The sequence below is a fragment of the Adiantum capillus-veneris genome, chromosome 23, assembly GCF_014529385.1.
Source record: "Adiantum capillus-veneris isolate H3 chromosome 23, ASM1452938v2, whole genome shotgun sequence".
Classification (NCBI taxonomy): domain Eukaryota; kingdom Viridiplantae; phylum Streptophyta; class Polypodiopsida; order Polypodiales; family Pteridaceae; genus Adiantum; species Adiantum capillus-veneris.
The window spans coordinates 28988976-29133154 of NC_140953.1; the positions used below are offsets into that span (position 1 = coordinate 28988976).

General features: G+C 42.0%; 2 protein-coding genes and 1 pseudogene across 2 annotated transcripts; 2 read left to right on the plus strand and 1 right to left on the minus strand.

Moving 5' to 3' along the window:
* The first annotated feature begins 47600 nt into the window (after nt 1-47600).
* On the plus strand, nt 47601-97103 carry LOC147427568 (uncharacterized). The gene is made up of 6 exons (XM_086497284.1): nt 47601-47874; nt 47951-48015; nt 95509-95707; nt 95945-96314; nt 96502-96593; nt 96693-97103. Exons 1-6 carry the CDS (start codon nt 47668-47670, stop codon nt 96750-96752), a joined length of 993 nt encoding a protein of 330 aa, XP_086353410.1. The 5' UTR covers nt 47601-47667; the 3' UTR covers nt 96753-97103.
* LOC147427569 (uncharacterized) lies at nt 60119-60577 on the minus strand (annotated as a pseudogene).
* LOC147427570 (uncharacterized) lies at nt 61983-62560 on the plus strand. Its single transcript, XM_086497755.1, is given in 3 exon segments — nt 61983-62075; nt 62178-62297; nt 62300-62560. Coding segments are annotated over 3 exon segments (474 nt in total).
* Nucleotides 97104-144179: the final 47076 nt, after the last annotated feature.

Below are 144179 nucleotides of genomic sequence, written 5' to 3' on the forward strand. Positions count from 1 at the left end.
AACAAAGTGATGGCCACTGTAACACCTAGTATGTTCGGAAGACATACTTGGTGATGTTCCATCCACAAATGATAATTAGATTCTTACAAAGTGATGGCCACTGTAACACCTTACCATGCTTTTTTTTCCTTGCAAATAGTGAACCATACAAATGCTCTGCCGCAGACACATCAATCCCATCGGGGTTACTTCAATCAATGAATTTTATGGTGCCTGATTCGGGAGCAAAGGGGACACTTTTAATGCTAATGGGAGTGCTAACAATAAAGGGAGTTGATGGCTCTGTAACACTCACCTTATAAACACTTGATGAACACTCCTCCAACATTTAAAGAGAAACTTTGATGGAACAACTTGATCAATCAAAGAACTTCCAAGAATTATAATCTTGATTTGACAAGGAAAAAAAAGTGTACAAGCCATAAGGAAAATAATAAAACAAAGAGAAGTAACTCAAGAGATAGAAAGTATTATAGAGTAACAACTTTTTAACCATAAAAGGGATTAAGTATATATAAGAATATAAAAAAATTAGTCATTAAGATTAATTAAGTTTGAAATAAAAATTTCATCTCTTCTACATCTCTAACCCACTTGCCCCTCTCCCTTTCAGGTATTTTGTTTTATGGGTATCTATGATCAATGTTTTATGTTTTCATTAATGTTGTATGTTGTATATACACTCAAAAAAGCCTTGTAGCACCCACCCCCCAAACATCCCAATGGTGCATGGGTGGAGTCTGAGAGAGAGGAGACTTGGATCTATTTGGACAGGTGGATCGACAAGTTCCATGGTCAAAATTCTTTGAGTGACTATTCATGATTCTTAAACCATCTCGATGATGAATTTTTAGAAAACAAAGTGGATGCATACAATCATAAGTTATTTTGCTTCCATGCAAGGAACAAAGTACTTGTTGTTGTTCAATGTCCTCACTATTGATATGATTTCCAGACCTACTCAAAAGGACCAGGGAAAAAGGAAAGGTTTCAAGCGCCATCATCAAGTAGCCTAAGGATGCCATGTATTCTAGCACAACCAAACAATGTACATGTTCAAAAATAGTAGTAGGGGGGCCCATCTAGTGGAAAGAAGAGAGGTTCGGTGGTCATCAAGAAGTCAAAGGAGTCTTTAGAAGAGGAGCAATTTGAGAGAAGCGAACAACAAAAGTGCGGATCAGGATTCAAGAAGGGTGACTCTGAGCGATGCTCGCAATCATGAAGGTCGAGCCCATCACGAGAGTTAAAGTCCAAGGGTCTGATATGTGCTACCTCTCAAGCGACTAGATAGAGCGAGCACAACCACTCCTCTTACAATCATTGCAGAAGGGCTTCCAATACGCTTGGTTCCTATCCATCCGATAAGCAATATAAATAGAAGGCAATGCATGATGTGGAGAAGAGCGAGTTCTTTGATCAATAAGTTGTGAAGAAATTTAAGCTATAAGAAGAGTTGTCAATGAATTTTCCAATGATGTAGGTGTTGTGTTGTAGGTGGATTTTAGGGACATTCATGAAGTCCGGTGATGGAGTCGTTGATTGTCTTGTTGGTTGCAGTGGCTTGGCGATGGAGTGTGAGAGTCTGCTACGACATTGCATCAGTATTGAGCAAGATGTCGGTGCATTTTGAGTACATATGATAATGCAACATTGGCTTCCAAGTGAGCTTGGGTCGACTCTGCATTTCAACGATGTATCATGGTCCATAAAGACAGAGCCACCCACGTTGCAACCACAACACCCCCATCTATAGTGGCAACTTGGCCACCGTGTGGTCCACCTCACCTACCCTTTCGCCCATTTATGGGGGGTTTATGGGCTCCCCACCACTAATGGTGCCTTTGTAGAATCATCCATCACCACTCCAATCACCATTTCCTCCACTACCCATGGGGCCACCACCAAAACCTACACAAATAGTGCGACCTCCACTTGGGTCATGATGTACACTCTATATGTTGTATTTATAAACTCATTTTATTTGGCATATGAAAATAAACGGTTCAAATTTTTTTGCCGATAGTGTTCCAGTTTCCTATCAATTGTCAATTTCACGAAATCAGTTTAGAGCATGTAAGTGGTGTAACTATGTCATAATAACTAATATCTAATTCTTCTAAATGATTTTCTCATGTTAAACTGATCATTTAATATGGGGAAGTGCCTGGGGAGAAAAAACTAGAATATTGGTTAAGCTGGCAAACCGGCCACAATAGGGATCCAAAGGAGGGAAAATAGGGATCCAAAGGGGGGGCCATGTGCAAAAGAGCAATGTGCAAGAATGGGCTTAAAAGACCCCAAGGTTCAGCCCATTAAGACTTCCAAAATGCTAAGGTTCCAAAATTCAAAGGTTGTATCCAATGGTTAAGCTTAGGAAATTTGGATGCTTTGTATGTGTGTAAAAAAGTCTTCCCAAGTCCTACAAAGGAGGGGGCGAGCCCAAGAAGTAGGGGATGAGAGAGAAATACACACACACACACACACTCACAAGCTTCCTTTACACACAAGGGGAAAGAGGGATACATGTCAGCTCCCTAGCCCAGATGCCCACAAGGTGTACTCATACCCTATTGGATGGCCATGGAGGTGGACCAATGAGAATTAGGCTAGAGTAAATCTAGTTTAATTAATTTAAAAACACTTAATAAAAGAACCAATAGGAATTAAGCTCTCTAAAAGACTATTGGACAGTCTCCCAAGGGGTCCAATGAGCATTCAACAGCCCAATGGCTTGCCCGATTCCTATTGGCCAGGAGGCAAAGGGGTCCAATGAGAGTTTAGTTGCATTTATTAATTACCTAAAGCTCTCACAAAAGAGGAAAGGGGGACATATGTCAGAAGTCAGAAGGCTATCACTTATGCTTCTTAATACTCATTGGCTAAGTCTGGAAAGGGCCATAGGGTTGCAACATGAGAAAATAGCAAGAGGGGTTGACCAAGAGAGAGAGGGGGACTGATTTTCTCAAGGCATTATCCACAGACACTCACACAAACTCATGTGTGAAGCAAGAAGACTCTCTCTCTCCTTCTCAAGCTTTAATGAAAAGCTTATCACCTACTCCAAGCTTGTGAGAAGAGAGGCCTACACCAACAACTCTGCTTTGTGATACAAATCCAACCAAGAGCCAGGATTCAATGCATGCTCATCTCCTCTACCATGCTAATTACTAAGCTAATCTATGTTAATATGAGTGATTATGTGAGGAGATGTACATCTTTCTTGTAAGACTACTCCTTCTTCCTATCAATCTACTCTCATACCCCACTAGCTCTCACCATCTTCGAAGGTGTGCGAGGTCTTGAGTCTGAGACCGTGAGGGAATTGATGTTGTGTTTGATAAGTGTTTTGCTTAGTGCTTGAAGTTTCCATCTTCATTGCACTAGCTAGTCTTGAAGGAACACAAAGAATTGTATTGTAAAATGTCCCTCTTGATGGGAGAAACCATAATACAAAGCCTTTTGGAGGGGGGACCGGCTCCATGCAAATCCAGTCCTCAGCTGTTGTCAATTGCATAATTTCTCTCTCTTTTGAAGTATTGTTCATGCTATCTAACTAGGTGTTATACTTTTTGTTTCTCTCTCCACCCAAGCACTCTTGTTATTCTCATTAGGAATCTATTCTAATGAAATGCTCACTATGTTCATGCTATTTTCCGCTACACACAAGTTACTAGACCATTAAATGTTACAAACTATCACTTCTATAGTGACGTTTACATTTATTTAATTCATAGTGTTTAATTTTGAGACTTGTAAATAGTATCAAGGTGACTTTTTGAAGTGCAACGTGTAAGAAATTGACCTCTTGTTTAATAAAGTGCTGCATGTGATACTATATGCCACACATGAAAGTAATGTTGAGAATGGCCTATACAATAAAGTGATATTTTATTCAAAGTGAAACATATAATGTTATGCCATTCTTTAAAGTTATGACATAGATGGCTTTAAATAATGAAGTGAGTTTGGTTTTCTTGAAAATGCAAATTCAACTACACATTTCATTCACCCAAAATTTCCCTTGCACTTCTTCAAGAGCTACTTCTCTTGAGTTTTTTGTTTCATACTCCTTTCTTTAATATACATATCATGCCAAGAGGAAACCATGGACAACACAACAAGCATGGGCAAGCTGCTAAGCACGGACAAGCTAGTGGATTGGTCGAGTTGTCTTATGCCTCAACCCTATCAACCACCCTCATGCTAAGTATATTCTCGATACTTCGTATATAATGCTAAACTTTTGTGAAGCGCAAAGTGCACACAACAACACACAAGCTTTCCTTGACAACTTTAAAACCACAAAGTTCTTGTTCAACACATTTCATGGGCTAGATTGTGCTCAAAATCCCACCGAGGAGGACATCAAAAATTGTGATGCTCTTGCCCACAATGCAATAATTAGTTGGGAGAGCTTGGCTACTATAGTGCAAATGATTATGCAACCTTCTAGAGATACGTGGAGGCTTGGACACAAGTGTGGAGCACTTACTTTCCCTTGTAGGGACGTGCTAGAGGTAACAATGATGGAGGCAACAATGACAATGACAATGACAACGATAACTAAAATACATATTATGCTAATGTTGTTTAAATAAAGATGCAAACCCTAAAAAATTTTATACATTATTGTATGGGTTGGTTTCACCCAAGTCTGTATATTATGATAATGTTGTTCAAATAAAGATGGAAACCTTAAAGCCATTTTGCATTCATTGTATGGGTTGGTTTTACTTAAGTATCGTAAAAGTTTTCTTTTCAAATTTAACAAGTGAATGATACTTGTTCTAGTGTATAGTGTCTTTTTTGATGTGTTTGTCTATGTGTTGCAAAGTGCATGGTGATCCCTCCCAAGCAAAGGGAATCTTGAAAATATTTGAGGATTCATTCGTTGAGTTTCCAAAAATTGCTCGCCCTGATAAAATCACATCCGTAGTAGTGAAGCGGTTATAATCCGCTTACATCACCCTTTAGGCTAGTAGTGGCCGTTGTTGCTTGTGTCTTACATTGGGCATATGGTGCAGCCATACATTCCAAGGGAGGATGTCTTGGACATGATGCTCATCAAGAATACCACAATTGGCATACATGGAGATCACAACAACACATTCTACAATCAAGAATGCCATCTCATCATGAATTTGCCTTTTGATGTATTTGTATGTGATGCAATACATTCTCTAACGATTCCCATACTTTGTATACCTACGTATACCCTTTTCCCATAAGTCTAGCCTCATAATAATAATCAACACTACTATTAGGCTTACATTTGTATACCTAAGAAATACCCTTTTTCCACAAGTCCAGCCTTATAATAATCAATACTACCATCAGGCTTATGTTTCAACTTGAGAACCCACTTAATATTGATACCAGGTGAAGATCCCAAGCCACAGAATTGTCTCATGAGGAGAAAGAAATCCTGATCAAAACCTTAAAAGAGTATAGAGATAGATTTGTCTAGTCTGTTGAAAGGATATGTCAGCACACAATTCCTTTGAGGGATGATGTAAAACCGTCATGACAAAGGCCATACACCTATAATGAGGCCGTTGAAAATAAGATAAAAGAAGAGATCAAAAAGCTTAAAGATGTAAAGCTCATTTATGAGATAGAACACATAGATTGGGCTTCACCAATTGTGGTAGTGCTTAATAAATTCAACACGCTTAGAATTTGTATAAGTCTCAAGAAGGTGAATGCAACAACTATAAGAGACAACTATTCTCTTCCTATCACAGGAATGTTTTAGAGAGGGTAGGAGGGAAAGGAAGCGTATAAAATTTTAGATGGTTTTTAGTTATAACAAGTTGGCAAAACACCCTAAGCATCAACACAAACCAAATTTTGCTACAAAACATGGCATATTTGTATATAGATCCATGCCTTTTGGATTGACTAGTGCTCCAACTACCTACCACATATCTAAGAATTTTTGTGAAAGTCTACATGGATGACTTGTTTGTTTTTTCTTTTTTGCCAGAGATCATTTGATCATCTACGAAAGGTCTTTGAGAAATGCCGATTATATAGGATTTGTTTAAATCAAAGGAAGTGTATATTTATGGTTTGACAAGATGATATATTTGGACATATTTTTCAAAGAATGGAATTTCATCGAATCTTGAAAAGATGAAAACAATCACAGAATTGGATAGATGCACCGTAGTTCATGAAGTACAAGCACTCATGGAATATTTGTGGGTATTACTATGATTTATTTACATGTAAGCTATAAGAGCTAAGCCTCTTTACGGCTTAATTACTAACTTCAACTGGATTGATAAGTGCAAGAAATAATTTTGAAAATTGAATGATGCAATTAGTACTAGCTCGTATTTTAAAGATGCCAGATCCAAACTTTAGAGAGGTAAATTTTTCCAGTTAATGGCTTCATGCTAACGTATGCTCTTAACATATCCTCTACAACTAGATTAACAATTGCAAGCCGCCCATCCATGTTTGGATGATTCGCAGTATTGATATTGAGTTGTGTTCCCCAACCGTTTACAGACAGTCTTCCAAAAATGACTGGTAAACATGGGTTCACTAGTACTTTTTGCAAAATTGCGGGGTAATCCATTTAATGTATACATATTGTGAACATCCAACTTGGTTGAAGGGTGGACTTGATTGCACTAAAATTACAAAGTTTAGGCAATCTATCTACAAGCACCCATACCAAGCCATCACCTCGTATGGTGGTTGGTAGACCCACAATAAATCCCATAGAAATACTACACTTGTGGCATGAAAAGCTTCAAAAGCTATCTAGTATCAACTTCATGAATTTGCATGCCGTTCCAAATATGCCTTTGCTAAACCCTAGGGACCATAACACCTAATGTGCATGCATTTAGCAAAAATTTCTCCCAACCTGCATTTCATGACTATAATTGTCAATGCTTATGGTGGATGTTATGCTCATAGCACACATGGAAGAGGAGGGAATAAAGTGTGTAAATAGCTCTACGAAAAGAAACTAAATACTTCCCATAGCAATTACTTGAAAGCCTTGCTAAAAAAATTGGACCATAATAGAATGTGAAAATGAATCACATCTAGGTACAGAGAATGAAACATTTGCATTAACAGAACATGGCCTTACTATATGCATAAACAACCATCTCTTTATGTTGTTTAATAGTACTTGTAACCTTAACAATGAACCACATCTAGGTACAAATTGTTATGGATAAGGGAATTTAGGATTTGACCATGTAGATTAAGGTTGTGTAGTAGGCATTGATCTAGCATCATTAGATGGTAGATAAGCTAAGGCTAGGGAAGAATATCACATTTATGTACATTTATTATTCAAGTGCTCATTATGAGCTATGGCCATTTATGCCCGACTGGCCAATGTGTATTCATTTTTGAGCATTGAAGAATCCATAAATAAATATGTGCAAGAGGGAAATTCTCACTCTTACAAATGTGGGGAGATTGCACCGAGTGCTCGTGTCTTTCTCGTCTCCTCTCCTCTTTTCTCTCTCGCTATCGGTGTCTAGGAGGTGCATCTAAACGTGCTCTCTTACTCTGTGTGTGTGTGTGTGTGTGTGTGTGTGTGTGTGTGTGTGCGCGCACGTAAAGCTCCGATTAAGTACAAGCATGATCAACAGGTATGCAGATTTGTATGGTTTATGGTTGCAATGTGTAGTTTTTGGTATTTTGTAGTGCCTTCCCGCTTCTGACTGTAACAGTGGTATCAGAGCACAAACCATCACTCTTGGTAAGATACGGATTGTAGGAAGGGAGAATGTGACAAATTTGGAGCTAAGTACTTTTATTAATCACTCATTTCTATTAATAACGATCTTCATGCATGCATTAAGGAACTATTGCAATATGTATTTTACCTTGAGTGCTTACACATGTGTTGGAAAGAGGTAGGTGTTTGAACAATAGAAATCGCTAAGAGTTGTAATAGATTTGCATATAATTGCCAAGATATGGATATGTCAATAGAAGAAAGGGAAGCACAATATCATATTGTAGGTAAGTATTAGATTAGATATAGTAAGTAGATAGAAAATTTCAATGTTCTATGATATCATCGAATCATGAACACTCAGATTAGGAGCTTGCTTAATATTAACAACACGAGAACAATACACTAAATAATTGTGGAAATTAAATTTGAGGTGTTCAAAGGATTATGAGGGATCAAATTAACACAAAATCCAAAAATGGATATAAGTCAGGGAACAACAACACTAGTTCGTGGAGGTGGTGTTTGTGTCAAGGGACAGTAGTGGCGGGATCATGAAAATTGTCCAACTGGAGGCTAGTGCTAGAAGATATTACCGTTCACAGATTGGGTGGACCTTTGGTAATTAGAGAGAGAAAAAAAATGTTATGAGAAAAGGTGGCCCTGGGCTCCTCTGTGTGTCGGCATGTTGGTGCCCACCCTCCACCTCGGCGAGCATGGAAGCTCACAGAAGGGGAGGTCGGTGGGGGCATCCTCATGCAGTGGAAGCGAGATATGGTGGACCTTTGGTCTCATCAAACAATTAATCGGGCACTCTGTAGATCAAATAAGTAGTGAGTCAAGGAGTTGAACTAATAACGAGAATCAAACAATGATGGCTAGCAATAAATAAAAGCCAAAAGAAAAGTGCTCTACACAAGGGGGATTGAGCAAGTTCATGAACTAACTATGCTCAAGATTGAAGAGTCTGTGTGTGTGTGTGTAGTTGTGTGCACGCCACACAGACATACACACACATAATTGGGCAAGGTAGTCCTTTGAAATCGGGCAAGCAAGTCTAGGAGAAAATTTTGGAGTTGTCAGCCCTTGAGGGTGGCACGTCTTGCAAGCCCCCTGGCTTCATATCCGCCTCTACTGCCTTCTACCCCTACTTCACCTCCACCTTGGCTTTGTCAGAGGATGCATGTCCTGTAGCTCAAGCACAAGCATGGGACGAAAACTGGTGTCTGGCCTACACCACTCTTGGGCGCATGAAAACCGGATATGAACTCCCACCCATGCAAAACTTTGGCCCCAGCTTTTTGATTGCCAACCCTTAGACACGCTACAGTCCTCTCTGCCAAATAGTGGCGCACACCAGTTTCTCGCTATCCATCACTTGCATGCACACCCACGACCACCTCTAGCTTGAACCCCCTTTTTATGTCGTGCACCAAACAAACACACACACACACACACCTCTAGCTTGAACCCCCTTTTTATGCCGTGCACCAAACACACACACACACACACACACACACACACACACACACACACACACACACACACACACACACACACACACACACACACAATGTTATATTAATCGTCTTCAAAAGGTCAAAATGACCTATGAGATCAAAGTGATACAATCTTAGTGGAACTAATATAATGGGCACAAAATAAAATGAAGTAAAATAAAGGCTAAAATGAACATCAGTGTCTGAGGATGGTTGGGAGGAGCCTCCATCAATGTTGTGGTGGCCCTTGTAGAAATGGGCGTCTAGCTCTCCCTAGCTTAATGACTCTGTCGTTCAATATACCTCTAGTATAGGTGGACTTTGAAGTCTGTTGTGAAGCTTGCTCATCTAAATGCCGAGTCTGCTCTCACGCGGTCAAAGATCTCCCCCTGTGAATGTATCCCATGGTCTCATCTCCTCAACAGACTCTCCTTGTGTCTGTGCAACTATAGCAAAAGCAACCTGAGGAATCTCTAATCCTGATATCTCATGACTGTAGTCAGTGGTCCAAAGCCCTCTCTGCATAGACAATGAAAGTGGACTCATATCTCATAGTATAGTGGACAAAGACATATGTGATGTAACTCTATGTTTGGCTCTATATGACACAACTGGCAAATCCTAGCCTCTGTTGTTATTCCACCCCTCCCCTTGTGGTGCTGATTATGGCAATTGTCACGGCGAGACATTTAACCTCATAATGGTTGACTACCCATAGTGACTTTTTTTTCGTCAAACACTTACTCTCTGCCCCATCATCACATGTCTATAGATCCTAACATCACACAACCTCCTTCATCGCCATGCAGAGGTGCATTTGTATCGTTTGGCCTCTTCCTAAGATGCAAGCAACCCGTTGCTACAGATGCTTGCGAGTATACGCCTTGGCCAGTGCTAACAGCACTTGCAACCCGTCTTGAGAATACGGCTCGTATCCAAAGAATAAGCCACTTGATCGAATCTGCTTGCCTTTAAAAGATTAGTTTATGGAATCTCAAATTTTTGAAAGCAGGCAACTTTGACTATAAACGAGCAAATAATGGAGGTGTTATATAAATTTGTAGAATGGCTTGCAAGGCTAAGGTGATCAATGGATATTGGTCTCATGTCAAAGACTTACGAAGCTTAATTGATAACTATTAGGGTAGGCCAAAAAAAAAGAGAGGTCTCAAATTGACGCTGCAATTCGTATTGTAGAATATACCTGATGTAAACTACCACCCACTTTTGGCATTAACACATGTCTTTATAGGCCATACGTCAACTCGATACATAAATATTGGACTCATCATTCCAAGATTCCTTAAAGATCAATTTGTTGGACATAGTTTCTCTTTAAATTTCAATTTCATCATCAAGGACTTTCAAGTGTTAATACATACTTGCTTGCATCTAGCACAAAATTATATTTAGTGCTTTGTCTTTGAGCCCTTTTGCAGATGAAGCTAACTATAATGCTATCATATCAAAGAACCTCCATGTATGAAATTTTTATCTGCATTTCAATAATATAGATCCAGCAAGCTCTCTCTTTATGTATCCTTTGGGTAAGAAACTCTGAGACAATGAATAATAGTTTATAAGTATTTTTTCTACTTAAACATACTCTATCTTTGTCAAATTTATGCGCACCTTTATTATATAATTTTTGAACGATTCCTTCATAAGTTGATGTTATAAAATGTTATTATGGCATTATGTATAATAACTGCTTCCTCTTTCCCTTTTCTTTAGCATTTGTTCTTGTAAATGTCCTCATCACTTTTTGCTTCTAATTTTGTTGCGATATTCATGAGTGCTTTAAAACTTACTCTCACATATATAGCAAACCTCACCAAGCACACCCTCATCTCACACAAACCCTTGGTCACATTACCCAACACACTAGTTGAGACATTGTACATTGTTATGGCAAGGATCTTATGGGTTGAACTGAATTGGAATGGCAAAATTTATACACATGTTAGAGCTCCTAAGCCAGCAAAGGGCAGGCTTCTCCGCTCCACACCTTGTTATGGAAGCTTATGGTTATTGACAAGTGTATTAGAGTGCCTACTCTACTTTGTAATATTGTTATGGAAATTTATGGATGTCGATACATGTGTACTAGAGTGCCTACGCCTGGTGAAACTGGCCCACCACATTTGGTATGGATTGATATGAAAGGATATGATGAGTTGGTATGGCAAGGTGGAAGGGTGACAGATGGTGGTCTATTTGGAACAACATTTTTGACCAATGTTACACTCCACACCTATGCACATTTACTTCATTTTATGCACTCCCATCACACCATACACATGTTACACATTTTTCACTTTTCAATTGATTCCTACTAATCATCATGCATGTTTGGCCATTGAAATTGTTCCTAATACTACGTGCTCAAAATGGTCTAATAAATGGATTAGACGAGCACCTAGGGACTCTGACATGACACATAATTAAGAGAAAGGTGATAGTGTCAATTCCAGAGACTCATATTCTCCACATGTGGAGTATGTCTCATATAATGATGTCAATAAATATGACATCCATCAAGTATGATATGAACTCATGTGTGGAGGTAACTGGAAACACTCAGCAACATAAGTGAGAGGGACCCTCATAACTCTTGCTCTACACCGGCTAAACCGAACTCCATAAGTTCCTAGATCATGCTGCATACCTTGTGACTAACAACATGTGCCAAACAAAACCCTACCATGTAGGCTTAGAATCATTTCAATAGGGAGTGAAGCCTTGATTGTATCATAATGAAAAGCTAAGAGAGAAAGTAACAGTTGCAAAATTGGTACCTGGTACACTGCTTTTTCAAAATCCTTTGCTCCTACATGACCTTGTCATGTGTCTGAAGAGCGAAGTGGATGAAGCGTTCCAATATATGCATCCCAACTTGTAAATCTCAATCAAAGCATACTCAAAAAGGAAACAAAACCAAATTATATGCTTACTATTAGGTGAAAAAGTATCGTATACTTACTATGAGGTCAAGGAAAATTTTCAAACCTCAAAGGTATCTTACCACAATTTCAACCTCAAAAGACCTACTAAACACTAAAAGTAAAGATTAGTAAGGATAAACAAATATTTAATTGGAAACCCTTAGTGTTGCCTTGGAAATCTGAACCCCTTGGTCAGATTCTACAAAGAAACTACTTAAAACTATTACGTGGCTGAGACCAACATAGGCTATCATGCTACCAATACTGATTGTAAGTAGCTTGTTAAGTGAACTTAGATACTACTTCTTAGCAATTGAGAGCTTATTTTCTTGAAAATACAAGTGTGAAGAGACCAATCACTGACCATCAACACTTATGGAGTGATTTGTCATTAGCTGGTCATACCCCTGAAAATACCACTCCTATAGACATAGTCAATGCTATAGACTAAGAAGAAGATCCTCTTAAGTTGGAATCTTATTTACAATTGGATCTTTGAAACAATCATCTCTCTCCATGGAAAGAAGAGAAAATTCCCAAAACCAAAAAGAAGGTAGCCATACTATGTATTTTTGGATTTTGAAATAAGAGATTGTCTACCTTGAGGCTCTCTTAAAGAATCATGTTATCACATGAACTAGTTGCTTGATATTAAGGCCATGCCTGTCTATTACATACAAAAACCATCATCTGTGATGCATGCACCTTGTGCATATAACTCAAGCAAAGATACTAGCCTCAATTGCTGTTGAGTAGAATATCACACCTATGGGTAACTCCTCAAGTGGGATCCATCGTCACCATTAGGTGGATAATGATGTCCTTGAGAGAGTAGGTGGAGTTATAGCGGAAGCATAAATAGTGATTGAATGGAATTAATATCTTACTTGCACGTTATGCATGCAAATCAACAAATAGAATGATAAGCCCTTGGCTACAATGATGGCTTCAATAATTTGAGTCAATATTAACATAACCATGAGAGAGATCATGATATATTTACAAGTTATTGAGGTGCTACAATGATTTATTGGGTTGATGGGTAAGAGATTGTAGAATAGAAAGAGTGGAGGATAGAGTTGCACTTCCTCCAAAGCGGAGGGTTAGGAGGGAGGATGTGAAAGAGGGAGAGTTGGGGGTTTCTCTACTATTGATCAAGAACAACATGAAGTTGAAAATATAGGTGTGTGTCCTTGAGTCTCTCCAAGGGGGGCTATTTATAGTTTTGTAGGAGTGGGATTATGCTATACTTAATTAGGGTAAGTGATTAGCCCCAATTAAGTGTCCTTTGACCACTCATTGAATATTGGACATAAAATGGACTATTTATTCACCAAAAATATCATTTTAGACCGTGAAGGCTCCATAGGGGTGCATAATGTAGGTGGGCCCCACCATGAGGCCCTATGGGTGGCTCCTGCGGGGTATCTCAACTTGTCTGTCTTAGCATTTAGAAAGCATCTTTAGGTTGGTCCCATCACATGCAAGTGACCTTGAACACTCATCGCTCTTCTAGAAGATGAGTAGGGGAAAAATAAGATCTCACCCTCTTGATTTACTTGATTTACAGTTCCCTTTTGCTGCGAATTTGACAGATTTACACTATTTTGACCATAACTTTTTATATGTAGCTCGGAATAACATGCTTCAAAAGGCAAATTTGACCTTCTCAACATGTTTGATATGAATTTGGACTATTCTTCACGCCCATGCACCGAGGAATTCGGTTTGGAAGGTCCATACTAGGCTAGGGAACCTTTTGCTTCCAAGTCTTCTTGTATGGGCCCTTTGCTTGTATGCATCCAAGGGGAATCATGCTTTTTCAAAAGGCTATGATGCTTAAACAAATAGAGGAGGGCCCAATATTATTTGCTTGTGAAAAGAATATACAATTGGAGTCTTTTTGAAAGATGTATATTCTTAAGAGATATTGGGCCACCTATGTAGGGGGCATAGAAGACTTGTAGAGATGGACCATAATCTTTGGTAAAGACAAGTGGAGAGTTGATTTCCATGGTAATTTATCTATATGGGATGGAAGATGGATATATTATTTTTCTACTACTAATTCACAAGAGGTAAGAAAGTTTGGGGGTAGATAGTTGGTTATTGTATGCTTACTTTTATTTACAAAGCAAAAAAGAAAAGGGTGGTAATATAAATATATGACTAAGGTGACATTTTTGGGAAGAGTACAATGTATGTGTCGCCGCAAAGGTTAAACGAAGAGGGGGAATTTACCCTAGATAACTTAATAGCGTAGAAAAATATATACACATATGAGGAGGAGGACGTTGAGTAGGCTGAAAAATGTTGCAAAAAGATGGTTACCATTTTATGCCACTCATATTAGCCCTCCCCCAAGTCTAGAGATATTCATATCTTTAGGAGGACGGTGTTGCTTCTTTTTCTTTTTCTTTTCTCTTTTTTTTGTCATTTTTCCTTTTCCACTTTTTTTTTTTTCAATAGGAGGAGTGTCATGCACTCTTTTACTCCATTAGACCTGCTTTTCATTACCACAATCCCATAAATCGGAGATGGGAGGGTTGCCTTGGGTATGTTTAGATTCCAAGGATGGTTCTTCTTTGCACATCAAAGCTTTAAAAATAGGTGGAGCATTTGCCAAGCTGAAGGGAGCCATGCCAATTTGGAGCTTAGACGATGTAGGCAGATGACTGCCTATCAACGGATTGATACGTTGAAAGTAGGGCTTTAATCTCCATCCATTGACTCTGGTCTTGTGCAGTTTTCCTGATAAATCTGCTAATCTGTAACTACCATTCCCAAAATTTGTTTTTATCACGAAAGGTCCCTCCCATCTTTGCAAAAACTTTTTGTCAAGTCGAGTATCAAGTCGGTTATCATAGCGAAGAACCAACATACCTTCCTTCAATCCTTTCCCCTTGAGCTTCTTGTTGATTTTGTCCCTTTGGCTTGTCGCTTTGGTGATGTAGTGATCAATGGACTCTTCTCTATCTAGCTCAAGTCGTTGGAGATCTAAGATCCTTTCATGTAGAACCTCTTTTGGTTTTTTTGCCACTCTTGCAAGAATGCGCAAGCTTGAGAGCTCTACCTCAATGGGGAGAAGTGCCTCCTGTCCATAAACTAGATGAAAAGGGATGAATTGGGTAGATACCTTGAAAGATGTCCTATACGCCCAAAGAGCAGCCGTCAAATGGCGATCCCAATCATTAGGCCGGTCCACAACCTTCTTAGAAATGATCTTACATATCATTCCATTCACTTTTTCCACCAATCCATTGCATTGAGGATAGTAGGGTGTGGAATGCAGGTGTTTCACTTTTAACCTCCTCAAGAGATCATTTAGAAGGTCATCCCTAAAACCCGGGCCTCGATCTGATAAGATTTCTAGGGGTGTTCCAAACCTACTACAGATATGATCAAAAATAAACTTTGATACCTCTTCAGTTGTGATTCGGGTTGTGCTTGTTGCTTCCGCCCATCGTGTCATGTAGTCAACACCCATGACGATGAAAACCTTCCCTATAGAAGTACGAGGTAGGGGACCTATTGCATCCACACCCCACTTTTCAAAAGGGCCATAAGATATTATTGGGACTCGAGGCTCATATGTTAGTCGTATATCCCCAACAATTTGGCATGGCTTACATGCCTTACACCAATATTGGACATCACGATGTAAGCTCGGCCAAATAAACTCTGCTTGTAAAATCTTCCTACTTGTAATATCTTGAGAAAAGTGACCACCACAGACATCATCATGACATGAAAGAAGAATTTTCTCTATCTCTTGCACACCTAGTACTCTCCTCAAGACCAAATCTTTCCCTTTGTGATATAAATCATCCCCGATCAACTGGTAAGGTGTGGCCTTTTTAACTAGTCTATGTCTTTGCACCTTGTCTAAGTGTTTAGGACACTCACCTGCTTGTAGAAAGAAGATAATGTCTTTTAGCTCCTCTTGACCTTGATATTTGGGTTCATATAGTTTCACACCTCCTATCGCCATTTGAAGCTTTTCATTTGCGAGTAAGTCTGCTTCCTTGTTATGAGTTCTCACAATGTGTTGTACCTGTGTTGCTTTAAAACCCTTCATCAAAGCTCTTACACTACTAAGCCACTCAAACAATGTACGATTCTTCCACCTCCAAGTCCCTTGGATTTGCCTGACCACTAGCAAAGAATCACCTTTTATAATAAGTCTTTGTATACCTAATTCTTTGCATTCTTCTAACCCAAGGGTTAGAGCAGCATACTCAGTCTCATTGTTAGAGTGAACATTGGGTAGAGTGATACCTTTTCTAACCATTACCTCCTTTTGTGGGTTCAAAATGATGATCCCCCCTGCTGCTTTGTCTTGTTGGCGTTGATAAGCTCCGTCAAAGCATAAAGTATGGGCATTATCAATCTCCTTCACTTTGAACTGTTTTGAGCCTTCCTCTCTTTGTAGTCGTGATCCTTCCCTTTCTCTCACTTTGTAGGTGAGAATGTTTGCAAGTCCCGCTCTTGTGCTATCTTCTACAAGGAAAGTGTATTCAAATTCTTGGAGTTCAAGCACCCACTTTGCTATTCTAGATGAGAGGCTCATGTGTTGTACTACATATGGTAGATTGTGCTCTAAGGTGAGAAAAACAAATGGCACAGGGAGAAGATACGATCGAAACTTACTTACTGCAAACAAGATTGCAAAGACCACTTTCTCCATTTCAGTGTATCCCTTCTCGGTCGGAGTCATCACCTTGCTTGCAAAATAGATCGGCCTCATGTATGATGTTTTAGGATCTTTTTGTATCAAAACAAAACCAATTGCTTCGACACCTACACTTGGAGTGACATAGTAGGTCTCCTTTGGATCTGGTGGCATTAGGATTGGGAGAGAGCTAAGAATGCCCTTCACTTCCTCAAAATATTTTGCATGTTCCCTCCCCCATTCAAATGTGGATTGGCTTGCCAACCTATGCAAAGGGGCGATGGCTTCTGCTAGGAGATGGATGAAGCGAGACATGTACCTCACTTTGTGGTTGAAGGTCATTAGCTCATTAGTTGTTGTTGGTGGAGATAATGACATAAGGGCCTCTACTTTAGAGGGATCCACTTGAATTCCTTGTGAAGAAGCCACATGGCCGAGCAAAACCACCTGAGATTCACCGATATGACACTTCTCTGGGTTGCGTAGTCCCCCAAATTGATGGAGCCTCTTAAGCCCCTCTTCAACCTTTTGGCAGTGAAGTGATCTACAACTATAAATACAGAAATCATCCATAAAGACTCTTATAGATTTTCCAAAGAATGGCTGAAATACAAATATTGTGAATCTCATGAAGGTGCTAGGAGCATTGGTGAACCCAAAAGGCATTACTCTGAATGCAAAACATCCCCAAGGTGTGATGAAGGTGGGTTTTGGTTGGTCCTCTTCTGCTATTCTAATTTGAAAATATCATGAATACCCATCACACACAGTGTAGCATTCGTGACCTGCTACTTCATTCAAAATTTCATCTTGGAAAGGGAGAGGGAAGTGGTCCCTCTTTGTCGCAGCGTTGAGGGGTTTGTAATCCACGCAGACCCTCCACTTACCATTCTTCTTGGGAGTGACTACAATAGGTGATACCCATTCGGAGTTGGATACTGGATAGATGAAGCCAGCCTTAAAGAGTCGATTCACTTCTTGTAGGAGAGCCTTTTGTTGCACAAATCCTAGTCGCCTTAACTTTTGAGCCACGGGTTTGGTCCCTGGTTTCAATTCAATTCGATGCTCTATTACATCTACACCTCTTATTTGTGAGTAGTCAGTGATAAACAAATTGGGATACCTCCTTAATATATTGATGTAGGACCTCTTCTCCTCACAAGTAAGATCTTTTGCAAGCATCTTCTCAAATCCTTCTTCAAGGTGGTGGCATCTTTCATCCCCTCGTGTGTGATTGTCTGTTGGCTACTTTCAGCTTCTTCCATCTTTGACTTCTTCTTCTTGTCCCTTTTGGCTAAATTTATTCCTTCACTTCTCATGTCTTCATCCTTATTATGTGCTCTTGTGCGTTTTTCTGCCGGCATAACATCAAAGTTTAGAGTATGCTCATCTATTACCTCTTCTAGCTTGATGATGTTGACTCCTCTTTCTTCCTCCTCATGTGGGACGGGAGGTATATTTGCTGGTGGTGGTCGACGAAGGATTTGTGGGCCTTGAGCTAGTCCTTGCTGCACAGTGAGAGGAGGCGGTCTGGGGGGATATATGTCTCCCGGAAGTCGCCTTGGATGTGGACAATTGTACATGCCATGGCCCATTTCATTGCAATTCCAACATCGCAACTCTTGAGCTTGTCTTCGTTGATTGCGATTCCCTTCTCTTGGTTGTCGTTGTTGATGTAGACCCTATACTAGATTCAGAGTGAGGTTCTCAAGCTGTTGAGTTAGCCTTTGTAAAACCTCTTGTTGAGAGTTATCTCCTATTTGTGAAGATTGTGCAAGAGGGACCCTAATTGGTGCTTCCATGGTTTGTGAAGAGTCCCTCTCACTCACTTCATTCAAACCCCTTGCTCTATGTGCTTGGAAGTGTAGTTTTCTAAACTTGATGATGGCTACCTCAAGTGCTTCTTCGAAGGTGGATGGGAATTTTAGCTCCACTTTAGCCTTTAAAAGTGGATACAAGCCAACCATGAATCTCTCTTTTTTTAGAAAGTTAGGTGCACCACCATGATTTTCTAATGTAGCCTCCCACCTACCCCATAGATTGACAAAGGTTGCTTCATAAGAGGGATAGTCTTCAAGTGATACCTGCTTATGTCCAATAAGACATTTCCATAGTCCTTCAGAAGTATCACCTTGCCCGAACTTGGAGAGGAAGCTTGCTCGCAGTCTCTCCCAATTGGACTTGATTTGGGGTTGCAAGGTCTCATACCATGCTTTAGCTTCTGCTTTTAGAACCAACGGGAAGGCTCGTAGCTTTACTTCCTCTTCATCTCTCCCGGATATGAGGTGTTCCATCTCCAGGTTGTCAAGAAACTCTTGTGCATCTTTCCCACTTCTTGCATAAAACGTGGGAAAAGAACTTGACATTTTGTTTAGACTTTTTGAATTTTTTTTTCAAGAAACTTTTCTCTTACGGGCCGCACAAGATTGTTGACGCTATAAATCTGATTACATTAAAATGAAGATGTACACATCCATTGTTAATTCGTACTTTATCATAGGTAGAATAAATGGATTAATTGAAGCATTGATTTCATTGAGGCGAGTGGATCCAAATATCCTCCTTATGATAGATTGAAACATAAACTTAGTTGCAATGATTATATGAATGGATTGCCGAGCAATAGGCCTAAAAGGTTCATTGTTTTGATCGTGATTCATGTGCTACTCCTCGTTGTTGGTTTGAAGACCTCGTTCCTTCATATGGCCCTTGAGCACCCCTTCACCACTCCTTGTTCCTGCCTTTAAAACAAAATGAAAACGTGAACATCAAAAGAAGTTTCATAATTCATGATTGGAAGTATAATTGGGTTGGGTGATGCCAGTATATCTCTAAGTCTTTCGGCACCAAACATAAAAACAATGCGTTGCTGGAAAAAGACTTTTCTATCTATGTGAACATTTACTCTAATGTGTTGTGCAAAATGAAATGGATAGATGGGGACTACATTGTTCATCACTAAAAATTTGAAGGTAACTTGGAAATATGTTCCTCAGTGGGGGCACCACTTTATGAGGGCGAGTTTTTTGAAATGGGCCCTCTAAACCCAAACCAATGGGCCTACCCTCACAAAATGTTCGTAAAGAGGTACGCACACTACTTGGGGCACCACCTTCTTTTGGGAGTGGAGAAGGAAACCAATCAAAATAACATTTGCCCTCACCCACTCAAGCAACACACTTTGAGAACCCTTACTCTATGTACACTTTGGACACTTGACACCATCAACGATTATGCAACCCAATGCCGTGCATCAAATGTAAATATGCAATTTGTGGAATAACATTCACCTTCTCCCCATAAGAATACCCATGATACATCCAAACTCCTCCTCTCTCAAGCACTCATCAAAAAATCATGCGCACAAGACCTGCCTCTCAAACACACAAGAGAATCACCTACATCGAACTAACACACTTTGCATAGAGAGCTCATCTCCATCTATGCAATGCTGTGACAAATAAAATCACCATGAGAGGTAGCCACATGCATATGTAATGAAGCAAAAGAGAGTTGGAGTGAGAATTTTCTTTAGACTAATTGAATAAGTGTGGAGAAACAAACCAATGGTAAATTGAGAGTAGAACACTTGATTTCTCGCACACCTTTTAAGGGGTAGACAAACGCTGGCTAACCATCATGAATTGCGACACTTGATTGTTTGAAGATGATTTAATTATCATTAACATAACCATGAGAGAGATCATGATGTGTTTACAAGTTATTGAGGTGCTACAATGATTTATTGGGTTGATGGGTAAGAGATTGTAGAATAGAAAGAGTGGAGGATAGAGTTGCACTTCCTCCAAAGAGGAGGGTTAGGAGGGAGGATGTGAAAGAGGGAGAGTTGGGGGTTTCTCTACTATTGATCAAGAACAACATGAAGTTGAAAATATAGGTGTGTGTCCTTGAGTCTCTCCAAGGGGGGCTATTTATAGTTGTGTAGGAGTGGGATTATGCTACACTTAATTAGGGTAAGTGATTAGCCCTAATTAAGTGTCCTTTGACCACTCATTGAATATTGGACATAAAATGGACTATTTATTCACCAAAAATATCATTTTAGACCGTGAAGGCTCCATAGGGGTGCATAATGTAGGTGGGCCCCACCATGAGGCCCTACGGGTGGCTCCTGCGGGGTATCTCAACTTGTCTGTCTTTGCATTTAGAAAGCATCTTTAGGTTGGTCCTATCACATGCAAGTGACCTTGAACACTCATTGCTCTTCTAGAAGATGAGTAGGGGAAAAATAAGATCTCACCCTCTTGATTTACTTGATTTACAGTTCCCTTTTGCTGCGAATTTGACAGATTTACACTATTTTGACCATAACTTTTTATATGTAGCTCGGAATAACATGCTTCAAAAGGCAAATTTGACCTTCTCAACATTTTTGATATGAATTTGGACTATTCTTCACGCCCATGCACCGAGGATTCGGTTTGGAAGGTCCACACTAGGCTAGGGAACCTTTTGCTTCCAAGTCTTCTTGTATGGGCCCTTTGCTTGTATGCATCCAAGGGGAATCATGCTTTTTCAAAAGGCTATGATGCTTAAACAAATAGAGGAGGGCCCAATATTATTTGCTTGTGAAAAGAATATACAATTGGAGTCTTTTTGAAAGATGTATATTCTTAAGAGATATTGGGCCACCTATGTAGGGGGCATAGAAGACTTGTAGAGATGGACCATAATCTTTGGTAAAGACAAGTGGAGAGTTGATTTCCATGGTAATTTATCTATATGGGATGGAAGATGGATATATTATTTTTCTACTACTAATTCACAAGAGGTAAGAAAGTTTGGGGGTAGATAGTTGGTTATTGTATGCTTACTTTTATTTACAAAGCAAAAAAGAAAAGGGTGGTAATATAAATATATGACTAAGGTGACATTTTTGGGAAGAGTACAATGTATGTGTCGCCACAAAGGTGCTAGATGAAGGTGTTAGATGAAGGTGCTAGATGATGCATGTTTCAGAATTATCTAGCTACTAGGTTGCAACAAGCTATGGGCAACCCTCCTTTGCAAGCCAAAGTTACTCAACAACTTCGTGCTTATGGGATTTCCATTCCTCTCCAAGAGAAGAGAGAGCTAAGAAGGCCTCTTGATGAGACCTCCAAAAGAAGACTCTCTCCCATACGAGAGGAAGAATCCAAAGAACGAGAAAGTAATGAATCCCTAAGTTTCTCTGAAGATGTGGCTCCACAAAGATGGCGGTCTAGACGGTCGCCAACTCCTCCAAAGAGGAAACGGTCAACCCACAATCCTTCTCCCCGTCACTCCAAAAGGGAAGAGAGGAAACAAAGGAAGAAAAGGGTAAGAAAGAGGTCACCCTCTTTTCCTTCTTCTTCACCTTCCTCCTCTTTCGACGAAAGCTATGGCTATTCTCCTAGAGAATACAAGAGGGGAGGACATTGCAAATCATACCCTACATGGAGAAGGGCACAAAAGCTCAAGAAGTTCAAAGAGGAAGGAAAGAGTATCTCTTTTCTCCCCTATGATGGCACCTTTGGTGCTACCGACAAAGTTTTGGCCTTCATTTAGAAATTTGATGCGTCCTTTGGAGGTGAGGGCTTCACGGAGTCCTCCAAGCTACGCTATGTAGCTATGCACTTCCAGAAATCGGCTTGCCAATGGTGGGCTAGCTTTCATGGCAACACCAAAGCCCCAAAGACATGGAAAACTCTACGAGTTTCCATCATGAAGCAATTCCTTGCAAGCAATGCAAAGGACAAAGTGCTTACCAAATGGTGGAGTTTGAAGCTTCTCTCTCATGAGTCAATCCATAAATATGTAGACAAGTTTTAGGATTTACATCTCAAGGCTACTATCTTTCAAAAGATAGTCTTCGCCGAGCAAAAACAACAATTCTGTTCGGAATTACCTAAAGAGATGGCTGAGTACGTCAACTGCCAAAGGCTTGGTTCTATCACCGAAGTAATCGACCACACTATGGTTGCTTCGTGCATCAATTTCCAACAAGGGGCTAGAAGGAATGTCAAGCCAATGGAAAGCAAAGACAAAAGTGATGCAAAGGGGAAAACCAATGCCCAAATTCTTCCCACGACAATGCCAACAACAGCAACAATCGGTCCAAGGAGAAGGGAGTTTACAAAGGTAAAAACAAACTCTCTCCTCGAGAGCTTGAAGCTTTTTGCAAGGACCATAAATGTTTTAATTGTGGGGAGTAAAGGACATGGCTATCGTTCTTGCCACAAGACAAATGCCCTCAATGAGACTGCTAGAGCTTCCACTATCGAAGTTCCAAAAGAGGATGCTCATTGCAAAGGATCACCTCTCTCCTATGATTGGGAAAGGCAAGGGAACATGATGCCTTCATGTTGTTTGACCCTAGCTCTACTCACAACTTCATATCAGCAGAGTTGGCCACCAAGTTGGGCATTCAAACTTTCGAGATGGGAGATATTGTAACTGCCAATGCCACTTTCAAGGGACAACAAGCCTCCGTTATTCCCTTGATTGGGAAGCTGAGGCTTCATGTCCAAAGCTATGTTGACAAATAATATTTTTTCATCTCTTCTCTCCAACATGAGGATGCTATACTAGGGGTACTATGATTCAAGCGCATGGCTTCCCTGAAAAGAGAATTTACTTCAACTACAGGGGAAAGCACATGTATATAGATGTTACTGAGTCTAGTCTTACTATACCACTTGTAATTCTTCTTGCTTTTGATAAATCAATGAAGAGCTCAATTTTTGCGTACATGATTTTTGTCAAAGAGTCCCTAAAAGATCCTAATGTTTCATCAAATGTAAATGGTAGGAATCAAGAAGAGCTAGACTTGTCTAATTTTCTAAAAGGATTCCAAGATGTGTTCATCGATGATATCCCTATGGACGTACCTCCAAAATGAGGGGATGATGACCATCGGATTGAGCTCCTACCAGGAAGCTCACCACCTAACAAACCTCCTTATCAAGTTTCCCAAGCTCAACAAGAGGAGATCATGAGGCAAGTACAACAATTGGTAGACAAAGGGATGGTGAGGCCTAGCTCCTCTCTCTTTTGTTCTAAGGTCCTTTTAGTGCAAAAGAAAGATAGTGCATGCCGCATGTGTGTGGACTATCGAGCACTAAACCATATCACTATCAAAAACATATTTCTCGTACCTCGGGTAGAAGATCTGTTTGATAAGCTACAAGGCGCTACCTACTTCAGTAGGATTGACCTTAAAAGTGGCTATCATCAAATAAGGATAGGAATGAAGATATTCTAAAGACTGTGTTTCGTACAACGTTTAGTCTTTATGAATATCTAATCATGCCTTTTGGCTTGACTAATGCACCAGCCACGTTTAATCATTTAGTGGAGAAAATCTTTAGACCCTACCACAATTTCATTGGAGAGTTCTTTGATGATATCATCATCTATTCCAAGTCCTTGGATAAACACAAGCAACATCTCCAAGTGATTTTTCAAGCATTGAGGGAGAACAAGCTCTTTCTCAATCAAAAGAAAAGCTAATTTTGTCTTCAAGAGATTCAATACTAAGGTCATATTATCTCTTAAGATGGTATCCGTATGGATCCATCAAAGTTGGAGATATTAAAAGCATGGCCTAATCTGGGGAATATACATGAGCTAGGAAGCTTTATTGGTATGTGTTCATACTATAGACGCTTCATAGCAAAATTCTTTCAAATAGCAGGACCATTACATGACTTATCAAAGAAGAATGTTAAGTTCTCATGGATTGCTAAGGAGACTTTTTTTTTACAAGCTCAAAGAGAAGTTTACTTCCCAACTAGCCCTTATGCTTCCAGATCTCTCAAAGACATTTGAGATTCAATGGGATGCTTGTGGTGATTGCCTTGGAGCAGTCTTGCTTCAAGAAGGGCATGCCATAGCATATGAGAGCCGAAGGCTCAATACGGGTGAACGGATGTTGGGCATTTATGAGAAAGAGATTTTAGCTGTTCTACATGCCCTAGACACATGGAAGCACTATCTATTAGGGACTCCATTCATTTTGCGAACAAACCGTCAAAGTCTCAAGTACTTCATGACACAAACCAAGCTTTCCGACAAACCAATGAGATGGGAAAATTTTCTTTCGCAATTTTATCTTCATATTGCTCATATTCTTGGTAAACACAATCAAGTGGCAGATGCACTTTCACGATGATCAAAAGTTACTACGGTATCTATAGCAACTCACAATGATCTATCTTCTATGATAGATGAGTATGCTACTGACCCTGACTTTAGAGACATAATGTCAGCCCTTGCTTTGGGAAAGAAAGAGTAACCATTCACCTTGTAGGATGGTTATCTTCTCCAAGGCAATAGGCTATGTGTTATCCACTCCCTTCGTGAGAAAGTCATGCATGAATCCCATGCTCCTCCCTATGTGGGACATAGACGCATTCAACCTACTCTCCGAGGAAAAGAGACGTATTTCTATTGGCCTACCATGAAAGTGGACATACAAGAGTATGTTTCAAAATGTGTAGTATGCCCAAAACTAAATATGATAGAGGGAAGCAACCTAGATTACTCCAGCCATTGCCAATCCCTAATTCACCATGGGAGAGTATATCCATGGATTTTATCTTTGGATTACCCAAGTCTATCCATGGGTATACGGGAATATGGACAATAGTCGATAGGTTTAGCAAGCAAGCACTTTTTATTCTTATCAAAAAACTATTAAGGCACACCAAATGACAACTCTCTTCATATCTGAGATTTTCAAACACCATGGATTGCCAACATCCATCGTGTTAGATAGAGATCCTAGAATGGCCAATAAGGTCTCTTTGAAAATCTAGGTGCAAGATTGAATTTCTCTTCGGCCTATCACCTACAAATGGATGGCCAAAGTGAGATAGCCCATCTTACGTTTCTTGATCTACTAAAGACCTATGTTAAAGAAGTAGATCAACGCTCACAATGGGAAAAGTACTTACCTCTTGTAGAGTATGTGTACAATAATACTCCATACCTTTACGGGAAAAGCACCTTTTGAAATCATTGAGGGAAGACCTAAAAGGCCCTTGCTACTTAAAGTACATGGGAAGATCTTTGATGCCCGATGAGTATAGCCGTGACCTACAAGAATGTTTATAAAAGATTAAGGAGGCTATATTCATCTAACAAAGGCAAAAAGTTGCCGCTGACAAGCACAAAAGGGCCTTAAAGTTCAAAGAAAATGATTGTGTCTTATTTAAGTTTCCCAAGGCTTGATTGAGGCAAACGACGAGCAAAAATCCTACGGGGCATCAAAAGTATTATGCTAAACTAGCAAAAGGATATTATGGTCCTTTTCAAAGTTTAAAGCCAATCAATGAGATGGCTTATCAACTTAAGTTGCCTAACCATTGGCTCATACACAATGCTTTTCATGTAAGCCTACTTAAGCCCTACAAAGGAGAGCCACCAAGTGAACTAATTATTGACGACCCTCCCAAAATCGAAGACCAAGAAGAGGTTCTACAACCCGAAGCTATTCTTCGGCATGAAGAAAAGGTACTACGACTTTGTTAACCCTCACGGCTCACGGACACCCTATCACCTACGATGGACATTGTATTATTTACTTGGTAGAGTCAGGTACCGGGCTTGTCGGTCCAATAGGAAAAGGGTAAGAGTGATCGCCGATGAGAAGCGCACTCTAACTGGAACATTCAAGGGATTAGTTGGCTAAGCATGGGCGTCCAACTGTGAAAGGGGAGAGCTCATATAAAAGTCAACTAAACCTAAAATTCATTCATTCTCTCATTTGTGCAATTGAAGAGTGGTCTTGCTCCATCTCCATCTTCTTCTTCTTCATCTGTGTGTGTGTGTGTGTATGCGTGAGAGAGAGAGGGAGAGAGAGAGAGAGACTGTGTGCGATTGAGCATTGTGGCGGCACGACGGCGGTGAGGCGGTTGAGCACGGCGTAGCGGCGTCTTCCTCTTCTTCGCGGCGAGGAATCCTCCACGACAGGAAGCATAGAGCGGTGAGTGACACACCAACGCCTTCTTTGAGCTTACTAGTTTATGTTTGTTGTGTGCTTGGAGCCATTTGTGGATTGCACACAATGTATCGGCAAGTTCCTTGCATTGACACGTGCGACATACGCGCACATTTTTGGCGCCGTTGCCGAGGAATGCCATACACTAAGCTTGAATGGCACTCTGTGCTTCTTTTGTGGTGCAATTTCTATTGTAGGAAAGGTAAGGAAGGAGGGTGTGTGTGTTGAGAAGAAGGATTTTGTGTTATACTGTGTATTTTTTTTGTTAATGGAGTTTTCAAAGGTACTGTATTTATTCTCTGTGTATTAAAGTTGTTAGTTTTCTTTGTTAATGGAGTTTTCAAAGGTACTGTGTTTATTCTCTGTGTATTAAGGTTGTTAGTTTTCTGTGTAATCTAATGTACAGTAAGTTAGAAGTAGATCTGTGAGAGCTAATAGAGTGTGTTAGTGTGTAACAGTAGGTGTATTAGTTAGAAGGAGGTAGATAGAGTGTGTGTGTGTGCTTTCGCGCAGACTGCGACGACCTTATCCTTAAAATGTAAAAATTAAAATTAAAAAAATTAAAATTAAAAAAATTAAAATTAAAAATTTTTAAAAATTTTAAAGGTAGGACCGGGATCGGGAATATCTCCTAGACCCAAGCCCAAGCTCACGCTTAGGCCTAGGCCTTAGTCGCCTTTTAAAATTACGAATTTTAGCTTCACACGTAGCTAAAAATCGATTTTTTGAGGACCAACGAAACTTCAGATGCCCAAAAATTGTGTTGTAAAGCACACATCGACCCTCTAAGTGATACGCTCGTTTCGATCTATCACACACTTTAATAAAAAAATCGATCATTAAAAAAACATAAAAAAAACGTATAAAACCGAGTGAAAACGAACGCTTAGAAAATGTAAGCACTTAACCTTCGAGGTTATTTGCCGACGCTTGTAGGGTGCCAAAGGCACATGCATCTGCGCTTTGGTAATGTGCTAGAGATGGAGCAACTAGAGAGAATTTCGACTTACGCGAGTTCTCAATATCCACCTACTTTAGGTTCCGGGCCCTCGGCGGGGACCCAAGGTAGTACAAACCAAGACCCGAACATAGCGGCTAGTGACTCTTCCTCTGACTATGACGTCATGGAGGGTTTTCCAATGCCTAATCCCGATAGCTCAAGCCAAGACATGCATGCCATGGGCCCGTGGTCCGGGCCGAGCCTGCTTAGTCGCTTGAAGGAAACCTTTAGTAGAGCCACTCGCTCCGAACATAGAGCTAATTATGTAAATGAGGGGGGTGGGGAAGTAAATTCTCCATTCGTGACCAACGTAGATCCTATGCCCTTAGAGAATGTGCATGTGAATGCTTCATTCACTGCACCTCCTGACTCTTCAGAGTTATTCCCCTCCGAGGTCATATTATCCGATGGTAGAAGCCTTGCCGAAGTGCAAGAGGTTGAGCGATATATCCTTGCAGCGAGGGAAAAGGAAGTCGAGAGCTTGCGTAAGGCGGAGCAACGAAGAGAGTTAAAAGTAAAAGCCCCTATGTCAATATCCTTGCTAAGAGAGCAATCGAGTGCTCTTTGAAGGGGATCGGGGAGCACCACAGACGGAGAGTGAGAGAGAGAGAAGGAGACACACACACAATGTGGGTGGGGAGACTCAATGAGTGAGCAGCCCCCTATACACTTATGCTATGTATAAGGTATAGAGGTCAGTGGGTGCCCAGACTCTGGGCGGTCGGGCAAGGCACAGACGCCTATACCCCAACAACCTCCCACTTGAAGTGCCTTTAAGCAAGGGAACCTAGTCTAAAGACTACAAAAGGTGAGAGAAAACTGCTCTCAACCGATGCCCACTAGCTGGCTGTGATCGTGTGCATCCGGCTGTCCTGCTCTCGTGTAAGTCCATACACCACCAGACGTACCGCACACGTACTGCAAGTATGTACGCAATACCTGCATATCTCCCTCGTGCACTATGCCATCATCAGTCAACAAATGACTGGCAACCCCAACTGCAAATGCTCCCACTGCAGCTGCGATATCTGGTCTCAAGATCAGCATCTCATACATGAGACCACCGAATGTCGATGCAATGCTAGTGGGCCCTGCTAGCTCTACGGAGCATGCATCAACATATATATCCCTGGCAATAGGCATCTCTGACTGACAAGGCGTGTCAGCTACATGCATCTCCTGACTGTCCACAAAAGACGCATCAACCTGTCGTGCAACCTCAGAGCAAACCAGCTGCTCTAGGTGTCTGCTGGAAGACATATCCTCCACAACTATATCCCCATGCTCACTGTCGATCATAGAAAGGAATGACTGCATAATCGCTGACATCTCAGCCTCCTCTGCAATAATCCACTGCAAACATGACCACTGAATCTGCTGTGACTCACTAGAGCTCTCATGCTCTAACTCCGTATGCATAGACTCTTGCACAACGTCCTCCTGTCGTGACTCACTAGAGCAAGACCGCTCTACCTGTCTATCCTGCATAGAAGTATCTCGCACAATTGACTCTCTGCTTTGCTCAGTCACTAGCAAAGCATGCATGTCTGACTCTGTCACCTCTCTGTGTGACTGCTCAAGTCGTGCCCCAACTGTGTGCACAACGAGCTCACTACTCTGCACTCCATGCAAAGCATCCTGCAACCCATGAGCAAAAGAGACTCGCCTGCTCTCTCGCTCTCTACCTGGCTGCATGATCACAGAGACAACACCGTCTCTCACGTGATCCACATGCAATGGGTAACCTGTACCACTCCTGGCACCTCTCGCAATCACTAGCGAACCCAAATGCATCACAAAATCTCGCTCTCGTAGCGAAATCTGACATCCACAATCTCTAAGCTGACCAATCGAGATCAAACTCACTGTCAAATCTGGTACATAGCGCACATGTCATAACAAGTAAGATGCACCACTCGGTAATGACAGTCTCACATCTCCTGCACCTACTATCGCATGCACCGATCCATCGGTCAAACGTACACTTCCAAGCATCCCGCTAGAATAGCTACAAAACCATGCACGATGCGGTGTGACATGAAACATAGCATCTACGTCTAGCAACCACTGCGAAGGGAGTGCACTATCCACATGTATAGCATCTCATGCATAGCTCGAGGTAAAAGTGACATCCCCGTCACTAGTATACTCCGACACTACATGTGCCTCAACTATCAAAGCAACTGAGTCCATGGCATCACTACATACATCTCTGAGACTGCCATGTCTCCTACGATGTCGCATACGACGAAAACAACGCCGTCTAACGTGTCCAGAATGACCACAATACCAACATGTCACCTGTCGGCGTGCTCCTGAATGTACATGACTCACACGAGTCCGTGATGACTCAGATCTATCATAGATATCATGTAATCTGCGCCAAAGTGCTCTCGAAGTAGTCTCATACATAACAAGAGCATATACAGATTCCACAAGGTGCAAAGAGAGCGTAGATAGTGCCATCTCCTCTAGCTCCTGCCACTGATCGTCAGACATGTTTGAAGGTCTACCTACATCACCACTCAATGGTCGATGCAACCCTTGCTGTGTCAATGCATCAAGCATACACTCTCTCCATGCCGCAAAGTCTGACCCATCAAACACGCGCATCTGTGAGAGGTCACAATCTGATCGATCACCTGTCTCTGCCATGAGCACAATGTAGCAAACTAGAAAGCAAAACCACCTCACCAACAACACCTGGAAACTCTCTACCAATATGGCCAGAAACACAATGTAAAACCTGTGAGACACACTCCAAAATAGAGCTCCCGCAATGTCAATACAAGCCTCGCCTGCTCTAGTATCACACTGCAATCAAAGGCACTACTTACAAGACGCATTCATGACGACCATAACCTTGTGCATAATCTTCACCGAATCAGCCCTGAAATTCAGCCCAAAATTACAAAATTCTCAGCCCTCTTGCATGGCCAAAAACAGTCCGTAATTCAGCCCCACACTACCAACCGTAGCGCATAAAGAATCAGCCCAAAACTTATCCAAGAAGTTATGACTTGTTCGGTCTGAAGATCACCTGCACACACGCCGTCATAGAGCATACATCTGTGAGCTAATCACCAAGCCCACACTGTGCGGTATCGATGCATACACACGCACAAATCTCCCACCTGCAGAGAACACCGCACGCAAATGCTGAGTGCAACCCGCAATCTCTACCTAGATCGCAAAAATGATACGCATTAAACTCCTGGGAAAATTTTGCCAGAGTTTCGACGCACAATGGCTATCAACACAAAATAACCATTGTCCTGCAAGCTCAATACAATGAGCAATCAATGCGCATCAAACTACACTCAACATACATGCATAAGCTCTGCAAAACTATGGCAAACAATGCTCGAGATCACAAGACTCTCCCACCCGAGAGCAAACCACTGTCTCAAGCAAAGAAAGATACACAACTCCTCACTCTTGCGAGAGTGGATACAAAAAACACAAAACTGTGTCCAAACTGACAAAACCTATCAAAGTGAGAGTAAACACTCGATCACAAACTATGGCGAGAATCTGGGAAAAATCGGACAGAATTTCCCCTGAAAACTGAGCAAAAACTCAAGTACAATCTCTACCATAAACCATAACACTACTCAATGCCAATGAGTAGAAATGCCAAAATGGCTCCACATTTTCACATACAATGGCAATCCGCACTCAACGTACATCAACGGAGTGACCGCGCATAAGCAAGCGCCAAAAGATTTGCAATCCGGAAACTTATTCAATGCGAAAACAATGCTCTCAAGAGAGCTCACCGGCACTTGAAAGTGCTCGTCAAAATGCATGTATAATGGGCATCAACCATGCGCCATGACCATATGCAAACCATCTGCAAAGACCATGAATCCAAGCACGAAATCACTGCCAAAGTATCCTATGAGAACCAGTGAAAGAAGCTCCACCTGTGCGCTCCAAAAAACTGCGTCTCTCAAGAGACCGCTTCGGTGGTGTGTAAACGCCTCCGTACTTCGTTGCCCAAGTCTACCAAAAAACCCTCAAACCACAAGCTTAACACAAGCTGCAATTGTATCTTCAACTCAGAATTTATGCACTCAACTTCAAGCATCTCCCGTGCTTCCAAAAGTGCATCAAACTCGCACACAATGCGACAACAGAAAATCTGAAATTTCTGTATACAGTCAGTCTGAGCTGAATATCAGCAAAACGGTGAGGAATTTACAAAAAGTTTCTTCTGCAAAGTTGTAGACCACATCGAAACGGATGGGCTCCTAGGACAGAATTCTCAGATCTGCATTCTACAAGGAGAAAAACGAATCTGAAAACAGTGCTGCTGCGCACACAGTTTTAGGGCAGCACCTTCACTTACACACAATCTTCCACACTCCTTTCTGAGCTTCCACAAGAGCATACATCACTCTCAACTGAGCTCACAAGCTCCCATTGCATTCTCACAAAGCTTCCAAGCTTTCTTAATCTCTCTACCGTCGAGAGCGAGCGAGCTATCGCCTCGAAGCTCTCAAAGCCGTCGTGCTCTCCGCGGTCACCATAGCTCTGATACCAATTGAAGGGGATCGGGAAGCACCACAGACGAAGAGTAAGAGAGAGAGAAGGTGACACATACACAATGTGGGTGGGGAGACTCAATGAGTGAGTAGCCCCCTATACACTTATGCTATGTATAAGGTATAGAAGTTAGTGGGCGCCCAGACTCTGGGCGGCCGGGCAAGGCACAGACGCCTATACCCCAACACTCTTGACTTAGCAACCGCTAAGGGCCAACCCCTAGAAAGCAACATTGCATCTAGCTCAAAGGACACCCCTAGCACCTCAATTCTAGATGGAGTGTTCCTAAATGAGAACTGGGAGTACGAACTACAAACGGAAACTCTGACCGGCCTATACACAGGTCATACCTATCACGTGCGTTGGTTAGATGTCCTACAATCCACAATGGGTGCTACTAGTGTGGAGGATCAACAACAAAGAGTTTGTGAGGTCATCCATAGGGTCATTGAGTTAGAGAGACAGAACAAGGGGATCAACATGCCTTCAACGGGTCTCATGAGATTCTTGGATACAGGAAAGGCTAAACAACCGACCTTATCGCAAATGGAGACTCCCTCGGTAAGTTCGATGGATCCTCCATATGTTGTTTCTCCAGGGGTCTCAGTGCAATATGAGCCCACAAGGGATAGCTTTACCTTTCCAAGTCTAGCTCATCTTTCCCTTGATGACACCACGGCTACCATGCCTACCCCAATGATGGGCATGCCGAGAAACACACCATGGACCTCATTTGTTAGTAAAGCACCGCTACATGGTAGCTCAATGCCTGCAACAGTACCTACAAGGGTGTACCAATCGTATAAACCCATGGGTCCTATTACTCATGTAGTCCCAACCCCTCCCATTGTTTCAACTACCTATGCTCCACAACCACAACACCTAAGTTCTTATTTCCATGGGACTATACCGGCTAGCATTAGCATGTCACATCCGACGTCTGCTATGCCTAGGGCCACACATATGAACTTTGGACCACCACATGGCACAACATCGTACCCCGAGTGGAACCCAAGGGCTTCCTATGCGCCAAGCCCAATGCCAATACCTAGTCCACATGTAGTCTCTGGAGCGCCTTCACCCATGGTGCCTGCTCACTTAGGTGACTTGGCAACATTTGCTCAAGCTATTGGTCGATCTATTGCTGAGAATATGCGTAACGCACCTGATAGAGAGCCCAGAAGTAAGGCAGTACAAACAGCCAAGCTCATACAAAAATTTAGTGGATATGGGGATGTGAGAAAGCATATCGAAGTGTTTGAACAAATATGTGATTCTCTAGGAGAACACAATGACCTACATAAGAGCAATGCTTTAAGCCTAACCTTAAGTGGAAAGGCTGTGGATTGGTATAGAACCCTAAGGGTGGAAGAAAAAACGATTTACCCTACTCTTAGGAGACTGTTCTTAAAAGAATACATACGAGAAGGAGTACTTTGGGGTGTAGCCTCTCAGCTCCAGAAAGCCCAACGAGAGGAAGGAGAGTCGGTGAGAGACTTTATTGGTCGCTTGAAGCATTTGAATTCTCGATGTAATCCAAATGAGCGCTTCAACAATAACCAATTGCTTGATAGATTCATTAGGGGATTACGACATGAGGATATCTACAATGGCTTAGTCATTAGAGGTATCACCACTTAGGAAGCAATCACCACCAATGCGATCCAATTGGAGGATAATTTAATGATTCAAGGAGAAAGAGTGTCTGTTGAGTCTAAATCTATTAGCTCACAAGCATTGGGTCATCAGTCAATGACCCTAAAGCCTATTGCTAAGGAGCCAAAGATATCTGAGATGACTTTAGCAGATCTCACCAAGGCTATTCAAGAGAGTCTTAGAGACAATCATGCTCCGCAGAACAATCATATGTATCCAAGAAGGGAGCAACAATGGTGCTCAGTATGCTATGGAGCGCATAATACCACTGAATGCCCTACTTTTAGAGTAAAATTTAATGGGAATTGCAATGCATGTGGAAGGTATGGTCATCAAGCTAAGGATTGCATAGTATTTAAGCACGCGATGGCCAATAGACCAACCTTAGCATGGACAGAAACACCTCGAGTGCCTACATTGATGCCGGCCCCACCTCTTGAACAAACATCACAACACATGGTCCCTAGGGCCCAAAATGTTGTTCAAACAACACCCTTACCACCTCCAGTGCTAGGACCGCAACCACCACATCCGAGAATCACATCAAGTGGGTTGTGAGTCATCTATTTCTTGTTTGGAAGGCTGTGAGGAAGATATAGATCCTAATATTGCCTATGGGATGGATGTGCTTGAAGAAAGTCCACAATATTACATGGAGGACCATTGGGGCCAAGTCAAACCTGTATATCAAGTAGCTGCTCTTGCGGCAAGAGGCCAAAATATCAATTACACCGCTAAGAGACCACCTCTTCAATGCTATGAGTGTGGAGGTCCACATCGTGTAGCCGACTGTCCTATTAGGCTACAAAAGAACGCCACACTAATGCAAACCAATCAAGGGAGCATGTCTACAATGCCGATACTCATGTGTAATCCATGTGGCATAGATCATTTGTGCCCAATGTCCAAATAATCCAAATGCACCGAAGATCACGCCATTAAACTTGATTGAAGTTACCGAGGAGCCATCACAAAGTACACATGTGGTACCAATAAATGTACTCACACGATCAATGCTCCAAAAAAAAAATTATATTCTTGACGAAAGAGACAAGGCATCAATTGCCCAATCTCAGAAAAAGAAGAAAACACGAAGAAAGAGATCGCAAAAAGCAGCGAAGTCAGACCCCAGTTCAAAGACCATAGGGACTGACGCTGAAGAGGATTTTGATTCAGGTGAAACAATGGAGACCAAAACGACCACTAAGATAGAAACCAACAAGGAAGATCTTCATGAGCCCCAATGGCCAGGATCCAAGAAGAAGATAGGAACTTATCCAAACCCTACGGAGGAGATCGAGCGAGTTAAGCAATTAAGGAGTTTGGTAGAAGATACCCAAAGGGATCTAGAACCAGCACCTACGCAGATCCAGATTACAGACACCGTGTTCCCTACGCAACAACAACCTCACCAAGTCCATAGACCCTTAGCCATACCTAGTGTCATCCAAGAAGAAAGTGACTTAAAGTCATGGGAAAGTGGGCGTACTCACTTCTTGATGGAAAGACTGTTTATAGAGGGACTACTTGATTCTATCGAAGAAATGGAGATCCCATCTTCCCCACGTCAAGGGACTGAAGTCCAAAAGGTGTCGTTAAACATTGCCAAATTGATGGATTTCATGTCTTCAGAAGTTAGAACCACCATCATGTCCAAACTATATAAAGATCCTGAGCTAGTCTCATCTCTTCGAGCCTTCCTCAATGGAGAACTAAAGTTTAGGCTACCACAATTTGCACAGATGGATGGAGCTGGGGAGATGCCAATAGAGGAGGAACACTTAGATCCACAACCCAACCTAGATGAGAACCTTGTTATAGAAATACATGTTAACAAGTTGGGACAATACTTTGAGGGTGATGAATCCAATGCGACCATACCAATCACTACTAAGGGATTAACTGTGAAGGGAATCTTTGATTGTGGCGTTGGGGTTAGCATTGTGACTAAAAATTGCTAGGAAACTATGGGAAGACCTCACCTTACGACCACAACCATAGTAGTGAAGATGGCCAATGGGTCTATTGTTAAACCTATTGGGATGCTAGAAGATCTCAAGATCAAGGTCTTTGGACATAAAATAAGAGTTACCTTCATTGTTATGGATTTCTCCAAGCACACTATGGCATCGGAGATGATCTTAGGACGTCCTTTCATGAGGGAAGCAAAAATGGTACATGACTGGTCTAAAAACCATGTCTACTTGCAGTTCCAACATTGTGTCATTCGAGTGGATCATGTTACTGGTCGAGCACATCCTCTGGTTTATAATTGATCATAGATCTGACACAACAGTTCACTCGGCCCCATTGCAGTATTGTTACACGTGTAAAGCGGACACTGATGTTGGGGAAAATTCTCCTTATATGGATGTACTACCTGGGATGACTGAGTCGGACAATGTGGTTTGGGTCCACCTAACAACAACCATAGACACTAGGGGGAATAGGGGGACGACGTGGGTAACACCTGAGGGGGACGAAATGCTTGTACCCTTAAATATGCTACAAGCAATGCATATAGCTTATGACAAGACTCATCCTCATATGACGAAGAAAACATATAAGTGGGTCCCTAAATCTTCTTTAATGACCATAGCTAGTGCTAAAAAACAGAAGCCTTGTAAGAAACGTCCCACTCACTCCAAGAAATGTAAGAAAACGTGGCGGTGGATTCCTAAAAAACTATTGGAAGCCCAAGGCTACTATCAAGGAAATGATCAAATCTGAGTGCCAAAATGTCGATTGTGTTCTTACCTGTCACTTGATCCATGTGAGCCCAATCCTGTAGCTCCAAAACGAATTGACTATCGTGGAAAGAAAAATCACAGAATGCTACACACCCGCTCCAGAGCTCGTTTGGGTATCGAAGAAAGAGCGATTTGTTCCACCTAGCTCAGGAAGGGAGGAGTCCCATGAAGCTTCTAGCTCCTCATGTAATGCATCCATAGAGGTAAAATCTTCTTCACAGCCTCCACCTATAATAGTGGACCTCCTTAAAGCTACAAAGGAATCCACACCTCCCAACGTTCAAGAATCACCTGGGAGAGTACCTTACGACCCTTGCAACTCGATGAGGCACCTAAGGTAATAGAAAACTATTGGCAAAAATCTTCACCTATTACCAGCTGGAACAATTGGTTTCAAAGGGTGATGAGCACATTTCAAACGGTATGATCTACCCAAGGAAGGGGGGAGTGTTTGCTGACAGTCATCATTCAGTCACTCCCCTCTCAACCTTCCTCCCTGACCTCTTAATCTCCAATCTTAGGGAATGTATATATAAAGCCTTATACTCACATAAAACAAAAATAATAAAGAGTAAGAGCAATTAGCAAACGAGTATGCACAATAAAAGTCAAAACATTGACCCAGACCTACACATTCACATCCGGTACACTGAAACAGAAACCTATGTCATAAAACACCTTTGATCCTCATCACTCGAGTAATGGAGGCTAGGTAGGATTAGTACGATAGGAGTGTTTCTGTTTTAGAGTTGAGTGATTAGCAAAGTTCCTTTTTCCCACTGATGTGCCGCCTAGAGGTATTCTTTGTGTTTCCTAGTATGTACAGGAACGTGTTGCTGTGGTTAGGATTTGGACCTTCATGGGATCTTTCTCTCGTTCACACTTCAAATCAAGCACGACCATCAACACAAACAGGTGTTTCTTGTCCATTAGCATTGCCCCTTATCTTTTTTGCATCCATGTTTGTCTGCTTTGATTGTGATTGGTAGCATAATATTCATCGCATTTGCTTAGTATCAAACATTTAATTCAATGTAATTTTTTGTCATAATCACTTGTCTAAGTTTAAAAATCAAGCAGTCCGGCTAAGCTAGTTTGACCAAGCTAGGCGTCAGAGATCTTCTCTTAATACCATGGGGAATGCCTTCCGAATTATCAATGGTTACTTAGGTTCTTAATCCGATTTAGGCAGCATTGTGTGAAATGTACTAGGGCTTTCTAGTGGGCTTAGTCCCTATTGACCTTTAGCTTAAGTATTATAAAGGGATTTTACTAGTGTGATGAGCCTGGGGAGGTGTAACAGTGTTATATGGCCCCCCAAAGTTACAAAATTAAAATGCTGAAAACAAACAAAAAAAAATAAAAAAATTCAAAGTGCCACAATGTAAAATCTTAAGCTAGAAGAGAAATCTCAGCTTGATTTGGGACTTCACTCACATGTATCGCCTATGGTACTAGAGCCCTAGAGGTTCTCAGTGTGGGCGCTTTTCCTTGAAAAGCAAAAAACCCAAGGCATACAAAATAAGCACACACATCAAAATTGAATCAGTGTGAAAAGACTTTGGGGGTCAAAGAAAAAGTAATTAGTCAGGCGATGATTTCATGAGAAATTCCTTTTATCGTAGCTTAACTACAAGGTCTTCTAGGTATAGCCTCTAGTCAGTCCTCGAACATGAAATACTTGGCTCTCGCGATTAAACAACTTAATTGACCAGAGAAAATTAAGAAGCTTCCCATGGTATTAATAGTCAATCTTTAGTGCCTTTTGACCGTTAAATTAGTGACCCCAGACTTGTTTAGTTTTTTACCTTCATAACTGTTTATGCGTTGGATTATATTGCAATTTAATGTTTATAGCTGACAAATGGTTTAAATTTTTGTTACCAATCAATTTGTCTGTCTACAACTGCATATGCTTTTTAATTCTATATAAGAATGCAATTACTGTGCCAATGTTGTTTGATTTTGCAGTGACTACAGAAGGCTAAGGACATTCATCTGACATGCTCTTCCACCTCAACGAAAAGCTTCAACTCAATAGCTTCCGAAGACGGAATCCACATCAGGAAGGGAGGCATGTTAACCCTCACGGCTCACGGACACCCTATCACCTACGACGGACATTGTATTATTTACTTGGTAGAGTCAGGTACCGGGCTTGTTGGTCCAATAGGAAAAGGGTAAGAGTGATCGCCGATGAGAGGCGCACTCTAACTGGAACATTCAAGGGATTAGTTGGCTAAGCATGGGCGCCCAAGTGTGAATGGGACGAGCTCATATAAAAGTCAACTAAACCTAAAATTCATTCATTCTCTCATTTGTGCAATTGAAGAGTGCTCTTGCTCCATCTCCATCTTCTTCTTCTTCATCTCCTTGTGTGTGTGTGCATGCGTGAGTGAGAGAGAGAGAGAGAGAGAGAGAGAGAGAGTGCGATTGAGCATTGCGGTGGCACGACAGCGGTGAGGCGGTTGAGCGCGGCGTAGCGGCGTCTCCCTCTTCTTCGCAGCGAGCGACAGGAAGCATAGAGCGGTGAGTGACACACCAACGCCTTCTTTGAGCTTACTAGTTTATGCTTGTTGTGTGCTTGGAGCCATTTGTGGCTCGCACACAGTGTATCGGCAAGTTCCTTGCATTGACACGTGTGACATACGCGCACAGACATGGTAAGATTATCCGATAGTATCTTATTGAGTTCAAAATTATCCTTTTGAAGATGCTAGATGGATGCAAGGAATACATCTTAAGGATAGTATGAACCTTGCGAATGATTACGATGCTACATTAGAGTAAGCAAATGTACAAATTTCTTTCAATTGACCAATGTTTTTGTCTTAGAAGACTAGTTCTCTTTTGATTGTGCACAAATTTAAGTAGTATGCATGCTTAGAATCATGTTTGTGTTGACGATCTCTCTCAAATACCAAGTAGAATTTGTTACTCTACTTGGGAGAATGAAATGGAATAAAGAGCTGACATGCTTGCGAAGCACCAAATGCATTGGTCGTCCACCTTGGAATGATGTCGTAGGGTCAAAGGGATCCTCTACCCGCTAAGAAACATTGACTGATGACGAAGGCTTTATCTCTTCTACCTCATAGAGGACGACTATGATTTCAAGAGAGAGGTAATGTCATAAAATCTAATATCTAACCAACCCAACTGATTTTCTCATATTAAATTGATCATTTAATGTGGGAGAATAGAAGGGAACAAGGGTTAGAATATAGACATGTGCTAACGAATCTATCTCAACACGGGCCAATGGTAAAGGGGTCCAAATGAGAGCTGATATGTCAAAGAGCAAGGCTAGCTAATGGAGCTTATAAGACCTTAGGGTTAGCTTCATTAAAGATCTCCAAAGATTAGTGTTAAAAGTCCTTTGACCTTAGCTAAGCTAGGGCAAAGCTTGAGGTGGGAACCCGGCCCAAGCTTGAGGTGCTTGTCGTGCTTGCTAGCTAAGGTGCTTGTCGTGCTTGTTGACTAAGGTGCTTGAGGTGCTTGTTGACTAAGGTGCTTGAGGTGCTTGTCGGGCTTGTTGATGAAGGTGCTTGGGGTGCTTAATGACTAAGGTGCCTAAGGTACTCCATGACTAAGGTGCTTAAGGGTAAGGTGTTCCACAAAGTCAACAAAGATCCCTACAAGGTGGGGGTGAGCCATACAAGAAGGGGATAGAGAGAGAACACACACACCCTCACACAAGGCAAGCTTGGTACAAAGAAAGCAAATAGGACACTTGTCAAGCTTCTCTCCATGTAGCCCTCATAATGTGCCTAAATTCTATTGGTTGGCTTCCCAAGGGGTCCAATAATAATTTAGCTAATTTAATTAATTGTCTATGCATTTATCAAGTCCTCTCTCTCAAAGGGAAAAGGGGGACACTTGTCCCAAGCTACCCTTGTTGCTTGATATGCATTCTCCATGTGATTGGCTAGGCTTGCAAGGGTCCAATGAGCTTCCGTGTTGAGCTAGAAGGGGGGGTCGACCAAAACAAGAAGGAGGGTTGCTTGGGGGGGATACTCTCCCACACACACTCACACACACTCTCATTGTGTGAAGTGCAAAGTGCAAGAAGAAGTTGAGAGCCTACACCAACACTCTTGGCTATGGGATGCAAATCCAACCAAGAGCCATGCTTCAATGCTTAAGCTTGCCATCTTCTCCATCTTCATTACTATGCTATTATGTATGCTAGCAAGAAGAGTGATGATAAGTGAGAAACTATTTCTTTCTCCTATGAATGTTTATCTTCTCTTTCGTACCCTCATTTCCCGCTAGCTCTCTCCACCTTTGAAGGTGTTTGAGGCCTTGGGACTGAGGTTGGGGATAGTTAATGCTATTTACAAAGTCTATGTTATGCTCGTGATGCATGAAGCTTTCCATCTTCATTGCATCACCTAGGTCACAAGGAACACAAGGATTGTATTGTACCAAGTCTCTCTTGATGGGAGAATCTATAATACAAATGCCTATCGGAGGGGGGACCAGCTTCACATAAATCCGGTCCTAAATTGTTGTCAAGTTCTCTAAACTCTCTCTCTTGCAAAAGTATTGTTCATGCCAACTTAATTAAGTACTATAATTATGTTGCTACGTCAATTAAGTTTACCCTCTATGTTCTCAAAGTAGTCTCACAAAAATGCTTTCTTTAATTCTCTTAATTTCGCTATTCTCAAAGTTCATAGGCCATTTCTATTACAATCCTTGTGGCAATAGTCCCTTCTATATTGATCGTTGCTATCATGGTAACTTATCTCACGTTATGTCTACCATGATCTCTAGCATCAACTCTTTTGTGCCCTACCATCGTGCTGACCATCAATTATACTTCCACGGTGGACTTCTTCAAACAATCAATGTATTGTGACAAAGCTATAAGAGCAATCGACGATCCCATCATTTGATGATCCTTAAGTGTGGTTGGTACTTCTAAGTGCTGGGTGACAAGAACTGATATGTGAATGTGCAATAGATTTATATAAATCAAATGTCACGTCATATGTGTTAATAAGTAACATTTATGAAACTACTCGCATGCAAGGGGCATAAAAAGAAGATGCATGAGGATGCTTAGAAGCAACCGAGATGTAGCTGGTGGTGGATTGATGCAAGGCAAAAGGTTCAATGCCGTGGTGTTGATGGAAAAGATGGGCGGCGTGTGAATGTAGGAAAGTTGGGGGAGAGAGAGAGAGAGAGAGAGAGAGAGAGAGAGAGAGAGAGAGAGAGAGAACGCTGTATGAGATTAAAAAAAGAAAATGAGGTCTAGGAGGGTTGAAGGGATCGGCGCATGCTAGCATAGTAGGTGGGTTGGTGAATTTTTGGCTGCTCAAAAAGATGGGATGGTGGGTGAGGAGCTACGCAATGGCTAGCGTGTGGTTGGGAGGACTAGTAATCGATGAAGACTCACATTTGGGCCGTCCTTTGGTTCACAATGGCTGTTGTGGTAGGCAAGACAAACGGGTAGGGGAAAAGTGGGGAGTTGGCTACATGGAGCCATTATAGGTGTAATGGACGAAGCTGTCTTGGAACTGTCAGTGTTTCCTACCATTGTTGTTGCTCCCATAGTTGTTGTCGCGCCTGTGTTGTCGTCCGTCCAAGCTGCTACTATATACGTTGCTGTTGACCATCAATCTCATGCTGTACACGCTCTACCAATCGATCTCACACTATACATGCAACTATTGTCGTCAACACCCAAGCTGCCAATGCCCTATTTTTTGTTGTTTTAATGGTGGTTCTTTGGAAGTTTGGTCCCATGACACTTTGTGTAGAGGCCTTTGAACTTACCCTTAGGGTTGACTCCCACTACGTTGAAGCCGAATCATATTAGATTAAGAGGGTCTCTCGAGTTGTCTCCTTTGAGTTAGAACTTGTCTGATACATCTTTGAGGTCTCTTGTGATATTTCCTACAATGTAAAAGCTTCTCGACCTCTGCTTTTACTTCTCTGTTGGAGTGGATCGAACGTAAAGATTACCTAAGCCTCCTTTGATATATATAATCTCTTCTTTCGTGGTCCCTTGGAATTAAAACTTGTCCGATAGATCTTTGAGGTCTCTTGTGATATTTCCTACAATAATGTAAAAGCTTCTTGACCTCTACTTTTACTTCTTTGTTGGAATGGATCAAACGTAAAGATTACCTAAGCCTCCTTTGATATATAGAATCTCTTCTTTCGTGGTCCCTTGGAGTTGCGTCCCATTACAAGAGGGAGAGATGAGGAAGAAAATAAATTTTTTTGTACCTATTCTATCTCTTGTACTATATACATCCTTGATTTGATGAAGTATTCTTCTTGATCATATGCAACCTCACGTTCACCCTACTACTGTATCAACAAGTTATATCGATATTTATCCAAGTGCTAATTTATATAATAGCAATGTTTAGGCTTTGCTCCCTACTATTGTATTGACAAGTTATATTGATATTTATCGAGTGCTAATTTATAAATTAGCAATGTTTAAGCTTTGCTCCCTATAAAAAATATCGTGATTTCTACGATCCTACGCAGATCTCTTTCACTAATTACAAAAATTGATGAAGGATTAGCATCAAGGTTTCCAAAGATTTGCAAGAAACTGGTAACATCAAAGAGGAATAAAATGAAAAAGATTAAATAAAACAGAAAATAATTATGTAAGTGCACTTATCTCTGGTGCATAATCACATAGATCCTCACTTGGATGCCACTTTTTGGATCTCTTTGATTGACCAATATCAAGAACGTAGCCTTGGGCTCTGATACCACTACTATGGACGGATGCTTTGCGTGCTTGCATAATACACAAAATAGTATGCCACATACAATAAAACCAATAGATATTCCTTCTCGATGAACCACACATGCACACAATCAAGAATGGTAAATAATTTGAGAGAGATAGAGAACCTCGTGCAGGTGCACCTCCTAGAGCAAAATGCTATGCATGCACAAAGATGGGAGAGATGAAGGAGGAGAGTACAGGAGAAGAGATACATAGGAACTGGGTCCGCATAAAAGAGTGATCATTTCCCTCTTGCACGCATTAGTTTATAGATTTCTTCAATGCTCAATATGATTACAAATGTTCAAATGTTCACTTGGGCGTAAAGTGATAATTGCTCATAAATAGTTTTCTACCAATAAAATATCGATAATCTCATGATCCTTTGCATAGTCTATAAACCAATTATGATTTTTCCACCTATCAGATGTAATAAATAAATGTTAATCAAATCCCATTACACTTATTATTACAATCTAGATTGACATTAAACATGATGTTTATCTCCATCTATTGTTTGTCTCAATGCTCCATTCTAAAAGTCATAAGGCAAATTATACGCTACAATATCAATTAAAGGCTTGGAATGGGCAGCATTCTCCATAACTGTTAGCATAAACCACCTTTGCGATGAAATAGAAAAAATCATTCAATAATAATAAATGTTGTGCGCTTAGGACAACAACACTACATGCCAATATTGTAAGTAGCTTCTATTAACCAACTTTGCATCTTGTCAACTATGGAACACTCAAATTCTACTTCTCCTTAGAGCAACACAAACAATGTAGATGTGTTCTCCTTCAAAGAGCATAGTTGGCGTCAAATAGTCATTCAAAAAGCAAAAAATTTGAATACATGACTAGTTCCATATATAGTGCTGTATTGAAAATGCAATTATGTGGTGTTATAAAATGCTATGCTTGAATTCCATGATGCTAGTTGTGGAAATAAGATGCCAAGGGTTTTTTCACGTGGGCATTTGGTTAGCAACCAGTTGCAAAGTGGTAAACAATTTCTGCAAAACTCTCTTTGTTCACAAGGGCGTAGTTTGGAAAACCTTTCAAAAGGAGTTTGCAATTGATTGCTTCCTTGCTTCACTCATGGGTGGTGGAGTGAGAGGGAAACCACATTAAAAAAAATGACTTGCCCCAAAATTTCATGTTTTTGGATTAACCAAACTTTCATCTTTTTGGATTAAAAATGTTCTCTCTCTCTCTCTCTCTCTCTCTCTCTCTCTCTCTCTCTCTCTTTTGTGTCTCTTCTCATCTTCCCTCTTGCCATTGAAAACCTCGCCATAACAATCCGACACGTGGATTGGTTCTCGTTGCTCTTCACAACTTGTGTGTCATCTTGTAAACATGCCTTAAGGTGATTTGGGGAGTGGCATTATGTGACGTAGACCTCAATGTGATTTTGATTAGTGGCATGACAACTAGGTTCAAAACGAGAAAGAGAGAGAGAGAGAGAGAGAGAGAGAGAGAGAGAAGAGAGAGAGAGAGAGAGAGAGAGAGAGAGAGAGAGAGAGAGAGAGAGAGAGAGAGAGAGAGCATGCAAGCAAGCAGTGGTTGCTTCCAATGAAAAAGCACAAAGAGCCCCACTAGAGGCCAATCGTCCCTATACTCAATCTTCACCGAGGCAATTGCAACATGACTCTACCTCCCTTCGCGGTCACCACTAGTGAAGAGACGTTTTTTGAGAGGGAAGAGGCCTATTGGCCTACGAGCTCTTCGACATGAGGGACAATGACTTTGACAAGTAGTGAAACCGTTGACCTTGCTCTTGCGATGAGGGTAGTGAGGAGCTTATGCATGTGAGCAAGATGCCGATAGATAGCGCTCGTTCACTCGCAACCACCGGCCTGCCATAGGAGCCATTGCATGTGCACACCATAATAGAGGATGTTCAGCCCCCCATGTAAAAGGGTGTCCGTCCCCTAGTTAATGCTTTATGGTATTGTGAATTTGTTGGCACTGCCGGAGGCAGTTGTTATAGCAACCTTTCGCTATTTTACTACAAAATTGTGGCCCTGATTATCGCGCACGCCTTTGTGGAAGCTACATTTTAGGGAGAGGGATATTGGATGCATCTTGTGTTTCTAGTGTGTTCACTGAAGTGTGTGTGTGTGTGTGTGTGTGTGTGTGTGTGTGTGTGAGAGAGAGAGAGAGAGAGAGAGAGAGAGAGAGAGAGAGAGAGAGAGAGAGAGAGAAGGGCACACACAATAGCATGCTATATTTTCAATCGCATAGGCACTGCAACAAGTAAAATTGACTAGTTGCATCAACTGAGCATGTGTGTAATGAGTGGAAGGCTTGACTACTGTAGATGTGTTTTGGTTGTCTCAGGGTGGGTTCAGACCGGAAGGGTGGAAGAAAACGAGCATCTCATCGCTTCCAGGCGGAATAGAGCATAGCGTAGTTCTTCCACCACCCTGCTATCCACACAAGGCGGTAGCTTCCTGGCGTGCTTTGCTTGCATGGCGATTCCTCATAGGTTGCAGGAGACCCTTGTCAGGGTGCAAGTGCTCACGGGCGAAGTGGGGGGGGGGGGGGGGGGGGGTGGAAGAGAAAAATCATTTCTCTTCCTTGACGTGGCTGCCCCGTCCAATGACTTCCACGCCCTATGTGAACGGGGCATCAAAAAGGCCTCTTGCTGATTGGGTAGTAGGATAATGCTGGGACTTCCGCCGCCCACCTATAATCCTCAATTTGCCACACAAAAATGCCTTTAGCAACTCTTCTTTGTCTTCAAAATCTTCTTTCCAGCATTGACACCTTCATTCTTCATGTATTCATCTCTTGTGTGAGGGCCACACAGATTGAGTGGGCTTAACTTCTAAGATCTCTTCATCTTGAAACCATTTCCTATCCAAATAGCCCCTTGAGGCACGTCTTCCAAACTCCTCATGTAGCTTCTCATTTCCTCCTCATCGATCCTGTAAGCAACCTAGTACTCTTGCTTCGATTTTCTCTCATTGTCGGACTCCATGATGCAGGACACTCTCTTGCTCCTTACTCCACGTTATTGATGGCCACACTCTCATCTTTGTCAACACCCATGATCCATCCTCAAGATAATTGTGTGTGTGTGTGTGTGTGTGTGTGTGTGTGTGTGAGAGAGAGAGAGAGAGAGAGAGAGAGAGAGAGAGAGAGAGAGAGAGAGAGAGAGAGCGCAATTGCTACAATTGTAAGATGAAAGGGCATAGCTTTAGTATTAAAGCATGACTAGGCTTAGTAAAACAATTCAAACAATTCAGTGTCTGATGCCATCACATCTTTGTAAGGTGGATATGCATACATTTGGATCTATTAAATCTATTGCTACTTTTTACAACCCATAATCTCATTGATGAACCTCCATACCAAAAAGCCTCATTGCTTTTCATCTTTGTTTAATCAAAACAACTAGTGTTAGATTTTGTCTTAATTTTCTTGTTGCCGTAGTTAAGACATCTAATGCCATTTCAACATGCTTAGAACGAGCGGTTTGCATGAGATGGTCCATGTCATGCTGGCTAGAAGGGACGAAGACTGACCTCGTGGGGATGCCTCTAAGTTGTCTTGCATTGGCAATGATGGTGGGAAGTTCATGCTAACACTGTTCGTCTTCGCTTTTCACATGGTCATCTTTGTGAGTTTTTTTTTTGGCTTGACAACTTTAGCAAATATAGCCCATGCAACCTTGTATTTCACCGTCTTAGTTGGCCTTCAAGCCATATGAAGTGGTAGCAGATTATAAGAGCTCATAGTGATTGAATGCCACTTTGTATCTCACCGTCTTAGTTGGACTTCCAGCCATACTAGTATAGCCTGTGGCCTTCGACAATGTCTCTCTCTCTCTCTCTCTCTCTCTCTCTCTCTCTCACTCTGTGGCACCAGATGAAAGAGGAGTTGACACGTGTTAGGGGGGGAGGGATTCCTCCCCCTTTTATAATAGTATAGATAGATAGATATAGATATAGATGACGTGGTAGCAGATTATAAGAGCTCATAGTGATTGAATAATATTTCTGACAATGATTTTGCCACAAAATCACCTATAAGTTTTATTGAACTTCACCGCTCATCACTTAGACGCCTTGTTTTGAATTTTGGAGTCTCGAAGTGGGTGTTTTGACGTGAGTGACGGCTGCAAGGAAATGCATGAGGATGATGATGCGCTGAGGGCGGAAGGTCCGGCAGCAGCAATGGAGTTGGAGAAAGCAGGGGCCCAGGAAGGAGTAGAGCAGCCACCTAAAGACGCTACTTTTGTTTTCCCGATTTGGCAAGCCTGCAGGCGCAAGCATTCTCCTGATAGTCCTTTCTTCGCTTCTGGAAACTTGGAGAGAGAGCTTCTAGCTAAGCAGGCATGCGTCTTTGATGATTTCAACCAGTTGGATCATTTTCCACCTCTCACTTGGGACTTTGTTATGCTATTCTTAGGTTATCTTGGAGCTTACTGATGAAGAAAAGCTTCAAATTAGCTGCTTGGAGGACGAGCAACATTGGTAATTTGACTCTGAAATGTCATTTTGTATTGTCTTGGAGCACTTGATAATACATCGTGCCTGCGTTTTCTACGTAAGCTCCTATAATTTTTGCTTCTGGGGTTTATTGGATAAGTACAAGCGTCCTCAATATATTTATCTATATGCTGGGTACATCCCTGAACAATGGGGTTACGTGTTACAACAATAGCACTGTGAGATTCTGAGTAGATAGTGACAGGAAGTGGTGGTGGAATGACAACATGATTCAGTGTCTGCAAAAGTATCACACTCAGACCAATACTCACCTTTAGCAGAAGAGAAGCCATTAGATTGTTGCTTTTGAGATTTCTGATAGATGAGTCCAAAGCCATAATGAGAAATGGATCTCCAAGTGTCAATACAATTAGCTCATTTACAATCGCTACAGCACAGAAAGTTATCACCAACAGCATATGAATTACCAGAGTCAATATTGCCACAAAGATAGCTAAGTACCCGCATAGCAACCTGCTAATGTGAGCGATGAGGCCGACAAGAAAAGACTGGAGATACTGATAGCATACAGAGTATGGGGTGAGTGCTAGCCAAATAGAGAAGAGAACTTACAAGCTTCTACCTTAGGAGTATCATCGACTGTGGATAACTTAGAATCACGATTTACAGGGCGAGATAAAGGAGATCATTATTTTATGCTATTTTTGTGATACTAGTTTTGACAGATTAATTTGTTAGAGTTTCAGATTCTTGTCTGGTGGTGGTTCCAGTATCTCCCCGGAGTAGATTAGGGAGTGAGGGCTATTTTGTGGCTGAGCTTGGCTGTACCTGAGGTAGACATACTTTCTCGGTGGTTCAGTCCATGGTGTTTCCCACCCGGTAGGCTGACATGAGTCTGAATCTCAGTGTTTTGCATTTTCCCCCTGCTAAAAATGTGGGCAATTAGTCGTGGGGTTTCTGGCTTGTAGGTAGGGCACTTTTTGCAGCCTCCCCTTGTTGTATTTGGGCATATGAGTTGTATGTGCAGTTCCAACCACACTCTCTCTCTAGCATTTTCTCTCTCTAGCACTACTGTGTTGTGTTTTCTTCTCTCTAGCGTCTTCTCCACTAGCGTTCTCTCTCTCTCTCTCTCTCTCTCTCTGCCCCAACGATGTCACGTGCATATCTAACCCTATGTGCATGTGGACAAGCTAACTCCTACTTCTAGGGTTTAGGACAACCGAGGAAGTGTTCTGGCACCCTTGTGAGCCTGTACACAGGACGTGCATGTCCATGCACTTTAGATTAGTTGCTTACTCTCTGATTGCACATGAGCACAATCAATGTCTGCTAGGTGAGGCATTGGAGAGTGTTTCCATGCTGTTGCATTAGTACCAAGCCTAGGTAATAACTGCATACGAAGCACCTCTTATTAGTAGTTCATCAACTTTTTAACAAGTGACATTTTAGCTAGCAATTACCAAATCGTAGGATTTTTTATGTGATAGCCTGACCCAGCTTTAATCCCATATATACGTGACCCTCGAGGTCACTTCTCAAGCATAAGTGAGTACCCTCAGTACCAGCACCAAGAATCTGCAGTACCTTAGCATCTCTATCATTTTTGCACCAGATCAACCAACTATTAGAGTGAACAGCGAGAGAGAGAGAGAGAGAGAGAGAGAGAGAGAGAGAGAGAGAGAGAGAGAGAGAGAGACAATGGCGATGGACACACAAGAGACAGCTGGCAAGCCCCAATAACTCCAGATGGCATAAACTACTATGTACAAGATGTGAATGGGATAGTGCATCCTCCCCTCCTATATATAGGAGAATAGGGAGTAGGTAGGGTAGACCAGAAGCCCCAACAACCATGCACAAAAAACCCATAAATGAGGAAAAAATGGAAGAGGACCAGAATAGGTCCGTCCGGGCAAAGTGCTGAGCAAAACCCTAAATGTGCCTGAAGATCCCTGTCCAGCAGGTGTACGGGTGGCCAACCCACAACCAAGTGCAAGTGCACGTGATGTGTGTGAAGCCTGTAGGCAGGGTGCGAAGCATCTGGAGATGAACAATCTAACACTCCCCCCCTCAACAACAGATGCGGAGACGCTGAGGAAGAAGATGCAACACGCCTGGCAAATCTGGAGTGTGAAAAGAAGAGGCGCCAGCCAAACAAAAAACGACGAACTGTCCAACACCAATGTGATGATGATCAAATCTAGGTCAGGCTGATCAAGTTGCACAAGGAAGTTGATGGAGAGGCTAACAACAGAACAAGTCGCTGAAGAGGATATATATGAGGAAAAGATGGAAGACGAGCAGGGAGCTTATCGGTTGAGGTTAGGAGAAGAGAGAGACGGAAGAGAGAGAACCCCCCCTAAAGCAAAGAACTCTGTCACAAAAGGATAGAAGGCCAAGGTGGTAAACCGGAAAACTCCAAGCCAAAAAGTGACCTCAATCATAAGAGGGAAGAAGGAGGTGGATGAAACTAGAGGGTGAAGCCATCAGCCTGTGAAGGGCTAGAGATGGCAGTGGCAGACGTCTGTCGAGAAGCCGTCCCATCCTCATGATCTGAATCCTTCTTGTGGTCCTGTTAGGTGCAGCGGAATGAATGTTGTATTTTCTCAAGATTAGTGATCTTTATTGCTCAAGGTTCCTTTTAGCTCTTAGGGAAAGAGAGAGCTTTCCGTCTTCTAGAGTGCTGTGGTCACGAACAAGGTGAGTGGATTGTGTGCAAGTGAATGAGACTGAGAGAAGGAGAGAGAAGAGATACGACACCCAAGAGGTTGTAAAACCCTCCTCCGAAGGCCCCACTCTCGTCGGCGAGAGTGGTCTACTTGATTGCACAAATGCGTACAATGCAATGCAATGGATTGATGCAATGGGACTATGCTGATGACGACAACGGTGGTGACGGCGACGACTTGGCTGAAATCTGAGATTTTCTAGATGCTGAATTTCTTGGACTGTTTCAAGGCTGAAAATGGACTGTTTTGGCTGCGTTTTGTCGGGCTAAACTTGGGGGATCATCTGCAACTGAATGGGGGGGTTCTGCTATCGATTCATAGGCTGAAAACTGCTTTTCTCCAAAGGCTAAAATCAGCGTTTTTGTTCTTGCTGAAAAACGCTGGGAAATGTGAGATCATGCTGGCGTTTTTGCATGAGAAAACGCTGGCTGAAGTGGGTGGGGGATCGCTAGGCAATGGCTGATCTGGCGATGGCCGAGGAAAGCAAAAAAGCTAATGTTGCTGGGTTCTGTCGCGGGAAAACCACCGAGGTTGGCTGATCTATTGCTGGAACTGTCGCTAGAAGAGGGGGGAAACTTCAGGGCGAGGATGCTCTATGAAAAACGCCAAGGTGAGGGAAGGTATGGCGATGGGGGGTCATGAGGGGGGGGGTACTGCTGAGAAGTTGCCTGTTGAGCGGGAAGCTCCTGCTGCCTCTTCTGCCAAATAGTGCTAGCTCTAGTTTGCTTATATACAAACTTAGCAAAATTGCCCTACCTACTTTTGTTGGAAAGTCACTTAAAAATAATAAGTGAAAATACCAATAAATAGGAAAATAGGCTAAATGCACTGGAAAATTCCCCTAACAGATGCTAATGGATTCTGATGGGAATTCCGATGATCATGCTGTGTGCAACCAGAGGATATGCATCTATGCTAAGTGACTAGGCATGCACGGTCTACGAATAGACTCACAAAAGTGCCAGATCACTGCTAATCTAACTGACTTGACTGACGGGAACCCTGCTGTGGTGTAGCTTGTCCACGGACACTTAGGGTTGGGATGTGTCACGTGACAGGTCCCCCCGTCTTTTATAACATTTGGCTGCAAAATGATCTTTCTTTCCACAATAGGTACAAGTAATGTCAGGGCGAGAAGGTGTACAGCCAGGTCCAGACTGTCCGAGAGCACTACCACCCCTACTGGATGTTCAAACCAATGCAGTAGAACCCGTAGAGGCATCTGAGGTGGCTCTGTCCTGAATGCGCACAGCTATCTGCTGCATAGCGGGTAAGAGCTCCTCCCAAGTGATAAGAGTAGGGCGCGTGGCGGTAGTGAGTGACTATAATAAGGAATCATAAGTGCCCGGAGGCTTGAACAACAACCGAGTTGCCATGCTCTCGAAAGAGATTTGGTGTCCACAAGCTGCTAGCTCATCACGGAGCAAAAGCATGGCGGAAATGCAGTCTTGGATAGTCGAAAATGACGAGACCTGTAAGTGTCACAAACTGCTAACGTGTCAAAGCCCTGAAGAATGGAGCCAACTTGCAGATCTTGACTTAGGGGCCTAAACCCTAAGAAGAACAAGTAGCAGAAGAAGAAGTCCTACCAACTTATGGGAACCCCGTCCGATGGGGCCCCAAGTGACATAAAGAAAATATAAATAAAGCGGGACCACACACACACAAGAAAGGAATTGCGTAGCTGCTGATGACGTGGCAACTTTACGAAAAACCCGGATTTTACGCTAGATTGCTGACGTGGCAAATTGTACAGATTTCCACGTTTTGCGCTGATTGTTGATGTGGCAGTTGTACGGATTTCCGTGATTTATGCTGGTAGCTTTTTGGCATTCCTTTTTGACCAGAAGCTTTTGAATTTGAAGGCTTTTCATGTAAACTGCTTATCATAGGCCAAGGGCCTTTAAATATGTGCTAAGGGCTCATTGTTTGGCATGCTTCCTGGAGAAGGTGCAGAGTCTTGAGTTCCGGTTGTACTGTGTTGATGCAATATAAAGAAATACCGAAAGGGGCGCCAAGGTTTGAGGCCAATACTCTTTGGGGTGGAATTCCGCCACTCTGTGCCGCATATCGTCTCTCTCTCTTTCAGCTCAGTTGTTATTGAAGTGCTAAAAGTCTGTTCAGTCTGTTCTTTTCTATTGGCACGTGGTGCCCGTCTTGTGACAGTGGAATCAGAGCTTCAAGCGTGTGCTTTTCTGAAAGCATACCGGTCCTACCAAAGAGCAGACAGAGCAAGATTGCTCTTCCAAAGTTCATTGGAAATTTTAGCCTTGTGCTCCGAGCCCAAACTTATTAGCCACTCCCACCCTTACTTCATCGCGCATCGGGCGCGCTCCAGTCTTCACCGCTCATGTCTTACAGGGCATAAGCCATAAAGATCACTTCCAAGAGAAGGATCCGTGATTGTTTCGAGCTGCTGTTTTTCTCACAAGCAGTGCCATGCAGATGTTGATCTCTATAGCTACCAAGCCGCACACTTCCAAGGACTTGGCAAGCTTTCAAGAAAAATTTTGCCCGAAGTTATATGGTTTCTGACATCTTCCTTTGGAATGCAACTTCTGGCAAAGTGGGGTATCCTGAAATGCTTGCCATGGAAAACCTTAGCAGATTATATCTTGAAATTTCTCGACATCTCTCGGTAGATGTCTCTTCTCGAGTTGATAACCTTGGAGATTCGGTGCGATTGCTATCTTGGGACTACCATCGTCGCCAAAGAAACACTGTTTGTCCAAGAGCTGATGGACCATGCTGTGCTCGGCTACGACCTTGTGGAATGAACCTAACCCTAACTTTTGGTGCAGGTTCCAGATGGAAAGTCAGTTGACTTTTCAAGCTCGGTTAATGTCGAGATTGCTTTTTAAGTTTGAATTTTGTTTGAGAACCTATTTGGTGATCTTGCTTGAAATGGATGGTATCTGTTTTGGTACTGATTTGAAATGTTTGACTCTGGTTTTAATACTGGTTTCATTGATCGGTGATTTTACTCCCGGGTGGAGAAGTGAGAAATACTGTTTTGGTATTGCTTGAACTTCGGAACAACGCAGGCCGATGCTCGGGGAGCGTTTGGTTGTATGCTTGTAAAATAATTGTTGTTGTGACTCCCGGCCTGGACGTGGATGGTTATGCGGGAGGAGTATTAAGAAGTCTGAGTAGTGGTTACTCTCAGCACCTCCAAACGATGCAGGCTGTGGTCTGGGGGGCGTTTGGTTGTAAAAGGCCTCTATATCTCCCGGCCCAGACCTTTTAAGGTTATGCGGGAGGAATGATGAGGGAGTCGTTGAATATCTCCCGGCTCAGATCTTGTCAGGTTATGCGGGAGGAGTGTTCATCGACGACTTTATGTTGCCATGTCTTGTAACATGCATATGTGAGCATTTGTGTTGCATTATGATATGCCAACCACTCAATAATCCTAATTGGATGAGATTAATTGGGTATGTAATTTTAGTGCATCAAGACACCCGTGGAAGATCAGTGCGGTCTGGGTGTGATGGCTAATTTTACTACACCGGAATATCAAGAGCTCAGATTTGGACGAAAGGAGAAGCCAACTCCTTGATCAAAAGAGTCGAGAGGAGAAGCCAACTCCTTGATCAAAAGAGCCGAAAGGAGAAGCTAACTCCTTAACAAAAAGAGCAAATGATTGTCCCTCAGAATGTCCCTTGGAATGACCGTCGGAATTTTTTGAGCTAATTTGAGTTGTTTTGCAGATATGCTGTAATCGCGGACGATTACTTTTTTTCAAGAAGGGGGGATGTCACAAACTGCTGACGTGTCAAAGCCCTGAAGAATGGAGCCAACTTGTAGATCCTGGCCAAGGGGCCTAAACCCTCAGAAGAACAAGTAGCAGAAGAAGAAGTCCTACCAACTTATGGGGACCCCGTCCGACGGGGCCCCAAGTGACATAAAGGAAATATAAATAAAGCGGGACCACACACACAAGGAAGGAATTGCGTAGTTGCTACAACTGTACGAAAACCCGGATTTCACGTTGGATTGCTGACGTGGCAAACTGTACAGATTTTCGTGTTTTGCGTTGATTGCTAAGGTGGCAGCTGTACGGATTTCCGTGATTTACGTTGACAACTTTTTGGCATTGCTTTTTGACCAAAAGCTTTTGAATTTGAAGGCTTTTCATGTAAAGTGCTTTTCATAGACCAAGGCCTTTAAATATGTGCTAAGGGCTCATTGTTTGGCATGCTTCCTGGAGAAGGTGCAGAGTCTTGAGTTCCGGCTTGTACTATGTTGATGCAATATAAAGAAATACCGAAAGGGGCGCCAAGGTTTGGGGCCAATACTCTCTGGTGTGGAATTTCGCCACTCCGTGCCGCATGCCGTCTCTCTTTTAGTTCAGTTGTTATTGAAGTGCTAAAAGTCTGTTCAGTCTATTCTTTTCTATTGGCACGTGGTGCCGGTCTTGTGACAGTGGTATCAGAGCATCAGGCGTGTGCTTTTCTGAAAGTATACCGGTCCTAACAAAGAGCAGACAGAGCAAGATCGCACTTCCAAAGTTCATTGGAAATTTTAGCCTCGTGCTCCGACCCCGGACTTATTAGCCACTCCCACCCTTATTTCATCGCGCTTCGGGCGCGCTCCCGTCTTCACAGCTCATGTCTTACAGGGCATAAGCCATAAAGATCACTTGCAAGAGAAGGATCCAAGATTTGTTTCAAGTTGCTTTTTTTCTCAGAGGCCGTGCCATGCAAATGTTTATCTCTATAGCTACCAAGCCGCACACTTCCAAGGACTTGGCAAGCTTTCAAGAAAATTTTTGCCCGAAGTTATATGGTTTCTGACATCTTCCTTCGGAGTGCAACTTCTGGGAGAGGGGTATCTTGAAATGCTTGCCATGGAAGCCCTAGCAAATTATATCTTAAAATTTCTCGACATCTCTTGGTAGACGTTTCTTCTCGAGTTGATAACCTTGGAGGTTCGATGTCACCAGGAGGTGTATTTTTCCTGTTGCCTTCCGTAAATAAGTATTAGATATTTTTATTTATTTTTACTTGTTTTTTCCGGAACCCTTGAAAAGGTGCAAGTGGACATTGCATGGCCAGTGTGAAACGGCTGCGGCCGAATAGGTTTCTCACATCGGGAGTCTGGGTCGGCCAGTCTGGGACTGGTTGGGCCAGTTAGCACTGAACTCTGATGAGTATGGAAGCTCGTATGCGCCAAACTTGAATTTGGGCCACTCGTCAAGTCACTGACAACTTTATAAGTTGAAAGGGGCTAGTAAATTAACCCACATTGTAGATGTTGGTCAAATGGTAGTCTTCAATGATGGTCAGGAGACCGATAGGGACGCCATGGAAGCATCTCCTAAAATTTAGGGAACTGCTATTTTTGACCGGAAAATGTGTTCGCGTCATTAGCTCCAGAATGTCGTGGGGAACATTTCTTAACTCTACGGCTTAGTCAACTGACGTGTAGATTGAGATCTTTTTAGCCGAGTCCGCCAAAGTCGGAAACTGGGCGACGTGTCGCGCTGTGAGCAAATCTGCCACTCTGGGAGAAGGGGGCGAGCTGTTTATGAGCATTTCGGGCGCCATTTTCAGCTTTCAGGTGGATTGTAGCAGGTATAGAAGCTATGGAATGCTTTCCTTGCCCTCTATGCACAATACGTACAGTATGTTATGTCCCACTAGTGGGCTTCTCATTTGACCTATGTACAGCTGTGGGGAATATGCTTTCATGCCGAGGCAAGAGCCTCTTTGCACAGGAACCGGTGTAGCTAGCTGCTGCACCAAAGCAGGTCCACAAGAGGGTGATAACCTCTCGATTGCGCAGTAAATTCAGCACTGTTTGCTTGCTGTTTTTTATTCTGTTTTGAGATTGTTTTGTGCCCGGGATGCTTCCAGAATCAAGGGGCACCAAGCCCAAGGTGCAGGGAACAGTGTAGAGACCGTCGTGTGCCCAAATCAGGTCAAAAACAGGACTGAACCAGAAATTACAGCGACCTGAAATTTACTGTTTTGTCCGACTGAGGAATAACACCAGTGGGATAGAGTCCTGAGCTTGGAAACTGATTCGGATTAATTTCGGTACTGTTATGTTGCCGAAATTTTGCCGAATCTGGAGCGTACTAGCTAGATGCAGGTGTTATCTTCCAGGGACTCTCTTTTTGTAATTCCCTCTCTCTAAATTAAAGAAATACCGAAAGGGGCGCCAGTCTTTGGGGCCTATAGGGTGTCGGTCTCGTGTGCGCAGTGACATTCTAGTCGTTGGACGCAACTGTGTTCTCTTCCCTTCTCAGTGCTCTGTGTAAAGTTAACTGGTAATTGAAATAGTACCGCCCTATACGTTGTATAGGCCGTTTATATTCGATACGATTGCTATCTTGGGACTACCATCGTCGCCAAAGAAGCAGTCTGTCCAAGAGCTGATGGACTATGTTGTGCTTGGCTACGACCTTATGGAATGAACCTAACCCTAATTTTTGGTGCAGGTTCGAGCATGGAAAGTCAGTCGACTTTTCGAGCCCGGCTAATGTCGAGATTGCCTTTTAAGTTTGAATTTTGTTTGTTTGAACTTTTTTGGTGATCTTGCTTGAAATGGATGGTATCTGTTTTGGTACCGATTTGAAACGTTTAGACTTTGGTTTTAATACTGGTTTTATTGATTGATGATTTTACTCCTAGGTGGAGAAGTGAGAAATACATTTTTGGTATTCTTTGAATTTCGGAACGACACAAGCCGATGCCTGGGGAGCGGAGCGTTCCGTTCTAAGCTAGAAAACCTCCGAACGATGCAGGCCGATGCCTGGGGAGCGTTTGGTTGTATGCTTGTAAATTAATTGTTGTTGTGACTCCCGGCCCGGACCTGGATGGTTATGCGGGAGGTTTATTAAGAAGTCTGAGCAGTGGTTATTCTTAGCACTTCCAAACGATGCAGGCTGCAATCTGGGGGACGTTTGGTTGTAAAAGGCCTCTATATCACCCGGCCCAGACCTTTTAGGTTATGCGGGAGGAATGATGAGGGAGTCGTTGAATATCTCTCGGCCCGGACCTTGTTAGGTTATGCGGGAGGAGTGTTCATCTGCGACTTTATGTTTCTATGTCTTGTAACATGCATATGTGAGCATTTGTGTTGCATTGTGATGTGCCAACCACTGAATGTTCCTAATGGGATAAGATTACTTGGGTATGTAATTTTAGTGGATCAAGACACCCGTGGAAGATCAATGCGGTCTGGGTGTGATGACTAATTTTACTACGCCGGAATATCAAGAGCTCCGATATGGACGAAAGGAGAAGCCAACTCCTTGATCAAAAGAGCCGAGAGGAGAAGCCAACTCCTTGATCAAAAGAGCCGAAAGGAGAAGCTAACTCCTTAACAAAAAGAGCAAAGTGATTGTCCCTCATAAATTTTTGAGTTAACTTGAGTTGTTTTGCAAATATGCTGTAATTGCGAATGATTACTTTTTTTCAAGAAGGGGGGATGTCACAAACTGCTGACGTGTCAAAGCCCTGAAGAATGGAGCCAACTTGCAGATCATGGTTGAGGGGCCTAAACCCTAAACAAGTAGCAGAAGAAGAAGTCCTACCAACTTATAGGGACCCCGTCCGATGGGGCCCCAAGTGATATAAAGGAAACATAAATAAAGCGGGACCACACACACACAAGGAAGGAATTGCGTAGTTGCTGGATGATGTGGCAACTGTACAAAAAACCTGGATTTCACGCTAGATTGCTGACGTGGCAAACTGTACGGATTTCTGTGTTTTGCGATGACTGCTGACGTGGCAGTTGTACGGATTTCCGTGATTTACGCTGGCAGGTTTTTGGCATTGCTTTTTGACCATAAGCTTTTGAATTTGAAGGCTTTTCATGTAACTTGCTTTTCATAGGCCAAGGGCCTCTCAATATGTGCTAAGGGCTCATTGTTTGGCTTGCTTCCTGGAGAAGGTGCAGAGTCTTGAGTTCCGGCTTGTACTGTGTTGATGCAATATCAAGAACTACCGAAAGGGGCGCCAAGGTTTGGGGCCAATACTCTCTGGTGTGGAATTCCGCCACTTCGTGCCGCGTGTCGTCTCTCTTTCAGTTCAGTTGTTATTGAAGTGCTAAAAGTCTGTTCAGTCTGTTCTTTTCTATTGGCACGTGGTGCCGGTCTTGTGACAATGGTATCAGAGCATTGGGCGTGTGCTTTTCTGAAAGCATATCGGTCCTACCAAAGAGCAGACAGAGCAAGATCGCACTTCGAAAGTTCATTGGAAATTTTAGCCTCGTGCTCCGACCCCGAACTTATTAGCCACTTCCACCCTTACTTCATCGCGCATCGGGCGTGCTCACGTCTTCACCGCTCATGTCTTACAAGGCATAAGCCATAAAGATCACTTGCAAGAGAAGGATCCAAGATTTTGCCTTCGGTTTCTGGGCGCATAGTCCTGGTCGTTCTTCTTGTGCACTTTTCTGGTGTATGAGGAGAGCGGCCGGGCGTGCCCTATCCGCCGACTCTGAAAACAAACAAAAAAGTAGTTTGTAATGTCCTTGTATCTTGTCGTAGGGCAAGTTAAGCTCTTCGATTTGTGCATCTTCTCATACATTCGTAATCAACAAATTGTCGGGGATATTGTTTTACTCTAATCTCACACAAAGTTCGATGTTCAAAATTAAAGATCAAATTGCAAATTCTTTTGAAAACTACTTTTTGCAAATGAACTTGCAAGGAAGACTAAAAGTATGGCATTGTGAATTGCATATGATTTTCCCACTCATGCTTGGTTACAGTAATACAAAAACACAAAAAAAGGTCTTAAGTTTTGTACAAGGGAATTACAAGATTGAGCATAATTTTTTTTCTTGTCTTTTTTTGCCATACTCACAATTGTGAGTGGATGTGTTGTATTAAACAAGAGAGAGGGAGCATCAACATATCTTCACACAGAGAGAGAGAGAGAGAGAGAGAGAGAGAGAGAGAGAGAGAGAGAGAGAGAGAGAGAGAGAGGTTGATCTTTGACTAACACCTCGTCATTCAAGTTACAGAACACAAACTTTTTCATTCTTGTTACCATACTACAATAAGCCAATCACCCAATAGCAAATCAACCAATAGCATAGGCAGAATGGAAAGCACTGCTTACAAATTCAGTAGGCTTGCCTATTCATAAACGCACTGTCAAGCAGTTAAAGAACTCAACCACTTCTCATGAGATGCAAATAAATAACAAAATTAAACTTTACGTGTCCAAATTAGAGCTTTAAAAAAGTAAAATCACATCCAACATCGTGCAGCACCAAAAACACAATATTGTAATGTAGGCAGGGATAAATAAGAAAACACCACCACATGCGGGCCACTACTCATCTCTACGTATCGCCAAGGAGGTAATGGAGTCGACGACACGGTTCAAAGAGCTGCATATTGCATTTGCACTGTCACAAGTGACTGTATTTCTTGCCTACTCGATTTCCATCAGTCTCTTCCCTCTAGCCTCTTCACGTGCATGCTTTCGGTCCTTTGAACTTTGCAATACCATGCCAAATTCTTTGTGGAGTCTACGAGCTCTTTGATGTTGCTTCCGTTCACTCGCAAGCACCGCTTTCGCTTGATCCCTCCTGAGCCTCCTTCTATTGACGCATCACTTGGTCCACCACCATCGTTTGCGGCCGGAGGTGTTGCTTGTTGCTCGTCAGTGCTGTCGCCGTCGGCGGGCATGGTGCTGTTGTCGTCTTCGCCGCCTGTAGGTGAAGAAGTTAAGAAATGAGCAATGCAACATACAATTGAAGCGAATAAAAAATGCAAGGAACAAAGAAACAATTTCTTTTGACACGTGCATACCTAGGGGTGGTGTGTCGTCATCCATAGAGTCCACCAGCAATCCCCCGATGTCGGCATTGTGGTCCCCGCCAAAAAGCATCTGCATTTTGTTTATAGTGTTCGAATGGAAAGTCTCCTCTAGGCAATTCTTTTGAGCGCCGCTCGGTTTGATTCATCTGCCAGTAATTGGACTACCCTGAGGGAATTTTCATCTCGTTGTCGTTGAGCCTATGAAGAGTGAGTTTACTTTCTCTCACTTCGTTTTGCATTGGGCCTTGTTACGGATGACGCCTCGTGCTTGACAGATCTTAGCAATCACTTGCCAACGGTCGTGACGAGTGCATTCATAAACCCCATCTTCACTCTGGCGTACGTGTACTTCTTTCTTTGCCTCGACCAAAGTGATGATTTCGTGCAGTCGTCAATTAATCCATGCACGTGTTTGAGGAGGTGGGGTCAACGATGGGGCCGGTGCTCCCTCAACTGAGGTGTTGCTATCACTAGGGATAGCGGTAGGAACCATCCTACTGCCTTGGCGTAAGCAGTGATTGAAGGCTTGTCTGATCGGTGTTGGTAGAACATTTGCGGGACGTACAGACAATGGCAACAACATTGTGGAAGGAAATGCACACGGTACTGAAAGGAAAGATGACCTTATCGGAAGCGATCGCACCCGAGGCATGAAAACGGTAGGGTAAGGTTGGCTTCTAGTGTTTGCGAAGGCCGATCAGGGAAGTGTTGATGTAGCTCCCTAGCATATACGCCGCCTGGTCCTCCTATTGGCGATCCTCCTTGCCGTGGCTGCAAGTTCATCACGGCAAGGAGGATCTCCAGTAGGAAGACCGGGCGGCGTATATGCTAGGGAGCTACATCAACACTTCCCTGATCGGCCTTCGCAAACACTAGAAGCCAACCTTACCCTACCGTTTTCATGCCTCGGGTGCGATCGCTTCCGGTAAGGTCATCTTTCCTTTCAGTACCGTGTGCATTTCCTTCCACAATGTTGTTGCCATTGTCTGCACGTCCCGCAAATGTTCTACCAACACCGATCAGACAAGCCTTCAATCACTGCTTACGCCAAGGCAGTAGGATGGTTCCTACCGCTATCCCTAGTGATAGCAACACCTCAGTTGAGGGAGCACCGGCCCCATCGTTGACCCCACCTCCTCAAACAAGTGCACGAATTAATTGGCGACTGCATGAAATCATGACGTTGGTCGAGGCAAAGAAAGAAGTACGTGTACACAAGAGTGAAGATGGGGTTTATGAATGCACTCGTCACGACCGTTGGCAAGTGATAGCTGAGATTTGCTAAGCACGAGGCGTCATCGCAACAAGGCAGAATGCAAAACGAAGTGGGAGAACGTAAATTCACTCTTTATAAGCTCAACGACAACGACAAGAAGATTCCCTTAGGGTGGTCCAATTACTGGCAGATGAATCAAACTGAGCGGTGCTCAAAAGAATTGCCTATATGAGACTTTCCATTCGAACTCTATAACAAAATGCAGATACTTTTTGACGTGGACCGCAATGCCGACATTGGGGGATTGCTGGTGGACTCTATGGATGACGACACGCCGTTCCTAGGTATGCACGTGCCAAAAGAAATTGTTTCTTTGTTCCTTGCATTTTTTATTCGCTTCAATTGTATGTGCATTGCTATCTTAACTCTCATTTCTTAACTTCTTCACCTGCAGGCGACGAAGACGACAACAGCATCATGTCCGCCCACGGCGACAACACCGACGAGTAGCAAGCAGCACCTCCGGCCGCAAATGATGGTGGTGGACCAAGTGCTACGTCAGTAGAAGGAAGCTCAAGAGGGATCAAGCGAAAGCGGCGTTCGTGGGTGGACGGAAGCAACATCAAAGAGCTCGTGGACTCGACGAAGAATTTGGCGATGGTATTGCAAAGTTTAGAGGACCGAAAGGATGCACGTCAAGAGGCTAGAGGGAAAAGACTGATAGAAATCGAGCAGGCAAGAAATACAGCTACTTGTGATAGTGCAAATGCAATATGCAGCTCTTTGAACCGTGTCGCCGACTCTATCGCATCGGCGATACGTAGAGAGGAGGAGTAGTGGTGGCCTGCATGTGGTGGTGTTTTCTTATTTATCCCTCCCTACATTACAATATTGTGTTTTTGATATTGCATGTGATTTTTACTTTCTCAAAGCTCTAATTTGGACACGCAAAGTTTAATTTTGTTATTTATTTGCATCTCGTGGTTGAGTTCTTTAACTGCTTGACAATGCGTTTATGATTAGGCAAGCTTACTGAATTTGTAAGCAGTGCTTTTCCATTCTTAACTATGCTATTGGTTGATTTGCTATTGGGTGATTGGCTTATTGTAGTATGGTAACAAGAATAGAAAAGTTTGTGTTTTGTAACTTGAATCATGAGGTGTTAGTCAAAGATCAATCTCTCTCTCTCTCTCTCTCTCTCTCTCTCTCTCTCTCTCTCAAGATATGTTGATGCTTCCTCTCTTTTGTTTAATACAACCCATCCACTCTCAATTGCGAGTATGGAAAAAAAAGAAAAGAAAAAAAATTATGCTCAATCTTGTAATTCCTTTGTACAAAACTTAAGACCTTTTTTTTGTGTTTTTGTATTACCGTAACCTAACATGAGTGGGAAGGTCATATGCAATTCTTATTTATGCATACCAACATGATCTACCTCCCTGCAATCCCAGTTGTCGTGAAGACTCTAGTGCTAATCAAGCATATCTGTCTCTAGGGAGAGCCCAGGTGCTATGCATAAATGAAACTGATCGAGTGAGTGCCTCCACTACCAATGGAGGAGCAGCAAGCTCCACCCTAACAATGTCATGTGGTACTGAGGCCTTGGCCAAATCATAGACACCAAGGGCCTCTCCATACATCTCCATCCATCAATATTGCCATCTCTGCTATGATGATCAATTGAGGGGCCCCATATCTCCACTCCGTATAGCATGGCCGAAGTGACCAAAGTGTCAATATAACCGGCCCGTACAACGTAGAGGGCGGTACTATTTCAATTACCTGTTAACTTTACACAGAGCACTGAGAAGGGAAGAGAACACAGTTGCGTCCAGCGACTAGAATGTCACTGCGCACACGAGACCGACACCCTGTAGGCCCCAAAGACTGGCGCCCCTTTCGGTATTTCTTTATTCAAATTAAGGTAGACGATCCGACCTCTTAGCACAAGCTTTCACAAAGCTGTCCAAACCTGGCGAGGGCTGAAAACGCAGGTTTTCGACCGGATTTCGATAGCATAACGGCGCAAAAACCCTTGTAGGTCAAAAACACCTGTCTAGGACGGATTCCCTCGATATCTGGAAGCTTTCTGGTGAGCTGTCACAAAAATTCAACGGGCTGTAATTCTCTGTTTTTCACTGCCGGGAGCCCAAAAGCCTGTACACGCATCCCAAGGCTCTCACGAGGCTCCCCTGATGTTCCCTTGCAGTTTAGGTGCGAAACCCTAAACCTGCAGAAAAACACAGCAGGCTGTAATTCCCTGTTTCGGATCGTTTTTAGCGGAGCAAACACGCCTACGCGTGTCCCAAGGGCTCCCGCACGCAATGGGACAGTTCCCCTGTGAATTGGACGAGTTTTCACGCGAGAAAACTGTCCAAACTCGCAATCTTTCATGATGGAACTGTGCGTACCTGTGGGGGATTAGCAATTAGCTAATCCGGTTCCTGTTCAGAAGGCTCTTGCCTTGGCAAACGCGCATAAACCCCCAGAACTGTACATAGGTCAAATGAGAAGCCCACTAGTGGGGCATAACATACTGTACGTAGGGGAGAAAGAGAGCAGTATGTAGCGTGCGGGGCATCACTCCCGTCACCATACTGTGCATAGAGGGCAAGGTAAGCATTCCATAGCTTCTGTACGTGCCACAATCCACCTGAGGCTGAAAATGGCGCCCCCTTTGTTGATATGCAGCTCGTTTTTGCCTCCCAGAGTGGCAGAATCGCTCACAGGCTGACACGTCGCCCAGTTTCCGAGTTTGGGCTTTCCCTGCTAAAAATATCTCAACTGGTGCGTCAGTTGACTTGGCAGCAGAGCAATAAAATGTTCCCCTTGTCATTCCAGAGCTAATGACGCGAACACATTTTCCGGTCAAAAATAGCAGTTCCCTAAATTTTAGGAGATGCTTCCATGGCGTCTCTATCGGTCTCCTGACCATCATTGAAGACTACCATTTGACCACCATCTACAATGTGGGTTAATTTACTGGCCCCTTTCAACTTATAAAGTTGCAGTGACTTGACGAGTGGCCCAAATTCCAGTTTGGCGCACGCGAGCTTCCATACTCATCAGAATTCAGTGCTAACTGGCCCGGGCAGTCCCTATCTGACTGACCTAGATCCCCGATGTGAGAAACCCATTTGGCTGCAGCCGTTTCACACTGGCCATGCAATGTCCACTTGCACCTTTTCAAGGGTTCCGGGACAAACAAGTAAAAATAAAATAAATATATCTAATACTTATTTACGGAAGGCAACAGGAAAAATACACCTCCTGGTGACACACCCCACCCTTGAAATACTGCAAGCGACCTCGCTTGCATGCCAATAATACATGATGATATCTCCTGATATCACATATATTCTATGATGGGAATCCAAGATATACATGCTTCCGGAAATGTAGCGTTGGACGATTAAACAATCCCACCAACCTGGCTACGACACATATATCAAGCATAGAAGTCTTCTAGTGTACTCTTGAGCACAAACTTCTCTAGCTAAATTCTGTATGGAAAGAGTAGATACAATTGCTTAACTACTCTCTTGAGCATCATGAACCATGCTCTTGCCTTGCTCCAAAAAGGCTGCATCAAGTCACTGTGGGTTCCATTTGAAAGGCTTCAAGATACAGTTGCAATAGCTGAGGTGAATCAAGCAATTCAGACTCTTCCATCCATTTGGCATCTAATGATGGATAGTTCTTGAACGTCACCAAATAGCGTCTTGCAACCTTTCCTCTAACCTTTCTTTCTTTATGTGCCAATATCTGTTCAGGAACAAGGATTTCATCCAATTGTTCCACTTCGGGTTGTTCCGCATCAAGCATATTCTCTGGCACATCACCAACAAAGGGCCTTAGAAGGCTGACATGAAAAGCATTATGTATTTTCCAGCCTTCTGGTAGCTTTAACCTGTAAGCTACATCGCTGATCTTTTCTGAAATCTGAAAAGGACCATAATATCGCATACTGAGCTTAGGAAACAAGCGTTCCTTGCCTTTCCTTTTCCTTAACCTGGCCTTTTCAAAGCGCAAAAGTACCCAATCACCAAGTGAAAATACACGACGGTGACGATCAGCAGCTTTCTTTTGCTTAGCCTGAGTCTTCTCAAGAGCAATCTTTATCTTCCTGTATGTTTCATCCATATCTTGCACATACTTGTCTGCCTCAAATATCTTGTCCTTAGTTTGCAAAATGGGTGGGACTTTCTTTCCTCCTTCCACTATCTCAAATGGTGCCTTACCTGTTGATGTATGCACAGTGTTATTGTAAGCATATTCAACCAATGGGAGATGGTGTTGCCAAGTTGCCTTGTGCTCTGAGACATAACATTTGAGTAGGTCCAAGACAGTAGAATTTGCCTCTTCTGACTGTCCATCAGTTTGCGGATGAAACGAAGAAGAGAACTTGAGTGTAGTGCCCATGTTCTCAAACAATGCCTTCTAGAAAAGACTCGTCATACGTGGATCCCTGTCACTGACAATTGACTGAGGCATCCCATGATATTTAAAGATATTGCTCATGAATATCTTGACCATGTGTTCTGGCTTTATCTTCTTCCTAACATGAATGAAATGGGCCTGCTTACTGAACCTACAAATGATAGTCCAAATCCCATCATTTCCTGTTTGCGTCCTTGGAAGATCAAAGATAAAGTCCATTGCTATACTTTCCCATGGCCTATCAGGGATGGGCAATGGCTGCAACAATCCCGGTTGCTTTTGTCTGTCAAATTTGACTTTTTGGCATACTAAGCATGATCTTACAAATGTGTCAACATCTTGACGCAAAGCTGGCCAATAGAAGAATGCCTCAACCCCTTTCACTGTCGCATCAATTCCACAATGCCCAGCATAAGGTGGAGCATGACTTTCCATCAAAATCTTTGGCCGTAACTGTTTAGTAACTCATAACTTTCCATGTATCATGAGAAAGTCATTCTTAAGCATCTAGTGCTCATGATGTTGCCCATCAACAAGCTGGTCATAGATCCTTGCAAAATCTGAATCTTCAGCATATTGTGTCTTCATTTCGTCTAGTTCACAATGGTACGGAATTGACACTGCTGAAATTTGGGGCTTTCGTGACAACGCATCAGCCACCACGTTCTTTTTCCCTTGCACATGCACAATCTGAAAATGGAACATTGACAAGATGTTTGCCCATCGCATGTGCTTCTCAGACAACTTCGTCTGTGTAAGAAAATATCGCATGGTTTGATGATCCGTTTGGACAACAAAATCAGCCCCTAGCAAATAGTGTTTCCAACTAGTGAGAGCATGAATTACTGCCAACAATTCTTTCTCATAGACTTGCAAGTTCCTTTCAGTCTTCAAAAGAATTCTGCTCTCATATGCGACTACTCGGCCATTCTGCATTAAAACTGCACCAAGACTATGGCCACACGCATCACATTGAACCACAAAAGGTTTAGAAAGATTTGGCAAAATAATTACCGGATCTGAATTCAGCTTCTCTTTCAAGTGTTTGAACGCTAAAATTTCCTTGGCTGCCCACTTGAAAGTAACTCCTTTTCCTTGCAGTGCATGGAGTGAAGAAGCAATCTCAGCAAAATTTCGGATGAACCTCCTGTAATTGGAACATAAGCCTAGAAAGCTTCGAATGTCATGTACGGACTTCAAGTCTGGCCATGACCTAATTGCTTCCACTTTAGCGGGATCCATGCGTACCCCATCCTTTGAAACAATGTGCCCAAGGAAGTGAATCTCTTGCAAAAAGAATTCACTCTTCTTCGCATTAATGAGTAGCCTGTTCGTACGTAACTCGTTGAAAACTGCAGTCAAGTGATCCCTATGCTCCTCTTCGGACTTCGAATAGACAATCATGTCATCAAAGAAGGTACCCACGAAGTTTCTATGTGGTCTAAAAATTCTGTCCATCATTCTATTAAACGTGGCAGGAGCATTTGTGAGACCAAATGGCATAACAAGAAACTCATAGAGACCAAATGTTGTCCTGAACGCAGTCTTATGGACATCTTCTGGTCTAATGCGTATCTGATGATACCCGCTCTTTAGGTCTATTCTTGTAAACAATGACGCTCCCTCAAGCCGATCAAGAATGCCATCTATCCTCGGTATGGGGAACCTGTTCTTGATAGTATTCTTATTCAAGGTGCGATAGTCAATGCACATGCGCCATGAACCATCCTTCTTCTGCACTAAGAGTACAGGCGAACAAAAAGGGGATGAACTGGGCTGAATCAGCCCCTTCTCTAAAAGCTCGTTGACCTGACCCATAATCTCTTTCTGCTGGGCTGCACTAACCCTGTATGGTGGGCTATTCGGTGGACTAGAACCTGGCACAAGATCTATAGTATGATCCTCAGGTCTCTCAGGAGGTAACTCCCCTGGCAAAGAGTCCGAAAAACAATCACTGAAACCACTCAAAAAAGTTGACCTGTCTTTATCTAAGGTAGACAAATTAGATACAACTTGAGGTACTTCTTTTGCAAAGATCAAGTACGCAGAAAGATGATTCTTTATTACAGATGAAATAGCAGAAGCAGAAACAACTGGAACAGACTCGCCTTTAAGCTTTACATCAAGGACATGAGTCTTTCCTCTATGTACAAGGGTAATCTTTTTGTTGTAAGTATCCACCATAGCATGCAACCTGTAACACCATGGGATACCTAATAACACATCATAGCCCTCAAGCGGCATAATATGAAATTCTTCCGCATCCACATAGCTCTGAATGTGCAGACCAAGCTTTCCCAGAATGGGAGTAACAGGCTCTGAATGTCCTGGGCATGCCAAACCTGCTTCGCCTGTCATACCCATCTCGTCTGCACGAATGCCCAACTTTGATGCCAATTCTGGTGATATGGAATTTGCACGGGCTCCTGGATCAAAGAAAACCAGCACTGTCTGGTCTCTAACTTTGCCCCAAGCTCTGCACAGCTCCGTGGCATTTGTGTTTGGCTGGTGTCCAACCAAATCTGGAACAAGTCCTGCACTCGGCTTTGGCTTCTTCCCTTTATGGTCTGACTTGTCATCCTTAATGTGACTTCTTCTGTGGGCACTCATTTGCAAAGTGTCCTTCCTGTTCACAAATGTAGCATTTCTTGGCCTCCCTAAGAGCTTTCCGTTCTTCAAAAGTTTTGCCAGAAAAATGCCTCTTTTGTCCTTGTCCTCGTTCCGAAGAAGATTTAGACTGCTTCTTGAACGTATCAGCTTCTTGAGTGGAGGGCTTCTTTGCAGGAGACTCAGAAGGCTTTGCTGCAACATTGCCCTTGGCTGAAAACTGTTTGCCCTGGGCCCCTTTCTTGTGGCTATTAAATCCATCGGAATCTCCCTTCGACAGATTGCTGGCCACTCTTGCATTCTCTATCAACTGAAACATATTCATGACAGTAGTCTTTGTGCAGTAGTCCCTGATTTTCTTGGGCAATCCGCAACAGTACTTCTCAATCTGTTCTGACAATGGCACAAACCTGTAAGAGGTGACTGGCAACAGTGCGGCCCAAAACTGTTTATTGTACTCTTCCAAATTCGCACACTGTTTAGCATTCAACTCGTGCCATTCTGTCATCACATCCACTTCAAAAGTGTTTGTCAACCATGCAGGCGCAAAAAGCTGTTTGAATTGGACCCACGTTGTTGGGGCTTGACCCTTGTTCAACAATGCGGTCCACCATTGGAGCGCATTCCCTTTCAAGAAAGTGGCAGCCTTGCGTATCTTTGAAGATTCCGTGAAGTTGCCTCCAACATAAGCTGCATCGAACTGCTGTATGAAGGTCAAAGCCTTTAATTGGTCCTTAGTTCCTCTGAAAGTTTCAAACTTCACTCCCTGCCCACCTTCCTTGTAATCCTTAGGGTGACTCAAAGGAGCCACATTATCATAAACAGGTGCCTTTAGCAGTGGTGCTCCATGAGTGTTCATTCCAGCACTCGCATCAACTGTTTTCCCTGTCATATCTTCATTTTGTACGCATGGCTGCGAAAAACCAGCCATACCAAATTGTGTTCCAGGCACTCGAAACTGGCCATAGGTACCCTGAAAACCTGGTTGGACACCCATGTTCACGTACAGAGGGTTACCCATGCCTGTTTGCATTGTCCCGAACACATTCCCTGGCATATAACCTGTGGAAGGTCCAGCCATAGCTTGAAACACTGAACCACCTCCAAAATAACCAGGATAAGTATTAGGTAATGGAAGGGTCTGACGCATAGCCTGTTCATTACTCCCTTGACCATTCACAAACGGTTCCTGTCCAGCTAAAGCAAGTTGCTTTGGATCATTGGACACCGCTAGTTGCTCAACCACATGGGCTTTCCCTCGAGCATCATGAGTCCTCTGCGCATTAGAAATCTCCTTTTCCTGCAACGGCTCAGTCATGCCCTGTGTAGGAGGCTGAAAACCCTGTGTCGGAGCCTGTAAGAATTCCTGCATCCTTGGGTTGTTAGCCAACTGCTGAAACATGTCCATGCAACAACGCAGTTGAGTTCTAAACAACCTGTCCTCTTCTTGAAGAGTTGAAGGAATTTTCTCTGTGCCATGTGAGGAAGATCCCTCTTCAGGTACTTGGTCTCTCTTCTCTGCCATATCGACAAGCTCTGTGTTGCTTTCACCCACAACAATCCACGCTGCACTTTTTGAAGAAAAAGTGACTATCCCGTCGATGGAACCATATAACCGGCCCGTACAACGTAGAGGGCGGTACTATTTCAATTACCTGTTAACTTTACACAGAGCACTGAGAAGGGAAGAGAACACAGTTGCGTCCAGCGACTAGAATGTCACTGCGCACACGAGACCGACACCCTGTAGGCCCCAAAGACTGGCGCCCCTTTCGGTATTTCTTTATTCAAATTAAGGTAGACGATCCGACCACTTAGCACAAGCTTTCACAAAGCTGTCCAAACCTGGCGAGGGCTGAAAACGCAGGTTTTCGACCGGATTTCGACAGCATAACGGCGCAAAAACTCCTGTAGGTCAAAAACACCCGTCTAGGACGGATTCCCTCGATATCTGGAAGCTTTCTGGTGAGCTGTCACAGAAATTCAGCGGGCTGTAATTCTCAGTTTTTCACTGCCGGGAGCCTAAAAGCCTGTACACGCATCCCAAGGCTCTCACGAGGCTCCCCCGATGTTCCCTTGCAGTTTAGGTGCGAAACCCTAAACCTGCAGAAAAACACAGCAGGCTGTAATTCCCTGTTTCGGATCGTTTTTAGCGGAGCGAACACGCCTACGCGTGTCCCAAGGGCTCCCGCACGCAATGGGACAGTTCCCCTGTGAATTGGACGAGTTTTCACGCGAGAAAACTGTCCAAACTCGCAATCTTTCATGATGGAACTGTGCGTACCTGTGGGGGATTAGCAATTAGCTAATCCGGTTCCTGTTCAGAAGGCTCTTGCCTTGGCAAACGCGCATAAACCCCCAGAACTGTACATAGGTCAAATGAGAAGCCCACTAGTGGGGCATAACATACTGTACGTAGGGGAGAAAGAGAGCAGTATGTAGCGTGCGGGGCATCACTCCCGTCACCATACTGTGCATAGAGGGCAAGGTAAGCATTCCATAGCTTCTGTACGTGCTACAATCCACCTGAGGCTGAAAATGGCGCCCCCTTTGTTGATATGCAGCTCGTTTTTGCCTCCCAGAGTGGCAGAATCGCTCACAGGCTGACACGTCGCCCAGTTTCCGAGTTTGGGCTTTCCCTGCTAAAAATATCTCAACTGGTGCGTCAGTTGACTTGGCAGCAGAGCAATAAAATGTTCCCCTTGTCATTCCAGAGCTAATGACGCGAACACATTTTCCGGTCAAAAATAGCAGTTCCCTAAATTTTAGGAGATGCTTCCATGGCGTCTCTATCGGTCTCCTGACCATCATTGAAGATTACCATTTGACCACCATCTACAATGTGGGTTAATTTACTGGCCCCTTTCAACTTATAAAGTTGCAGTGACTTGACGAGTGGCCCAAATTCCAGTTTGGCGCATGCGAGCTTCCATACTCATCAGAATTCAGTGCTAACTGGCCCGGGCAGTCCCTGTCTGACCGACCTAGATCCCCGATGTGAGAAACCCATTTGGCTGCAGCCGTTTCACACTGGCCATGCAATGTCCACTTGCACCTTTTCAAGGGTTCCGGGACAAACAAGTAAAAATAAAATAAATATATCTAATACTTATTTACGGAAGGCAACAGGAAAAATACACCTCCTGGTGACAGTCAAAGAGCCAAAGCTTTGTTTGAGGTTCCTTGAACTGAACCTGTAAACATATCCTCTCAAGTCTCCCCAATGCTGCATAGGCTCAATGTCGTATCTACTGCACGCCTCAGGGAAAGTACTGGACCACTGGAAACCGCCCCAAGATAAGTATTGGCATCTGCATACTCCACAGTCTCTCGACCATATGTAAGGGTGGGAGTGGACCTCCTTACCCGTATTGTTAAACACCATTACCTTGGTCTTACTAAGGTTCACAGACAATCCACTGTCCTGTGCAGATACATGCAATGCATCCAAATGACGTTGCATCCCCTTTGGAGAATCTGAGATCAACACAATATCATCAGCATATAATAGCAATGGGGTCCACTTCCTTGCCAGTTGGGCACCTCTATCACCCTCCGTCTGTACATAATATGAAAACTCATCTACATATATCCCAAAGAGAGCCGGAGATAGGGGACAACCCTGCTTCACCCCAATTGTGGAGTGAACCATGTCGGACATGCCCTGAGTAGTACGTACCTGCCCTACCACTGTCCTCTACAAAGGTGAAATCCCCCAAATCAGCTCTATGGGCACCCCCATGTCTTGCGATCTACGTATGAGTCTGGCTTGTGGCACTGTATCAAGGGCTTTGCGGAAATCCACAAAGCTACAATAAATCCTCCTGCCGTGGTGTCTACCCTCCTCAATAATAGCTTTGATGTTCAAAATCTGATCAAGAGTGGAGAAACCTCTCCTGAACCCTCCCTGTCCTGTTGCCTGTATGCCCTCTCTCTCTGCCATCTACTCAATGCATGCTCAAGAATTGATGCATATAGCCTAGCCAGAGTGTGACCAACCATGATGGTGCGGTAATTCTCGGGAAGCATAGGATCTCCGGACTTGAAGATAGGCACAATCGTGGACATACTCCAGGTTTCAAGAAAACCCTCATACATGGCTCTATCAAACATCATAGCGAGAGGCTCTGCAAGCATATCTCTGGCATGAATGAAGTACTTTGCTACTAGAACATCATGATCCTGTGCTCTTCCTCTCTTCATCATGTCAATGGCTTTCCTTACCCTCTCAGCAATAAAGAAAGCACATGTCTATGGGCATGGCTCTGGAGGGTCAGGCAAAGGTGGTTGCCCCGATGCTGTATAGAGAGATGTAGTATATTCCCCCCATGTCTCCGTGGAAGTGATGACTTGCGGTGGAGAACGCTCATGGAAAAGCCTCCATGCCTCACTAGAGTCCTAACTCATAAATAGCTGATACAGATCACGCTCTTACTGAGATAGGTGAGCCCTCTTCTTTCGCCGCACTAGGTGGCGAAAGATAATCAATTACTGCCTATGTCCCATGAGCACCTCTCTTTGTAATTTGATCCTCGTCTCTCTACACTCCTGAGAGAGAGAGAGAGAGAGAGAGAGAGAGAGAGAGAGAGAGAGAGAGAGAGAGAGAGGCCCTGCTGCCTCTATGCGGTTGTTTCATGAGACACGTATGCTGAATGCAGATTTTGTGGCAGAACATTATGACATTGGTCGGGGGGTAACAGACAGACTGCTTGAGATTGACTCCGCCATTCCTTCACACTGGGACGCAGTCATGCGAGACACGGTTCAGATGCCTCCACATTGTGGCTGGGAAGGCCTCTTTGCTCAGAGCACTCTCTTATTAGTTCGTTTTGACACCATGCTGTTCACAGTTGAGACTGACTACTCTCCGGGGATGCATGCTTGATTGACATATGCTACCACCTCTCCGCACCTTCTCTACAGCGGCGCACAATGGGAAGCCATACGAGTAGTTGGCTCTCGCGGGAAGCGTCGTTGTGTTGACCCCTGTTTCGCTTCCGCTGATGCTGCACTTTGGAGGCTTTGGGTGTGGGAGGGTCGTGCCCTATCTCAGCTTTATTGGGACCCAGGAGAGTGGCATTGGCCTCACCCTAACCCCACCGGTGCACATGTATCATTCTTTGAGTACACTGTCAGAATTGGAAGATTCACATTGATGAGACAGCACACAGAGCAGCCCACTCGTATGCGTTTCTGGTTACATTCAGGTCTCTCCCATGCCTATCTACAGCAGTTTTGGTCAGCCATCTGGGATTTACATGTGGCTCGTCGTATTTCTTTTTTCATGTGGATGATTGCACATACAGGACTTCCAGTTGGGACTTGGCTAGCTTCTATGGGTCATGATCCGTTATGTACTCGCTGTCCTTTGCGACTCCCTGAGTCACCTGCACACTGTCTTTGGTCATGCTCGTTTTCTCATGTAGTGTGGCTAGCAGTTTGCTCTTTACTTAGCAGAGCTGGTGTTCAACATGGATTTCTCACTTGGGGATTTGTCTCCTGGTTGATGCCGATGCCCGGACCGCATCTTTTCTACGAGGGCTCAGACACAGATCCAGCTCTTATGCTTACCTCGACGGGTTATCGGCGAGGGACTTTGGCTATGTTACCACAGATTGCTTGGCAGGGGGATCCTCAGACGCGTGATGAAATCTTCTCAGTTATCACTAGCATTGCACTATGGAATGTTTGGAGAGCTCGTTGTCTTCACATTCTAAGTGCGGCTCCACAGCTCCTTCCGGATACCCTCACTGCCATTTGGCTGGACATCATTCACACCCTCATTTGGCAGTGGGATTCTTCCTCAAGTACATCTAGAGCAGCCGAGGCTCGTCGATTTGACTTCCTTCGGCGTTGGGCTCAATCTCCACTCTTCTTCACACTTATAGGTGGACAGATTATATGGCATTATGCACCTCCTCAGTGGTTTCTCCTCCACTCATCATATAGAACACCATGAGATTGTTCTAGTAGAGTTGTCACTATAGTGGCTATCACCCTTACATTCAGCTTGTACACGCCACGTGATAGGCCTTTTTTGGCATCCGCTGGGGATTATATTGTACTCAGTAATATACAGCCCTGATTTTTCCCCAAAAAAAAGAAAGAGAGAGAGAGAGAGAGAGAGAGAGAGAGAGAGAGAGAGAGAGAGAGAGAGAGAGAGAGAGAGAGAGAGAGAGAGATTGTAGGCGCTTGAAGGAGCGGTTATGATGAGCTGATGTTGGGCTTGCACGATCATCACACGCTGAAGCTCCCTCCCCCAGTCCCCCCGCCCCTTCTCTCTCTCTCTCTCTCTCTCTCTCTCTCTCTCTCTCTCTCTCTCTCTCTCTCTCAACAACGGTAGGTATGCAGGGCTGTCGGGAAGGACATAAGCGAATTGCACGCATACTGCCGTCGATGTTGGCTGGAGGGCCTCGCAATCACGGCTCAGGTTGGTGGAATTTATTTTGACTGGCACTGCCTGGAGTGCATGGTTGCATGGGGCGCCATTTACTAGATGGAGGGCCCTCCTGTAAATGCCAGCCGCTTTCTAGGACTGCCTCTTAGATTGCAGCTATGGAGGAGCACTCTAAAGCTAATGGGTTGTGCAATCAGAGGGTATGCAGCTACTCTAAGTGCCTCGACATGCACGTCCAACATATAGGCTCACAAAGGTTTCCATAACACTTGCTAGGCTATCCTAAACCCTAGAAATAGGAGTTACAGCTTGTCCACATGCACATAGGGTTAGATGTTCACGTGACATCCCCCTCTTTTCAAGGTGAGGTACTGGTACCGAGCTGCATGGATTCCATATAGTCTGCCAATAACTCTTAGGAGTTTGCGAAGAACTCTTCGTCGGCCCATGCTTGCTTCTTTGGGCCATGCCGAAAGCGGTGCAAAATGATCTGCTTCCGCTTCATGTCTTCAACTTCGTCTACGATCTTGGGCTCATCTTCTTCAAGAATCGGGTTTCCGTGAAACTTGTAATGTGCAGCGGAATGAATGTTGAACTTTGCTCAAGATGAGTGCTCCGAACTGTGCTCAAGGGTTCCTTTTACTTACGAAAGGGAGAGCCTTCCGTTCCTTTAGTGAGAGAGTGCAATGGACACAAACAAAGTGAATGGACACAGTGAATGGAAGTGCATGAGACTGAGAGATAGAGAGAGAAGAGAATACGACACCAGAGATGTTGTCAAACCCTCCTCCGAAGGCCCCACTCTCTATGGCGAGAGCGGTCTACTATTGATTGCACAAATCTCTACAATGCTTGGACTTGCCGACGATGTCGACGACGAGACGGGCTGAGATCTGAAAACTCTAAGGGTTGAAATCTGAAAATCTTCTGCTAATTTCTGACTCTTATGTCGGTGACGATGATGCAACGACGACGCGCTGAAAACGCAGATGCTGAAATCTGCGTTTTCCGGGCTGAATCTGTAAACCTTGCGGAATCTGACCGTGCGGCGAGGATTTGCTGCGGGAAGGTGAGATCTGCGAGGTTCGGGGGTTCTTTTGTGAGTGCTAAAGGCTGAAAACTGAAAACGCTAGTCCTATGGCTGATTTTGTCGCGATGATTTGCAAAAACGCTGAGGAGTCAGGCTGATGCAAAAACGCTAGGGCTGATTTGTCTTGATCTGCAAAAACGCTGCTGATCTGCTGGTGCAAACTGCTAATGCTAGGGCTGATCTGTCTTCTGCTGTCGCGAGCTTGCTGATCTGGGTGCAAAACGCTAGACCTTCTTGCAGATGCAAAAACGCTAGGCTTGCTGGGGTCCTACTGAGAAGGTGCTTGTTGAACTCAGTTCCTGTTGCCTCTTTTGCCAGAAAGTGCTAGCTTTGGTTTGCTTATATATAAACTTACTAAATTTGCCCTACCTACTTTCCAACAAAAGTCACCTAAAAATAATAAGTGAAAAATGTCAAAAATAGGGAAAATAGGTCTATGCATTGTAACAATGCTACTAATGGAATCTGACTAGAATAATTTGATGGGAATGCTTATGATCATGCTGTGTGCAACCAGAGGATATGCATCTAATCTAAGTGTCTGGACATGCACGGTCTGTGAACAGACTCAGAAAAGTGTCAGATCACTTCCTATTCTAGATTGACTTGACTGAACTGAACCCTGGTCATGGTGTAGGTTGTCCACGGACACATAGGGTTGGATGTGTCACGTGACATCCCCTCCTTTTCAAAGTGAGGTACTGGTACCGAACTGTATGGCGTCGAGGGAGATCGCCAATAGCATCCGGAATCTTGGAAGGGACTCTTCGCCGGCCCACTTTGATGTGTGGGTCGTGCGGTACTTGAACTTCAGAAAGGTTTGCAACGCTTGCTTCTTTGGGCCGTGCCGAAAGCGACACAAAGTCTTCTGTGGCTCCTTCGATGCTTCAACTTCGTCTAGAGTCACGCTTCTTCCGTCTTCAAAAATCTCCACGGCTGAAAATTGCTGAAACCACTTCCAACACAAAAACATGAACATACCTATTCCTTGTAAAGTGATTGGAAAAATCTTGTCTTCCTCAAAGACTGTGCATGCAATATAGATGAACCAATAGACGGAGTGCCAAACTGTTCACCACACACACACACAAACAATGAGATCGAATAATGTCTTTTTGGTCTAAATCAATCAACTTTGGCAATTCACAACGGAAATGCCCATGCTTGGTGCTCATACTTTCGTGTGCTCTTTCTACAACTGTGGCGTGCCAAGGAAGAGACATGGAATGTGACTTCCTTTAATGCATACTTTTTAGCTTTTCATGAATAATCCGCATACATCCTTGCTCATTCATGAGTGAAACATGCGAGCATGTATAATATGTCATGCCTAGAAAAAGGGATCACACAAAGATGTTGACTAAAATACAGGAAACGACCACGAATGAAACATTCGAACAATGCGTGCTGACTAATCATGCGAACACATAGTACTTCCTGTGAAGGTTCTTTGGACCTAGGCTCAAGAGCCAAGATCGGTTCTTCCTGAGGGGGTTCTTTGGACCTAGGCTCAAGAGCCAAGACCAGTTCTTCGTGATTGATCGAATCTGCAAGGAGGTTAGCTTCACTAGAGAAAGCATCAACTAACCCATCATCCTTGTGAATAATCACATCATCTTCATGCAAATCATCATGCTCGTGAGAAATCACATTGTGATCATCATGCTTGTCATTGTCTTGCAAATCATCATGCTTATCATCATGCAAATCCTGTGTGTCATGCTTGGGAGAAGCAGAGACTAAGAGAGTCTCCTTTTCCTGATTCTGTGCAAACTGGGCCTGCACAATAGAAAAAAGTCGCCACAACTCTTTCATGTGTTGGTCGCCCTTCTCTTGTCTTGCTTTGTTCTCGCGATTAAATTCTGCTTGTCTTACTTTGGCTTCCAAGCGTGCTTGCTCACGCTCACACGCTGTGGTTGCCATTCTGTCTTGGTATGGACGATCAATTTCTGCCATTCTTTCTGCTGTTCTTGCTTCGCGTTCTAACTCCCTGTCCCTCATCATCTTGTCGAAAGCCTCCATAGGAGTTAGTGCAATCCTTGGCGTAGATGGGGAAGGGTCGGAAAAACCTCCTGGTGGGGAAAATTCTTCTTCGCCTCTCTCATGCTCATCACCTCTAAGCGAAGTATCCATTCCGCTTCGGGTGATGACCATCCACTGAAGTTGTGCATTCTTGTCGGTTTTTGTGGTCTTGGGTTCTTAAGTTCACGAGAAACTTAGGTTCTTGTGGGTCTTGAGGTTCTTGAGGTTCTTCTTTTGATTGCAATACGTGTTAGAGAAGGATCTTCTCTTCACCCGAGTTCTGCTCTTTTCCGCGGGTGCACCCCTTGGCGGCCTTGCGCTGTAAGATGCAGCGGAATGAATGTTTGAACTTTACTCAAGATGAGTGCTCCGAACCGTGCTCAAGGTTCCTTTTCGTTCTTATGGAAGGTAGAGCCTTCCGTTCTTAATGAGAGAGTGCAATGATCACAAACAAAGTGAATGGACATAGTGAATGGAAGTGTATGAGACTGAGAGATAGAGAGAGAAGAGAATACAACACCAGAGACATTGTAAAACCCTCCTCCGAAGGCCCCACTCTCTATGGCGAGAGCGGTCTACTTATGATTGCACAAATCTCTACAATGCTTGGACTTGCCGACGATGTCGACGACGACGAGACGGGCTGAAAACTGAAATCGCTAAGGGCTGAAATCTGCAATCTTCTATCTGCTGAATTCTGACTCTATGTCGGTGACGATGTCGATGGCGACGATGACGCGCTGAAAACGCAGATGCTGAAATCTGCGTTTTTTGGGCTGAAACTGTAAACCTTGCGGAAACTGACCGTGCGGCGAGGAACTGCTGCGCGAAGGTGAGATCTGCAAGGTTCGGGACTTGATCTGCGGGTGCTAACTGTTGAAAACTGGAAACGCTGATGTTCCTTGATGTTCCGTCGCGGTAAGTCTGCAAAACGCCGGGGCTGATCTGCAAACCAAAAACTCTAGGGCTGAAATTCTGCTGTTGTCGCCGGTTGCTCTGCAAAATGCAAAACGCTAGGCTGATATGTTGTTCTATTGCAAAAACACTGAGGCTCTTGCTGTCTTGCAGTAGCTGAGGCTGATCTGCTGAGCAAAAACGCCAGGTTGGTCTTGATGGAAAAAACGCTAGGTCTTGCAATCTGCAAAACGCTAGGCCTTCTGATGGGTTCTCCTGAATAGTTGCCTGTTGAGCAAGGTGCTCTTGCTGTCTCTTCTGCCAATTAGTGCTAATCTAGGTTTGCTTATATCAAACTTACTCAATTTGCCCTATCTACTTTCCAACAAAAGTCACTTAAAAATAATAAGTGAAAAATGTCAAAAATAGGTAAATTAGGCTAAATGCACTGGAAAATTCCCTGAAGGATTCTGATGGGAATGCTTATGATCATGTTGTGTGCAACCAGAGGATATGCATCTACACTAAGTGTTTGGACATGCACGGTCTGCGAACAGACTCACAAAAGTGCCAGAACACTTCTAATCTAGAGTGACTAGATTGACCGAACCCTTGTCGTGGTGTAGCTTGTCCACGGACACATAGGGTTGGATGTGTCACGTGACATCCCCTCCTTTTCAAAGTGAGGCACTGATACCGAACTGTATGGCGTCAAGGGAGATCGCCAATAGTATCCGGAATTCTGGAAGGGACTCTTTGCCGGCCCACTCTGATGTGTGGGTCGTGCGGTACTTGAACTTCATAAAAGTCTGCAAAGCTTGCTTCTTTGGGCCGCGCCGAAAGCGACAGTCTTTTGTGGCTCCTTCGATGCTTCAACTCGTCGAGAGTCATGCTTCTTTGAAAGTGAGTGGAAAAAATCTTGTCGTCCTAATAGACTGTGTATGCAATGTAGATGAACAAAGAGACGGAGGGCCAAACCGTTCACCACACACACACAAACAATGAGATCGAATTTTTCTCTTATGATCTAGAGCAATCAACTGTGGCAATTCACAATGAAAATGCCCATGCTTGGTGCTCATACTTTCATGTGCTCTGTCTACAACTATGTCGTGCTAAGAAAGAGATGGAATGTGAATTCCTTGAATGCATACTTTTCAGCTTTTCATGAAAAATCCGCATACATCTGTGCTCATTCATGAGTGAAATGTGCTCAACGTACAATATGTCATGCCTAGTAAAAGGGATCACAAAAAGACACTGGCTAAAATACAGGAAGCGATCACGAATGAAACACTCGAACAATGCGTGTGTACTAATCATGCAAACACATAATACTTCCTGTGAGGGTTCTTTGGACCTAGGCTCGAGAGCCAAGATCGGTTCTTCTTAATTGATCGAATCTGCAACGAGGTTAGCTTCGCTAGAAAAAGCATTCACTAACTTATCCTTCTTGTGAACAATCACATCTTCTTCTTGCAAATCATCATGCTTGTGAGAAATCACATCTTGATCATGCAAATCATCATGCTTGTGAGAAATCACATCTTGATCATGCAAATCATCACGCTCATCATTAACATCTAAATCATCATGCTTATCATCAGTCAAAACATCGTGCTCATCATCATCATCCAAAATATCATGCTCATCATTATCATTCAAGTCATCATGCTTATCATCATGCAAATCCTGTGTATCATGCTTTGGAGAAGAAGAGACTGAGAGAGTCTCCTTTTCCCGAATCTCTTGCATTTGTGCCTGCACTTGAGAAAAGAGTCGCAAGAACTCTTTCATTTGTTTGTCGCTCTTTCTTTTGACGGCGGCTGCCATTCTTTCTTGGTGTTTGCGCTCAATTTCTGCTTTTCTTTCTGCTCTTCTTTCTGCGTGTCTGCGTTCCATTTCTGCCATTCTTTCTGCATTTCTTGCTTCGCGTTCTAACTTCCTTTCCATAAACATATGCTCCAACTCCTCCATAGGAGTTAGTGCAATCCTTGATGTAGATGGGGAAGGGGGAGGGTCGGAAAAACCTCCTGGTGGAGAAAATTCTTCTTCGCCTCTCTCATGCTCATCACCTCTAAGCGAAGTATCCATTCCGCTTTGAGTGATGACCATCTACTGAAGTCGTGGGTTCTTGTGGGTTCTTGAGCTCTTAAGTTCAAGAGGAACTTGGGTTCTTTCGGGTCTTGGGTTCTTAAGTTCACGAGGAACTTGGGTTCTTGAGGGTCTTGAGGGTCTTGAGGTTCTTGAGGTTTTCTTTTGCTTGCAATCTGTGTTTGAGAAGGATCTTCTCTTCACCCGAGTTCTGCTCTTTTCCGTGGGCGCACCCCTTGGCGGCCTTGCGCTCACACCAAGGTTGCTTTTTCCCACCTCACGTCGATTGGCCGGCCGTTAAGTGCACGGTCTGCTCTCAATGAGTGAAAAGAGGCACAAGGGGAGGCTGGACAAGCCCTTCTTTCCTGGGATTCCTCACTCTTCAAAAAACACGATTAGAATCGACACGCCCAAGTGAACTTGGGTTCGTGCGACCGCAACAAGCAAAAAAAATTCTTGTGATTCTTGTGGTTCTTTCCTTGAGTGATACAGAACATTGCCAAAGCCTTGATACCAATGTTAGGTGCAGCGGAATGAATGTTTGAACTTTGCTCAAGATGAGTGCTCCGAACTGTGCTCAAGGTTCCTTTTCGTTCTTATGGAAGGTAAAGCCTTCCGTTCTTAATGAGAGAGTGCAATGATCACAAACAAAGTGAATGGACACAGTGAATGGAAGTGTATGAGATTGAGAGATAGAGAGAGAAGAGAATACAACACCAGAGACGTTGTAAAACCCTCCTCCGAAGGTGTGAGGATTCTAGGTACTAATTCTTAATTAAGTACTTAAACTCATGATTAAGACTTAAGAAACTTGAACTGAACTCAGAAACAAGACTCAGAATACTCTGTGTTTGATTGATTGAATGTGTGATACAAGGGCTCCTTATATAGGAGACGAAGAGACATGAATGAAAAGTCACGTCTCTTGGTGAAGAGACACGACTTTAGATGTAAAGACACATCCTTTCGGCGAAGAGCTGCAACCATTGGGCGAAGAGTCGCACCCGTAGAGCGAAGGGGTGTGATCAGTTGTCGAAGGAGTGTGGCTTTTGGTGAAGAGACACGTCCTTTGGGCGAAGGGATGTGACCATCCAAGCGCAGGGGTCCTCGTTGGCATGGCACTTCACGTATCTGCAACTAGGAGTAGATGTATTGCTGTTAACATAGTCACAATCGTGACATTCCCTCCCATTTAAAATGAGAGCCCGTGTCAAAGAAACGACTTCTGATGTTGATAGAACTCTGGAAAAGCATTGAATCTTCGAAAATCTTCAATCTTTGAGTTATCTGAAACCTTTGTTTTTAACCTTTGCCTCTTGCGAAACCTTTTTGCTTTGACTGCTAAATCCCATGTCATTGTATTGTTCAAAGACTTTTTAGAGGAATCTGGCATAATCAGGTTGACTGCAACAAGAGGTTGATCTTCAAAATCCTTCGTGTGATGTAAGATTTCTGGTTCAAAATTTTTCAGTAACTGCAAAATATTTGGGGAAGAGGAAATCTTCTCAAGGTACTCTTCAGATGGGGTGACTTCAACTTTAGTAATCACTGGAGAGGACTTTGGCTTGAAACTGTAATCATCTTCCAATAATGAATCCCAAAATTCTTCAGAATCATCTTCAGAAACTGTCACTTCATGACTTGTAATTGGCATATCATCATCTAGTAAAGAATCAAAGAAAGCATAGTCGTCTTCAGACTCGGAATCTGCTACTTTATCTTTATCTTTGTCTTCATCAATTGATTCAGGAGAAGTTAATGAATTCAAAAATTCATCAATAATAATATTTGCATCTGTATCAGAAATCATATTCTCTTCATAATCCACTGTATCATGCCGTTTGACTAGTACACGTGAGGCTTGAATCACTCTTTCCGCATGAGAAAGCCCGTGTAAAGTCAATTCACATCCATCTTTGAACAAATTGATAGCATGTCCTCGAAAGCTAATTGCTGGATCATATTGGAATAACCAATGCTGACCAAGAATCATGTCGTAATAAGATAAAGACATGACTTGAAAATCCAATTGATCTTCATAAGTTTGAATCTCAAACTGCAACTGTCGAACTATCTGATCACAAGTCAAAATTGATCCATCTGCTAATTCCACATCATATAAGTGAGATGTCTTCTCAGTTGGTAAGCCAAGCTGTTGAACTATCTGAGTGCTGACGAAATTATTCAAGCATCCGCTGTCCACCAAAATATTCATGGAGCGACCATTGAGTAGTCCAACAAGGCTCAAAACTTGCTTTGAGAGAGGCTCCAAAATTGAAGAATTGCATTGAGCATGCTTCATAAGAATACTCGTATTCTCTGAGACACGAATCGTATTGACCACAGATTTTCCTTTATCCTTAGCAGAATCTGGTTGTTCAAAATTCGATGATGTTTCCGCGTTGGAATTTCTTTTCAAATTAGACGATGGACATTGATACCATCTATGGTCACCATTGCAAATTGTACATAATCCTTCCTTCTTTGAAGTCGAAGATCCATTTAACGAAGAGCCTTGTTGAGTATTGGAAGGTCGATCTTGAGAAATATCACGTTCTTTACCACGATCAAGTGGAGGAACATGTGAAGAAGATCTGCTTTCAGATTGTCGATCTTGAGAATAGAACCTTGAAGTTGAATAAGGTTGCGTTGTTTGCTGTCTGAACTGAGACTGATGCTGCTGACTTTGGCTATAGTTGTCTCTGCGATCGCGTTGTGAAAAGCGAGCGCTATTTGAAGATCTGTTACCAGGGAGAAAATTCCGTGTAGAGCGCCGATTATCGCCAAGACGCTCCACATAGGCAATTGCAGCATCCAAAGTGGTAGGGTTGTATTTGTGCACATCGTCCTTCAGGTTGGGTTCGAGTCCATCAATAAAGCTGTGAAGTTTATCAGAGGGACTAAGAGTCTCTATCTCCAGAGTTAGCCTTTGGAACTCTGTGATGTACGCGGCCAAGGAACCTGTCTGGCTCAGGCGGCGAAGAGAGAACCGGGCATGAAAATCCGCATTGGCAGGTTCGAACGCCTTGCGAATAGCACGCCGGAATTTATCCCAAGAAGGTGTGTGTTTACCATCAGCAACCCGTCGTTGCCACCAAAGAAATGCTGTGTCCTTGAGCAGAGAACTAGCAAGTGCAACTTTTTTACTCTCGACCAAGTCTGTGTTTGATAAGTAACCCTCCATTTTGAACAGCCAATGGTCCAACACGCGCTTGTCGCGGCGACCAGTGTATGGTTCCGGCAGTTTAACATCAAGCTTCTTCTTCTGTGTAGCATTAAAAATTTTGTAAAGTAATTGAAGTTCGCGATTGTCTACCTCTTCAGTTGGATCTGGTTCGTTTGGTTAGTCCACTGAAGCTTCAGAAGAATGTGTTGAAGATGCTGCATTAGTAGTGCGAGAAACAACAATTCGACTTCGAGAAGTGTTTTCCGTGTGCATCTCATCCAAGCGAGTGTGAAGTGATGCGAGGCTTATGAAAAGTGTGGCCATCTGCTCTTTAATGAGAGTAAGGGCATCGTCAGATTGACCACCTCCATCCTGGGAATTTGGCATGGTTACGTCTCAAAAGGAACTCGAACAGGTGTAAGTTCTGGGTCGGGAACAGATTTTGGGACGGGTGCTCCGTGAGCGGAAAATCTCCCTGGAATAAGTTCGCGCTCTAGAGTCGGGAGATCGGGAATAATTATCACTTCCGGCTCTGAGTAGAGAAATTCATCCGTAAAATTTTGTCGAGGAATTTTGTCTGACAAAGTTATACAACTGCTCTCATCAGCGAAAGGTACTGCGCGTAGAGTGTGCACAAGGCTAGCGCCGGTGGGTTTTCTGTTTGTTTTTTTAAGTTAGTTTATTTGGGGTTTTTTTTTTTTTTGATCAAGTGAGTGAGTTCACATGGGCTTTTAAAAAAATTGGGGCAGTCCAGCCAAGTGTGACCGGCCATTAAAACAAAACCCTTTGGCTGATTTTAATAAAGTCTTGCGTTGTGAGTAGTAGCGTAAAAACTCCATCGTAGAATTGTTTTGACGAAGGGGCAGCCCAGTGAGCAGCGTTTCAGAATTTCAGCAAAGTGTTACTTTCAGCCAGCGTTAAGTGAAACGGCAGCCTAGCGCAAATTCAGCCCAGCGTTTCAGATTTTGCAGTCCAGCGTGGGATTTATTTCTTGCAGCAGATCACGTAACAACAGCCAGCCATGGGAATTGCTAGCGCCATGGGTTTTGTGAGGATGGTACCATGAAGGGGCGCGATTTGGGGGAAGGGGTGCTGCCTCAGTGAAGAGGTGCCTTCCTTGGTGCCCTCTCGCGAAGAGGTGTTATCCTTTCACATGAAGAGGGGCTAACACACGGGTGCGAAGGAGTGCAATCCGATGAAGGGGTACGCAGGGTTCTCTGGGTACGCCACGTACACACATCTGTGTTCTGTCTTTATTTATGTAATTGGAACAGAAATAAAGTTAAGTTACCTCATACGCGTAGTAGAAGTACACCATCTTTCCTTTGCGGCCATACAACACACGAGGTGAGTGTCGCGAGTAGGGTCGGCAACGGCGAGGCTAGGTAGACGCCAAGTCCAAAGGCCCGGGAAATTTTTTTGCTCTGATACCACTGTGAGGATTCTAGGTACTAATTCTTAATTAAGTACTTAAACTCATGATTAAGACTTAAGAAACTTGAACTGAACTCAGAAACAAGACTCAGAATACTCTGTGTTTGATTGATTGAATGTGTGATACAAGGGCTCCTTATATAGGAGACGAAGAGACATAAATAAAAAGACACGTCTCTTGGTGAAGAGACACGACTTTAGATGTAAAGACACATCCTTTCGGCGAAGAGCTGCAACCATTGGGCGAAGACTCGCACCCGTAGAGCGAAGGGGTGTGACCAGTCGTCGAAGGAGTGTGGCTTTTGGCGAAGAGACACGTCCTTTGGGCGAAGGGGTGTGACCATCCAAGCGCAGGGGTCTTCCTTGGCATGGCACTTCACGTATCTGCAACTAGGAGTAGATGTATTGCTGTTAACATAGTCACAATCGTGACAGAAGGCCCCACTCTCTATGGCGAGAGCGGTCTACTTATGATTGCACAAATCTCTACAATGCTTGGACTTGCCGACCATGTCGACGACGATGAGGACAACGATGAACAGGCTGAAAACTGAAATCGCTAAGGGTTGAGATCTGCAAATCTTCTATCTGCTGAATTCCGACTCTATGTTGGTGACGATGTCGATGGCGACGATGCGACGATGACACGCTGAAAACGCAGATGCTGAAATCTGCGTTTTCCGGGCTGAAACTGTAAACCTTGCGGAAATGACCGTGCGGCGAGGAACTGCTACAGGAAGGTGAGATCTGCGAGGTTCGGGACTTGATCTGCGGGTACTAATTGCTGAAAACTGGAAACGCTGATGTTCCTTGATGTTCCGTCGCGGTAAATCTGCAAAACGCCGGGGCTGATCTGCAAACCAAAAACGCTAGGGCTGAAATTCTGCTGTTGTCGCCGGTTGCTCTGCAAAATGCAAAACGCTAGGCTGATCTGCTGTTCTATTCATAGAAACAGGGGACGGGGGGACGCTGCCCATTTATGCAGGGACGGGACGGTGGACGTCGGGACGGAGACGGGGACCCGTTTTTGGGACGTGGGGACGTCCCTCACAGGGGACGGGCAAGGGGACGGGTCCTGAGACGCGGGTCCCTGGTGACATTGCCAGATGGGACGCGGGCAGGGGACGGGCTGCAGCCAACGGGGGGCGGGATATTCAAAATTCAAACACTGTTTAAGCGCCCACTTTTTGGGGGGTTTTTCAAATTTCAAAAGCACCCTTTTGGGGGACTTTCAAATTTCAAAATTCAAAGTGTTTTTTAAAGCGCGTCCCCTGTCGTGTCCCCCGTCCCCTGTTTTGCCACGTCCCCGTCCCCGGGACCCGCCACGTCTCCGAGACCCGTCCCCGTCCCCATGTGACTATGGTTCTATTGCAAAAACGTTGAGGCTCTTGCTGTCTTGCAGTAGCCGAGGCTGATCTGCTGAGCAAAAACGCCAGGTTGGTCTTGATGGAAAAAACGCTAGGTCTTGCAATCTGCAAAACGCTAGGCCTTCTGATGGGTTCTGCTGAGAAGTTGCCTGTTGAGCAAGGTGCTCCTGCTGCCTCTTCTGCCAATTAGTGCTAGTCTAGGTTTGCTTATATACAAACTTACTCAATTTGCCCTACCTACTTTCCAACAAAAGTCACTTAACAATAATAAGTGAAAAATGTCAAAAATAGGTAAAATAGGCTGAATGCACTGGAAAATTCCCTGAAGGATTCTGATGGATTCTGATGGGAATGCTTATGATCATGCTCTGTTCAACCAGAGGATATGCATCTACACTAAATGTTTGGACATGCACGGTCTGCGAATAGACTCACAAAAGTGCCAGAACACTTCTAATCTAGACTGACTGGATTGACTGAACCCTTGTCGTACTGTAGCTTGTCCACGGACACATAGGGTTGGATGTGTCATGTGACATGCGCTCACACCAAGGTTGCTTTTTCCCACCTCACGTCGATTGGTCGGCCGCTAAGTGCACGGTCTGCTCTCAATGAGTGAAAAGAGGCACAAGGGGAGGCTGGACAAGCCCTTCTTTCCTGGGATTCCTGTCACTCTTCAAAAACACGATTAGGAATCGACACGCCCAAGTGAACTTGGGTCCGTGCGACCTCAACAAGCAAAAAAAATTCTTGTGATTCTTGTGGTTGTTTCCTTGAGTGATACAGAACACTGCCAAAGCTCTGATACCAATGTAAGGTGCAACGGAATGAATGTTGAACTTTGCTGAAGATGAGTGCTCCGAATTGTGCTCAAGGGTTCCTTTTACTTACGGAAGGCAGAGCCTTCTGTTCCTTTAGTGAGAGTGCAATGGACACAAACAAAGTGAATGGACACAGTGAATGGAAGTACATGAGACTGAGAGAGAAGAGAATACGACACAAGAGATGTTGTCAAACCCTCCTTCGAAGGCCCCATTCTCTATGGCGAGAGCGGTCTACTATTGATTGCACAAATCTCTATAATGCTTGGACTTGCCGACGATGTCGACGACGATGAGGACGACGACAAGATAGGCTGAGATCTAGAAACTCTAAGGGTTGAAATCTACAAATCTTCTATCTGCTGATTTTTGACTCTATGTCGGTGACGACGGCGATGACGACGATGCAACGACGACGCGCTGAAAACGCAGATGCTGAAATCTGCGTTTTCCGGGCTGAATCTGTAAACCTTGCGGAATCTGACCGTGCGGCAAGGATCTGCTGCGGGAAGGTGAGATCTACGAGGTTCGGGGGTTCTTTTGCGAGTGCTTAAGGCTGAAAACTGAAAACGCTGGTCCTATGGCTGATTTTGTCGCGATGATTAGCAAAAACGCCGAGGAGTCAGACTGATGCAAAAATGCTAGGGCTGATTTGTCTTGATATGCAAAAACGTTGCTCATCTGCTAATGCAAACTGCTAACGCTAGGGCTGATCTATCTTTTGCTGTCGCTAGGCTGCCTGCAGATGCAAAAACGCAGGCTGATCTGGGTGCAAAACGCTAGACCTTCTTGCAGATGCAAAAACGCTAGGCTTGCTGGGTCCTGCTGAGAAGGTGCCTATTGAACTGAGTTCCTGCTGCGTCTTCTGCCAGAAAGTGCTAGTTTTGGTTTGCTTATATACAAACTTAGTAAATTTGCCCTACCTACTTTTCAACAAAAGTCACTTAAAAATAACAAGTGAAAATGTCAAAAGAAGGGAAAATAGGCCTATGCATTGTAAAAATGCTACTGATGGATCTGACTAGAATCTGATGGGAATGCTTATGATCATGCTGTGTGCAACCAGAGGATATGCATCTAATCTAAGTGTCTGGACATGCACGATCTGCGAACAGACTCACAAAAGTGCCATATCACTTCCTATTCTAGACTGACTTGACTGAACTGAACCCTTGTCATGCTGTAGGTTGTCCACGTACACATGGGGTTGGATGTGTCACGTGACAAAACCACTTCAAACACAATATCATAGACACATTGGTTACTTGTCGAGTGACTGGAAAAAGACTATGCTTCCTAAATGATTGCGGGTGGAATGCAGATGAAAAATGTGATGGAGTGCCAAATCTTTCACCAAGTACATACAAAAATTGCGATCTAAACTTGACTTTTTGACGTAAAAATATCAATTGTGGCAAAGCACAAAGGGAATACTAATGATTGATGGACAAACATGCGAGTGCTTTTGCGGTGATTGTGTTCTGCCAAGGAATGAATATGCAAAACTCATTGACATGATGTACAATCGTGAAATGGTGTGGATTTCTTGAATGCAAACTTTTTATCTTTTCTAGACTGATCTTCATGCATCTGTGCTCATCCGTGATTGAATCATGTGCATCATGCAATATGGCTTTCATATGAAAAGGTAACACATAATGACGGTGACGAAAATACAAGAGACTGTTACAAATGAGAGACTCGAACAATACATATTGACTAATTATGCAAACAAAAGATACTTCTCGAATGATTACTGTGGACCTCGACTCGAGAGCCAAGATCGGTCCTGCATGACTGATCGTATTTGCAATTGGGTTAGCTTTACTAGGAACACAATTAATCAAACCACCAAATTGCTCACGAGACTGGAACCATCTAGCTCGAGGGTCACTCCAAGGTGTACTCGGTACAGACTGAAGAAACTTGAAGGCTTGATGATCCTTACGAACAATCAAATCTCTATCATGCACAAAATGCGTGTCTTGCTTAGAAGAAGGAACGACTGAGAGAGGCTCCTTTTCATGCAATGACTGACTCGTTTCTGGACTCCGGGATTGTGTATTGAGAGAAACTATGAGAGTGCGTGTGTTTATCCTCTTTCAAAACATGAGAGTGAGGGATTAATGACACAGACGGAATGTTCTTGTCATAGCAAAGAACCACAGGAGTGCTCCTTCGACTGTGAGAGAGAATGTGTTTTCTTTCCAACTAACTTGTGGATCATAATCTTTAAACCACTCGATGCCAAAAATCATATCACATCCTTTGAGAGGAGAAACCACAAACTTACAATGAAAACCGACATTTTAAATCAAAATGGTCACATTAGGACATTCATGCGTGAAGGAAAAGTGCATGCAAGGAGCAAATCCAGAGATCACAATGGGATCTATTAAAAAAACTTCTAAACGTGCGCTCTTCATGAGAGTCACTAATCACATCATGCATACTACTAAAATCAAACAAGAACATGGAGAGTGACCGTCAAGCTAGATGGTTCCAGTCTTGTGAGCAATTTGGTGGTTTGCTTGATTAAAAGCTAACCCCATTGCAGATACAATCAGTTACGAAGGACCGATCTTGGCTCTCGAGTCAAGGTCCACAGTACTCATTCAAGAAGTATCTTTTGTTCGCATGAAAAGTCAGTATGCATTTTTTGAGTCTCTCATTCGTGGCGGTCTCTTGTTTTTTCGTCACCATCTTTTTGTGTTACCTTTTCATAGGAAAGCCATATTGCACGATGCACATGATTCACTCACGGATGAGCACAACTATAGGAACTGCACTCTAGGAAAGGTAGAAAGTTTGCATTCATACACGATGGTTCACCATGGTAAGTCATGTCAATTACATTCTGCATCTTCATTTCTTGGCAAGACACAGTCATCGTAAAAGCATTAGCTCGATTGTCCATCAAGCATTGGTATTCCCTTAGTGGTTTGCCAAAGTCGATAGTTTTTAGGTAGAAAAGTCAAGTTTAGATCACTGTTTTGGCATGTATTTGTTGAAAGGTTTGGCATTTTGTCACATTTTTCATCTGCATTTTACCCACAGTCATGTAGGAAGCATAGTCTTTTTCCAGTCATCAGAAAAGTAACAGATGTGTCTATGAAATTGTGGTTGCAGTTGTTTCAAGGAGCTCCCTCGGCGGAGATTCTTGAAGATGAACCCGAGATCGTAGACAAAGTTAAAGACATAGAGCCGAAGCAGATTATCCTACATCGCTTTCTGCACAGTCCAAAGAAGCAAGCAGTGCAGTCCTTTGTGAAGTTCAAATATCAAATATCACGGCACCCACACAGCCAAGTGGGTGGACGAAGATTTCTTCACAGATTATCCTGAGTTGTTGTCAGACTACAAGGCATGCACCTTGAAAAGGGGAATGTCACGTGTACATCTAACCCTATGTGCATGTGGACAAGCTGTAACTCCTACTTCTAGGGTTTAGGTCAACCTAGGAAGTGTTCTGGCACCCTTGTGAGCCTGTACGCAGGACGTGCATGTCCATGCACTTTAGATGTTTGGGATCCCATCTAGTGTCAGTCTTCTCTCTCTCTCTCTCTCTCTCTCTCTCTCTCTCTCTCTCTCACACACACACACACACACACACACACACACATAGCACTTTCACTCACAGTTTCAATGTCTCTTGTTTTAGTCTATTGCACAACTCTCATGAAGTAAAGGGGGGCTCTCTCTCCCCCATTAGCGAAAGGGATCTTGAGTACACACTGAGCACTCATCCCGAGAATACACCATAAATCACTTCCGCTGCACATAACACCTCCATACTGGAGTCTAGATCTTATATGGACAGTGCATTCTTCGTGAAGACCACCTCAATGCCCAACTTGCACATTTCCTACAGTGACATGAGACGGAAACCCAACTTTGGAGCTTATAGTACCTTGGAGGTGTGCATACCCTCTCTGCCGCCTGGAATGAACTCCATGGTGCCCCTAATTGTGAGTAGGAACGCATTTTGGACAATTGATCCTTCGAATGTGTCGTGTACCATGAAGCACGACTATGTAGGATCCAACTCCAAGAATCTCGAACCGTCTCAACCTTCGATGTCCATAGAGAAGTCTGTGAAAGTATCATCTCCAAATGAACAAAGGGTGAGACCTTTACAACAGTCGAGAGGTAGAAGCCTCCCCAACTCACTTTGGTCACATCCGCCAAGAATGGCGTTGTTCTGCACAATTGTTGCAATGCCACTTAGCTTTCAAAGCTTCTTTTTCAACATCTCTTCTTGTTGTTGTTGCTTTCCCATATCTGATAATATTTTGGGCATCGACATATGTAATCCACCTCTACCTTTGGCTCCAAGTCACATGGCCGGCATATCCGTTGCTTTGGAGATACCGGAGTGTATTTATTTTGTCTCTACTGCAGCTGATGGAAGGAGGGGCAAAGCTGTTCTATGACACATGGAAGCATGTGTGAGAGGTGTGAATCCATGTACCTCGACGGTAATACAAATCTATCCTTCGTAATGTGAGGAAAATGCTCTTTTTAGAAAGCCATTTTCTTCCCCAACTCTCGAGGAGTAGTCACCCATGTCCTCTTTGTATCAATCAGTGTTAGATCTTGTCTGATAATCTTGTTGATTTCTGGATGTTTGAATGTGAGCGACGGTGCATCAGAGAAGCTTCTTCCAGGGCAGAGCACTCGAGAGAGTCCGCAAACAATGAGCCTCCCTAGCATGGCCCTTCTCTATGAGGCAGGATCAATGAGACTACCCCGCGTGGCAGATAGAGTGATAACCGACCAGGCAACTTTGGCACGTGTGGGACTGTCCATCCTTAAAAGATCCAACAAGAGGTAATTTACCACATTGTCACCAAAAGCACCTGGCTGGCCATATTTCACAGCTCAAGGGACGTTGCCTTAGTCTTGAGTGCATTGCCTACTTAATTATTTTTGTCATTAGATGTGTCATCAATATGTGCTAATCACCAATTGTAGTCTCATCAAATGAGTGATAATTAGTCATGATGTTTTACACCGATTGTGGTTGAGGCACTAGATCAGTATCTTTCATACATAGCTTTTGGGAGCTTCCAGGTCCTCACTATGCTCGATTGGCCCTCGCGTTGTCTCGACAGCTAGCCATGAGGGGAGACTCTAGATGTTGACGTGCATAGATGTCGGCCTAGTTTCAATTACATGGCTTTACCACGGGAAAATTGCTGCCCTTTGAATATTCCTGAGGATTCAGACTCGAGTCACCCTAGCAGGCGGCCGGTGGCACCCAAAGACTCATTGGATCTTTATAGAGATGTGCAAAGTCGCGGGAGGACAGATTCCCCATGAATTTGCTCAGAGCATAGGAGATGTTGCACTCATGCATGAGTGAGAGCCAGCCTGCTTGTATGGAGGAGCGCCTACAATAGCCTCTGATATGGAATTCCTTGCTGCACAGAGAGCATGGACATATGTTGGATGCTAGACTAGATGTAGCTTCTGGTCCAGGGTGGCGTGTCCCACTCAGAGCTTTGGGGAGTGAATAAAGTTCTGTAGCATGCCTGAGGAGGTGCACAGATAGGTTGAGACTCATACGGGGGGATTGGCTACGCACCTGGATATACAGACAGTGCTGATGGTAGACTGACAAGTATATTTTGAGTTGCAGGCCCCAGTGTGGATGGGAGGTTTTATGCAGCTAGAGATTCTGATCAGAGCTTGTCTGGATGAGGTGCAGTGCTGTGCAGGAGGAGCGTCTGCTTTCTTGGATTCAATGCAAGGCGGCTATGGTCTTGGAGTGCACCTTTCAAAGGATTAGAGTGCTTGCCGCATCAGGATGACCATGGCTTCTTGACCCAAATCCAGAAGAAATGGTTAGAGGGGGCAGGCAGTCATGGGCCTTCGGAGCTTGGCCTCTAGCTCTGTTCCAATGGGACTCAGGTGAATGGTTGAGGTGAGATTCCTTTGCCTCTCCCAACCACTTTGGAATTTCCTTTTTCCAGTTTGTGGCTTGGCTTGGCAGACATATTTTAATGGCTAGGTGTCTGGCCAGCTAGCAGCACAGCACCAGCATTAGCAGACTTTTGGACTTGGCTTTGTGCTAGTCACCAGGCTCGTAGGATTAGTGCCTTTTAGTGGCTGGTCGCACACTGAGGGATTGCAATGGAGGTCTGGCTTGCATATGGACACCCGTTCGTTTGCCTTGGTTGCGGGCATCCTTTGGGGACCTAGAGGCACTGCCCACAACCCCAACAGTTTTGGTTCAGGATTTGGAGTGATGGCCCCCCTTTGCAAGGGATGACTTTCAGCTGGGGAGCTATGGCACTGTCAGTCAGCTCAGGGCGAGGACTTGATATGAGACAGAGCAAGACAGCTTAGGGATCTGGCTTCATGCGAGACGACCTCAGGAGTGCCCAGTACCTGATTTGTCAATAGCAGCTTGGCAACAGGAGAGAGACCTCAGATAGGATCTGATCTAGCCTTGTTTCCATTTCACGCACATGGACATTTGGAGACAAGGTGGAAAGTCCACCTGGAAGGTAGCACCTCTGGAAGGCCACACTAAGCTACAGTAGCACAGGCAAATCAAACCATATGACTGCAGATGACTCCTGTTATTGCTAAGAGGATTGCTGGGCTTGACTTTGTGAAGTTTCAAGGTCTGCTTGTCAATCAGATCACCAATGATTGCATGAAATGACTTGTCCAAGTTTCTTTGACATGACATTAGCAGACACGGAGGAAGGTAATCTGGTGGCTCTTTGTAAAGGGGCAAGAAAATAGGGACTAGAGCCTTCTGATAAGAAAGATGCAAGCATGTGGCATCTCTATTTATTGATGTAAATGAGATTCTTAAGTGTTGACATTTATGGGAAGGTGTCTAATAAGAATGATTTTCCCTGTCAATTTAAATTTTACATGTTACCATGCAATTACTTTACTAATTGATTCTTAGTACCCTCTAGATGAAGTGATTGAAAATGGCTCGATTAATACACCATCTTAGAGCTTAGTCCCCCGATGACTTAGAGATTCAGAAGAATCAGTGTTAAGTGAGTAGTCCTGCTCCAGTATAATTCAAAAAGATTTGATTGGAAACTTCCTAAAAATGTGAGCAAAACGCTACATATGTGAGCTAGTGAAAGGGGGAAATTTTTTATTCAATAGCATGCTGAAAGTGCTCATAATGTCAGGAAAATTAAGTGTATCAGCAACTTTACTACAATTCAGGATCTTGTCTCCTACAATGTACTAAGTCAAATTGATTGATGTGTGACTACACGTAAGTGATAGTTAATTAAAACCACTAATTTTCTTAGTATGCTGAAAAAACAAAACACAGATACACGTATGTACATTTATAAATTTGTGCATGTTGAGAAGTGTGTGGGAGTGTGTTGATATTTATCACTGAGCAGCATTTATTCTTCTTGTCCTTCTGTTGTTACATGTTTTTTGTATGCATGATTTTGGCTTGCAGGAAGGTGAAATGTCCAGTTGTGGGATGTAAAGCTACATTGAACGGACTGAGAGAATTAGAGACACATTTCTTTTCCAGGCATACTGCTGTATGCTCTGTCTGCTCTCGTGTCTTTCCAACAAGCCGACTTTTGGACTTGCATATCTCAGAAACTCACGACTCTTTTTTTCGAGCGAAGGCTGCTCGCGGCCATCCCATGGTACTTTCTTCCTTTTTGGAAGTTTTCCCATAGAAAAGCTTTTGTTGTGAATGAAGATTTTGGAGAAGTGCAATACAGTATATGTGGTGCATGTTAATGTCCTCCCCTCCCCCCGCCCTGGCCGCCTTTATAGGTCTTTATCGAGCTTGTCAATGTTTCCAGATATATGTGTCGTGAATGCTACATGGAAAGCTCACATCTGATGGCATGCTTCATTCCCTCTGTTCTTTTATGCAGTTTCGATGCCTGGTGGAGGGGTGCGAAGCTAAGTTTTTGAATGATGCATCAAGACATCAACACTTAGTGGACAAGCACAAGTTTCCAAAGTCATATGAATTTCACAAAAAGAGGCATTTGTCGCAGAAACAGCGTCAGCGCTTACATCCGCATCAAGGCGGAATGAAGAAGTCAGAGGTTGTGCATGCAACTCAACAAAACGAACAAACTTCTGAAAACAAGGAAGAGGCCTCAGGAGAGTGTGCAATGGAAGTTGAGGCATTAACATCTGCAGTATCAAAGCTTAGCACTCATGGTCATGTTCCATCCAATGTTAGTTTTGGGCGTCGACACAACAGGGGCTTTGCTTTTGTGGGTTCAAAAGGAAGAGGTAGAAGTGGCAAGCAAACACATGAATTAGGTTCCTAGTTTGTAATATTGTGGAGTACTGTGGTCGTATCTTTATGGCAACTTTGTGGGTGGAAGACCTATCAATGCATGAAGATGATCGTGGAGCATTTTTGTACAGTATTCTCGAAGTTGGTTGTTCTGATCATGAAAATGATGTCTGTTTGCAGTGAATCAAAAGACAAACATTCTCCCCATCATCAAGATCCTTATCACCAGCCTTCGAGTGCTTGGGGGACATAATTGTTCTGATGCTCATATGGTAAATTTCATACTCGTATAATATTTGGCATATGATCAAGCATACTTACCATACTTAATCTTCAAAGCGAACCAAAACACTTACCTATGTTTATGACAGCTAGAGCAGGCAAAAATTTTAAGCAGTGGCTATCAAGTTTTTGAGCTGCAAACACTATAAAATTGTCACATGTACCGTGTTATTTTGGGGTCCGGCACTCTATGGCATGTATGGAATTCTTGGAGATCAAGAGAGGAGAAACCCATTCATTCATAATGAGATGGTTTGGAAAGTAGTATACAGTGATTTAGAAACTAATTTTGCCTCAAAATGAGGCACCATTTCTATTTTTGAGAGCCAACAAATAAAAGAGAATTCTGGTAGCAAAGTATATCGACAAAAGACGCAAATAGCCTTGTGTGCACATTACTCATGGTAAGGGGAGGCACCGACATCCATGCTGAGATTAAGAATTAGTTGGGAATAGTACTAAGCCACTCACCGATGAATGACACTTGCTGCATTTTGACCTTTGTAGTATGCTAACTCGGATCTGCTCTAGTGATCTTAAAAGTGTTTTTTTTACTAGGTTGTGATTTAGTCTACCTAAGGTTGAGCACATCTGATCTCTCGCTGTTGCCAGAGCGTTTGCTCTGTTAGGGTCCACCTAAGGTTATGTTCATCTTGTATGATTTGATTATGGTATGCACTATCCATCATGAATGATGAGTTTTTTGCTGACTTTGAAAAGGATATTATGAAGCCGTGTTGAAGTTTTTTGGCATGTTAGGGAAGATTGTAAGCTAAAAATTTGGTTATAGGAGTTGCTAACCTGGATACTCTTCAAGCTTTATTGTTGTCTAAATCCTTGTCTCTATTTTTGACTAAGGAAACCACTACTCTGCTACTCTGTTTGGATGTGTGTGCTTTGAATTGTTGCTGATACTAAATCCCTTTGGAAAAATTGGCTTAACTTGTGTGCTGTAAAGGTTGGGTGCTCATTCCGAAACACGAATACTAAACTAAAATTTTAATTAGTGCTTCACTCATAAGGATAAATTCACATTAGCTTAGTGCTGGGATTATTTTGACGGATTGTTAAAGTTATAAATTTTTGGTTTGGTATCCTTGACTTGGGTAATTTACACATGATTAGGGCTTTACCGAGTTTACTAAAATTTTGGCTAGATTTGGATTACTTAGTTAGCTGAGTGCTTTTATTGGTTGATACACTTTAGATTGTACTCTACTAGACTTCGGGTTGTTATGGCTTGGTTTTTGGCTCGGAGATTGCGAAATGGAGATTTTGGTTATTTCTTTCAGTTATTGCTTCGAGATGGTTTTAGTTGCAAAAAGTGGCTTCTCAAATCACTTTGAAAATATCATTATGGTTGACTTATGAATGGTTAGTCAAAATTTTGGATTAAGTAAAGGGCTACTTTAAGATAAGGCTTGCAAAGATCTTGTGGATACTAATTTGAGAAAGTAGTTTTAGCTTAGGAACTCCAACTTGAAACAAGGAGGAATTACTTGAAATTTGTTCATACTTTTTAAACAATAAATAATTTAATATTTAATTAAACAAACTATATCAAGATAATTCTTGAGAAAACAATTGATTTATGATACATTATAACATTAAATACAAGAATTTTCAATTGCATCATAAGGGATGATGGCCTTCCGATGCATTACATTTACATACTCTAAACTTTATACAAATAATTTTTTTTAGATAAGTTTAAATTAATTTTTTTAAAGTAAGACAAGGATAACAACTAATAGGTCTTTTGACACATGTAATACGTATTCAAGGTTAACAAATCTGTTGTTTTGTTTATATGAATGTACGTTAGAATGTTATCTTTACTCTAAATGGTTTAGCTTAGCTGCTATCCAACTCTGAAGATCATGGTTGATTTCAACCTCGATGACATCTACAACTCTAGTACTTATGTATAGGATTATTGGAATCATACCTCATTATTACCACATTGTAAAAAAACTATATGTACAAACCATAGTCCAGTTGTTTAAAGCTAGCTATCATTTGAATTATATGTTCTTTTGTGTATAAGTATTATTAGTACAGCAACACACACACACACACAAACAAAAAAGAAGCCACTGCTACCCTATTTTCTATTTGTTGCTTGTACGATGGTCTTCTTTTTTGAGAGCTTTATCTTATGAGGATCAAACCAATAGGTATAAAAACTTGATGTGATGCTTGCTTATTTTTTGAAAGTAGTTATTAGGTAGAGCGTATAGATAACAATTATGAGAAGGCCCAATCATAAGGAGGAGTGCCACTTGGCCCAATTGTATGAAAATAACACTTATGCTTGAACATTGAAACAAGTCTAATAAATTGAAATTGGCATGGCATGTTTCAGCCTTTTATCCATAGCTCTCCTCTCTCTCTCTCTCTCTCTAACGCTCACGTTGAGGGTACAATCTTCGTGACTAATGCTGCATAGCATGGATACATGTCGTTGTGTGTGCTCATGTGTGTGTGTATTGGGAAGGTCTTACCATATAAAATGGAAGTGTCTAGTACATTGTGATTTTGTGCCTAGGTATTGCATACATATCAACGCGCTTACTCTTTGTGAAAACTTGACCGTGTGATGCGGCCCTTTGGAGAAAAAAGGATTTAGCGCTCGATAGCGGTAGTCGTCTTAAAGCCTGCGAGCACTAAGACACTCCCCCTTTAGGGTTAAGTAATTCGATGCCATCTTGGATATAAAAATCTTTCAACTGCGTGAGAACGGCCTTATATGCACGACTTAGGACTTATGTCTTAGTGTGTGATGATCGTGAAGCCATTTGGTGATGCATTTGGTAGCGTGGGCGAGCAGCCAATCGATGGAGTGGGAAATGAGGCTCGTGGATGCCAATGTAGCCAAATCCTTGCCTGCATCGAGCGCAGGCTGGTTGCAGATTTGTTGTGGTGGACACAGAGGTTTGTTGACGCAGGCTGAGACAAAGTGCTTTGATGGCGAGTGTTTCAGCAGCAAGCAGGGAGGTGATTTATCTCCGGTGGCCGGACGGGGTTGCAAGCTCGATCGTTGGCAAACGATCACGAGCACGGGTTTAAGGGCTGCACCAAGTCTCTCTTTCAAATTGAGAGACATCCAGGAGCCGACAGGCTTGGAACTCGGTGCAGCAGATTGGGGCAAGGCATTGAGGTGTGATATTATGGGCAAGGTGCAGCACGCAACCATGGGGCTTTTGGCCGATGAGCTAGGAGGGTCCCACAGAGGACCTGCAGCAGATAGGGAGCATTGAAGCGCTGCAACAAAGTGGTCTCACAGCAAACATTTAGGGTTTAGAGCGCATGTTCCTTGCGCTGGAGGCGCTATGCAGCGCAATGGCGAATGTAGAAGCCCGTGCGCGAAAACTGGTAGGGTCAGCCATGACTTTTTTTTCTCATCCGGGAATTTTTACAGCCAGCTCACTCAGGTTATGCAGTCCCATGCTCGTTCTTCAAAGCGCATAGTGAGCATGCTCCTCACCCGCACGCACGACTTCAGTAGCGTTTTACCATTTGGGGCTTTTAAACTGTTAATGCGCTGTAAAAATTGGGTTTTGAGCAAAAGTTTGCAGGGGCTCAAGCGGTTATGTCTAGCCGCTGCTTGCGCTACAATTTGTTCCATGGGACCCCTTTCGCTATCTGTTGCAGAGCTCCCCCCCCCCCCCCCCCCCCCCCCCCCCCGAAAACCACTAGGTGGGACGAGGCTCTTGGTGAGACGCAGCTCAAAGGCACCGGACTAGTAACTACACACGATGAATGTGGGGTAGGGCATGACCGCGCATGTGCAAGTTGAGAGAAAGGTAGTGACTCGTGAGATCCTCAGGGCACCAAAGTGCCTTTAATAAAGGAGAGTCAAACCCTCCAAGTATAAAGAGGTGGTTCCCACACCCTCAAGGACACACACACACAAGTGTACACACTAGAGTGGGCGCCCACCACTCAAGGTGCACACACACAAGTGTACACACCTAATAGTAGAAATAGATTAATGGCTCTCCAAAATCAGTGATTAAGCAAACAAATGAAGGTTGAAAACGATGAGATTTTGACACCCTGGTAGGAGGTCCAGATGATATGCCTTTTTGGCAATTGAGATCTCTATTAAAAACCATCGAGAAGCACTCCCCACACACACACTTTGCACAAAGCAATAGGTGTTTCAATGAGAGCTATAATGCAATGAAGCAAGCTAGAATGAACACGATAGAAGTAAAAAAAGATTGCATACACAAACACAATTATTAAATGTTACTAATCACTAATTGATTGATAAAGAAGGGTAGTGGCTCATTGGTATTGCTAAGAATGTGTCCAAGCTTAGTTTGGGATTAGTGATTAGGGAGAGGGAAAGAGAAATGAATTGGACTTATGTGTGAATTGTCATCTTTGATACCACTTGGAAGAATTGGGGTGCTTAACCATAAGTAACGTTAATGAGCTAGGTTATGGTGGATGAAGCCTTAAGCTCACCATGATGCTAGGGTTAAGGTTAGAGCAAAGGAAATTAGGGTTAGAGTTAAGCCAAAGTCAAGATTATAAAGCAAGAGAATATAGACACAATGATTAAAACTCAAAGTGCAAAGATTGATTAGAAAACAGTCTCTCAAATAGGCTTAGTGCTTCTACGATTATTGGCTCAAGAGGTTGCATCCTCTTGCTATTGGACCATATCATTCATCTTTTCTTAGGTGACTAGAGGGCTTTCCCACAAGTTTCCACAAGTTGGGCTTACCCTAACATGCGTGCGTGCGTGCGTGCACACACACACACACACACACACACACACACACACACACACACACACACACCTCTCATAATATGGTCTCCTCACGATGGGCTTTGAAAATCAAATTTTTTAACGGTAATGCTTTCTCATCTATAAAAGGAACTTTTGTCTATATTTTATGAGTGAAGTCAATATGTGGACATGATTATGAAAAAATGAAAAATAAGCAAAATCTTTTGCAGATTCTCTATTTCTCTCTTTCTATTTAGGGTGGTCAGTTGTCGCCTTCTCTCTCTCTCTCTCTCTCTCTCTCTCTCTCTCTCTCTCTTCTCACGAGGCTAATGTTAATAAGCGACATCTATGGAAAATTGAGAGAATTCACAAGAGGAATGTTAGCGAGGGACTGAAGAACTAAGGTGAGGCAAAAGGGGGGAGGGGAGGGATTTCATGCACAAATCGCTAGTAGGGAGGGAGGGAATATGAGAGAATATTTTGATTTTTTGATTTTATTTTGAGATAGAATGAAATTGGGGTCCTGTTTTTAGAAATTAAACAAGGGAAGGAGTGAAGGAACCTTTTAATAAGGTTGTGATATATCAAAATTGTTGTTATATTTGTGGAATTGTGAAATGATCTAACCAATAGTAATAATTGTTTCGGAAGTAAAATATTCCAAAGTATTTCTTGTGATCTAAATATGATCAAATATTGAATGATGTATCGTTGTTGGTTTTGTGATGATTTTTGTCAAATTTTTAGTGCTCATAAAGTTGGTGAGATATTCCTGTAACGAGTGTTTTTTGAATCGGTGTTTATGTTAAAGTCTCATGTGACAACGGTTTGCATATTATTGTCAGAACCATTAAAGATTATATTTGATTTTTGTTCTATTGATGATAAGAACGATGAAAGATTTCAATAGAAAGAAATCACATTCATTGTGTGATAATCAAGAAGAATCAAATTAATAGCCATAGTTTCAATACCATGTGTTGTTATTTTTATTGCGTTGTTCAAGTGAATATTTTTCTTGTATAGCATCATGATTCCAGATGTACCTTTTGATGAAATGCCAGAAAGCCCTTGAAGCAAGTATACACTGTTTTCAAAATATGTCTCTTAAATACACAAAATATCTGATGACATAAGATTGACTAATGTGCATTAAGTGATACTGTATTGAATAATTTAATAATAATGTTGTGGTTGCTTAAGTCACACAAGTTATTGTTTATTGTTATCCACTTTGCTTTAAGGTGTTGTATTTTTGTTGATACTATTGTCCGTTTTAACTTGTTCGTACTTTATGTTTTGAAGGAGGTGTATATTTTTTAGATTTTTTATTCTTAAAAGTGCAAAATAGATCAATCCATTACTTTTGATGTTCGAGAGATTGAAAGCTAATTAATGAAGTTTCAATCCTTGTGATCTATGAATCATACGAAAAGGAAATTATATTTTAAATATTATATTAAGTATATTTTTACCAATTTGAAACTCTCTTGTACTTTTATGGAGGGGGTGTCTAATCTTTTGAAATAGAAGTTGTAAATACGTTCTTGTACTCATATCTTCTACATTTTCTATTTCTTTATTGTAGAATTGTATATAGAGGATGATATCTTTAGAATAATTCTTATAAATTCCATCTGCTCTATTAATGAGGCCATCTATTATGTTTAAATTTTTTGCACATACTTCTATTACAAGCTTTGGTTTTAAGCTTAATGTTTTGTGTAAGCCACTTTGGGTATTTTGAAACTTTTATGATTTTGTTATAATTTTGCTACTTCTTGTTGATGGCTTCGAAAGTACTAGTTTGCCATTCATGGTTTTGAATATACATTTATTATATTTTTAATCCTTATTTTTATAAAATAAATAACAAACTTGCATTTCATCTGGTAAAGAACAATAGTAATTTTCATTCAAGAACACAATATATTCATTTGTAGGCTTGTTCTCTTGAATTCTATTTGAAATATCGATATATATTTTGTTATTTTTGTGCATTGTTTGTTGTAATTTGAAACATTTTATATTGAATGCCAAAATTAAAGATTTATAGTTTTCAATAGAGTTGTTTTTTGAGAAAAGATCCATTTATCTCAAACAAGACTTACTTGACAAAAATCACCACAAACTATAATATCTAATCGGCCAAATGGTTTATCATATACATATTATATGGCACATAATCTTGCATCAACTTGTTCAAAGACACTTTGATTGATAAGAGATATTTCATGGTGATTGAAGAGTGTATATAAATTTTTTGTCTGTGTAGGCCATCAATAAGATTCTTATATTTTTTATCCTTATTGAAAACAAAAACTTATAAAAACACAGGAAAGCATGGAGCAATAATAGAAATAAGAATGTCTATTCTATTCCAACACCTTTGGTCAAGAGTAAGTAGTAAGTGCAAGATTCATGTAGAGCATGATATCATCAAATAAGAATTTTTACTCGTCGTTTAGTAACTGTAAACAACATTGCTACTGAGATTAGCATGTTATTCATTTTTTCTATGGACGATGTACAATATGTAACTGTATTATATGCATTTATTATACATTGAGTATTTGTATTTGCGCTTCACAGGCTTGTTATTTCATGTTGAAGTTGTTTGTGTAAATATCACATAGCTTTCTTTGACTCATTACTATTTGTAATGTGATCTTTAATCTAATAGCATCAATGTATTGTTCAAGTGAAAGAGCAAGGGTTATTAGCCATTCCATGAAATTATCTAGCATGTCAACTAAGTCTGTTGATTCGAGAGGAAGTTAGATTTTTCTAAAACTTTGCTTGTTTTCTTCAAAACGGCGCTCATTATGTTGCATTGGTTGGAGCACTAAAGTGCATGGCATTTAATATCGATGAAATCCAAAGCAACTTGAAGCAAATTTTTCGATGTGCGTGACTTCGGAGTTCTTGCAAACTGATGCATTTGTCGATGAGCTTTATGATATTTTTGTTGTTTGCATTGTTAGTTTGCGGAAAGTTTTCAATCTAGATAAAACCATGATCATGTTGGCTACCACTACTTTGAAATTTTGTGACAATGAGATAATCAATTACTTTACCTTTCAATACAATATTGTCTTTATGTAGAAAATTTTTGTGAGCTTGAGTTGGTGAAGATAGTAAGTAAAGCATGTGATTGGATCGAAAAAACGAGTGAACCGTTGAAGGTATGTACTTTTTGCTTTGTCACATTTTGTTTTCATGTTAAAAAAGTTGAATGAGGCTTTTGACTAATTTTCTATTGTTTTTCGACTGTAGAAAGTGTAGCAAAGAATGTAGGGTGACCCAATTGTCTGATCATAGCAAATAAAATCTTCTTTAATTTTTTTTTGTAATTTGGAGATGCATACAAATACTCATAATCTCTATAACCTATTCTTGAGTTTATTTTTTTCAATTGAAAGACCCAGGGGAACTGCCTTGAGGATTCTCCACCCTACCACCCTAGTATATAATCCCTTAGCCGTCCATATTTAGAATCCCCTGTCCACATCTAACTAGCAGTCGGCCCTTGGTCTGGGTTCGTGACTCCCGTAGGTTTTCCCTTGACCTTACATTACTCCCCCCTTGGAGAAGTGTTTTCTTCCTCCAAGAGAAAAGCAAAAAACTTTTTCTTAAGAACACTAATATCTTCCCAAGTGGAACATGCTTTAGTGGAATGCGTCCACGATATTGACATCCTATGCATGCATATCATAATAATAGTGTGATAAGCCCTTGGCTTCCATGACTGTCTCAATAGTTTGAGCCAATGGTATACGTGCCTTGCACGACATCACAGTTGGTTATTGCCAACCATAACTATGAACTTATATCCTATTATTGCCTATTCATTAAACTTGTGTGCCATTATCTTTGATCTCAAGTTAAAGAACAATACTGTGACACAAAATAGAAGCCTTGCTTTGCTCTATGTGGGACAAAGCACTTTGCTTTGCAAAATATAGAAATATTTTTAGTATAAAATATTAAAGACAAAAAAATAAGTAGAACTTGAAATTGGCTAACCTTGACACCCCTGTGAGAGTAGTTGCCTTCGTTTCAATCTGGCTCGTAGCCATGTATGCTAAGAAATTTAGAGTTAGTGGATGTACCTTGTATGCCCTCGTGGCTTGGTTCATCCGACCTCCAATAAAAAGTAAGTAAACGTGTTGCCAAGTTTCCCCAAGTTCATATACTACTAGCATATTCCAAACTTTGGAGGCTTCTAGGCAATATGTCCTAAAGTGAAGCCTTGCTTTGCATAAGTTCATCTAGGAAATGAGAAGAATGGAACCTGAGTGCTCTTAGCTAACAGGTGCTCTGTGTGACACGCAAATGTCAAAGCAAAAGAGAATCGGCATTGTATATCTTTCATAGAGGAACGGCCTTGCCGAATCATGCAACTTATTGAGAATCACGAGATCGCTCTTGAAGCTTAGTTATCAAATGACATCAAATTGCCAAACTTCGCTTGAACGAAGCAACATTTTCTTGTGAAGTTTGCATCATAGAAAATTTTGCAAATTAAAATAAGTTGAAAAATGAATGATTGTCAACACTAGAATCAACTCATAGCTGTGGATGTCAATGTGCTTTCAATATGCTTGGTGTACTTATTTTGCCTGCACTCTGGCAAGCTGTAAATGCTTTGGAGTGACAAAGCAGCCAATGCATATACATATATATGGAGCTGTGCCCCTGGAACCCTTGCTTCTCCCCTCCTTTTGATAGTACAAAGATGACATATCAAAAGAGATATTGATTAGAAAAATCTATTAACTCAATGCAAGCCATGATTGCCTTAATGTTTTGCAAAGTGGAAAATAACAATGCATGATGGTATGTAGAAATCCACTCTTGCAAACTTCAAGCATACTGTAGATGCATAATTCATATGCATGTGCAATTTTAAAAATAACTATCATTTCTACTTGCAAATCCATGCAAATAAATGGAAACTGATGTTACCATATACATGTGGTACTGATGTGTGTGAACACACTTAGGACCCTCGGGACATTTTTCCCTCGCTAGGAGGTTTTTTCCCCCATGCATTATATATACACCCATCACTCTAGGGCTATCTTATCTTTCCATTACACACTAAGTAGTACTCTCTCTCTTGTGTGCCTTGAGCTTCCTTCATCTTCTCCTAGCTATGTGTGTTTTCCTGTAACTCTAATTCCAACAATTCGTATTAGAGTAGGTTGCATCCTCCCGGGCTTAGTCGCCAACATCTCCAACACACGCCTGCTCACTTGCTCTGATTTCTGTGAGCTTTGGCGAGCGTTTGTAGGTCAACAAATATTATGGCCTCATTTTGACCTCCGTTTCTACTATCGATAATAGTACTGTGTAGGCTATTTTGTCATTTTGTGCAAATTTTTTCAGTGCCATTTTTGGCATAGCAGGTCCCTTACAGTCTTCTTCAATTTGTGCTATATAGCACGTGTTGTTCTCGCTGACTTTCTCCTCTTTTCGGACAGTTTTCACATCAGGTGCATCATTTACCATGGTTGACAACAACACATGTGTTCAAGATGTTTGCTGCAGAGGACAGATTGGATGGGGACAATTACCCTATGTGGACTTATATGAAGCAACATATTCTTATATGAAAGGGTGTACGTCCTGGTTGTGAGGATACATGCAATGTTGAGGACGTTGCAGGTCTTGCTGCAATGATTGCTATTGTTAGGGCTGTTTTGCTTACGGATGAGCAAGATCGTTGGGATGTAAAAGATACGCATGCTCATGCATTGATTGCGTTGTCTGTGAAGCGCACTATTACTCCCCACATTTATTCAACAAAATCTGCAAAACAGGCTTGGGGTGGATGGTCTTTATGCAAGTCGCAATGGGGCGAAAATTGCATGGCTGTGTAAAGAGCTGGAGTTGAAGATTATGCATGAGGAAGATGACATGGACACTTTCCTTGCTGGTGTCAAGGATATCAATGAGAAACTTATTTTGCAGGTGAAGTCATTTCTAACAGTTCCTTATGCAGATTGTTCTTGATGCTTTGCCAAATTCTTACCAGACTTTTGCTAGTACCTGGAGACCTATGACCTAAGGAAATCCTGAAATTGTCAAATTTGATGCATTATGCACATTGCTGTTGTAAGAATCACTTTCCAGAAAAAATAGGATTAGAAAGCGTGTAGTTGAACATGCCTTTATTGCTGCTCAAAGAAAAGGTGGTAACAACAATGTAGCCACTTCTCATGGTTCTTCTGTTCGAGTGGTAAATCATCTATTTCTAATGATTCTGCTGGCAACCATTCATCTGGGAATTCTGGTGATAAGGGTAAAAAGAAGATGCATTGGCATTATTATAAAGCTAATGATCACTTGATCAAGCAGAGTCCTAAGTTGAAGGCCAAAGAGGCTAAGAAGAAAGAGGCTAGTTCCACTGCAAATGCTGGTTCCACCACAAATGCAACTATTTTTGAGTCTTTTGTTGAAGGAGACTGTGATGCTGATGTTGATGCAGAATGGGATTTTAGTGCAGAGTGCACTTATGATCCTAATATCCATGATGCATGTTTGTCAGTTGCTAGAGATGCTCAAGTGTGGTACTTTGATAGTGGTGCTGCAAAGCACATTACCTCTCATCGTGACTTGTTTACCTCTCTCTCAGATGTCCCTCATGGGAATTCAGTCACTTGTGCCAACAATGCCTCTTATCCGGTTGAGGGAGTTGGAAAGATTGTGCTTACTAGTGCAAATGAAAGTTCTTTCACACTTGTTGATGCATTGTCTGTATCTGCACTTGCTAGACTTGGTCTTGTAGTCAAATTTGTGGATGACACATGTATAGTACATGATCTCAATTTTGGTGATGAAATTGTTGCATCTGGCATTTTATGCTTTGGGCTGTATAAGCTCACTTTATATAACAAGTGTGGACAGAATTTTGCAAATGCAGTTGTGGATTCTAAGGCTATTTCAGATATAAAAACTTTGGCATGCACGGTTTGGGCATCTGAATTTTATCAGTTTGCTGCGTTTTTAGAAATCTAATATGGTTGCTTCTTTGCCGTCTCTTGAAGCACCTATCAAATGTTTGTGAAGGCTGTATTTTGGGTAAGATGTAGCATTTGGTTTCCAAAAGATGGTTCAATTAGAGCCACATGCAGGTTGTAGCTTGTATATAGTGATGTTTGTGGGCCCATGCAAACTTCGTCCTTGGGCAAATACCTTTACTTTGTGACTTTCATTGATGATTACTCCAGGCATGCATGCGTATATCCGCTTAAAGAAAAGTCCAAACTATTTATGTGCTTCAAACAATTTTTGGCTGACTGAAAATGTCTCAAAATGTACTATGGACACCCTTCGTTCTGATCGAGGGGGGAGTATATGTCTCATGATTTTAGTACATTCCTGGCTAGTCGTGGGATAAAACACCAATTTACATTGCTTATACGCCTCAAAAAAATGGTGTCGCTGAGAGAAAAAATAGGTCACTTACAAAAATGGCACAATGTATGGTCAAGTCAAGCTTTGCTGCATTTGTTTTGGCTTGAGGCCATCATGTGTGCCACTTATGTCCTAAAAAAGCTTTGCAATCTATGACTCCATATGAAGCATGGCATGATAGAAAGCCTTCTATTGAACACATGCATATTTTTGGATGTTTAGCATATGCTTTGGTGCCACAAACGCAACGCAGGAAATTGGATGATAAGGTTGTCAAATGTATTTTTGTTGGTTATAGTCTGAAGTGGGTTTACAAGTTGAAATGCAAGTTGGATGGTGAGACTGATTGCTATAAGGCTTGACTTGTTGCAAAAGATTATGCATAATAGAAAGGCATAGATTATGAAGAGACTTTTTCTCCCACTTGTCGTATGACTACTGTGCATTTTCTATGTGCACTGGTAGCTCATTTTGGTTGGGATGTACATTAGTCAGACATTGTTACTGCTTTCTTCTTGGATGGTGACATAGTTGAGGAAGTTTATGTAATGTAGCCTTGCAGTTTTGTCAAGAAAGGACAAGAGGATAAAGTGTGCAAATGTAAGAAAGCTTTTTATGGATTGAAGCAATCTCATCGTGCTTGGTATGAGAAGGCTAACACTCATTTGGTCAAACGAGGCTTTCGTAACAGTCCAACAGAAAGCACATTGTATGTAAAGTGTGAGGGTGATGCACTTCTCCTCATGGTCCTCTATGTAGATGATGTGCTGATCACTGGACCAAATGAAAGACATATTGCTGAATTTAAGACCGAACTTTCAAGATGGAATATTTAGGATTTTTGCATCATTACTTGTGTATAGAGTTTAAGCAGTGTGATGGTGGTATTGCCTTGTGTTAGAAAAGTTACATAGAGATAGTGCTATGTAAGTCTGGACTTGAGGATTGCAAACCTATTGCCACTCCCATGGAAATAGGTTTGAAATTGAGTATTCATGATGCTGGTGATCCTACCAATGTCACTCTTTACCAAAATGCTATTGGCTGCCTCGTTTATGTATGCAAGACGAGGCTGGTTATTCAATTTGCAGTCTCATAGGTCAACAGATTCATGCATAGCACATGGTCTAAAAATTGGCACACTGTCAAGAGGATTTTTTGCTACTTGAGTGGTACTTTACATCTTGGCTTGTTTTATCCCAAGGGGGGAACATTGCCACAAGATTATCATGCTTTTCAGACTCAGATTGGGCTGGTTGTTTTGACACACGAGTATCCATAAGTGGTTTTTGTTTCATGCTTGGCAGCTCATGCATATCATGGTTGAGCAAGAAGCAACCTACTATGGCCACTTCTAGTTATGAGGCTGAGTACTTGGACAAGACACTGCCAACACTATTCAAATCGCATTGGCAGTTGCGAGGAACCCAATTTTCATGCTTTCACAAAGCACATTGAGATGAATTACCACTATGTCAGGGAGAGGCTGTTAGCAGGAGAGATCAGCTTGGATTATGTGCCAACACAGAACAACCTTGCAGATCTTTTCACAAAGGCATTATCTCGTGAGAAGTTTGAAGCTTTTTGCAAAGCTTTGGGCTTACTCCCCTTTGTGGACTGATCATGTCCTCAGGGCATGGCACTTCCCTATACTCTATGTGCCAACTCTCGTTGACCATGTCACTTTAGGGGGGATTTGTTACCATATACATGTGGTAGTGATGTGTGTGAACACACTTAGGACCGTTGGGGAATTTTTCCCCTCGCTAGGAGGCTTCCCCCCCCCGTGCATTGTATATACGCCCATCACTCTAGGGATATCTTATCTTTCTAGTGCACACTAAGTAATCCTCTCTCTGTTATGTGCCTTGAGCTTCCTTCATCTTCTCGACACCGTGTGTGTTTTCCTAAACGCTAATTCCAACAATTGTTAAATCTAGTCACAGCCTTGATGTAACAACAAACAAACTAGGCTTGAGAAGCTTGTGCATACCCCTTGGGTGGTAATCATTGCAGAACCAATTTGAAATTGAAATTGAAACTAAAAAATGAGTACGTGGAAGCTTGTCAGATGCATCAATACCTTGTATGTAGGAGAAAATAACTTTGAGAGCCTTCACCCTCCTTGAGAATGCACCCGTAAAATTTGAGCTCAAGCGTCCTTATGTCCTGGCCCATAATGATTTCTAAATCAAACCAGAACACAATACCCATTGCAACCCTGACTCGAAGAGCTTGTTCGCATTAATTGACCTTGTTTTTTTGAGTGGCCTTTGATGATTTTGAGTCATGCCAAGACGGCCTTGCCACCAAGACTCCTTGCTAGAATGGTCCTTTGCCATGATCGTCCTTGCTGAAACTCTTTACTTAGGTTCTTGACTTGGATATTGCTTGAGGCCTGACCAACAAGGACCAAGCCCCATGATGGCTATGCCATACCTAAGTTGCATTGTACGTTATACATTGTACGTATAATACGTTTTAAATGGATATATTATATGAACCTATCTTTATTAGGACGTATTATACAGTGCCATATCAGCAAAACCACCGTATCGTATAATTTCTTAGAATTTCAATCGAAATAGTATTTTGGTCGAAATAAAGCTCTTTATATACCATGAAAATGGACTGCTTGGCTCATTCTATTGATCTCTCTTTCCTTATCTCAACTATAGGTAAGCTTTACAACATCAAGAAAAATATAAAAAAGTCAGTTTAAATTTAGTCATATATGTTTTTTGTAAAAAAATAGAGCTTTGGATTTTTTTAAATAAGGCTTTGGAGTTTTGAGTTATCTGCTCTGTGTGAAATATATCTTACAATGGGAGGTAAATTAAGTAAGATAGTTAATGATTACTTGCCTTGTGTAGAGGAAACTCACACTTAGAAGTGATTTAAGATAGTTAAAGTTAGTAGTTATTTGCTTTGTGTTGAACTATGTTCACACTTAGAAGTAACTTTAGTTAGATAGTTAAAGTTAAGAGTTACTTGTTGTGTGTTGAACTATGTTCACGCCTGGAAGTAACTTAAGTTAGATTTATCTAATGATTGTCTGTCATGTGTAGAGTAGTACTCACACTTCAGACAATTTAGGTAGATTAAATAATAATCTCTCTCTTTGTGTAGAGGTATTCTCACACCTAGAAGAGATTTAGAGAAGTAGTGAATTTTGATTTCTTGGCATGTGTAGAGTTACACTCACACTTGGAGTTAATTCAGATAGGTTTTTAAAAGATATCTTGCTTTGTGTAGAGTTTACTCACACTTGGAAGTTACTGAGATAGACTAATTGATTTATTTATCATGATTTAGGTGTAAAGTGAAAGCTCACACTTGGAAAAAAATTATTTTTGGTATTTATAATATAAAGAGGTTGAAAACGTTGACGAATAAAGTAATATAAATGGTATTAGAGTTCGAGTTTAGATGTGTATTTAGTAGTTAGTTCTGTTTGAGTTTGCAGATCTTACAAAGATGGTGAAAGGATACGAGTGAAACATCTGTCGCGACGACCCGCAAACATTGGCGCGGAAATGCTCACAGGATAAAACTACATCAAAGTTGAGGTGTAAGACCTGCGGCCATAATTTTAGTGGAAATGCTCACAGGATAAAAGAACATGTGTTCAAATTCCTGAAAACATTTTAGCTTACAAATACCCCCCAAGAGAAATTTCCTGAGTGGGCGCTCAGGGCAAAGAGAGCACACCTTGAGGGAAAAAAAAAGGGAGGTCCCAAAATGATGGCTCCATCTATGGCTAGGGACATCGAGATGACACTTGAGAATGATCAAAACCCTCACTCAACCCCTGCTTCAGGTCAAGGAGGGTGTCATTCATCCTTTGCTAGGGATTGTAGCTCTAATCCTACCGGAAGCTCTGCTAACATAAGCTGAAGTGAAGCATGGAATGGAGGAGAACTTGCACCAAGTGATCCTACTTTGCAACAGGCATTTGGAAAACAATGGCTGCTTGAACTCCATCTTAAGTGGACGCAAACATTTGTTGCATGTGGAATTCCTTTTAATGTCATTCGAGATCCTATCTTCAAAGATGCTTTTGTGAGCACAACGAAGAAGGGTTTTGTGGTTCCTGATTATAATAAAATGCATATAGAATATTTAGGTAAAGTGAAAACTACATCAGAGAATATTTTAAAGTGCACAACTCTTGATTACATGCCAACTTATGGATGCACAATTGCTCTAGATGGCTGGACAAATTGTCAGAAGAAACCATTGATCAATGTGATGTTGATTTGTCCAAGTGTTTCCATCTTTCTTGAAGCAATCGATACATCACTGAAAGAGAAAACTAGTGGATACGTTGCTGGCGTATATGAGCGTTCGATTAGAAGAGCATGGGGACCTAAAATGGTGACTGCCATTGTCACAGATAATGCATCTAACTACAAAGAAGCTGGAAAATCAATTGAAGCAAAGTATCCAGAGATTACATGGGTTGAATGTGCTGCTCACACTTTGAATTTTCTCTTAAAGGACTTTGGGAAAGTTCCTTCTATTAAGCAAACTCTTCTAGATGCAAACCACTTTGGTGAAGTTTATAAAAGAGCATTCATTTTCTTACGCTTTGTTTAGAGCAAAGTCCCCAACCAAAAATTTACAGATTTTTTGTGTGACCCGTTTTGCGATAGTATATTTCTCTCTACACTGCAGCAGGTAAAAGCATCCCTTGTTGAAATAGTGGCAAATAGAAGATGGGACATTTGGATTGATAAATATCCCAAGTATGAAACTGTTGCTGCTTCCAAATTCTATCAGCTTGTAAGCTCTCATGTTTTTTGGAGAAATGTAGACAAAATTATTATTGTCACAAAACGCTTCACTCATCTGATACGATTAGTGGACAAAGAAGCCTCTATCCATGGATGGGTTTACTGGTACATGCATGAAGCCACTCTCAAGTTAAAAGACTCAACGTCTTATGCAGGAAAAGAGAAATCTTTGATGATGTCATTTGTCAAAAGATGATGGGAGCAGCTGCATACTCCTTTACATGGAGCAAGTTTTGTCTTGGATCCCAAGTTCCAGATGCACGAGCAATGTTCAAACAATGAAGTGATCAATGATTTCAAGAAAGTGTGTGCTCAACTATTAGGCAATGTGGATGGACAGGTGGCATACACACAGAAGACAACATATACTAGCAGAGAAGGAATGTTTGGGGATCCTTGGAATATAGATGATATCAAGACGATGAGCGCACCAATTTGGTGGAAAGAGTACGGTGGAGAAAAAGTGGAACTTCAACATGTGGCTATGAGAGTATTGTCTGTTGCCGCCTCAAGTGGTAGCTGTAAAAGAAATTGGTCTTCGTTTGCTTTCGTGCATACTGAAAATGAAAGTGATGAAGTCCTAAACGAGCTGCGGACTTGGTGTATGTCTTTTGTAACATGCGACTTATGCATAAGCCAACAAAGTTAGCCACACGTTCCACAGAAGAAAGCTTTGGGAACTTTCAAACACACCAATAAATTGCAAATGAGCTCAACTCTGATGATGAAATGGAATGGAACCCGAAAGATATTGATCCGGAATGTTCAGATGTCGAAGAAATTGATGACATGGTGCCTATGATTTAGGGGACGGATGAGCTATAAAGTTTGTACTATATTCTCAATTAATTTTGCAATGTGAAAGTTATGTGGAGTTTAGCTTAACAATCCATACCTTGTCACAGAAATTGATGACATGGTGCCTGTGATTGAGTGGACGGATGAGCTATAAAGTTTGTACTATATTCTCAATTAATTTTTGCAATGCGAAATTTATGTGGAGTTTACCTTAACAATCCATACCTTGTCTCTCTCTCTCTCTCTCTCTCTCTCTCTCATTGTCTCTCTTTCTCTCCATCTGCTCTCTATCATTGTCAAAAAGAGGTAAGAAGAGAGAACATAACTTACATAGTTGCAACAACATCTGTCACGTCCATTTGTTTCAACAAATAGAGATTTACATACCAAAAAGAGGGTTTAGTTACAAATCTTGAGATTTAAGATACAAAAATCTTAGTATTGTTTGAGAGATTTAATTTAAATCATGGGCTTGTTCACCAAAGAGATTAGATACACGAATTTTTGAATTGCCAACTGAATCACTTGGACCCGCATTGCCTATCTCTTCTTCGTTAACATGCCCATACCTTGTCTCGTACCATGTCAACTTTCTTTCTAGCTCTGCTATACGAGCGTGTAGCATGGCTAGGGTCATGGCTGGGTCTCTCCTTGACTTGCCAAATCCACGCCTTGGGTTGCAAGCTGCTTAATGACTGCAGTTTATTTGGGCAAATATGTGTAACCTCTCTTGAGAGGAGGATCTTCTTGACTGGCTTCCCGTGTATGTCTTCTTGGTTGGGCGTCCTTTGTGCCAACGCCTCCTATAGTGAGACGATCATTCCAATCTACTTTGAGTCGCAATACATAATAACAATAGCATTATTGCACAAAGTAAATTTCCGCTTAATTATTATTTGGTGGTGATGTGTAGACTTGGATAAATCTTGAAAGGATATTTATTGCGAGGATAATGCGTTGCAAATCTGAAACCTTCAAGGGAGTAGAAGCCTAGCATTTCCACTGACTTGAAATAATGTTTTGCGCACAAAGTGATTCGGCTATAGCTGCCTGCATTGCCTGTAATTCAGTGGCTCCCATTGAAGTTTTGATTCGTCTTCTTGGGACGTAGCCAAAGCGCTGAGATCTCCTTGAGCCACCCAAATCTCTTCCTCTTTGTAAATTTGTTGAGCCAATGCATGATTAAGCAAAGGATCATTAGGCTGCGGTGCATTTTGGTTGGGAGCAATATCTTCCATACCTGAAATGCAAAATAATAAACTTTAATGAGACATGTCTTAGCACTTAGAAAAGAGAGATGATTTAGAGGATTTCAACGATTCAACTTGAAATACTTTGAAACCTTAACTTGAAGAACTTCCATTGTGTCTTCACCAAAATTCGTTAATCGAATAGCATTTATTCGCAACGGTGATCCACTTTGTTGTTGTTGTCGTAGAAGCCTTCTTTTTGCATTCTTTTGCTTTTGCTTGTGCTTCTTCTCGTACCCTCTGTTTCTCCTTCATCCATTGTTTTTCTTGATGGATTTGTTGAAGCATATCCTGTGTTAGTGGTAAATGATACTTTTTTAACCAACACCCACTAATCCAATTTGGCATTTCTTCTCCTGCCAATGTAGCAAGTTTGACAGCTCCACTTTGTGATAAGTCACTAATCACAAAGGGTCCCATCCCTCGATTTTTAAGTTTTTTGGCATGTTGCTTCAAAGTATAAACAAGTACATAATCACCTGTTTTGAACTCTTTCGTACGCACATGCTTGTCAAATAACTCTTTTTGTCTTCTTTTTTTAGCATAGATCGAAGCTACAACTCTCAGTCAAAGTTCATCTAGCTTTTCAAGATCATCTATTCTTGAAGAGAGCTCATGGACTGTCCATTCTAAGCGTTTCCCTACTCGTAGAGTTGGAACTAAAAACTCTATGGGTAATATAGCATTTAGTCCAGATACCATGTTGTATGGTGTGGTTTCGATTGATGTTTTGTAAGCTACCCTGTATGTCCATAGTGTTGAGTGTAATTGTTGACCCGAGTCTGTCCTTGATTATGATACAATTTTAGTCAAAACAGTGCATAGTGTTTTATTTGTGGCCTCAGCTTGTCCATTTGCCTGTGGATGATATGGAGCATATTTTCTATGTATGACCATGAATTCCTCTAACATGTATTCAATGACTTCATTGAGAAAATGTGTTCCTCGATCACTGACAACTTCTATTGGTAATCCGTATCGTACAAAGACATTCTCATACAAAAATTATCAGTGGTTCTTGCGTCTACTTTTTGTGTTGCTTTGGCTTCAGCCCATTTTGTGAGATAGTCCGTAGCTACAATGATATATTGGGTATGGGTGTGATATGCAGGGGGTGAAATAGGCCCCACAAAATCAATTTCCCATTTTGCAAATGTCCGTGCTCCCATCATTGGCTGTAGTGGCATCTCATCTCTCTTTATCGGCACCTTAGTGCGCTGACATGCGTCACAACGCTTTACAAACTCCTCAGCATCCATGTGCAATGTAGGCCACCATATTCCTATGGGGTTAAGACAATTTTTGCTGTCTTATCGCTTGAAAAATGGCCTCCACTTATTCCTCCATGTGCGTGTTCTAGAATCAGCAGGTATTCACTTTCATTTGCACAGATTCTAAGTTGATTGTCCTTTCCTCTCTTGTAGAGTTGATTTCCATTTCCAATTAAATTAAAGTCTCGAGCCTCCAACTCTGTAGCCCTTTTTCACGCTTTTGTTATGTTTTCAGGAAATGTCCTTGTTAAGAAATCAATGATATATTGACTCCATGCAGGTGCAATGGTTACCTGAAACAATGTCGCGTGATCCACCGGTCGTTTGGCACTACATATAGTACAATTGTTAACATAAGCATGTGTGCCATTATACATAGTTGGCCGATAAACTCCTAAGTGTTTCAATCTTTGGTGTGTTTTCATTGTTGAACAATGAAATGCACAATCTTGGATGTGTGCTTCTTCCAGATAACACTCGAATTCCTCTGGATTTATACATAATCGTAGAATTTGGTCCGAGCCTAGATGGTACACTCGTCCTGCAATCAACTGAAATTTTTTTGTTTGTCGAAATGTTTGTTGTTTGGATCTGTCTTCCTTGTTATCAAATCTACCTCCAAAGGAAAGAATACTAACAATTTCCTGAGACCATTTGGGTATCATTTCAATATTGAAAAGATAAGCATTAGGTATGTCATTATCTACTCCTTCAGGAGCTTCCCCGTTTTGTAGCCTTGAAAGATGATCGTCCCGTAGATGAGTTTTACCTTTTTTTACTATCACTGTGAAGTCAAACTCTAGCAATATAATAAACCACCATACAATTCTCCCAGTATTGCACGGTTTATTTACTAGTTACAAAAGAGCTTGATGATCTGTGAAGAACACAAATTTGTTTGCAAGCAAGTAATGCCGAAATTTATTTACAGCATAAATCATTCCTAATCTCTCTCTTTCAGTGGTGGTGTAGTTCTTTTCTGCACTATTTAGCTGTCGGCTCGCATAACAAACTAGGAAATCCATTGTTCCTTCAGTAGTGTCCCATGAAGGATTGTACTTGTTTGACATTAGTAAGCTTGGGCAAGTCTGCTATGACTCGAATTTTTTCTAGGTTAGTGGTTATGCCATTTCTTGAGACAATATGTCCTAAGATGCGGCCTTGCCTTGCCATAAAAATACACTTTTTCGGGTTGAGACAGATTCGATATGTTCTGCACTTCTCAAATACCTTTTGTAAATGGTCAATATGTTCTTCTCGTATAAGAGAGTGGACACAGAGATCATCCATATATATTTCAAGAATATTCTCAAGTATTCTTTGAACGCATGAGTCATTAACTTTTGGAAGGTAGCTGGGGCATTGGTTAGGCCAAAATGCATAACTCTATACGCATATATTCCCCACTCTGTGGCAAATGTTGTTTTGTGTTGATCTCTATTGCAATTGCCAATTGGTTATACCCCGAAAACCCATCTAAAAAGTAATAGGCCCATTTTCCTGCCACCCTCTCAAGCACATGTTCAGTGATCGGCAAGGGATAATTATCCCTTATTGTGCCTGCATTCATTTTTTTGAGGTTCACACACACACACTCAGCTTTCCGTTCTTTTTGGGGACAACCACAATGGGTGACAACCAATCTGTATGCTCGATTTCATAGATGAATTCAACATCCATCAGCTTGTCAATCTCTTCTTTGATTCGTTTAGCGAATGTGTCTTTATATGTGTAAGGACGCTGTTTGCTAGGTTTGGCATCTGATTTCAAAGGAATTGTATGTTGGCATATCGATGGATCAACTCCTTTGAGGTCTTTGTAGGACCATGCAAACACATATTTATACTTCTTAAGAAGTTGTGTTAGCCTTTCTTCTTCTTCAAGCTCTAAATCAGTTGCTATATAGACAGGCTGAGGCTTTTCGCCTGGCGCAGCGAGGTCTATCCGTTTTGCATTATTCGGCCTATCGTAAGATTCCTGGTTTATTCTTTCGCTTATTGGTGGTGTCATTATGATTTTTCTGTCTTGGATGGTGAATTTTTGATAGTGGGATGGTACATTCATGTTTCCTTTTTCTGAATCCTCCTTACGGTCACTTTCTCCCTCAGTAGTCCATACCTCTCGTAACGACCGTTTTAGTTCTTGGTATTTCTTTTTACGCTCCATTTTGGTCCACTCTGGATCTTTTGTCTTTTCCTATTTTGATTGTTGAGATTTTCTTGATTTTGTTTCTGTTTTAGTCTTCCGTGCTTGTTTTATTTCCTCATGTGTCCTTTCCCTTCGAACTCTTGAGAATCTTCCTGATATTTGGTCTTTTACACAATCCTCTGCTTTGACAAGCATTAGATAGTGAGTTTTATCTTTTATCCTGGGCATCAGGTTCTCTCTAATTTTGTTTTCTGCTCTTTTTTTCCTATAGCGTTCTTGACGTCTAGGGTATTGATTTGCAAAATCATAAAATCTGATATCTGCAGTTGTTTCTCTACTCTCGCTCGAGCTGTCTGAACACTTGTTATCTGCATCGTGACTTAGTTCCGGATGCTCAGAGGAGTCATAAAACTCTTCTTGCTCTGGTGAGTCTACATACTCATCTCCTGATGGTATAAGGTTTACCATGTAATAGGGTAGCACATCATAGCCATCCTTATCGCAAAATTTTATCGTTGGGCTATCTGTAATGGTACAGACATCCAATGTTGCTAGTATGTGTTTCCATTCCAGAGGTTCTAAGGCATCTTCGGAAAAAGGTTCAGGAATGTAATCCTTGTCCTCAATAGCTCTTTCTAAGATGCATTTCTCTCTTTTTAAGCTCCCACAATGTGAAGCTCCGCACATCCATAGGTCTTTTTTCTGCCCTAACCATGCTGGGAGTTCGGACCTTGCCAATGTAGCTGAATCAAACTCTTCCACTGGTGTCTGGTTCACATCCTTGTAACTATGGTCTTTTAGGTATATTTTGGTTGTAGTCTCCCCATGTCTGAGGTATATGTGGTCGTAACCCCAATCCTGGACCATCTTTAATTGTCTCATGAATGGTCTTCCCAAGATGATCTCGTAATTGTTCTTTTTGTCGAAATCAACTATTGCAAATGTATGCTCATACTCGATTCCACAAGAGGTGACAATTACTTTTTCTAAAAGTCCTAGAGGCTTTTCCATGAACCCATATGTCAGTTGCAATTTCATTCTGGTAGCTCTCAAAGCCGGTTTTTCCCATTTTTTCCAGATTTCTTTGGTAGCGATAGCGACTCCCGCTCCATTGTCAAGAATAGCTTTGGATACTACTCCTTGAAATTCTAATGGTAGTGTGGTATTTCCATCTTCTCCCTCGTAATATTCTCCAACCTTGTTTAAAGGTACTGGCCTAGTGTTTAGTTGAGACTTGTCCAATTCTCTGATCCCTTCTTGAAGCTTCGAGGTAGGGTCTTTTACTCCAAATTTTTCTAAGCATTTGCCTACGGTGGTCCACATGTTTGGTAGTAACCTCAGGATTTCGGCTAATGTGATTGTGCATGCCATAGTGGTGGACAATAACTCAATCAACCCTTGTGAATCCATCACTCTGTTGGAAGAAAGTCTTTGAGATGGGATTGCTCTCACCTCAGACTTAGCTTCATACTCCCCTAGGTAGGAGGGTAGAGTTTTTAGCGAGTTTGGTTGGCTGTGCCCCGAACTAATTGAACCCTGGTTCCCCCCTTGTGAATGCATATCAAAGTTCATTTGTTATCTTTCCTCGAACTCTTCAATGGGAGGTAAGATCTCATTTTTCTCCTTTCTAGTGCTATTTATTTGGTGGTTCACCTTGTTAGCTTCATTTGCTTCCCAGATTTGCTTCCACAGGTCATCTAGACTGTTACAATCCTTACCCATTTCTACCAATGTTTTAGGCTGGAAACCATCAATTGTCTCATCTGTTGTATTTGGCACTATGATAGGATCTCTTCTAGACTCAGAGGCAGTCATGAGTCTCTCCTTCGTGTCTACTTGTTTCTCTAGAGTTGGTTTGATAGGGGTTGGAGCTGGTACCTCGTGCCAACTTGCAAGTTTACCAAGCATATTTTCTATCAAGGATTGGGCTATTTCAATCATCTTTTGACACATTTCCAACCTGTGTTTTTCTATTTCTGCATATGGGTAAGTCATCCATCTTTGCTCTTGGTTTTGGTTGTTTTTGAGTCTGTCTTTGTATGCTTTTAAGAGTGCGTCCAGCTGCTCATTTACTTTTTCTACCAGCACTGATCCTCTCGATCCTGCACTTTTGGGTTCTACTATTTCCTTGGCTCCTTTGGTTGTAGCAGCGTGTGAACTTAGACTAGTTAGATCCTCTAACTGCTCCAATCTATCCTTTGTGTGTTTTAACTCCTCGGATAGAACCATTTGCTCTCGTTCTCTCGTGGCTTTCATACGCGTATTTCTGGCTTTCCAAGTGCTTCTTTGATTTTTCATTTCTACACTTGGGACATCGGTCTTTGGCTCTTCTTATGGGTTCGTTTGTCATTCGTTGAGCTTGTGCTCGTGTCACTACCTGAATATGTATTACTGTCTCGTTTTCTGATCCTCCATTGGAAGGCACTGCTTCCAGCATGTTCAAAGTAGTTTTTGCTCCTTTGCTCGGGTTCTTAGGGCAATCAGGAATCAATTGAGTAATTCCACACTCGGTGCAATATGCGTTGACTCTAATGATTTTATCGTGAGGACAATCCCTTAGCCAATGATCTCCGCCACACTTGTAGCAAGGTCCCTTAGGCTGTTGAGGTGCTCCTTGAGCTCCTCTCTATTGGTATGCATGTCTCTACCCGCCCATGCCTCCGTTGGCTATGAACAAGAGTGTTTGTTCATCCAAGCTGTATCTTCCTTCTCCTACTACATGTGCAGCTATTGGTAGTCCTGTACTTCCAATCATGCTCCAAGGTTCTGGCGTTGGGGGTGCTTCTGGTGGATAATAGACAGGATTTGCTGCATATCCATTGGAATCTTCATAATATGCATGCATAGGTACCAAAGCCTTCTCTTTTGGTTCGTTTATCGTTGGTGTGTATCTTATGCCGACCGGTCGTAATCCTGGTAGGGGTGGTTGTTGCCCCAATACTGGTTGTGGTCTTTCACCACCTACAAGTCTTGGTAGGTTGCTTGCTTGATACCTAGGCATCGGTGGAAGTTGAGGAGATGCTACTTGAGCTTGGGGAGCATAAGGTCGCTCTCTCACATATCCCTTGTGATAATAACATTCCTCCGTCACATGGTTTGTCCATTTTTGTTCAATAGCACACCACTTTGGCTGCTTAGCCTGAGGCTTGGCATACATATTAAATTTTTTTAGCACTTCTTTCACAAGATGCTCCTGGCTTACAACTACTTCTCCTTTCGGTGCTGTCTTAGCGGACTTGCTTCCACTTTGTTGTGAGGATGAATCGTCATCAAGATCCTTGAATTGACCCTCCTTGTAGACCGCACAATTGTCTACAAGGTAAAGAGCCTCCTAGTTAACTCATTTAACGTCGTGCTCCTCTTCATATGTAAGTCCTTCTGGATATGTGCGTTCCTTAGTCCTTGAATAAATATAAGCATAAGTCTGGACTGAGTTGGTAGTTCTTCCATAGGACAGAACTTCACATATCCTTTTACTCGTAGGGCTGCCTTTCGCACATATTCTCCTTCTTTTGTTTGAATTTATGGATTTGTGAGACTGTATTATGAGCTATCCCCCTTTGTGAGAATTCCTCAATAAACTCGTCAAAAACCTCCTCCATAGACTTGAAATCTCTACGCTCCACAGAGTCAAACCAAGTAGCAGCATCCTCTTCTAGGGTAAGTCCAAACCCTGCAAATTGAGTAGGGAAGTCCAAAACTTCTTCAACTCTAATTACACTCACAAAGGCTGCTACATGATCCCTAGGATCTCTGTTTCCCGTGTATTTCTTGTTTACCCATTTTTGCACCTGAGAAGGTCTAATTCTACGATGGTCTACAAATCTCATCATTGGTTCTCCTCGTCCTACTTGATATACCTCCTCTGGCCTTCGATAGTGGGAGGGTTCCTCTCTCAGAGGTGCCCCTAAGCCATAATTTCTGATGGTTCTTGCAAGAGGTGGTTTATCTCTTCTAACTCGTTCTATGGGTTGTCTTCCGGGCTCTGTCGACTCTTGAGTTTTTGGATTACTCTCGCCTTGATACTATGAATAGAGTGGTTGTTTTTGTAAATCTCTTAGCCCTCATACGGCTAGATAACCATCTCTATTTCGGTCTTGTTCTAAAGTCGCACTTTGTTGAAGCCATGCCTGCAATGACGGTTGGGTTGCTTGTTGGTTCTGGTAGTTGAACGTCTGTTGTCAGTTAGAATGTGATGGTGCATCGTACTCTTCTGAAAATGGATTTGTTGACTTGCTAGGGGTATAGGTGGACCTTGGTACTTCTTCGGGGGCATATGTTGATGTTTCTAGAACTGTTGCCTTTTCTACCTCCTCTGGGAGAATTCGTTTGTATTCTCGCACGTACCTGTCAACAAAAATGATATCCTTCCCCATAGAAATTTCATAAGAGAATAAGTAAAGAACCTTGTTTTTGCTTAATTCATTTGGGTAGGGTTAATTGCATTGAAAATAAGAGACTACTCCCTCGCTCTCATGCTTGTAAATTCCCACATTCTCATTATAGGTAGAGACCTTGGTTGTTTTTTTATCATACATAAAAAGAGCTCCAGGTCGATCAATTTTTGGAGGCGTCTCTTGAGCCTCTGAGACCATTTTTCTTTTTGCACATTATCTCCATATCTGTTGTAATCCTCAGGGTTACTAACTATCAGATAGTGGTTCCCCTTTTCATCTCGGAATCTATCTCCATCATCATAGGATCGAATTATCTCTAGTCTCTGAGAAGGTCTTTACTCTATACAAATACACTTGCGTCCCTGATAGTCAGAATAAACTAGGGCTCCCCTAGAGTTTGTTCCTTCTAAGAAGATTATAGTGAACTTGGCATCGTTCAAAGGGTTTTGGGAGGTACTTCCTCATAGCATTGGTACTTCACCAGAGAAATCTCTTGGCTATTGACTACCCATCATGAAGAAGGACTTATTTGATGAAGTGTTAGTATCACTACCCTCCTCAATGATTGGGGCTAATGGATCTATCCTTGCTTGGGTTACACTTTCTTCAGTGGATACTAAGCTAACCTGATCACCTGCCACTTTTTGGTCTCTAGGAATGTGTCTTCCTGATCTTAAATTCATCAACTTAGCAATGCAATTTATCACAAATCCAACCACTCACCTGGCAAAGGATCAGTTTCCACACAACTTCTTGCCTTGCCGTTGAATATACCTGTACACAAGCGTTTAATTTTGGCAATCGAATCAAAGCATTTAACCACTAGAGGTGGTCTTAGTAATGATTGGTATAACTGGAGGGTTAACCTCAACCACTACTGTACTCTATACACATCGGATGTTCTTGATTAGGTATGCTAATCTAGAACTGTACTTTACCGGAGTGTTTGTCAGTCTAGAGGTAAAGTCTTAATTCCATCTTTGCTCCGTCAAAAGGTCAAACAAGGTCCAATTTCACTTCTGAAAGAAGTTCTGGAACTCTTAAGTCAATTGGAACATCACTCTATGTCCACAGTCAGATTTTGACTTCAATATCATGCCTTCGACATACTACACGTAGCATATCTAACTGCTCAAAATTGCTCCAAATTCAAACCAGGGACTCCTCTTAAGGTGCTGATCACTCTGGTATGCTCACAATTGGATTTGGAGGGCTAAATCATTGTGAACACATCCTACGTGGAGGATGTATAAGTGCTCTGTTTGACTCCAAACTTGAGCCACAACTTCCCCTTGATGTCAGCAACCCAATGCTATGCGTAGATTTTAGTTTGGATTTCAAAAGACCCCAAATTTAGCTATTCTAGCCTTTTTCAGTCAAAAATGCAAAAGTCTACTTAAAACCCAATTTTCTCACCCAATTGAGATGAAACCTTTCTCATGCACTCAATGAATCATGTAAATCATGCTCATGAAGACATCCTATGGTTTTGGTCTTAATATAATGCATTGGCACAATTTGGGTAGGATGTCTGGCAATTTCTTTCTTTTGGCCTTATCCTGTCAAGATATGGTCAAGTTCCCCCTTCCAAGTGAACATAGGGTAATTGCTACCTTCTAAACACACTGGTCAACTCAGATTTTCAAAATTCTCACCAGAACACCCTGTAGACATCCTACGCGTAGGATGTCTACTGCTCCTTTTCTCAGACTAAAGTGCTACTTTGCCTTCCCTATGCTCTCAGCAAGTGCCAATATGCCTTACAAGTGCAAAAATATGCAAATTTCTCTCAATTTAAACCTTTTCTGAAATATTACGTTTTGTGAGTCCGTCTTTTAGCTTTTGGGCAATCCAATAAGGGAAAAACACTCAAGTCTATATGTTACTAGGGTGAAACCCACCCTTTGAACACACAGGTGACCTCAGTTTCCCCAAAGTCCCTGCCAAAAAACCCCTGGAGACATGCTACGCGTAGGATGTCTACTGTCTTAATTTTTTTTTTTTTTGACAGAAGTACTCCCTATGCTCTGTATACATCTCCACAATACTCCCATAAAAATTTGAACTTCAAAAAAGCTTCCAAACACAAGTTTCCATTCTTTCCTACTTAGCATTTTCTACTTTCTGATGAGCCTATCAGCAAATAAGACATTCATAAGATGCTCTAGATCAGCAATCATGATATCCTACTTACCCTACTCCTACTCATCATGTGAGATGGTGATTTTTAGTGCTTCGATTGCTTCCTTGCCTCGCACGGACTCTCCAACTCACCTAACACCGCATCTACCACCCTAACTCCTACTCTCTACACCACAACTTAACTAATACCTAAAACTACCTATGTCAGAAGATCTAGGCTAGGCACACACTCCCTAGACTCCTCCTAAGACCTAGAGAGTCCACCACCCTCTGATCCTATCTAAATGTAAAATAAGACTCTAGCAAGCCGGAGAATCCCTATCCTCAAGGACTAGTCTCGGTCACCTACCTAGGGTTTTCGTCCCCAGCGGCGCCAATGTTGGCGGATACGCCGCGACGGATGTCAGCACAACAAGAACTCACCTAACAAGATTTTTCAGCGAAGGACGAAGCTCGATCCGCAGGCGCGTGGAAGCAAGCATAGGGTGTCAACCTACACTCCATCGACTATTGACTACTTCCTATAGAGGTCTCTACCCAATGTCTAAGTTACAGCCTTCAAGAGTACACAAGAGGAGATTTTCTACAACGCTTTCAAGAGCCAAATACCCATCAAACGTTTTCAAAATGCTACGGAACTTGAGGGAAATCCTATTAACACCCATAGGTCGCTCTCCCTAAGGTCCGTGATCCAAAATCCCAACCCTAAACACCCGGTGCAGAATTGCATAGGATGTCTAGTTAAAATTTACAGGTCGATGTTTTTTGAAACTAACATGCCTAATGCGTAGCTTATCTCGATTCGGACACGTGGATATGCTGCAATAAGAAAACAGACACCAGAAACTCACCGAAACCCTAGATAAGGCTCGTGGGTCTATCTCGCAGAAATAGGCCGTACGCGCGCAGTGATGAGCTTGGCGCGTAGCTCTCTTTGGCGGCAAGGAGCTGCACTTCTCGGTTCTTCAAACGGATCACCAGGGCGCGCATAGCGAAGCTCTGAACTCTCACTCTCTCTCTTACACAAAGTACGCTCAACTCACACAGACAAACTTATGAAAATGACAAAAGGTTTTTTGCATTAAGGTCAAAAGTGGTATAAATACCTTAAAATTTGAAACCCTAATGTTCCAATTTAACCATTTACTAAGTTTAAATGTCCAAAATGGGATACAATTTGGAAACTTCTGCAAGCCCCACTATTTACAAAGGTGAAATGACGGTTTCTTCTCAATTAAGGAATGATCACAAAAGAAATTATTATCCCACCGGGCAATCATCCTCCGTTGAGTGTGTCCAGCTGCTAACACTCACACACACACACACACACACACACACACACACACACACACACACATGTCTTGCGAGGAGGAAGCTTTTGTATGTGGGTTGCACGTATTTGTGCAGCAATATGTTGACAAGAAAAGGTGTGAACTCAAACCAGAGATGCATTGCCATTATGGGATTTTAGTTGGTGAGAACATGCATTTTCCATGCATAGTTTCACGGAAGTCAAGGTTGTGGAAGCTTTATTTACACGAGCTGATCATATAAGGTTGGTGCTTAAGCCCCTTCACCAACCCCTTCCAACTTGCGTTTGGAAACGCTTTCCACAAGGGCCAGTGAAGGCAAAATTTTGCAACGAGAGTCTAAGGGGGCATAATTTATTAAACCATACCCATTTGCCTTGCGTTTCAAAATTCAAACTAGAAGGTCTTGGTGAGAGATAACGTCATTGATATTCTACAGCACTCGAGAATCGAATGTGAATGTTGTGAATGCCTTGCTTTTGCGAGAGGCAAATGTTTTGCGGACAGATGATGAAGGAAACAAGGGGCACGATGAAGCAATTATACAAGCCACCGATTGATCAAATGCTCATGTATGCACCAATTCAACTTGCAAGCATACATGATCACAACAAAAATAATCATAGCCCTACAGTGTTTATGACAAGCCCACCTTTTTTGGTGCATTTTGAAATTCAAGGCTTTTAAAGGCCCTCATAGATTTACACGCATTCTTGTGTTGCCTTCTGGATGTCTTTTCGATATGGAGGAAAGCCGTTCCCACAATAAGTATAGACCGATTTTGGTGGATAGGGAAACTCCTCGTTTGGAGCATTTGCAGGTTGTAGTTGTCCATTTTATCTCGATTTGCAGCTAAGTGTGGCTATTCAAAGGCTAATTATTGGAGTAGAGCCAAAGATACATAGAGTATATATATATATTCTGCATAACAGGAACAATCCAAGAGACCTTAAGCTCTAGTTTGATTTACATTCAAGCGGCACCCTACTTCACCCACCAAAAAAAAAAACTCTTTGAGGTGTTGGTTGTTGTAACACTAATTGCAATTTATAGACCACATGAGTGTGGAATTTGAAAGAATTATATCTATATTGGATGCTGTCTTATTAACTAAGGACCAAGAACATACAAATCAATATTCATACCATGTGTTACAAATAGTCACCTTTGGTATAGAAAATGTTTATTAGCTTCAAAAGGAAAATTTTATGAATAACATGGGCTTCTTGAATTTCTCTCTATTGTCTCAAGAAAAGCATGGATGAGGGTGATCGTCACATCAAAACCCATGCGTGGATTTTTTTTTTTTGAAAACACAAATCATGCAACTATTTTATTATATGTAATTCTTACTCTTCACCTTTAATATGCTCAAAAACTTTGAAGATAGATAAAATCTATCTATCCATCAAGAGACATTAAAGTCTATCTGTCCTTGAGCCTACCATTTAGGCATTACAATCATTATGTGTGTAAGCAACAATTGATCTCATAATTGGATTTTCTATAGAAATCAGGTATGTGAGCACTGAGTACAAGAGGTTAAGAGAATGATGCCATTTTATAAAAGAAACTCTTTACGAGCCTATTCAAAAGCAAGCTTATAAGCATAGTTTAAAGTGCCACGTGTACCATCTAAATTTTCTTTGTCATGTTTTTGCAAAGCCACTTTGAATGAAAAGTATAAAAATCTTGTCTAGGCTCAAAAAATGGGGTTCACCTCCAGTGTACAAAGTGTACAAGGAAGAAATAGCATTAGAGTTACCCCAATATTCTTTTTTTTTTTTTTTTTTGGGGCAAAACTCACAATTTGTGAGATAGCATTATAGTTACCACAATAATCTATATGTTGTTGACTCTCTTGCCATCTAGACTCTTTTTTTGTCATGGAATTCCTTGTTCTTTTCTATATACTTTTCTTTGCCATGGGTCTTGACTAGCTTTGCTCTAACAATTGAGAAGGCATTATTGGAAGTTTTAGTAGATTTCCACCATTAGTTATATCATGGCTTCTCGATTGCACTCCATCACCAAGGTTATCTAGACTTCACTCATTTTGGCCTACTGCATCCATTTACTACTTACAATCATTAGAAAAAACTGAGATTATACTTAAACTCTTGCCCTTGCTCTCTTTTAGGTGCTCGCTCTTTGCTCGTTAAATGATAGTACCCGTTGCTAAAGGTGACATGGAACTTGACCAGATGGATGTCAAGATGGTGTTCTTGCATGGTGATCTTCAAGAAGAAGTTTATATGTAGCATCCAGAAGGTTTTGTTGAGAAGGGCAATGAAGACTTGGCGTGTCAATTAGAAAAGACTCTTTATGGTCTAAAACAGTCATCAAGAGAGTGGTATCGTAAATTCTACTCGTTCATGCTCTCTCAAGGCTAGAAACATAGCGATATGGACCATTGTCTCCACACTAAGTGAGCTAAAGATGGTACTTTGTTGATTTTGGTCCTTTACGTGGATGATATGTTAATTGCCGGGAAATGTAGGGATGAGATTTCAGCCTTGAAGTCAGAGTTACATGCAAACTTTGAAATGAAAGACATGGGTGAAGAAAGCCATATCCTTGGCATGCGCATTAAGCGAGACAGATGCAAGAAATTGGTCTATTTGTCTCAATTTGAGTATATTGCTAAAGTGCTCAAGCATTTCAATATGGAGAAGGGGAAGGCATTGAGTACTCCATTGCCTACATATGTGAAACTCTCTAAAAATGATTGCCCTAAATCTAAAGAGGAAAAGGCTGAAATGGCACAATTGCCTTATTCATCTGCAGTTGGAAGTTTGATGTATGCTATGATTGCTCCACGTATTGATATTGCTTTTGCAGTGGGAGTTGTTAGTAGATACATGTCAAATCTAGGCAAGAAACATTGGGAGACAGTGAAAGGGGTTATGCGATATTTGAATGGTACAAAAGACATGTGCATTTGCTTTGGAAGAAAGGAAGCACGTGTAATGAATTACATGGATGCAGATTATGTAGGAGTCTTTGACAAGAGAAGGTCCACTTCAGGCTATGTTTTTGAATACACTAGAGGTGCAGTTTCATGGAGATCTCGTTTGCAATATTGTGTTACCTTGTCTACTACAGAGGCTGAATATGTTGTAGCTTCAGAAGCTATATGGCTTGGTTCGCTAGTGGGAGACTTGAGAATCAATGTTGAGATACCTGCGTTACATTGTGATAGCCAAAGTGCTATACAATTGGCAAAGAATCTAGTGTTTCATGCAAAGACAAAGCATGTGGATGTGAAGTATCACTTCATTTGTGAGGTTCTTGAGGACAAGCAATTGCAGCTTGATAAGATTCACACCACTGACAAAGGGCTTACCTTCAGAGAGGTTTGCACATTGTGGCACACTCATGGGCATTGGGTAGATGATCATAGTCATTGTCTACGTATATTGTATGTATATATACATTGTCACCCCAACTTAAAGGCACATTGTCCTTTAAGTGGGAGGTTGTTGGGGTGGTAAAGCCCAATGTGATGCACCTAAGTGTTGGGCGGTCGGAGACTAACCGGAACTAACACTGACCATCCATTCTACATAAAAGAATAAGGACTCATAACCCTAATACTATTGTATTTGGAGTCCACCCAAACCTGTGTCTCCTCTCTTCTTCTCTCTTCTCCATTGTTGCACACACACACACGCTCTTGCATGCGCACTTCACCTTTTGCTATAACGAACAAGAGCATGGGGAAATATCATGCCACAATGCTGAACAGTTGTAGCAGTTGCCTCCTCTAGTACAATTTGTAATGTCAGCTTGCTTCCTACCAGGTCCTTGTAGATCTTTACCGCATAGACATGATTTTTGAAGAGAGGATGGGCCACTGAAACTTGTTTCACATTTGCAAAACGTCCCTCAGCTAATTGAGGTGCTTGCAAGTGAAAGATAGAATGCTCCCCAAGTAAGTGTAGGACAGGAGGACATGTAGCATCATCCAGGTGTATAGCTAAGGACTCAACAGAAGCTGAAGGAGGAGGTACATTCTCTTTTGTCCTAGGACGTTTTGAAGAGCCTTCAAACTTATCCTTGTTCTTCAATTCTGAATGTAGCTGTGCCACAAGTTGCATTTTCTCTTTGATTCCAGGTTTGGTTTTGATTTCAAGATGAACCATACTCTCAAATCTTCTTGTGACCTAGCCTAATAATTGCTTTACTGTGTTATGCATCACTCCATTAGTGCTTAGAGCTGGGTCAAATGAAACAGGAAATGCACAGCACAACTTAAGCCAACACTGCTCCACAAGTTCAATCACAAAATCATCAAACTTCGCCTGCAGTGGATCAAATGCCCGTCACAAATGATCGTCTGAAGCTCCATATAGAGACAAAACTAGAGCATCACAAATGATTTTGCGATGCTGATGCGTTAACTTTGTCTCTACCATGACTGAAGCCTAAAAATACATGAAGCAAATATAAGTAAGGTAGATCTAGAATAGATATAAATTTGACATATATGATTGTAAATAGTTCTAAACAAAAACATTTCATGGACAATAATAACAACCAGTAACGAAAGATCTAAATAGTTATCAGGGACAAAGGATTAATACTATCTAATCTATCTCTACAATGCGACATGGTGGTCAGCAACAACTAGAGACGAGAAATTTATTAAATCCAATTAACCTATAGTGCGATGTGTTGGTCAAAGCATTTAGGATTGAAGGATGTAAAATATATATTCCCTCCTTGCAGTGCGACACAATGGTCAGCAACAACCAGAGACGAAGAATCCATTAATTCCAATCTCGCTGGAGTGCGACGCGATGGTCAGCAACACCAAGAATGATGGATTCAAAAACCCTAAACCCCTCCCTGCAGTGCAACACGGTGTTCAAGAACAATCAGAGAAGGAATCTATTAGATCCAATCTTCTTGCGGTGCGACACGATGGTCAGTAACATGCAAGAACAAAGAATTTGACAACCCTAAACCCCTCCCTGCAGTGCGACATGGTGGTCAACAACAAACAGAGATGAAGAATCTATTAAATCCAATCTTCTTGCGGTGCAACACGATGGTCAACAACAGTCAAGAACAAAGGATTAGGCAACCCTAAACTCCTCTCTGTAGTGCAACACGATGGTCAGCAAAAACAGACAAAGACAAAGAATCTATTTTTTTAAATCCAATCTTCCAGAAGTGCGACGCAATGGTCAACAAACAACTAGGAAGAAAATATGTAAGATAGCTAACTCGTCCCTGTAGTGCGACTCGATGGTCAGCAACAACTAGGGATGGAAATTCTAATTGTACAACCTAAGCTACTCCCTACAGTGCGACGCGACAATCAATAGGAGTCAAGGACGAAGCATCTAAAGTCTAACCCCCTTGCAGTGTGTCACGAGGATCAACACAGTCAAGACCGGGTGTCTAAACTTGTAGAGTAACACTGAGGTGTGAGCAAAGCTCCACAACAACAACGTTAGCAAATAAAATTCACAAAAAAAAAACCCCTACTTGGCTCAGCTCGACTCTGCCCTGTCACTGCTCTCTCTCTCTCTAACGATTCTCTCTCTAGCGCAACAATTCGAACAAACTATCGTGGTGCTTTTTTTTAAAAGGCAAACAATATTTTGATCGAAATAAGGTTTATTCAGAAATACGCGTATAGTACGGGTATACAACGTATATAATCAAAATATACGTACAATTTTTGATATACGGGTGTATAAATACAACTTAGTGCCATACATGCTTAGATCCAAGGTCACCAAGGACCATGCCTTGCATGCATGGAGCAGATGGCCGTGCCGAAAACTCCTTATTGTGAACCTTGTGATTTTCCTTGCAACAAGCAGGTGGTAAAGCCCCTTTGAACAAAGGAGGGCAATGCATCCAAGATTGATTCCAACTACACACCATGCCTTGCATGTGTCCATGTGCAAAAAAACCTTCATAATGCTGGAGTGGTCCATGGAGATTCAATCATGCTTCAACCTTGCTTCAACTTAGCCTTTGCTCTTGTGGTGGGCACCACCACAAGAGGTCTTCAATGTTTGTGGGAGGGTGCTCTTGGGATGGCCTCAGGGACTACCGCATTGGGCGCCCAAATTTGACTCAATATGAGAAGAAAAAACCTATTCATGGTGCTACAGAGGCCGTCGAAAAGTGTGGGAGAGAGAAGAAGAATGCATCACACTGCTGCCCTTCCCTGAGCTCTGATACCATTGAAAGACCCATGGGAATAGCCTTGATGATTCTTCACCCTATCACCCTATTATAAAATCCCCTGGCCGTCTATATTTAGAATCCCCTATCCACATCTAGCAGCTAGACCTTGGCCTGAGTCCGTGACCCCCTTGGGTTTTCCCTTGGCCTTACATTGATGTTGATATCTTTGACTATATCTCTAATGTAAAGCAAATGATTTTTTAGTTTTTATTTCTTCAAATGAACCTAAATGGTATTGGAATTAGGGTTACAAGGAATTACACACATCTTGGAGAAGATGAAGAAGCTCAAAGTAGACAATAGAGTGTATTGCTTAGTGCACAATACAAAGATAAGTTAGGCCTAGAATAATGGGTGAATATACAATGCACAAGGGAAAAAACCTCCTAGTGAGGGAAAAGATGACCCGGCGGTCCTGTGTGCTCACACACACTTAGGACCACCTATATGTGGTAGTGATATGTTCACACATATCACTACCACATATATGGTAATAAATCTCCACTGGGAGTGATGCAATGAGATGAGAGCTAGCAGATAGTGTATAGGAAAGTGCCATGTCCTAAGGAATGACCAATCCACAAAGGGAAGCAAACCCAAAGCTTTGAACTCCTCACGAGGTAACGCCTTTGTGAACAAATCTACAAGGTTGTCCTGTGTCGACACATAAGCCAAACTGATCTCTCTTTCTGAGAGTCTCTCTCTAATATGGTGATAATGCACCTCAATGTTCTTTGTGCGAGCATGAAAAAGTGGATTGCTTGCAACTGCCAATGTGCTTTGACTATCAGTGTAACACCCAAATCAGCCATAAGGTGTCTAAGTGACACACACTCAATCATAACTATAACGACTACAATATACTCAGCTTCACAATTGAAAGTGTCCATATTAGGTTGCTTCATGATCAACCATGATATGCATGAACTTTTGGGAATGAAACAAAACCACTAGTGGACACTTGTGTATCATAACAACCAACCCAATCTAAGTCTGAAAAAGCATGCAAATCTGGCAGCAATGATCCCCCCTTGGGATAAAACAACCCAATATGTAAAATGCCACTCAAGTAGGAAAAGAGACTCTTAACAACTTGCCAATGATTAGAGCCTCAGTTAGGCATGAATCGACTGACTTATGAGACTATAAATTGAATATCTAGCATCATATTTTATACATAAATAAGGCATCCAATGATATCAGTTTTTTGGCTATTCAACATTGCCATAGTGAGCTACCTCACCCTACCAAAATCACCCAAACACTATGGATATCCCTACCATTTCACTGTACATAGGCGTGCGTGAGTTTGGAAATTTTTCCCATATCTCCTTAAAATCCTCAGCTAGCTAGTAATTTGGGCTAGTTGAGTCAAAAAAATAAAAAAAATAAAAAATATTATGGCCCATTTGTGTGTAAATATGGCCTAAATATAGGGATTTTTATAATTATTTTGGTAGTTTATTTAAATATTTATACGTAGGTGTGTGTTTTATTAAACCTGTGTATGCCTTCTTTCATCATATTACACCATAAGTATATTGTTTGACAATGTGTACATACTTTAACCTCATATTTTTCTTTTATACAAATCACCCCCACATTTTCACCCTCACCCTCGTGAAAACAAAAAATTGATTTCTACTCCCTTAGTCACGTTTATTATATTATTTTTATTTACTTGCATACCTTTCACTCTTTCACCCAAAATAATACAAAGAGGGACCATATCATATGATTCCAATATCTTTCCATATCCATAATTTCTCCATATTTTTTAATTATTTTTACTCATTATTCTAACACCATGTGCTCATTGAGCTAAAATCCATGAATAGTCCACACACTAGTCCCACCATGTATATATTGCTTTATTCACCAAGAATCCTCCTCCATGAATGTGTAAAGGGAAACTTGGATGCTTTGTATTATGATATGACAAAGGAGGGGCTTACTCTTGGATGCATTGTACTAATTCAACAAAGGAGGGGGCCACTAAAAGACTTTTGCAGGCATAAAAAATAGGCTTTTTGGTGAGATTTTTGGCATCCATCTCCACTCCGAATTTGGAGCGATGATCAAAAGAGAAAATGTGGATCAAGAGCTGAGTAATCACCTCACAAATTTTGATGATTTTTGGAGCAACCACCAATGAGCTATGATTTTTTGAGTGGCCCCCTGCCCACTTTTCTCTCAAGTAGCCCATAGTCTTCTCTCACCTCTTTCCACACTTCTACACACACACACACACACACACACACACACACACACACACACACACACACATTCCTCTCAATCCCTCACTCAGACCTGCACCTTTCATGGTTTCTCTCACCTTCTTCACCTTAACCTCCCCTCTTACTTCCATAGCTCTCATATGAGCTCTCCATGTACATACACCATCTCTATGCCTCTCTCTATTACTTCCAAAGTACAATTCCATCTTATCCCTTCTCTATATACATAAAATACAACATGTAAACCATGCTTAACCTCTACAAATTAAGATATGTCATCAACCGAATTGCCATTTTCATCGCGATAATCAACCTTGGCGGCGGGGCGTAAAGAAGAGAAGATGAAGAAGAAGATCGATAGTCATTTTGAGAACCTACACAAGTAAGTCAAAAACTTCTTCAATCTTCACCATCACAAGGATTTCCTCACTCCATTCAACCATCCACTCTATTCTACCCATTGTAAATACATCATTAACCTTCTAGTGATTACTAACACTAACCATACTAACACAAAATATCTATTGACCTAACCATAATGGGAGCCTTCAAGACTTCATAAAAGCTCAAAAGAGGAGACTCATGAAGAAGGCAAGTTTCTATTTCTTCCTAGAAGGCTCCCTTTATAAAAAAGGGAAGGATCAAGTGTGTAGAAGAGTACCAACTATCGAGGAAATTCCAGCCATCCTAAAAGGTTTGCATGAAGAGGCATGTAGTGGTCATTTCAAGAATTAACTGTGAAGAAGATTTTTCTTGGGGGGTATGTTTGGCCAAGGTTGCATGTGGATGTCCAACATTGGTGTAAAAGCTGTCACAATTGTCAGATAAATGGAAATAGAAGGTTAGTGCATGGACCGAGGCAAATAGTGCTTGTGGATGGACCCTTTGAAAAATGGGGCATTGATGCTATGGGTCCTCTACCTAGAACAAAGAATGGTAAACTCTACATCCTAGTGGTTGTAGATTACGTGACTAGGTGGGTAGAGGCTCAAAGTGTGGCAAGGGTAAATGGGAAAACAGTGAGCAGGTTTGCCTACAATAATATTTGTTGTAGATTTGGCACACCTCTGGAAATTGTTTCTGATAATGGTCCAGGGTTCAAAAAGGGTTTACTCACAGAAGTTTATGAAGAGCTTCACATTCTACATCGCCATAACACACCCTACTACCCACAGTCAAATGGTTTGGTGGAGAAGGCTAATGGTGTCAGTGAAAGGATCATTAGGAAGATGGTGCAAAACAAGACAAAGTTGTGGGATGACTTCTTGGATGGTGCCTTGTGGGCATATCGAACCACATATAGGGAAGATACGGAGTTCACACCATTTCACTTGGTCTATGTCCAAGAGGCTTTGTAGCCTATCGAGCTCAACATCCCAACAATAGGGCTTCATTGTAGAGGTGCACAAGATGATCAAGAGGTATGGATGGATCGACTTCTTACACTAGTGGAGCTTGAGTGGAAAAGAGAAGCAGCTTACGAGTGCTACAAGAGGAAAGCCACACAAGCAAAAGAAAAGCTCGACAAGAACCTTGGGATTTCTCTTCACCTATAAAAAGGGACCTCTTCTTACTTAAAATTCAGTCAAGAGGGAGTTAGAGGATTCGTGCCAAATTAGCCTTTAGCCCTACACTTGCCTTTGAGGAAGGCTAGCTAAACTTGAAAGCATCCTTGTAAACATCAACTCTAGTCAATCAAGACCGAAGTCTTCTATCTCTTGCCATCTTCATCAAATTGGGTTTTTTTTCAAAGGGGTTGATAAGTAAGGTGTTTTTTTGCTTTGTTATTTTGTTGAATGTTTGTTTTTCATCTCTAAGCCCAACCTATATCTCCATGTCTTCTACTACTTCTATCTCCATCTCTCTTGTGTCCTAATTATTTCCCTTGAAGGCATTCAAGCAACAAAGCTCTATCAACAACCTTCTTGTGAAGAAATACTAGTAGACAAGGTACATCTCTCTCCGCTACATGTACATCTCTCCCCGAAGTATCCTTATTGCCTACGGGTAAGAATAGGGCTTGTGAGGGAAACTTCTGTTCTCTTCACTTCTCTCATATCTACATCTTGCACATACTAGAGTTATCTTAGATGAATAATCCACATGATGTGAAGTTCTATTGCTTCCACTCTGTGCGATCTACTGTAATTAACATATGGATTAGCCATAAAATGCACTTTCAACAATGTATAGTGTTTCTCTTTGGCCTAGAAAGGCTCAATGAAATACTTCTTTCACCGGATCCCAAGATACTACCCCTTATAGACTATAACTTTTATTTTGATATAAGTATAGTTATCTTACTATGAACCAAGAGGATTTGTATATACAATTAATCCCAATCACTAAACAAAACATATATATTATGGTAAGCACAAAATTACAATTCTAAAGAATAATTCATAGCCTATTTGATCGGCAAAGATTGAATGCCATTAACTCATCTATTAACCCTTTCATATTATCCATAATACAATACGACCATAGCTTAGCCTTGATGTTTTCATCTTTGTGTTGTTTTGATATTCTCTTTTGTGTTCTTTCTTTGTGTGTGTGAGTGCAAGAGAGAAAGAGTGGGGCTTCTTTGATTGCACTTCCTTCCAAACCCTATATTTCATGGCATCTATGGTATAAATCCTTCACATAGTTTTTGGAGTTCTCTCACAGCCAAAATCTCGGTGCTTTCCTGGCAAGACCACAAACTTCTTGACAATGCAACATTGTAATTTTAGCCTCATTGTTGCGACTTACATAAAGATCAACCAAAGTATCCCAAGCCCTATTTGCTAACTGTGCTGAGCAAATGTGAGGAGTAATAGTGTGCTACACAGATAATGCAATAAATGCATGAGCTTTTGCATCTCTAACATCCCAATGAGCCTTCTCAACCATAGGCAAAACAACTCTAGCAACAAGAGACCTACCTTAATCTGTAATATCCTCAAGAGAACCTGTTTCCACAGAAGGTGAACGTACATCAATGCCCTGCATAACTTTCAAATGCCCTTTGACCAAGAACATGTGTCATCATGTAAGCCACATTGGGTAGTTATCCCCATCCAATTTATCCTCAACAGCAGACAAAAATCTTGAAAACATCTGTGTTGTTGTCAGCCATGGCGAGTGACTGCACCTTATGTGAAGACTACCTGAAAGAGGAAAATGACGGAAGAAAAACATGTAATATATAGCACAACTTGAAGAGGACTATAAAATTTTGCAAAAAAATGCACTGATAGAAATTCTACACAAAAGGAAGAAATTATGTGCACAAAACTGCTTGTAGTGGAAACGAAGGCCAAAATGAGCCCGAATCAAAATTCTAAGCAAACTAAAGCTCACCCAAATCAAAACTACATGCTGACACTCACCAAAGCTCAAAGTGAATAGGTGGGTGCTTGTGACTATGCCTGAGTAGATGCAACCTACTCTGATACCAATTGTTGGAATTAGGTTTACAGGGAAACACAAATAGCTTGGAGAAAAGGAAGAAGCTCAAAGGACACAATAGAGAGTGTATTTGCTAAGTGCACAATAGAAAGATAAGTTACCCCTAGAGTAATGGATGTATATACAATGCACAGAGGAAAAAAACTCCTAGTGAGGGAAAAAATGCCCCAACAATCCTAGGTGTGTTCACACAGACTTAAGGAAAAAATGCACAAGTAGTCCAAGTGCATATATGGTACCAAATGGACAATTTTTTTTTTGTGTGTCATTATTTACAGCTTTGAAAAATAAATTCTCAATATTAAGAGTGCAATGTCTAGCATTATGTGGTAATGTTCATTTTGTAATTTCTTATAATTTTCAATATTGAATCATGATATTTATGTGATTTGCCGTAGAAAAGAAGAGGAAAAATCAATTCTTTACAATATTCATCTTTAATAATCCCAATGAATGGTTTTGTTCACACATTGTATTGTAAGTAATTTTTTCATTATAGTCAATAACTTATTTTGCATTTGTAAACTGATGCAATAAGACATTTGTATATGTCTCATCCTCATCATTTTCATGTATATAATGTTTTGCTTCTTAAAAAATGATGTCTTTGATTCAATAGATTTATATGTATTGTGTTCATCAAAATGTTTCCTTTTTTGTATAAAGAAGTTTTTGATAATTCACTCGTTGCTTTGATCGTTATAAGTGAACAAACAATTCCGCTCAAATAGTTATGATCATAGCGTAATTTTTGTTTCAGACCTATCAATATAGAATTTCCTTCATCTATGCAACAAGGTAATGCATTTTAACTCTTTCCAAGATTTTCCTTGATACATTGATCACGCTTCCACACATTCATATTCACCGACGTATGTCAATTTACATATTTTCACAAATGGTATATGTGGAGATATTTATTTTTTCTCTATTTTGCTTAGTGTTTTTACAACGTGAGTTTTGTTATTGAGACCTATTTCTTGCTGTGATTTGTATGAAATCTTCTATTTTTTCTTTGCTCATTTGCATGTTTTATAAGTTGACATCCATATTGTTTCTAGCTTTTCTCTTTTTGAGGCTAGTCGAAACAATTGATTGCCTTAAAGATGAGATATCGAAGAGGTTCATGAAACCCATCTCAATAGAAAAAGGGAATTCAAAAAAGAAAAGCAAACTAAAATCACAAATTGAAAATATCACAAAAAAGCCAACGAAATTATAAAAAACAAAGCCCAAACACAAATACAATGAATTAAAACGAACTTTGAAATAAGTTTGGACAATGGACTTGGAGACTGACGAGGTGAATCCAACAATGATAGGTTTGACGCACCTTCCCACTACAAAAGGTACACTATCCAAGACAAAAAAATTGTAGTTCAAAAGCCAAAACGAGACCCAAAGGAACCTGGAACCTCATACGATGGGCCACAAAAATCAAAGTGTATAGACCTAGCAGAACCAAATAAGGAACCTAAGCCGGCATACATTGCCATAGATCTCATGGGGGAAGAAGAGTAGCTATTGATAGCAATAGTCCGATGATATAAAGACGTGTTTACATGGTCATAGAAAGATCTAAAGGGAATAGATCCAAAAATTTGTCAACACACGATACTCCTTAAGGGTGATGCCAAACCACCAGACAACGTCCTTATATGTACAATGTGACTTTTGCCAAAAAGACTAAGGAAGAGATAGACAAACTCAAGGATGCTGAGTTTAACTATAAGATTGAACACACCAATTGGGTGTCCCCAATTGTGGTAGTGCCCAAAAAGAATGGAAAGTTACAGGTCTGTGTTGTGAACCTCAAACAGGTAAATGCTGCTACTATCAGAGACAACTATCCCCTACCAATAACAGATCATGTGATTGAGATATTTGAAGAAAAAGAAGATTCTAGTTTCTTAGGTGGGTTCTCAGGCTACAACCAATTGACTATAAAACTAGAAGATCAACATAAGATAGCTTTTGCAACAGAGTGGGGCATATTTTCATACAGGGTGATGCCTTTTAGTTTGATCAATGCCCCTACCACTTTTCAAAGCCTAATGAGTCATGCATTCAAGGAGTATCTCAAGCAATTTTTGAAGATATACATGGATAAACTATGCATGCATTCTTAGCTGAGGAATGAACACATAACACACTTGGAGAAAGTCTTTGAGAAGTGCAGATCTTATCGTATTTGCTTAAACACTGAAAAATGTGTCTTCATGGTAAGACAAGGTAAAATCTTGGGACACAAGGTGTCCAAAAATGGGATTTCCACTGATTAAGATAAGATACAGGTGATCGCTGCACTTCCAAGACCAACCAAAGTAAAGGAATTGTAGGCATTTATAGGTCATTGTGGGTATTATAGGTGCTTCATATACATGTATGTTGTAATAGCTAAGCCTCTGTACGCTCTCATTGCCAAGCTTGAGTGGACAAAAGAATGTGAGAGGGCTTTCCACAAATTGAAGCAGGGATTAATTTCTGCTCCAATTTTGCAAGCCCTTGGTTGGAACAAGATCTTCCATGTCCATGTAGATGCATCACCCTATGCTATAGGGTGCATGCTAGCTCAACTTGGAGAGAAAAAAAAACGGATTTTCCCACTTGTTAGTCAAGCTAAGCAATGCAGAGAAAAATTATACCACTATGGAGAGAGAGAGGGCCTAGGAATGATACATGGTGTCAAAAAATTAGACACTACCTTCTCACAACCAAGTTTGTTTTCTTTGTAGATCACTAAGCACTGTTGTATCTGGTAAACAAACCTTGCAACACTGGAAGGATTGTTCGCTGGTTTATAATATTGCTTGAGTTTGATTTCACTGTGGTCGTCAAGAAAGGAACAAAACACAAGAGATCCGATCATCTTTTGAGATTGTTCCATGGAGAAGCACCTGAAGCTATTGATCATGACCTTTCAGATTCTTATCTGTTCAATGTTGGAATGGTTCCAAGGTGGAGTGAGGAGATCATTCCTCTACTCACCATAAGATCATTACAGGCAGAAAGACAACTGTCAATCATTCATCAGACCAAAAATCTCCAGCTTTTAGTTGGACAGCTATACAAGAAAGGTAATGACGAGATCTTGAGACTATGTGTACAAAAATAAATAAATGAATACTATCGTAGACTTGCTCATATACAACACACGGGATTTCAGAAGGGAAAAATACGTGCACAGACATACCAAAGACTAATGAAACTTGGGGTCTACTGGCTAAAATGGAAAAAAGTGTCCATGATTACATAAAATCATGTGAAGCTTGTAAAAAACAACCGTTAGTGTAACACACCACACTCTTTAGAGTAATTAGAGCGCCCAAATGGAGTACTTACATTATCAAGTACTTAAACGCCAAGACCTTCCTAGAGGGATTGAGTAAGGCACGAATGAGAACTATAGAGGAGGGAGAAAATCACTATGTGCTGATTTCAAACCAAATGTACCGGTGGGGGAAAGACAATCAATTGAGATTGTGTGCTACTAAAAGCGAATATTTCTCCATCCTAGAACAAGCACACTCAGGCCAGCCAGGTGGACATTTTTTTTGCTAACAAAACTGCGAGGCTGATACTTTTTGCCGGAATATGGTAGCCAAACCTATCCACAGACGTGGAGACATATGTAAAATGGTGTGATGAATGCCAATGCACTAAAGAACCTTTGTAGAGAGATGAAATGCCATTACGCCCACGGATAGGAGTTTGAGCCTTTGCCAAGTGGGGCATAGATTTTGTAAGCCCCATTATACCTCCTGCATACTGCACACATGCTCAATATATTATAGTAGCAACAGATTATTTGACCAAGTGGGTGGAAGCAAAGGCAACACAAAAAAATGATGCACAAACTATGGCACACTTCCTATTTGAAAACATCTTTATCAGATATGACCTAATCATTGAGATTGTGAGCGATGGAGGAACCCACTTTGTGAACACCGTCATTGAAAGATTACTCGACAAATTCATGGTGGTTCATCGCAAATCAGCTCCCTATCACCCCCAAGCTAATGGGCGAGAAAAGTCAAGGAGTAGCGTCAAGGAGTTGATGGGTGAGATGATGTCAAGGAGTAGTGTGAGGGTAACCTTCACTCTTGTTGAATCCCAAATCTTCCACTTCAAATTGCACCACGGCGTGACGGTTGATGATCATGGAGGTGGGATGTGTGTTGGTGAGTAGGTTGTTGTGCATAACCTCCTTACCCTTGTGGTGTGATGGTGTCTCCCAATGCCCTTTTACATGGACTAACACTTCTAGCTATAGTAGAAGTATGGAGGCATGGTGCCTACTCCTCAAAATTCTCATAACCTCTTATAACTTAGAGCTTGTGCTTTGGTGAGAGAGTTGTGTCTTTTGGTGATAAAGACCCCTCCTTAAATAGGAAAAGAGGGTGGAATTTTCCTATATTTTATTGGGACGTGACCTATACTATGTGACCGTGGGCTGGCCATGTCTAATGCAATGATGCTTGTGATAGAGGTCCACAGAGAGAAAATAGTAAGGGAAGAGAGAGATGGAGGGAAAAGGAGGGTAGAGGAATGGGGTTTTTACAGGTATGCTAGTCATACCTAGCTTATTTGAGAGACGAGAGAGGGTTTTTTTACAAGAGGTTGTTGAAGGTGGTTTGTCGTTGGAGAAGGTAAATCGGCCACTTATAGTGGTAGTGTCTCTGACTTTGGCCAAGACTTCATTTAATGTGGCTTTATTTCTCTCACTCATGCCCTAAATTTCAAATCTAAAGAAAAAAAATATACAATGATCTTGTGTTAACACACAAAAGAGAGATTATGAGAGGGGTATAGGTGGAGTAAAGATGATTATGAGGTTGATTTTGCCATGCAAGACTGATGAACATAGGCATGAACCACCTAATTGGTGCTTCCATAACTTGATACTTTGCTCGGAAAATGATCCCTTGCATCGTGTCGTTTGTAGTGATCGTACTCGAGCGCATTTGTGGTTGTCACGGTGATCGTCACTTCATTGAAGCCGTTGGCGCAAACCGTGTATATACGAGAGCATGTGCATGTGTGCAAATGATGTTGGCTATAATTTGACTATTTTGAGCTTATGGACTGATTTGTGAGAGTGTTTGGTGGTGATTATGAGAGTGGGATACGTGTTGATGAGTAGGTTGTGTGTGCGTATGTGTATGTGTGTGTGTGTATGTATGACTGAAAATATAGCAACTTTTAGCTATGGAGATCTTGGGAAAGACATGAGAGTGAGAGAGTGAGAGAGAAGAGTGTGTGTCTGTGTGTGTATATGGAGATCTTGGGAAAGACATGAGAGTGAGAGAGAAGAGTGTGTGTCTGCGTGTGTATATACTCTATGTGTGCTAAAAATTGGATGTTTTCAGCTTTGTGTGTGTGTGTGGAGGGAGATAAAGTT

What these genes read in the sequence shown, in the direction of transcription:
- LOC147427568 (XM_086497284.1), top strand. Translation starts at nt 47,668, where the DNA reads ATGCATGAGGATGATGATGCGCTGAGGGCGGAAGGTCCGGCAGCAGCA. An exon ending in GAGAGCTTCTAGCTAAGCAG is followed by an intron (nt 47,875 to 47,950) that starts GCATGCGTCTTT and finishes TGCTATTCTTAG; the next exon opens with GTTATCTTGGAGCTTACTGA. An exon ending in CTGCTCGCGGCCATCCCATG is followed by an intron (nt 95,708 to 95,944) that starts GTACTTTCTTCC and finishes TCTTTTATGCAG; the next exon opens with TTTCGATGCCTGGTGGAGGG.